The sequence below is a fragment of the Phoenix dactylifera genome, chromosome 8, assembly GCF_051530095.1.
Source record: "Phoenix dactylifera cultivar Ajwa chromosome 8, Ajwa_hap1_PhDact_Kaust_v1.1, whole genome shotgun sequence".
Lineage (NCBI taxonomy): Eukaryota > Viridiplantae > Streptophyta > Magnoliopsida > Arecales > Arecaceae > Phoenix > Phoenix dactylifera.
The window spans coordinates 18,941,990-19,045,000 of record NC_143197.1 but is presented as its reverse complement, the minus strand read 5'-3'; the positions used below and the strand labels follow the sequence as shown (position 1 = coordinate 19,045,000).

At 43.5% G+C, this 103,011-nt stretch overlaps 2 protein-coding genes and 1 long non-coding RNA gene across 4 annotated transcripts; all 3 read right to left on the bottom strand.

Moving 5' to 3' along the window:
* Window positions 1-8,163: 8,163 nt before the first annotated feature.
* LOC148702714 (uncharacterized) lies at window positions 8,164-8,714 on the bottom strand. Its single transcript, XR_015968060.1, has 3 exons — window positions 8,575-8,714; window positions 8,320-8,413; window positions 8,164-8,215 (listed from the first exon to the last, which is right to left on the bottom strand). It is a non-coding gene; the product is annotated as an uncharacterized LOC148702714 (long non-coding RNA).
* A 15-nt stretch (window positions 8,715-8,729) lies between these two features.
* On the bottom strand, window positions 8,730-93,738 carry LOC103715506 (pentatricopeptide repeat-containing protein At4g04790, mitochondrial-like). Of its 2 annotated transcripts, none has more exons than XM_088702978.2 (16): window positions 93,318-93,738; window positions 93,166-93,216; window positions 88,238-88,852; window positions 75,080-75,259; window positions 67,743-67,807; window positions 57,299-57,406; window positions 54,733-54,846; window positions 53,514-53,609; window positions 49,448-49,546; window positions 38,800-38,919; window positions 32,709-32,813; window positions 23,044-23,208; window positions 22,823-22,950; window positions 22,684-22,753; window positions 11,924-12,141; window positions 8,730-9,091 (listed from the first exon to the last, which is right to left on the bottom strand). In XM_088702978.2, exons 1-16 carry the CDS (start codon window positions 93,571-93,573, stop codon window positions 8,947-8,949), a joined length of 2,535 nt encoding a protein of 844 aa, XP_088559104.2. In that variant the 5' UTR covers window positions 93,574-93,738; the 3' UTR covers window positions 8,730-8,946. The 2 variants fall into 2 exon arrangements, with proteins under 2 accessions (XP_088559104.2, XP_088559103.2); XM_088702977.2 differs by having other exon boundaries at window positions 93,166-93,213; window positions 93,318-93,735.
* Window positions 82,469-84,327, bottom strand: LOC149753003 (uncharacterized). Its single transcript, XM_089924820.1, has 2 exons — window positions 83,591-84,327; window positions 82,469-83,508 (listed from the first exon to the last, which is right to left on the bottom strand). The coding sequence occupies exons 1-2, from the start codon at window positions 84,182-84,184 to the stop codon at window positions 82,594-82,596; spliced, it is 1,509 nt and encodes a 502-aa protein (XP_089780946.1). The 5' UTR covers window positions 84,185-84,327; the 3' UTR covers window positions 82,469-82,593.
* Window positions 93,739-103,011: the final 9,273 nt, after the last annotated feature.

The window sequence follows — 103,011 nt, the reverse complement described above, 5'->3', positions numbered from 1 at the left end:
AAAATCCTTTTTGGTTATGTCTTATTTATTTTCGCTCGTTTTGACTCCATTCAAACAAAATATTTAAAGAAGATGTCGACATGAATACAGTTAGATTTGATGTGATCCAACGTACGATGACAAAGTGGCCATGGAAAGTGGGAACGGTATCTTGGGGGCTAGCTATCTTCTTAAGATACATGGCAGCTTATGAGACTTGTGGCAGAAACCATTATCGAAAGGTGGCCCACTTTCTTTTTTCTTTTTTTTTTTTTGTCGGCCGCCATGCATGAGGCTTAGGTTCGGCGGCCCTTGCCCCTTCCGTGGTGGTTGGAGCAAGAAATTGGACGGAAAATGGGGCAGCGCAGGCGTCCGTGGCTGGACTGCTGAGCCGCCGTCGCGATTTAAGAGGCATGTCGGCTGCGGCCCTGACACTGGCTGCCGCCAACATCGTCGACGAACAAAAAGTATTGGGAGAAATAATTGGATATGCACCGATTACCTAACCGCTCGTCAGCTTTCTAGAAGGACAAATTGATTTAAAATTTTCATTCGTGTATTTTTTTATAAAAAATTAAATAAAAAATTCATTGCCTACATGCGCCAATTAATTAATCATATGATGCTGGTTTTATTTGTTCGTGCATAGACAAAGCTAATAAAATCAAAAAAAAAAAAAAAGTAAGTAACATAAAGCATGGAGCACCTCAACGGTGTCGGCCCAAATAAAATCTTCAGTGTGGTAGGCTGCAAATAAGGCTGTTAAGTCAGTTATCTTATTATGTAGCCTCCAAAAATTCATACGCAGCTAAAGACTGTGAATATCATGTAGCAGCGATCTAAAATCAGCATTGAAACTCCAGCTTCAAATCCACCCAGCTACTATGTCAAAATCTTCTGGAGAAGAATGCAGTTTGTCTCTAGTACCTATTTCACATGCGTGACTACTTTTCATATATAGTGCTATGAGCCCAGCACCAATAATAAAGGTGTCAAATATTCTTCCACCGTCGGCTCCGATCAATGCGATGAAGTCACACCCCGTTCTCTCTCCCCCACCAAACCCCTCGTGCCCTCGAAGCATAAAAATAGACGTGAATTAGGAGGCTTGTTGTGGGCCCTGACACCGACCGCACGCGACACGGACGACTTTTGCAGAAAGAGACGACAGGAAAAATACAAGAAGAAATAAGTGCGTTGTGGAATGATGATGCAGAGAAACGTAGCCGGCCACGGGACCTATGCCACCGTTTGTCTGCTTCTTACGAAGAAAGAACATAATTTAAAACTCCCACTAGTGTATTTTTATTTGTTCTTTTCCCTGGGAAAGCTCCCACTCGATGTCCGGAAGCCAGGCGAACAAGGACGAAGCCTCTTTGAGCTGAAAGGAATGGGGATCTGTCCAATATAAATAATTCCAATACTTTTAACTTTTAAAACTTATAATAGTTTATAGATACATTATTTATAATTTTAAATCTTGAATTTTTTCTCCGTGCCCGCCTCGGAGAATCTCCTGTACGGTTTTTTGGTTACATAATCTACTGTACGGTCTAACTCATATAAAATAATTTGGAAAGAGAGGAGAATTGTCGTGATTAGAGCCAAAATTTTTATAGCTTAAGTCGCAATTAGTGTCGGCGCTGGTGGGGAACGGCGGGTGTCCGATCGATAGCCTTCTTTCATTTTTAGCTAGCTAGGTGTGAGGCGCGGCCTATTTTTGACCCGGCCTAACGCTTGAATCAGGTCTTGTTCGCTGGCCGGCTGGATTTGTCCATGAATGAACTATAGATTAAATGGGCTGGCGAAATAATAGACTCCTGAGAGGAGTTTTCTCCTTCCTCATCGACTCCGGTGGGAGTCAAACTCCCACATCCTAAGAGAAGTTATATATTGACAATTTAACTATTTTTAAGTTCATTATCTGGCCTAGCCACATAATATAAATATAGTTATGGTTTATGACTCACAAGTTGAACTTGATGTTTTGAAATAAATTGAATTTATGATTTTATTTGATTTGCATGTGTGATGTTTTGATAATGCTATATGTCTAAATTTAGTTTTGAACTAATGAATTCCGCATGCTTATTTTCTATAAAATTATTATCGCTTGATTTATCTAGTTAAAATGTTTGTAGCTTGCGGGGTTGCCGAGTTTATGGTTTCTTTTTTTTTTTTTTACAAATTTATATACTTAGATATGGATGCGGTTACTACTATAGAAGTGAGATTAAAAGCGAGATGCAATAATATCAACATAGTTTAAATTTAGATTTATTGTTATAATCTTTTGTAGGATTATCAATTGAAATTTAATTGATGTAAGACTCTTAAATTTTATTTATTAGTTGGATTTGTTAAATAATTAAATTTTAAATTTTAATTATTTAAAGCATCTCTACTATAATATATTTGATATCATAGTGAAGTAACCTGTATGCTTGTGAAAAGAGTTGTTCATGGGTATATGATGGTTGCCGCAATTCCAATTTGCAATTTTGGATCACGGGTATTGTTGTGGGGGGGGGAGGGGGCCTTGAATTTAGTCCCACATCGGCTAGTAGCGGAAAGGTTCCGTGCCTTAAATGGGGGGTGGAAATCCTTTCCTCTCGAGGGCCCTTTTGTGGGACAAAACCGTGAGGAGGGCTCCGGGTGCGCTCGACCCCCAAAGCGGACAATACCTCGGGAGGAACGCGGTTCTCTTTCTCTGCTAGCTTAATGTGGGCTAGGCTGTTGTGTGAGGCTCCGGCAGAATGCCGTCCCCGCAACAGATGGCGCGCCAGGAAGGGGGCGAACCTTCGACTTTCTGCTTAGGCGCCAGGAAGGGGCGCCTCCTCTCTCTATTGACTACCCTCCAGGACTGTGGGGGCCCGTTGGGGTAAAACCTGGCCGGAACCTTCCCGCTGGGGGGCTATGTTGTGGGGGGGGAGGGGGCCTTGAATTTAGTCCCACATCGGCTAGTAGCGGAAAGGTTCCGTGCCTTAAATGGGGGGTGGAAATCTTTTCCTCTCGAGGGCCCTTTTGTGGGACAAAACCGTGAGGAGGGCTTCGGGTGTGCTCGACCCCCAAAGCGGACAATACCTCGGGAGGAACGCGGTCCTCTTTCTCTGCTAGCTTAATGTGGGCTAGACTGTTGTGTGAGGCTCCGGCAGAATGCCGTCCCCGCAACAGATGGCGCGCCAGGAAGGGGCGCCTCCTCTCTCTATTGACTACCCTCCAGGACTGTGGGGGCCCGTTGGGGTAAAACCTGGCCGGAACCTTCCCGCTGGGGGGGCTATGTTGTGGGGGGGGAGGGGGCTTTGAATTTAGTCCCACATCGGCTAGTAGCGGAAAGGTTCCGTGCCTTAAATGGGGGGTGGAAATCCTTTCCTCTCGAGGGCCCTTTTGTGGGACAAAACCGTGAGGAGGGCTCCGGGTGCGCTCGACCCCCAAAGCGGACAATACCTCGGGAGGAACGCGGTCCTCTTTCTCTGCTAGCTTAATGTGGGCTAGGCTGTTGTGTGAGGCTCCGGCAGAATGCCGTCCCCGCAATATGTTGTGGGGGGGGGGAGGGGGCCTTAAATTTAGTCCCACATCGGCTAGTAGCGGAAAGGTTCCGTGCCTTAAATGGGGGGTGGAAATCCTTTCCTCTCGAGGGCCCTTTTGTGGGACAAAACCGTGAGGAGGGCTCCGGGTGCGCTCGACCCCCAAAGCAGACAATACCTCGGGAGGAACGCGGTCCTCTTTCTCTGCTAGCTTAATGTGGGCTAGGCTGTTGTGTGAGGCTCCGGCAGAATGCCGTCCCCGCAACAGATGGCGCGCCAGGAAGGGGCGCCTCCTCTCTCTATTGACTACCCTCCAGGACTGTGGGGGCCCGTTGGGGTAAAACCTGGCCGGAACCTTCCCGCTGGGGGGGCTATGTTGTGGGGGGGGAGGGGGCCTTGAATTTAGTCCCACATCGGCTAGTAGCGGAAAGGTTCCGTGCCTTAAATGGGGGGTGGAAATCCTTTCCTCTCGAGGGCCCTTTTGTGGGACAAAACCGTGAGGAGGGCTCCGGGTGCGCTCGACCCCCAAAGCGGACAATACTTCGGGAGGAACGCGGTCCTCTTTTTCTGCTAGCTTAATGTGGGCTAGGCTGTTGTGTGAGGCTCCGGCAGAATGCCGTCCCCGCAACAGGTATGATAGTAGTCTCAGGCTTATGTACATTGAGTGGGATCCACTAGCGTCTTGTTCGTGAGAAAGAGGTTTCGTTACTCTTAAATGATGTGTCAGATGATATACTAGAGACAAAAAAGCTACAGTCTATGCTCAACGGAAAAATTAAAGTACAAACACTCGGATGGCAAGCCTCGCCTTGGGTTTTTTCATTTGGTATGTGAAGATTGCCTAGAGAATAGGATTGCCTGTAGCTATATTAAAATTTTTACACTTTGAAAATTTAGAATTATTTTAATTTGTGTTAATTTTCCTTTGGAATGTTCCGAAGACCTGTATCTCTTGGTAAGTAATAGACGCATCTCTTTGTATTAATAGTATACGATACTTTAAGATTTGAGTACTTCTTATTTTTATACCTTCTTATAATTATGCTCGACGTTATACTAATTTTTATGTAACCGTATAGTTAAAAAAATTTAGCTGCTGAGGCATGCTATCTAGGCGTGCGAAAGTAATTCTTTCTGGGTTGCTTTTTCACAAGAGTTTTCTATTACTTTAGTCTTTTTCCATTACTTCTCTAATGAACCCTGCTCCCACTGACTATATATTCTTTCAAACCAATTTCCAATGGATGATTTCACACCACTCGCATCAATTAAAATCAAAGAATAAATTTATGAAAATATAATTTATAATTTAGGTAGTTGCTGTAACCTAATCAACGTTATTTTGCATAAAAATTAATCTTAGCAATAATAAATTTTTACATCCAAGTAGCGCTAATCATGGATCTTAGCTTAGGCATAGAAAATATAAAATTTTAAATAGATTCGTTCCAAGGTCGGACTAAAATTGAATATAATTTTGGTCCGAGATCCAGTTTATAATCAGCTCTGCATTGAAGATATTGGTCCTAAATAAAGGGTAGAGAATTTTCATAGATGCTTCAGTCAATTTTTCATTAATTTGACTATACGGTCCTTGTGGTTGCTACTTTTAATTTTGAAGCACAATGTGAGATAAAATATAATTATGATTTCTATGTTTTAATATCGCGGCTCGGCTTTTGGATCTCAATGCGTACAAGAGATTCGATATGAGTGTATTAATATCCTCCTAGATAATTGACTGAGATAAGCGTTTTTTTTTAGGCTTGCACTCTACTCCGCGCTACATGTAGTGCTAAATACGTGATAACCGTCCCTATGATAAGGGCCACACATCACGTCATGCATGAGATCATCAATATCATCTCAGAATATCCCAACATAAGAGTGCAAATTCTTTGTAAAAAGTATTGGTAAAAAAAAAAAAAAACTATTGTTGTGGTTCAAATTTGACCCGAGGGTGACCACGCCGATGGAGTCGAAGGAGCTGCCGTTAGTTGGAAGGAGAGGACGCAAGTCACCTCCTGCACGACGGCCGTAAATCTGCATAAAGTCTCACTGGGGTTTTCGATGAGGGCCCTCCGACGATCAAGTTATAGTGGGATCAATTTGGTCCGGTCAAAGAGAGGTCCCTTAGAAGTTACCTGATCGAGGTATTTATAATCTCAGGTAGAGTGGCTCAGGTGGAAGAGGCATTGCCGGCCCTCATCATGAGGGGGCGGATGGCGCGCAGCTTAGGCTGGCTGATGGCGTGTAGTACAACCCGTTCTTAAAAACGGTAGGGTGTTGACAGTCACAGCAGAGCATGGCCGGAGTAGTCAAGGTGTCGTCTGACTGTTGAATACCGGCTACGAAGACGTGGTATGTTAATGTCATAGTGTACTGCCACGTAAGTGGGCGTAGGCTCGCACATGGGTGCGGTCATTGGCGAAGCCGAACTCGTTGAGAGGTCGCATCATGCGATTGGCGAGGTCGGCTTGACGGGTGTTAAAAGTAGCTCGGCTTTCCGAGTTCCGAGGTGTGTTCGATGGAGTGCCCCGAGCTCGAAGGTCGGGGCATACTGTTGAGGTAGGCGCCTCAAGCTTGGTCGGGGCGGGTCGACGAATGTCTGAAAGCACCCCGAGCTTGGTCGGAGGAGTCGGCGAATATCTGAATACACTCCGAGCTTGGTCGAAGGAGTTGGCGGATATCTAAAGCTGGTGAAGCTTTTGGCGGAGTCCCGAAGTCGAGCTAACTCTGAGTCGAAGTGAAGATTCAGCCAATTGGCTGGGCTGTAACTGGGCAGTCTTTTAGTTATGGGCTGGACGATCCTTTTTTCCTCCTATCAACTATCATGACAAAAAAGAAAATTTCCTAAAGACTATTCGACTAGGTCAGAAGCAATTGTGTAGGTGGAAAGACGTTGACGGTTTCTGGATTGGGCGCTGCTCTCCACGATGTTATGATGCCGTTGGCTTCTTGGAAGCTCCTACCGATGCGGCAAGTCCAACTTTGGAGAGCAAGTCCTGGTCGGGGAATCTGAAAGAGATACGTTCCTTTTAATGGGCTCGTGGCTCTTCTCCAGAGCTGCTACGCCACTTCTTGGCCGACCAAATAAAAGATTTGAACGTAGATATCAATCGCCTTCAAATTCCATATCTTTGCTTCCGTTTGAAGGAAGCCAAGGAGCTTGGACTCCATCAGCCACAAAAATATTATTAAAATAAGTAGAAGTATGTAAATCAAAAGAAGCAGAAGACCAAAGAGAAAGAGGAAGAAAACATACTATAGAAAAAGAAAGATAAGCAATGCATAAAGAAGAACAAATTGAAAGATATGAGAAGCAGGAAAGGATCTGATCATTTAAGTTACGTCGAAGGATGACATGTTGGGAAGAGTATGGAGTGAAAATGGAAATAGTTTTCTTTGAGATCTATGCAGATAAATAAATATCTAGATCATCTGTAATTGCTTTAAAATCTATGCAGGTAAATAAAAAATTCTGTTCATCCCTTGATCGTTTTGAGATCTGTGCAAATAAATGAACATCTACATCATTAGTGACTGCTTTAAAATCTATGCAGGCAGATGAATATCTAGAACCATGATTTTTTTTGAGGTCCATGCAAACAAATGAATATCCTAATCATCCACTAATCGCTTTAAAATCCATGCAGGCAGATAAACATTTGAAACATCCGTAGTTGCTTTAAAACCTATGCAGGTAAATAAATATTTGGATCATCCATCGTTTTGTGCAGGCAATAGAATAATCCTAATAATCCATTGATCACTTTGAGATCTATGCAAACGAATGAATAATCTGAATCATCTATAAGATTTATAAGAATGGATGAATAATATACATCATTTATATATTCACTTTGAGATCTGTGAAATCTACGTAGGTCAATAATAAGGAAGTTTGGAGCACTTCGAGATTTGGATGATGGATGACCCAACAGTAGATTCGCACAAAGAAAGATGAGTCTAAACACCACTATACTATACGATTGGTGAGTGGATCCTTTCATTATACGAATGATAGTTTAGCCATAATATAATTTTATACTACCGTGTGATCATCACATCATGCCATGCAATTAATAAAAATAAACGGCAGACTTAGCTTGGAACAATTTGCACACCTAAGAGATCCGTTTGTCACTTTTTAAAGTCGAAGGGTGTCTTTGAGATTGGCCCAAAATTGAGGAGGTATCTCCGTAAATTTTCTTCAAAAAAAAAAAAAGTAACACTGAAAGAACCCCAATTTATCAGGGAATAAATGTTTGATCTATTCAAAAATCATAGCGAACCAGTTGAAGCATAGTCAGAAGGCTTAAAATATTTAAAGAACTGTTAGCTTAGGTGAATGCTACTCTTGATGCAAATTGCACCATGAAATTTGGCAACATACAACCGCTTGTGCCCAAACAAGAGCAACGATCGGCATTTAACTTCTTGTGGTCTTGCTGCTATCTTCAGGGATACATGTCCGCCAATGCTGGACCCAACGCTTGTTAGGACTTGCATCAGCTGATATCTATATGCCATTGACAGTAACCTAAACATGTCTTGGTTTCCAAGAAGAATATGAAAACAGCCTCCTCTTTGGGTCAAATGGACCGCACTGCTCTGGCTTCATCTCAGTCCCGCTTGACATTAAGAAAAAGTAACATTTGCAACACATATGTTTTGTTTTATTGAGAGAAAAAAAGTAGCCACATTAACTATTGACTCAAAAAAAAAAAAAACAGAGTGCAGTCAGCTGGCTGAGAGAGACAAAAAAAACACTCCAAGAGATGTACTTTATAAAACAAGAAAGAGTCCTCACATGCGAACATGCAGAAGAATCCATGAAAAGAAAACCCTGTATCATGTCATGGGCAGATGCTTGCACCTTAAGTACACACATTGTCCTGTTGCCACTAGAAAATAAATCTTTGTCACCAAGAAACTTTGACGGAAAGAATGAGCTCTGGCAATGAATTACCTCATGAAGTGAAGGTGGTCTTCATTGCACGGTACAAAACAATCAAGGTACAGTAAAAAGCAGCTTTAATGGTCAAATCCCTTATTTTTGGCTTACCTTGCAAATCTGTCGGCGTGCTTGCCAATATCAGCACTTCAGGGATGAACGGAATATTAATCGGCCTTTTTGGCAGTCTGGGTGGGTCATTCCAGAGCTGTAAGCCATGATTCAGACTGTTAGCATGGTTTAAAAGTGGAGGTCTGGGAGATTCATAACAGAAAGGATTTTCCTTTTCTTCCTATCAGAATAAAGATTCATAAAAGAAAGGATTCTCCTTTTCTTCCTATCAGAATAAAGATTCATAAAAGGAAGGATTCTCCTTTTCTTCCTATCAGAATAAATATTTATCTTCTAACCTGGGCCTTCATAGCCCCCCATGTTCTATATGAAAGAGAACAGCACATGATAGGGATACTTAATTTTCTATCCTCATTCTCTGAAGTTGTTTGTCTTCCTATATTTTATTTTACAAGACTTGATAATATAACAAACATGGGGATCCTCTTTCTGTATTTCTTTCAGCATATTTTTTGCAGCTCCGCGCTCTCCTGATGCCAGAAGGGCTTGATACATCCTGTACAGATGTTACAAGATCATAAATTTTGCTTGAGAGAGAGAACAATAGCATCTACTATTGAGATAATCTGTAGTACGTATTACACGATGAAAAATTTGAGCACTGGAAATACTGTATTTTGTTATTTGAGGAGATTCACATATACACGGACCTTAAAAGTAGCAATGTATAATAGAATTTTTAAATGGACAAATCCAAGTCTTAAGATTGAGGGAAAGAATATCTTCCAACTTCAAATACAAGTTTGATAACTGGAAAAAATGTACAGTGTGATGCAAATTGTCTTGCTTTGCAAATTATTGTTGAAGGTGGTGTGGAACTGTTATCTTCTGAAACACGTCTCGGCATTCAAAAGTGGTTACATTGTATCAACAATCCAAGCCAACAATAGCAAGAGAAATGGAATCAAACACCTACCATATAAGTATGGCACAGCTGTTTCTTGTATCAGAGCTAGCCAACGTCAATAATCACATTACAATTGATCCATAGTTTAAACAAGTTGACAATCAGTTGAGAGACTTTACCAGGCTATACTAGGCTATTAGACTGATATAGCCGAGTCTCTCTGTAATACCGGAATGACCATCGGGCAAATGACACTCAATACTGGTACATGAACTCTTGCAGATATAGTTAAAAAGCAACTATGTTTTATCTTGATATTTCTCTTCATACAGCATTTTTTCAGATTTGTAATCACTTATATATATATATATATATATATATATATATATATATATATATATATATAATTCAGCTAGTACACTTGGATTGGTTTAAGATGTACCAGCCAGTTTTACAGTTGTGTACTAGCATGGCACCGCGTACTGGCCATTACTAGCACAATGCCATATATGTATGTTAGGCATAACAGCAGTTTACTTTAGGAGATGTTTAGCTTTTGAAGTTGCTATCAATAGCTCCATCAGTTGACCTCGTCCACTTTACAATCTTACTACATCAAATCTGGATAATATGCAACTTATTCAAACCATGTTGTCAGGCAGTCATCTTTTTTTTTTCTTTTTAGCGACCATGTACAGGTCGCCTCCTAGTTTCAAGAGATATATTTCCATGAATCTATGAAGATTTGTCACATAGTTCCCCCTTTAAGGATTATCGGACCAAATTCTTGAATCATGAGGAAACTTAAGAAAAATCCACTGACAACGGTAACCTTCATGACTGCCTTGAGACATGTATAGCCTTTAGATTTGGTATTTGAACAAGTGTAAAACAGATATTTCTGAATTATTCACTGGCAACAGGAGATTAGATACTAGAAAATTGGGCTTCATGATTATTTACTTGTCGCGGAAAAATGTCTAAATTCCAGAATTATTCTGCCATTTATTCAAGGTTCTAGTGCTAAGTTAGGCAAATTTGTTTCTTGAGATTTATCGCCATTACTTGGAAGTTGCGTGCTCCAAAAGATCTAAGTCATTCATTTACATAAAGAAGTCATCTAAACCACATTAACAAGGAGACTATCTTGAAAAACAAGGGATACATCATGGGAATAATCATTTTGTACTGATTTTGAACAATGTTTTCCTAAAACTAGTTTGTCAATTACAGCATCAAATAACAAAGTGACACAATAACTGCAAAAAAAATTACTTACTAAATATGAAATCCAAATTAGTAAACAATGATTTATTTCTATATAAACTCAGAATTAAAATCAGAGCAAATGCAGATGTTCAGTACTTCAAACTTTGAAATCTCCTTTGCTACGCAACTCTATCAACTCTTAGCATTACCTATTTGATGCTTCCCAAATATCAGAAATAATTAACATTGAAGAATGAGGAAAGAAAATATAAAACCATTCTAGTTCAAGTACAGTATCATTAGAACCACTCCCTCATATGTGTAATGATCAAAATACAATATCCTAATGCACCCTTTTTTTCAGATACCTAAAACTATAATACATGATTGCTTTAGTATTCAATCATGAGTTTCCTTTTTATTAACAATGAAAAATCCATGGCCATCTCAACTCACCCAAAAAGATACACATATTTACAAAAAAAAAAAAAAAAGAGAACAAACAGAACTAGTTATAATTTTAAATGTTTTAAATGAAAATATAAGGAAACTTCTAACATGTTGAACAATTTACAAGTATAAGCTGATCTTCAGTTTTCAGTCCTTGAAACTTCATATCAGGGTCTAGATAACTCGATCAGACATATGCAGTTCCAGAGTGTTCATATGTGAAGTGGGAAGCTTTTCGGTGGTCCATAAGGAGTGAGTTATGGTTCTCTAGAATATTTAGCCATAGTTTTCATCTCAAACTTTATTGTCATAGAACACAAGATACGAACCTGTATGCCACAATACAGATCATAAAGTATAGGGGGTCGCATAATGCAGGGGCAGCCAAAAGACTATATGCATCTGCTGATATGCTATTATGCTTTACAATATGAAACCTTGACATAGGAACCATTTAAGTAATCCTCCATTACCCAGATAAAAAAATAGCTGTCTCTATATAACAGAATTCTGTTGTCCCACTAAAATGTAAAAGAGAAGAAAAAAAACACAAAAGAAAGCAAAATAATTCTCATTTGAATATCAACATCTAACTTCTCAAGTAGTCAAATTCAAGCAAAGTAATTCACCATGAGAAAGCAACTAACCAAGTTGAGTTGTCGCAAACAAGTCAAACCCAACAAATATTCCCTAAACAGTGTTATCTGTAATATAATCAATTCTATAGGGTTTCAAATGCAAAATAGAACTGATTAGGGGTTTCATAGTAGAAAGAAAGTCCAACTAATGATAAGCATATACTTTAACAAGCTAATTACAAACCTCAAGAATGTCAAAACGTTGTAAGGAAGGCCAGCATTGCTATACTCTGACCAAATTAACCATGCATGTTGTGAATCTTTTACTTTTGCGCAGGTACTGAGAAGAAAATCAAGACTTGTTCGAGAAGGATGAAGATCAAGCTCTTCTTTAACAGCTCGAAGTAATTCCAAACCAATTTTTAAATTTGTGGGTTCTGTCTCCCATATTTGGCTAAATATCTGTTCCATCATTGAAGCAAGAATAAACAAAGTAGACATGCAAAAACAATTCTCTCTAGAATGCTAAATAAAAAACTGATATCATAGATTTGTGTCCAGATTCCCATATTGATTATGCTACAAAAATCAACTTATAAGCAGTCATTTGTGGAGGCAAGATATTGACAATTGAGTAGAACACTTTATAACATCAAGCACAAAGCATGACCAATATAGACAACAGAGAACCCAAATAACTGCAAAATTGGTTTCAATAAGATGTGCTGTTTGTCTTTTACCATCATCCCATCTATTAGAATACTGGGGAGCATCTGTAAGAATGGGAACTATCACCCACATGTTGTGGGTATGGAAATATGTGTATTAATAATTAAATCTCGTAACAGTCTGAGTTTTAAGTGGATCTAAAAGAATCAACGAGAGAAAAAGAAGAATGAGTACTGTTCTGTTCTGCAGGACTTGGAGCTCCACACATCTTTAACGATAATAGTGAAGATAAAACCAAAAGTCATAGAATTCACTTTTCAATTTCTCATGAATGGCCTTAACCTTATAGGTCTAACCCCTAATGACTCAAACCTTAAGAGATTTAGAATTATACCAAGCGATTAATGTTACTAATTTACCTGCAACCATAAGCTAAACTAATAATTAGAAACAGCAGAAAAAGACATTCAAATCCCTAAACCCATTGGGGAACATTGAAGACATCATTCCTTGGTTGACTTGCTTAGTGGCTTTAACATGTCTGAAAAACATATCTCATCCAGGCACAAAAGACCATATGTATTCTAATATTAAATTTGAACCTGGTTTTGGTGCGGACACCAGTGCCAGGTCAGCCGGTCGCCACAGGATCTAGCCAGCTCAACGGGTCCCAGCCGATTCAGCCAGCCTGATTTTATTTTAGATTGATTTATTTTAGTTGGATTTATGTTGATTGGGTTTATTTGCATATTGTCATTTTAGGGCCTTTTTGGAATTATTTTATTTGTAGGGGTTTATTTGTTATTTTTTGACCCTATATATATGGGTCCATCCTCATGTTTAGGATTTTGATGAATGATGAATGAAAATTAGCCTTCTTGTCTTCTTCCCCCTCCTCTTTTCCTCCTCTTCTTCTTCCCCCTCCTCTTCTTTCCCCTTTCCTCTCCTTCCTGCAGTTGTCCTGCATCAGTTTTGGTATCAGAGCAGGCTCGGCTTTGCCTCTATTGTCAAAGCCCAGTCCTGAACAACTCTCTTCTCGTGAAAGAAACCTCTCTCCCGTGACATGCTGGCCGTGAGTTCCTTCTTCCAGAAATCCATCTCGTAGCCGTCCGAGGGATCAAGCATAAAGGAAAAGCAGTGCAAAAACAAAAAAAAAAAGAAAAAAAAAGAAGAAAAAAAAGAAGAAAAACACCCTTCTGTTGCCCCTTTCTTCTCTCTCGGCTCCCACACAAAAGAACAAAAGGGGAACCCTGCGCCGGACCCTCCCCGCCCGTCGTCGCACCTGAGCCTACCGCCGCATCGACGCTGCCTCCCCCACCTCGCAGCACCGCCAGTTCGCCACCGCAGACCGCCGCATCTCCACGGAAGCCGCCGTCCCTGAGTCTCCGTATCTGACCAGCCTCTGTTCACCGCCGCAGGACAAGGACCCGCAGCCGTGACTGCTGCCCTCCGCCCCGGAGCGTCGTTCCCCACCGGAGTCTGTCGCGCCCTTCCCCGCAGCCGAAGCCGCGAAATCCGGCGCGTCCCAACGAACCCGTTGGAGGTTGAAGACGAACTGCATTAACGGGTAAGATCCAACACCCGTTAACCCGCTAACCCGACTCCGCCCCACGAAAAAAAAAGAGAGGAGCTGCACGTGAACTGCGCGTGCTCACTCGCACGTGAGTCACACGGGCAAGCACGCACGTGACCACACGTGCGTGCCAAAAAAAGAGGCAAAAAAAAAGAAAAAAAAGAAAAGAAAAAAAAAGAAAAACCCTTACCTCTGTTCTTCGTCCCGATCGGCCTCCGCTTCTTCTTCCGCCGCACCGCCCACCCTTCGTGAACGCCGTCGCCGCCACCCCTTTTGCTATCACCGCCTCTGCTCTCGTCCGCCATCGCCACCCAAGCGTCGCCGCTCCACGCCGCCCTGCCGCCACATCGCCTTCGCCGTCGCCGTTCCGCCGCACCGCCCACCCTTCGTGAACGCCGTCGCCGCCACCCCTTTTGCTATCACCGCCTCTGCTCTCGTCCGCCATCGCCACCCAAGCGTCGCCGCTCCACACCGCCCTGCCGCCACATCGCCTTCGCCGTCGCCGAGCATCTCCTTCCCCGCGGCCGACTGCAGCACCGCGGCCACCTCCTTTCTCGGCTACCTCTTCGTCTTCCCCGAGCTGTGGCCGTCGTCGTCTCCGCCGCCCGAGTTCCACCGCTTCAGTACCTCCCCGCCGCCGAGCCCTCGCCTCCCGCCGCTCGAGCTTCTTCTTCTCTCCGCCGAGCCCTCATCTGAGCCGTCACCGCCAGGTCGAGCACCACCGCCATTCCGCCACCATTCCGCCTCCCCTACACAGGCCCGATCCACCACCTCTCGACACCCATCACGTCCAGCAGGCCCTTTTGCAACGGCCACAACATCTCCTCCTCTGTTGTTCACAGGCCAATCAGACCACACCGGTTGCTGTAATTCGACCAGATTCGCGCCATCTGACGAGCCGACTTACCGTACGTTGGTCGTCGCCCCAACCTAGGTCAGGTTTCTTCCTTTACTGCAAATTTTATTTGTTTGTCTAAATTTAGAATTAATTAACTCTTAAGTGCTCTATTGATATTGCTTCCAGAAAATTCAACACACCCACTCCAGACAATACCAAAACTCTAGTAGTGGCCTATCTTTGCTATTAATTATAGGGTACCAAATCTTCGAGAGTCTTTAAGGCTCTGTGCAGCCCTGCAACATACTGAAAACTAGTACTATTTGACTGCAACTACTTATCTGAATTTATTACGTAATTCAAAGCCAATTTCAATTGCTTGAGTTAGCTTCTGATTATATTGAGCATATGCTTTGCAATTTCAAATTACTTTCATGCATTAGGTCTACTCAGGAACCTCTATAGTCGATAGGATCATACATATCTTCATTCATTTCATGCATCTACGTAGTGGTCGTGTCACATCTCATTCTGAGTCCCAATTAGATATGGATTTCAAAATCGAAGCTCTATTAAAAGCTATCCAAGACACTAATATTCAGGTCCAAGCTAATAATGCCAGACTTGATTCAATTAAGGCTTCAATTCAGAGGGTTATTGAACCCAAGGAACCTAGTGCCTCCCATTTACCGGATCTTGAAAGGGACGAAACCCTAGAACAAATATTAGAACAACAAGGCTCTGTTCGGCAGGGCAATTTTGGTAATAGGTCTGTTCCAGATCATCATCATGCCTACCCTCGCCCTAAAGGACCTGGTCCCTTCTCTAATATTGATAGAGGTTACCGACATATCGTAGAGCCTAGAAAACCTCGTGACCATGTTGAAGATGTGATAAAAGGCATCCGGGTTGAAGCCCCTACCTTTGATGGTCGCAATGACCCAAAGATCTTTTCAGACTAGTTGCATGAAATGGACTACTTCTTTGAGTGGTATAATTTGTCTGAAGAAAAGAAGGTTCGGTTCGCCAGAATGAAGCTCATCGGTCGAGCTAAACTTTTCTGGCAAAGCACCGAACATCTGTTAGCTAGGAGACATCAACATGAAATAACTGATTGGGTAGAGATGAAAGAGAGACTTACAGAAAAATACCTACCCCTTAACTACCAAGACGATCTCCTTAACCGATGGAACACTAAGTCAACATTTGTAAGGTGCCCTAACATATGGAACACTTTCACGGGCCTTAATTCCTTAGGGTCCAAACCTTCTGTAGGGTCCACTAATCCTAGGCCCCCTCCTACTGCCCATGTCTCAGGCCGAGACACTAATAGCAAGAGAATCCTTGGTGAGCCTCCCAAACCATATTCCAAAACTTGGTGTTACAAATGCCAAGATTTTGGTCACGTTACCTCCCAATGTGCAAACAAATTTTTCGTTATTGCTCAGCAAGAGCAGGAAGGTGACATAGATGACTTAGAGGAGCAAATCTATGAACCAAACCTCGATGACATTCAGAACATTGAGAAAAAGTGTGATGACAAACCTGAAACCCTAGGATGCACCCACACTACACCTAGCTCGCTTGTACAGTCAGATAGCGGGTCTGACCAGTCCACCATGAGTGTAGTTGGATATGCCCTCGCACAACCCATCGAAACTAATGTTAGGATTTCTGAGCCTGCATATGCATTTGCACAACACATTCATAAGTTGCATCAGGAAATCCATAAGGGCATTCATGCATGTACTGCTCACTATAAGATGCAAGCTGATTTCTATGCTAAAGAATTTCAAACTTGGGGTTACGTAATGATCCATCTTAAGGAATTACAGTCTCTTAGTATTGGACCATTCAGGGTGTTGCACAAGGATGGCACTGACGTCTATACCATTGACTTTCCATTTGATTTTGGTCATAACCTTACTCTTAATATTAAAGATTTGGTTGCAATCCTTGTTGACTTTTTTGCTGCACACTCTCTTGCGCCCGATGTTTATCCTATTATTGATTTCATGCCATCTACGTTTTCTTTTCTCCTCCATCGAGCACAAAAAGAGTATATTGATTCTATTTTAGACGAGCAAATAGTCTTTGACAGTGATGGAGGCATCCAGCATTTTCTGGTTCGTTGGCATGGACGACCAAAGTCCGATTACACTTGGATCCAGCACGAGGAGAGACCGCTGATTGACCCGGACTTGTTGGAGTATTACTGGGGCTTTACCGAGCCGCTTTCGTCAAGGTCGACTTCTTTCCACTTGGGGAGGTTGGTGCGGACACCAGTGCCAGGTCAGCCGGTCGCCACAGGATCCAGCCAACTCAGCGGGTCCCAGCCGATTCAGCCAGCCTGATTTTATTTTAGATTGATTTATTTTAGTTGGATTTATTTTATGTTGATTGGGTTTATTTGCATATTGTCATTTGGGTTTATTTGCATATTGTCATTTTAGGGCCTTTTGGAATTATTTTATTTGTAGGGGTTTATTTGTGATTTTATGACGCTATATATATGGGTCCATCCTCATGTTTAGGGTTTTGATGAATGATGAATAAAAATTAGCCTTCTTGTCTTCTTCTTCCCCCTTTCCTCTCCTTCCTGCAGTTGTCCTGCATCAGGTTTCCTCTTTGTTCTTCCATATCTGTGTTTTCTACCTCTGCATATCTCTTCGTCTCCACAAATTACTTAACAATATACATGATCTCTCTTGTTTATACTTTCAAGTGTATTGCACACACCAGGTTCTAGAATAACATAGCTAACATATAGGTTCGATTCCCAAGTTACAGCGCCTAAAAGTTGCGGTTGAAATAAAATACAGAAAATAAATTAATTAAAGTTGAAACCTAATAACTACTCTAGATATGATCATATAAGTTTGGCTTTCCTCACAAGCATCTCACCCCAAGATTGCCTTAATGAACTTAGCTTCCAGCTACCGTGGGTAACTGCCTTTATTTCATCGCAAATACTAACGTTACAAAATCTTGTGACTTACCATCAAATCATCAAAAGACAACCCCAAGGACCCTCCCCGCTGTGCGCCCCTCCTTGAATTAAATGCACTTGGAATAATTGATTGCAAGGACATCAATCCTCCAATGGATGAGACAGAACACCATTCCCTTGAAGCAAATGGGTCATGAAAACTGTATTCTGTCACAATCATCAACTTCATGCTAACAACCAGATCTTGCTGGGGTGCTGCTCTTGCAAACTTTGAACTCCTTAATGATTTTATTACTTCTTCCACGATGAAATTCTTCATATATAAGTTGTTGGTTGAAAGTACAACTGATGGATCACTGATCTTAGGATTCAGACCATTAACAGCGGGATCTTTCACTAATCGATCTAATTTATTGAAATTATGCTTCCACCATGTACCAAATGACTAAAATTTATCAAACATCATTATAAACACATTTACTCACTTCTCTGATTTAAAGACAGAACAATCAAGATTACTAATTGATTATTGATCATAATCTTGTTGAAGCTTTTGATCATGTTCTGCATTTGCTAAACCAATTCTTATAGCAGCAGGAAACTTCTAGTTAGGGAGCTGCATTCACTTTCGAATCTCTCCAAAAACAAATCCCTCCATCATCTTACAACAAATTTCTTTATTCTAACTTCTTTTTGGGTTCTCCATGCCTGAACCCAAAATTGCTGCAGCCTCGGGGAAAGGAGCAATAACTTTTAGCTTTCAAGTCACCTTAACAAGTGTTTATCATGATGATCAGATGTCAAAAACGATTAGATTTAATTTTGTGAATACGTATAAGAAAGTGATTTTGTGTTTGAATCCAAATCAAAATGCAAGGTGAACCCTGAAAACCTACACTACTAAGTAAAATGGAGATATACCATGATTAAATGGAAAAAGAGCATGATAGAGATGTTTAATTGAATTCTATCAGTTATCAAGGATGACAAATACAACTTTGAACCTGATATAAAAAGGTTTGATCTACACCATTTATACAGCAAATTCTCATGTTTTTAACTAAAACAAGAGACTAAATAGAAAATGGTATTTATATTCCTAATCTCGCCAGGAAACATTTGGGCAATCATAACTTGGTTCCTCATAAGATTATAGCCCATTCATGCAAATATCAAATGTTTATCCTAGAATGTCAAGGTTGTGAAGAGACTTGAATTGATAAAGTAAAGATGATCTAAATAATAATATAGTTAATTGAAATTGAAGTCCAAACATTTGGATTACTTCATCTGATGGAATCTCATGGACTGCAAGACCGACCTGAACCAAGCAGTTCGACCCAACCCAAACCATACTGAAGCTAGCCCAAGATGATTCAGCCTCTCGGGTTGGCTCAACACTGGTTCATAAAAATCCATCCCTGATCGCCACTGTTCGACTTCAAAAACCCTCCCAAGCTTTACTCACTCGCTTGTTAGCTTGCGAGGGTTTCACGCTCATCTCACCCTTGCCGACCACTGCCATCACTCCAAGATAAATCCCCCCCTCCCTCCCTCCCTCCTCTCAGTTGGGGTTTCTCTCTCTCACCCTCTCTCTTTCCACCTCTCTATCTCTCTCCCCCACCACTCCCTAAAATCCGGCATACTCCTCTCTCCCTCCCCCTCCCTCCATCCCTCACTCAACTTATCCCTCTCCCTATTTCCAATACACCCCGAAACAGTACAGTACGAACATGTACCATATTAAATACAACCTCTTGCACCAGTTTGGTGAATCTTGCTCTATCTCAATCAACAACCACGATAACCATCATCAAAATTATTTTGATCCAGAACATGTAAACTAGCTTTTTGCTTAATTTCTTTTAACACCTCAAATGCAAACAACGCTTATGGATATCCATTTCTATTAGCATTTTCTTGAGGTTCATTGCCAAAAATTTTAGGGCACCTTGTTGTTTATAAGGCACTTCTTTGCTTATCCTTGCTATTGTTTTTCTATCAAAAATTGTTCAGCATGCTCTATCATTAATTGCCTTGGAAAGTTTGCCTTATTGATCACTTGGTGATGCTGGAGTGTTATTATTTTTTCCTTATTGATCACTTGTTGATGTTGGAGTGTTATTAACTATGTTTGAAGAGGATCAATTACGCAGGCATTTTGTTATCAATTTTATTGTAATTTGCCAGGTTTATTCTTAGGCTACATTTTTGGTAGTTTTCTAATCTCTATATTAAGTAGGATTCATATCTAAGTTCTGTTTAATGTATAGTTTGGAAAGGCAGTCAGGTCAGATCACTAAGATTGTGTTGCAGGTTTTCCAATATGGGTTGAGGGAAATCCGAATCTTGCACTTTTTTGAAGGCTTTTCCTTTTCTGAATTTTAGGAAGGTCTTAATTTGACCATCAAGTTAGGAACCAGAGGTCTACAATAGATGAGGTTCAAATCTTTAGTTTAAACAAATTGGATGAAGAAACTGATGACATCATTTGTTTTTCCCCTTTATTCTCTTGTGGTGTCATTCCATAACAGATGTGTGAGGCCTTGGTTTCTTAGTGCTATGAGGCCACGAGGTTTTATCTTTCTGTCTTCCTGTATTCTCCTCCTAATCTTCTGTGTTTTTATTTTTTAGTTCTCAATTCTTCTACAGCTAGTACTGCTCTCTTTTCCTCTATTTGCGCTCTTACTTTCCAGTTTCAGTATGGTATTTTGAAAATCAAAACTCCAATTTACTTTTCCCCTGTTCTAGTGTTTCTGGGTTATCACCAATGTCCAAACCTCCCCTTTGCAGCAATCTGTCATCATTAGGCCCAGAGATTAGGCCAGCCAGAGATTAAAGATTAGATCCAACCAGTCCTGAAAAAAGATCTACAGGCCCATAAAAATCTAATAAATTACTTCCCTTTAATACTAAAGCCTATTTTTCATCGTGTCCCACTTCTAACTCCAGTTGATGTCTAATTTGCAGCAGCATAATAATTATCTTTTTAACTTTGTGTACAGTCCCTGGCTTTCTATGCATACTCTCTTCATTTTCCATTAATCCTAACCAACATTTGTCCTTTGTCTTCATTCCAAAGCCCCTGTTACCTAAGCTTGTCCTGCATGATAGGCCATGGCCACTTGTTTTAACCTTCAACCTCCTATGCAAGGATATTCAACTTGTAAGGCTAGCATATTTACAATTTGGTTGCTTGCATTGCATGAACATCTAAAGAGTCACAAAACAAATAGCAAGGTAAACGTATAATTTAATTACAAATTCCACATCATAAAAGCCCTCATTTGGGGTTATTCAGGGTTTCGAAGACTTAATCTACATTTGTTAGCTCTTACATAGAATGGCTTTGGACAAACCAGATGGTCTAATTGCACATCACGACCTAATAACATGTTCTCCATCTTTGTAGACAATATTTGCATTTCTGTTGGAAGCTGTGAAAATCTTCCAAAATGTAATTGTTGTTAAGCAAGGCTCTTAGATGTCAAGATATGTTTTACTCAACTCGAGATAATAATCTCATGGATGATTGCTTAGATAAATTGTCAGCTTACCACTAGATCACAACAAATTAAGATGTTGAGGAAGAGTCAACAGTGTACACTAGGCCTTAACACTACCCCTCCCATGTGGCCCATGAAGGCACAAACAAGTCAAAAACAACTCAAGAACAACACAAGTAACAATCAGGAATAAGTCAAGAGAAGAAGAGACTCAAGATAACAAACAAATGGTATGACAAAAAATTGTCCTAAATGGAGAACCCATAATTTTTGGCTTTGTTATCATGCTGACTAATCATGAGACCCCAAAAGCTTAAGCTAATAGAAGGATCAACAATGGATATCACGCTTAAACTTTCACACACGTGCAGCCCCGGACCATGCAGGCATAAACGAGTCACAAACGACTCAAGGATGACCCAAGTAATAACCAAGAGCAAATCAAGAGAAGAAAAGACTTGAGATGATAAATGGTGGCATGAAAATGAAGGGGCCAGAATGTGAATTTGAGCCTACAATCTTTGGCTCTGATACCAACAAATAACTAGACCCTAAAAGTCTAAACTTATAGGAAAAGGATCAGCATATCAAGCTTAACATCCCACCTCACAAGCAGCCCAGACCATGAATGTGGAGGGATGACTAAGTCAAGACAGACCCCAAAAGCGATTGGAACCTAAGCATCGAAGCGATTGGAACCTGTAGCATTCAGCAAACCTAAGCTCTAATACCATGTTAACTAGACAAATGAACCCAAAAGCTTAGGTTGATGCAGAAAGGGTCGATAATGTATATCATGTTTCACACCCATCTCCCTCATCGCTCAGACCATACACATGGAGAGATTTATGAATCAAGACAAAAGAAAATTAACAAGCATAATTAAATAAATAAATGAATAGAGGGGATTCGAATGCATGGCCTCCAGCATATCTGAGCTCTAATACCATATTACCAATCGACCGACCCCATGTATCCTTGCTGCTACATACAACCATGTTACCAGCAAACCAATGTTAACTATCCTTGTTGCTACCATGCAACTATCAGCTTTTATGCTTCATCTCCTGACTCCCAAAGGTGATCTGAAAATTCACTAGTGAAGTACCTACAAATAGTAGTATAAATTTGTTTGAGGATTTGTCTTCTATGCTCTACATGAAGCAACCATCTAGGATTCACCTAGACATGGAAAGAGTAGGCAGAGAGAAAAGATGGAGAGATCCAGATAGAGAAGTGTATTCATCTCTAAGATAAAATATATGTGAAACCTGAGGGCACAATTTGGCATACCATAATAGGTTAAACTGAAACTGGTATGGACTTCATAGAACCAAAGTTTAGAATTTACTTTCTAGTTTTGTAACAGGTGCAACATATAATGCTAGAAAATACTTCGATGACAGAAAATATACATATATTGTCGCACTTATTCTTATGCAAATTAAAAGAGAAGCTGAGACCAGACCTGATCGATAACAATAAATGTACTTGATTCATCTTTCTTCTGGAGCTGCTTAAGTAATTTAACAGCAGTACTGTTTAAAGAAAAAAAAAAGTATAAGTACAAGCAAAACATTTATAATATAAAAACTAGTATTACATACTCTGCAATGTTGTATTGAATGCAATACAAGGCTATTCTACTGCAGCCATCAAACCAACTGCTTGAATCATTCAACTCCTCTAGAAGCTGAAGCAATCTATCTAACTCTCCTTCAGTTCGAAGGTGTTCCTGAAAAAGAAGATATTCATTATGTATTAAAAGAACATCAGACTTTGTCCTCTATTTCATAATTGCATGTGTTGACATCAGCAAAGCACTTACAATGAGGCTAATGACAGCCTTGGGCTCAGGGCTGCATCCCGCTTGCTTAATTTCATCATATATACTAAGTGCATCAGATATCTGCCCATTTGAAGAAAGGGCTGATACAAGTACACTTTTAAAATCATTTAGGTACTTGTTTGGAATGTCACGATCCAAGACAATCTGTGATTAAACAAGACAGTGTCAGAAATATTTTGGATATAAGCAGTGGAACCTGAAATGTTAGTAAAAGAGAGAGAGAGCAACTTTTAAAATGCTTTTAGAAGCCCATGCAAGGAAGATTAACCAGTGGATGAGAGATTGAACAAGAGTTTCCAAATCCATCACAAAAATAAACTGTGCAGGTTTGTGAGGCAGAAGCCTCATAATTTTGGTAAAATGAGTATTTATAAGTTGATCATCAAGAACATATCACATTGATGAGCCGCCTCCAAAAAAGCATCAAAGAAAAGGCAGTTAGAGGAGCAGTTTGAAGCTATAGTTGGGCCCAATTAGAGGTCAATCCCTTAGGCACCCTTTATGCATACAAGTAAAGACAGAGAAAAAGTAGGGGCAACCTTTTGGTCCCCACAACTATCTTCCCTCCCATCCCTCCCTCCCCACTCCATCTACCAACATGACTTTTTGGAAAGAAAGAAGAGTGAGAGTCGAGGCCAGCCACTTGGAAGACTTTATCTGATCACCTAGATGAGCACCCACAAGTTTAGAAATGAAGCCAAGGAATCTCATTTTTCTAATCATCATAGTTCCCTATAAAGAGGATATGAACATGCACCAATGATTGCTGTGAGTGTAGTTTCAAGGTTAAAGTTGAAACTCTTTAAGGAGAGTTTATTTCTCATTAAGGACCAGCTAGCTAATCCAATGATTAACAAGAGATTGCAGATTTTGCTACTTCCCATTCTAGCTTTCCTCTTTCATGTATGAGACGTTAAAATAATTAAACAAGGATTAAAAAAAGAGGATGACAACAACCTCAGAGAACAAGTTTGAATTTATGTTTCAAAGTTTAACTATGGAGTCTATTTTCTAAAGCAATTGATAGAAAAAAACAGAGAAAAGGAAAAATGTCAAGTTACCATAGACCGTCAGTCTCATACCACCTATGGATTACTAAACCAACCTGAACTAGGCAGTTCAGCCCGTACCGAACTAAACCGACACTAAGTCAGAACAATTCACACGGTTGGTTCAGTTCACCATAAGAATTATTATTAAATAGTACATAACCCTCCCCCTACTCCCTACTCACTTCGAGAGCCCTCCCCTCTGAGGCTCTCCGTAATTCATATTCGATGCTTTGAAGCCCCCCACCCCTCTCTGCGGTTCAACTTCGATGATCCAAGAGCCTTCAAGGCTCTCCTCCGCTTGCTCTCTCCCTCTCTCTCATGGCGAGCTCAACTCAAGGAGCACCCAAACCCTAAGACCCACTTCTCCACTGCCCCCAAAAGAGCACAGCCACCCAACTTGATGGATTCCTTTGCCGCCAACGCATCTCCCAATTTCAAGTCCCAATTCGAGGCCTACAACATGCGGTTTGTAGGTGAGTAGAAAACTCTCCCTCGATCTCTCTCTCCCTCTCCCCCTCTCCCCCTCTCCCTATCTATGACTCTTGATTTCAGGATTTTCTCTCCCTCTCTTCCATTCTCTCTCGCCCTCCCTCCCTCTTCCCCCCTTCTCGCTCTCCTTCTCCCTCCCGCCCTCCCTCTCCCTATTTCGGTGCGTCCCCAAACAGTATAGTATGGACCCGTGCCATGCCGAACCAGTCTCCAACCGATACACCCTCCAGTACCAATTCGGCGAACTTGTCAATGTTACCTGGACATTTAGGCTGCCGAAGAATCTAAGTGTCATACATGATATTGGCAAAAAAACTAGGCATGGGGACAAGACATGCATGCATGCACACACAAACATACATACACAGATATATACAAACATTATATATATATATATATATATATATATATATATTTGAGTAAGAGAGAGACGGAGAGAGAGAGATTTGCTAGACACTTTACGTTTACTACTTGTAAAAGAGTTAATAGTTCTAAAATCAATGATAGGCCATCCAAATTGAAGAACCAAATCATTAAACATGATCTACAGTACAAAAATGCCTAAAAACCAAAATTCAAATGTTTTGGTGGTGTCTAACATATACATCAGCTTGGTATAAAATGGCATCAAATGCATTAGCATGGTAAAATACATGATGGGGCATATAAATTGAAAATGAATTACATAGATCACGTTCTAGACATTTTAAAACATGGGTAAGATTTAAATTCACCATGTTTTGATGATTAGATCATAATAAAACATAGTATCGTCCTATTAAAACCAAGGTCAGAGGAACCAATACCGAAAACCGTATCAGTTCTCTGGCAGCACGAGTCGGTACGGGCCGTGTCGGGCCCGTACCGATAGAGAAAAATGCCAGAGCCAGAAAAGGAGAAGAGAAAAAGAGAGAGCAAGGGAGGGAGGGAGAACGAGCGGTGGAGGATGCCGGTGGAGGGCAGCGGGGGGTGGCAGAAACAAGGGATGCGGCCCCGGCCTCCGGCGCCCCCCCGCGACCCTCCGCTGTCATCCGCCGCCCCTCGTTCACCCTCCCTCCCCCGCTCGCTCTCTCTTTCTCTTCTTCTCCGGCTCCGACAGCAAGCCGTTTTCAATAGCTGAATGTACCGGTGAGCCACCGATACGGCTCGAAACGGGCGAAACCAGCTGGTTCAGCTCAGTTTTACATTCCTTAATTAAAACCATTCAATATTAAACTTTCTTGATGATTAGGTTGGAGACCACTGAAACATTGAATTACGATTTCTAGGAATTTTTATAGATTACACCATGTTTCAATTTTTTAGATCTTAAATTTTGATAGCTATCATTGCTTTTGAATCATCAACTTCTTTTTCAAGGAAGTAACATAAAGTGTTTAGTCCAACGCATATATGAATGTATTTATGTATGTATTTGTGGGTGTGTGTATATATATCTATATGCATATGCATATGAATATAGAAACGCACATATACTATAACTATGTATATATATGTAAGCACATATGTACATAATATACATGTATCCATACAATAGCACTTATGAGGTCAGTCCTCACCGAACCGTCCCAAACTGCCTAGTTCAGAGCGAACCGAATCAAACCAAATGGTTATTGACACGAAACGGTCGATTTGTTTTAGGTTTGAGCTTTATAAACCCTCGCTCACCTCTCTCACTTCACTTGGTTAGCGATTTGTCATCGCCGCTACCGCCGCCAACGATGACAATGATGACTATTATGCGTCCCTCTCTTAGTCTCTCTCACCATCTCTGTTCACTCTCGTCCATTTCTCTTGCTTGCCTCTCGCCTCTCAATCACCTTGGCTAGTGTTTTGTCATTGTTGTGCTGCTGCCGCCAACGATGACAACGACGATCCAGAACATGTCCCTCCCTGTCTCTTGCCCCTCTGTTCTCTCCATTCTCTCTCTTGCTCGCCTCTCTTTCCTCCCCCTCCCTCTCATTCTTCCACTCCCCCCGCTCCATCCTCGTCCCCTTGATTGCGGTATAGCTCAAGTCAATACAGTATGTACTAATACCTACAAAACTGGTCGCCGGCTAGTACAATGCCCAATACCTGCTCGGCGAACCTTGATTTGGAAATCCCTCACCTATCCATCCAGTGGTCAAAAACATGCTATGTGATAAATATAGACATATGTAATAGTACTAGAAAGACGAAGAGTAGTGCTTTTGGGGTATTCTATGATAGTCTGATACTTTGGTTACTTACAAAGAAATTCTACAAAATAATAATAAAGCCTGAAGTGCTGCTTGTCTTAGAATGTTAGTCAATAGAGTCCCCGGAAAACAAGGTGAGTCTAGCAGAAATAAAAAGGCTAAGGTGGATGCAGTAAATTTAGGAACAAAAAGGTGAGAAATAAGTATGTTAGAAGAGCAATAAGAGTTGTACAAATTAAAGAAAAATGTGACCAAGAATTGATTAAACTGAATATTAATAATGGAGGTTAGATATGGAGAAGCTTGAAATAATTCCAGAGATATGGAAAAGCTTAAGATCTCTAGAGAGGGCAGCATCCTAAGCAGAAAATTTCAGCAGATAAGGAAATTACCTATCATATCTTTTAAATTCAATATTTTACTGTTTTCTTTGCTGGGAATCCAATCTTACGGTGAAGATAATATATGTTGCAGAGATTCATCTACTGCTTTGGTAATTCCAACAGGCCTTTGACACTTACGATTTGTCAGCAAGAATGAGTTAGATGGTCTGTAGTTGAAGCTAATTTTGAAAACTTAATTTCTGGTGTTAGAAGTTGCTCTTAAACCAACACAACAATATTTGATCAACCTAGTCAACTTGTGGACTGAAACTGAGACTACCGTCAGTATAAAGAAATGATTATCCGCTTCTAAGGTGGCTATTTAGTTGGTATTTTAGTTTGCATGATTGTTGTTTTGAAATACAAATAACGTTGACCTACAGTATTTCTACAAGATACATGGAGCAACTAGAGATGAATGATTGAAGAGTGAGATCATGCAGATTTACATGTAGAAATTGTGACAGGAAGGAAAATTAAAGAGTAAAAGGAGAAGAGAGAGCAACAGAGAGATAGAGAGAGAGATCGTGAAGTAATGAGGACAACTTGGCTGTAATTTCTAGCCGGATTCTAATAAATGAAAAGCTGAATCTTTTCATGCTAGAACTTCACAATCTTTTGCAAGAATTTTTTTTTGAAATAGAACATCTTCATCATGGAGAAGGAACATTGTTCCATGATCAATTATGTTTCATATCCCCTACTCTGTTTCATGATCAATTATGTTTCATGCCCCCCTTGAAACAATCAAATAATGATTTGGCATCAAATCACAAACCAATAGTTATACCAATAAGAAAGCAAAGACTCCACTAGCTGAATTACAAACCAATATAATTTCAATAAGGGCCTTATGTTCCAGTCCACACTGGCTAGCATATACCATGCCACATCGAGAATTCTTTGCAGATGAAGAGATATCAAAGAGGCATATTACTTACCAAACAAATCCTCCATCTATATATAAACGTTGGTTCATCAATTCCAGCAGCTGACAAGGGCATAGTACTGAGTACCAAGCAAACTGCTTCAAATCACTAAGCACCAAACAATATCAAACTTACCAAGCCTAAAAGAAAATAGCGTCCTTTTACTTCTACCTATTTGAAGGGTTCCTATTTTGGTTTTGTGTTTGGAGCATTGTATACCGTACCACACCAAACTGGATAGTACCAGACGTACCGTACCATACCTATTCGGTACCAGTGGCGTACTGACCCTCGGTACGCCAAAAAAATTCTGTACCATACCGTGCCGACACTATGCTAATGTGGCACCGATATAGGGTCCAGTACCGGTACAGCGAACCTTGGTTTTGGAAAGCTCGTCGGAAGGAAGATCTTGCAAACCCAAGCCCCAAATCTTGAATTTTTGACAAATCGAAACCAAGAATATATTCCAAGCAAGATGAGGCATCCTCCACACCATTCGTTTTATTTTCTTATACAAAGAACAATATATTGTTACATTTTAATGTAAATGCAAGAAACAACATTTTTCTTAAAATTATCACTATCAAATGAAAATTTTCTTTGGTGCAATGGGTTCTAGAAAAAACCTTCCTCCCTCCCCATAAATAACAAGCTAATTCAAAAAAAACTGATGATATAACCTTTCATTTAGGTCGTTTTTGGGCTACCTTGATCGCATGGTTATTGGGTTAATTTTAGGGTTCAGGTTGGACCCAACTATACCTGAAATTGATGCAGTTTCAAAAACAAACCAACTGCATTTCTTTTCAGGGTGATTTTTTCTGTATGTTGTTGCACAAGGAACAATCTATGAAAGTCACAAAAACAAAAATTAAATTTCAGAATTAAACTGATTTTCAAATCTTTTGTAATAAAACATCAGAAAATGATATTTTTTGAGAAAACATGAGTGTTCCTAAATTATCATTAAATTTTATAATCTGTCATAAGTGTTGTATAGTACTAATTTTAATTGTTTAGTAGTGAACTGTATAGTATAAATGATACCGTGTGATTTTTACATGGTATCAAAGTGATCTGAGGTGACATAAGTAGTCATTATGTCAATACTTCCATTAAACAGTTCTAAAGAACGATAACAATTTAGAGAGATTTGCTAGAGTGCACTGATAACTTAAGGCTTTAGTTCATTTCATCAAGAAGGATTCATTCAATTGATCTGAAGCCAATAAGTGATGTCCAATGACATACAGTTTGCCATTTCCACAATTTTCAGCCACCTCTTTTGTCAGGTTATCTGAGTTAAGGCCATAAAAATCTACTCCATATAAAAATGATGGCAACAGTCCTTCACAATTATTTGCATACTGACCCTTCTTCGCAATGGCTATAACCCACAAATACTGGACCCCAGCCAAACTTATTAGAATTCAATGAAGCCTATGTCCTCTGCAAGTCATGAAGGGTAAAAAAATTAACAACTTTCTTTTAATCACCACAAATTTTCAGATACATATTGTATTCATTGATTATTATGTTAGGTTGGAGTTCCAGTCATGCAGATTTCAGGACATGGTGCATTTATTGTTTATGCAAATACCTTGGCTTTCCTCTTTGCACTCTCTGGTGCTTATGTTGATTGCCAATCCTGAATCTCTATTTCAAGCTCCTATGATAATATGCATGGTCATACTCAAGCTGACTATATTAACCTTCAAAATCTGGGATATAGTCCCAAAATGAATCATTTTCATTCACCTTATAAATTAGCATTGTGTAAGTTCTGTTCAAATCAACATTTCTATTGTCGTGTCCAGGGTCGGCAGAATCATCCCGAATTGGGTGGTTCCGGTCGTATCGAGCCGTCCCGGTTGTATCGAGCCATCCCGGTTGCATCGAGTCGTCCTAGCGGCGGACCGGAATGGTTCCGGCAATGGAAACGAAACCCATTGCTAGAGGGAGAAAAGGAGAGGGAAAGAGGGGAAAAGAGAGAACGGGCGGGGGAAGGAGAGAGAGAGAGGGAGGGAGACCGACGGAGGGTGGCAGAGGCCGGCGGAGGGCCCGCGGAGGACAGCTCCCGGACAGCAGGCGGAGGCCACGGCCGTTCTCCTGTTTTGTTCAAAATAGGAGTCCGACTGCTAAAGAATTTTGCAAGTTTTATATGATGTTTCACGGCTAACATCACTTAATCACAAATTTTTTTAGCGGTCTGACCGTTGTTTTAAACAAAATAGGAGAATGGCCGCGGCCTCCGCCTATTGCCTGGGAGCCGGCCTCCGACGGCCCTGGCCTCCCTCTCTCTCCCCCTTCTCTCTCTCTCTTTTTCTCTCCCATTCGCTCTCTCTCCCACCTCCTCTACTGTGTCGGTAGGCACGGCACGGCGCGGGCCCGTACCGACCCGTGCTGTCGGGCAACCGATTTAGTACCCGGCACCGACATAGCAGACCATGGTCTTATCCTTTGCTTTTTAAAAAAAAGCTAAGGAGCATTTTTTATCCATCTTCAGCATACCAATTGTCGAACACTTGGTCACATAGAATATTAACCTACAAGCATCTTCGTTTTTCCACCATTACACTCATCCCTTATTTCAACCAAGGTCCACCATACCGATTGTACCGATGTACCGGTGGGCATCGGTATCGGTACAGTTTCGGTACTGTACCGGCGAAGATCCAAAAAAAATACCGCGCAAACACGCGCGCGCGTCCACGTTAAATGCCACAGAATGGCATTGAATATCCCGCGCGGGCGCGCAGGGCAGTGCGTCAGCTTGTGGTCACAAACTAAAATGTGAATTTCAAGTAGAGTAGGTATAGATCAATGCATAATTGGACTTGACCAATTGGACCCAAACAGATACTATTAGACCCAGGAAAATTAGTGTAAGATATAAATGGAGTCTCTTAAACTTTAGGCCCAATGAATTAACCTGAGAAGGAAAGGCACCAAGTGAGTGTGTTGTTTCTACTTCCAAACCTTAGATATGATGCCAATTCAAGTGGTTCCAGATCAAACTATAACCAGATCAAACCCAACTTATTTCTTACCTTAAGTCATCCATGTATCTCATATGATCAAATTTTCGTACACAAATAGTTCACAAAACCAATCTAGTGATAAAATGATATATGCATTAAAACTTAATCTAATTTCTGTAAAAATAATTATCTACATTATCCTGATTGAGAAATCAAGCACTACAATATAAGGATAAATTCACTGCTGCATCTATATGCATGCTATGTTAGTCTCTTATAGAATTTTGGTCATAACATGATAGCTTATCCTTGCAGCACCTGTAAGACTTCTAAAAGCCAGATAGTTTCCAGCTACCAAAAATAAGTCTCCATGGACCACACTATGAATTATAATGACCTAAGAGCTCATCCAAGAAGGCTGGCTAGAAGTTATTACTTAAGTTCCTTGGTCCTATAAGTACACAAGTTCTCACAAAACCAATTTGGAACTAAGCACGCACCTACACAGTCCTCACATGCTCTGCTTGTTTAAGCCCTCGCATCCTCGCCACACAATCACAAAAATCACAGCTAGCTCGTGGTCAACCTCAAAAGGGCTGATGCTACAGAGTTCCCTAGTCCACATGGGCCATAAGCTAGGTCCGCTCTAATACCATTTGTAAAAACCTAGGACTCAGATAGAAAGACGAGTAAAAGGATTATATGGGTTCCTTGACCCTGTATAGGTATCAAATATCTCTCCAGTGCATGTCCAATGTGGGACTAAATATACACCTAAGCAGGTCCTCACATGAACAACATACATATGCAACAAGAGCACAACATGAATTTGGCAAGCATGATTCATTAGGACTATGATATACACATGAAGTAATGCCATACATGAAAACTTCGTCAAGCAAGTGCATCTACTATGGATATTTGCCGCATGGATATCAATGCTGGATATTCCACTAGTAATTCATGCATACATTTATTTGTACAGAGGTTATACTGCTTCATGGAGGTCAAAACTTAATAGCACATTAAGCAGTAGTTGCATTGCATGCATACATATAAACACAACCCCAAAGAAATATATCCATATTTGTAACAATACCTCTTCACATTCTAGCATATGTTGTATAGGTCCTTAAAGCTGGATATGGCCGGGTGTATTTTTGAGCATTGTATTTATTAAGCATCCATGTTGGCATTTAGATACCATGGTAGTCAAATATTGAGATTGGGAGGTCAAATCATACTCCAATGCATTGAACCAAGGTTCGCCATCTTGGTATCGAACCTCATACCAGTACCATCCTATTACATTATTAGTACGCGATACGGTACAAGATGGTAAGGCGTACTGAGCGTTGGTACCGTACGAGACAGCATACCGATTTAGTACCAATATGGGACGGTATGTCTGGTACCGGCTGGTACGGTGAGCCTTGCATTAAACAATCATATGCTATTAAATGGTAGATGTTTCTTAACAAACATAACCTTCAATATGTGGAAACGTGTTCTGGATTGAGGGAGAAAGAAGCAAATCATATAACTGCAAACTCATGCAATATTATAAGAACATATATGTCATACAAAATTAGTGGAAAGAAGTGTGCATATAAATGGCATCAATTACCTCTTTTGCCATTTTAAAATTTCCAAAATTTGCATATGCATTTATAATTGCCATGTAGACATGCTTTGTAACTTGAACCCCAGCACACTTCATTTCCTCACGATACTGCAAGCAGTTCAAAGATAGAATTCTATTTAGAGGACTAGGCTGACAAACCATAATCTACAATAACTGTAGCATCACAGATATTCATATAGATTCACGATGAGCACAAAATAACAACATAAATCCTGTCAAGGTGTGGATGAATTTTTAGGTCACCATAATGACTAGCATACCATGCAGAAGGATTTAATAAGTGCCATGTGATGGACACAAATGCACAGAACTAAAAGATAATGTATGTGACTGTGTATAAAAAGGGCAGAGAAGGAAAAATAGAATTAGCGTAGGGACCAGAATTAGGTGCATCACATTCCAGACAATGTGTATTGTCCGTATACTCTTCCCAAGAATTGCACCTCCACTGTCATAACTAGATTGCAACTTAAAAATGCATCTTTCATTAAGCACATAAAGAATGGAAGAATCAATGGCAATAACAATAGTAAAGGGCAGTAATTTGCATCAGAGGTAACAGTTATTTTCCTGTACGACTCAAGTGAAGACATAGTTAGCAGTGCATCCTGGGATGTCGTTTCTCCTACACCTTACCTAACATGATGAAGAAAAAGGTTAGGGAGGAGGAGTACTTCTATAGATTGATGCAATGGCATGATCTTACATCATGGAACATAAGTTAGAAATGTCTAATAACTCAAAGGGTCATCATCTTCAGAGTTGAAATCAATGAAGAAAAGAAAACATGGTGATTGCAAGAAAAATTACTGCGCCACAAAAGCCAGAATGTATGAAGTCTGCCAACAAGAGAACACATAAAGAGGATAACGTAATATGATTCATGTAGCATGTGCTGATATGTTGCTGCAATGTGCCCCAGGAAAAGATGGAAACAGTACGCTCAAGGGAAATGTCAGATGTAGAAGCTTCAAGCAAAAGTAGCACTAGATAGATGCATTACAACAAACATTTAGCTTAACAATGAACAATTTTGTCACTACACTTATTGCCCATAATCCTTATCACGAACTGTATCTGTCCACAAAAACATTAAATATCCTCACAAACACCATCAAAGCTCTCTTAGACCTCCTGTCTCTTTCCCTTTTTTTAACCATGGATACAAATATGAGACTCTCTCCTTATTACAGCCTTCTATATTCTTTTCTAAACATGCACCCAAGTTAATTAATCCATTAATTTATCCTCAGTAAGAAAAAAACCTCAAGACTTACGTAATTTATCATAGTGTTGCTTAGAAATGCCATGCTGTGAAATAGCATCATGATGCACCTTTACATTTGTAACCTAACGGAATAACAGCACAGTAAGTTTTGCAAAAAGGATTACCAACATGCTAAAGCAACTACATAAATGGTTCGCCAATGTAATTACACATTCATAGTGTTCCAACATTTTTTTCAGTAGCAACATCACTAGAATAGTCAAGTGGCCATTTTATCTTAGGGGTAAGGAGGAAAATTGAAATCCTTATCATGAAGTAATGCAGGATCCATCACTGTCTTTCTGTATCCAACATTGATACATAGGACAGTTGGACCATATGTGGATCCTTACATTTCGATATTGTTACATAAGATGCTATAAAGAAAATAAGATATTAAATGGAACAAAATTAGACTTAGAAAGCTAATGCATATCACAGAATCTCAATCACTTAAATAATACCTGATGCAGTCACTGAAGGTGAGCTTGTGGATGATTTCTAGACCAAAAGCTTCCAGTAATCATTAACTGATCTGGTTTAGTCATACAAATATTGGTTGATTAAGTGATTCATGTCTAATTAGTCTTAGCTCTATTAATTGAGTCAATAGATGGATCCATGTAATTTTTCATTAAACTCCTTATTCTTTTGTTACTTTTCAGAGCCCTTAAATTAGTTGAACTAATGGATGTTTTGTTTTATTTTTTACTTGGTCAACAATTTACCGAGGCATAAAGCAATCACTGGCTGGTAATTCAGTTATAAAGGGAGCAGCATTTTGGTCACAAGCCACTTCCGGACCATTTAAAATAGTGGCTGCCCCACCCCTACCCCAACCCCCTTTCCGTGAGCGCCATAAAGGTTTGAGTAATGATGACGATGCATGCAAACGAAGGTAGCAATTGTTCCCCATTTCAGTGCTACTTTTTACTACATGGAGCTGGGTGCGAGGTCCTCCGAAGTAAGTTTGCATACATGTCTTTCTTTATTCATCCACTTTCATTGTCTCAATTAAAGCTCAATCATGGAGCCTGGCTGCCCTAGAGTGAGTGGATTTCTCATCTATTTGCCTTTTACATAGTATCCTTTATAGAGACAGAAAATAGTATCCTTTATAGAGACAGAAAAGGAAGTAAAGCATAACCTCAAATTGGCTAACTTACAAGTTCAAATAAAATTAATTGCATGGAATCTGAAGTGCTAGGAGGATACAGAAAAGACAGAGAGTGTCATCAAAACAAGGAATTACAGCTACTTCAGTATGAGTCACAGAAGTGCCAGATCCCAATACAACAGAATTGACTAGTATCACCTGCCATATCATTGGCTACCTTAGCATCTATGTTTGACCTCAAGGGTCAGGAGAAAATATTGTCATGTTCTCAAATCAGTGACTAAAAGTTTCCATTACATTTTTCCTATGAAAATGAAAACTGGCGGGTTCCCATTGTTTCCTCTAAATAGAAGTTGGTGACTGAAGGCTTACAGGCTTTTGTGGTTTTGCCTCTTAGCTAACTTTCTCCATCATGTAACTATCCAACAAAGGACAATCTGATGTGACTGCCATATCAACATATTTGATAAGCAGGATAATTCATGAAGTCATTACAATGAGGTTAATTCATATTTCACCAACACAGTCATGCTCACAAATCAAGGAACCTTTCTTCTGTATCACAACTTAATCCTTATGAGTTATAACTAACCCTGTATGGATGGGAAAGGGCTTTCTGGTTGTGCCGTTTAGCGCAAGACTACATGCTAATTCATCCTGTAATCTTTTGTAACACAGCATGGATTGCCCTAATAAGCTTTGTCATATCCCGTATAGCCTTTTTCCTTCTCCTTTCAAAACATATTAGTCTGCAATAAGAACTGCATTAGGTTTCCTCACTGTAGACGAAGGTTGGGCAACAAGATGCAAGGTCTGGAGGCAACAAATAAAACACATTTTACCAAAGTTACATCCACATCAAGTCTCACAAAAATACACTCATCATTTGGGATGTGAATGTTGAGTTGCAAGTGTTGATAGAAAAGCTCTTGAGCATATTTAAGACAACTGTAAATGATATGCTTTTCCTTTCTGTGAAACTATGACTAATTGAATTGTCATTGTTGTGCCTAAAGATGATTATGGACATAGCTTAAAAGGTGTATTGAATTGAAGGCTTCTGGCATTTTCAGCAATTTGCCTTGAATATTTCCTTACATATTATTGATCGCTAGGTTTGAGGGACATACTTATTATTGTTTGGTTGATAGCATTTGTTCTATACTTTTATAATCTAGTCTTCTTTTCCACTATTCTCAAAAAGATAATTCTAAAGCAACAGGAGAGGATTCATGAACTGCGCGCATCATCATTTGGCTGAAAGTAAAAGGAAGCATATATCCCTTCCAAAAAATGTTTTTTTCTTGAGGGAAGGACTGATAGAAACAAGTTGCCTGAGGATAATTGACTAAATAAAGGGGTAGAAGATGATATCAGCTTTTTGTATGGAAGGACCGCAACCTATAATGTTAGAGTGGGTATTTGGAACAAAGCAAAGGCAGCAAGAGAGGATGGTAATGTGGATTTAGAAAAGAAGTCAAAGAAGCATATAGCGACTCAGAGTCATATGAAAACAAAAACCATTCCATAAGATTCCTTAAAAGAAAAGGTATCCAATATAAGCAAGCTGGCAGAAAAAAAATGAAGTAACAGCCTTAAAGGTTAAAGTAATCAAGAAAAGATAAGGGAAATGAATGAAGAAAAGAGAAAACGATGAAGATAAAGTTGTAAGCAGAGTGCTTGGAGTTAAGCCTGATGCAAATGAAGCGTATAGTATAGAAAAAGATGACTGTCATTAGGACGTTAGTCAGACATTAGTTTATACAGCAGGTGGATAATTGTGGTTAGAGAAATAAAATAAAGATGTCTAGGATAAAGGTCAGAAAAAAAGGAGGAGGAGAACAAGACAGATGACTGCCCAGGGTTAGAATTTGATGGAAAAGGCTAGCATATTACCTGGGTGAGTCAGATTAGTACACAAGCTGGTTGGCAAGGGAAGAAGCTTCTCAACAGATGGATACTACGATACCAAGTATAATAGTTTCAAAAAAAGATATGGGGGATAGAAGGAGAAGGTTTTGCAAGAAGAGGAATATATAGCCTCATTAGAGCTGCTATCACCTATGCTACAGCAACAACAATCACCGAGAAACATACCCCATCAAGTCAGAACGACTATAAGGGACAACTATAAATAAGGTGGCTCTGAAAAAGGATTGTGCGAGTTTAACAGCTAAACATCAACTTGAAGATAGAGGGGAGCACCCCAACAAGGGGGAAAAGTACATTAAATAATTGCATGCATTTTCAATAAGGGGTTAAAAGGAAACTTATATAATAGGGGTGCAAAAACATAGGTGAAGAGACTAAGGTGTGCCACGGCATTTCCATCCCCTCTCTTATGCTAACTATGCTACTATTACAATATTGCATTCAAGAGATTAACAACACCAATAGGATCCCCTATAAATCCATAATTTATCATTATAACAGAAATAGCAAGTGTTCTTTGCCCAGTTCACCCTATGATGAACTATTTTGGACACAAAATGATGGCTATTATTAGCCACTGCAATGGGTAAAAATGGACCATGATGACTAAATAATGGCACTATGTGCTTTGCTTTTGTCGCAGCTTACAAACTAAAATATATTTCTCTGAATGAATAATGAAAATGTCAAATGGCAGCCATTATTTCCATTATTTTAATTACTATAATGAGATAGCCTTGATTTTATTTTCCTAGACTGTATTACTGGAGAAATAACATCCATTTACCCAACACGTCTACTTATCTGAGGTTTGGTCTAAAGATCCTTCTCTGCAGTCATTATAGGAAAGCTAGATCCTAAGTTAGATAAAACCTCTTCAAATTCTTCTATACTACCTAGGTCATAGCAATTATAAGCCTAACCAGCCTCCTTGGCCCTTGGACTAACGAGATGCCCTTATTATCGGGGCCACCCTTGGTCAAATTTCATGGCCAAGGAAGTTCAAAATACATAAAAACATCCATATCTTCTAGTAGAATAGATTTTAGTTAGACTTGTATTCCTCATGTTTTAACTCAAACCTTCCTATTCCAAGTTTCACCTTAGAGTTCTGAAATCTGCTACATTAATCTTTTTGCTTGCACTTTATCTACTGTCTGATACTCTAAATTTGTGCAACAAAGAAAATATTGATTATGTGAACCTAGTTCCCCTTTAAGTTCATTTGTATATGTCTATAGAAACACTTCAGTAGCATCTTCCCACTTCATGCTGCTCTAATCTTATAACAAGTTCAACATCTATCTCTCCGCTCTTTTTATAAAAAGTACATCCCACAAGTCAAAAGAATAGATTTTATGAGCTTCATGTCCATTATAATGCTGACCCCTTATCTTCTAAGCTTCCTTTCTAACAATTCTCCATTACAAAGTGATGATATTTTAGAGGTAGACAATAGTATTGATGATAAGTTGCAACTAATACAAATATGCCATGACTAACAGTCCCCACAGATCCATGCTTACAGAAGCTGTCCTGTTATCACACTTTAGATTTTAGAAGTTAAACGTCCTCATGTAGAATAATGGTATTGGTGATGCATGTACACTATACCATGGTAACAATGGAGCCGAAACTAAATAGCAGAGGATTTGTTATTCCATATAATTCATGAATCCAAAAAATAAAAAATTACCACCATTACAAGAAAGAAATGACTGGAACATGTAAGTTTCTATTTTCTACGGCGAGCAAACCTTGACAATATCCTTCTCAGATTCACAATTAGATATCAAGTAACTGAAAGTCTCAGAATCTGGTTTTATATTTGCATCTTCCATTTGCTTGAGAACCATCAATGCTCCACGATTATTTTTCTGAAAGAAAGGAACCATCAAAAACCAAATCAATCAGAGATAACATGTAACAGGATGGGATATAAGGTCCCAATAAAATGCAAGAACACAAAACAAGAGCTAATATTTAACAAGAATTCTCAATTAGAGATCAGAAAATAAACCACAAGCTTATTGTATTAGAACTATAATCTTCTTCCATAAGTTTCACTCTCCCCAAATCCATGACAGGAGGATGATCGCCGTGCAATTTCTAAATAAAGAATTCCATGATCCAGGATGAAAACTATGCTGCAACAGATTCAGAAATTTTAAGACAAAACCTGATGGTAAGGGTACATACATCTACAACAGAAGGCTTTTCTCTGAAAAATGTTAGCATGAATGTTAAAGTGACTATGAAGACAATCAGAAGAAATCCTGATCTCGGAATAGGTTTCAGTGATAGAAATCAAAAGCACTTCAGGCCTTCAACTGACTTCCATGACCATCTTATGTTTTCTGTTTTTCAAAATATTAACCGCACTAACCTTTTCCTAAGCTCCCCCTTTCTCCTTCATTCTGTATAAATCTTTAATGCATATAATCTATTTAGCTCCCTCCCTCATAGGATCCACATTAGTAGCATGTTAGGAAAAACATCACTTCAAGCTCTTCAGCAAACATAAAAAATTCTTTAATCATAAAAATGAATGTATTTTGGTGAGCACATGTAAACAACTCAATGCATTTACTAACACAGCAAATGATGGAAGCATATCCTATTAAGTCCAACAATTTCATGGAAAAGTCTTGCTTAATTGAAACAATCTACTTTATCTTCAACCTGAAGTGCAACGAATGCCATTGAAACCTTCTTAGTTCTTAGAAGATTTTAAGGAATGTTATAGCCCTTCTGTAGAGACCAAAATATTTTGTCACATCAAAAGAGAACTTGCCTCTGCTTAGTCTTCTTCTTGGCAAGCTTCTGAGGAAGGCAAAAATCGGGAGTCCCATGATCATGTAATAACATCCAAGAGAATCGCATGGTACAGAAGACTAAACTATTAAATTCTTTTGACTCGAACAGAAGTTCTCGACTTGTTGAAACTCTTGGAGAAGTAACTGTGAACTTGGTAGTGAATAAATATTGTGAGCATCGTGCACTCAAGAACTGTAAATCCCAATGGCTTTTGGAACACTGTTGATGTGGATCTTGCCATAGGAACCGAAGAACGTGTCGTTTAGAGTTTTAGTGGTGCAAAAACTAGATGGTAATGTGCAAGAAAAGATTAGAATGAACATTAGAATAGTGTGATAGTCTGACACAGTTACAACAAAATAGAACATAATTACAAGATTTGTTATTCAATTAGTCCAAAGAATGGATGTAATCGGTAATGAATTGTATCAAAATGGTGCCATAGGAAAAAAATATAGTACTAAGGAAACTTTCCAATTCTGCACATTAATGTAGTTTTTATATGTAGTTTAGATATATTGAGTGTCTCAAAGTAAAAAATCAGAAACAAGCCAATTTAACAAGAATGCACCAGAGCTCGATGTCGAACTAAATGGGCATGTGAATCAGTTTCTTTTTACTTGAACCTGGCTATGGACTAGAAACTTTATATTTATTATTAGATAAAGTCCTTGAATAACTTTGTGTAATTCTCAAAGATAAATCGATTTCAATTTTAGCAGTTCACAGGGGTTAGGAGGCCCTCAACTCTATCCAAACTCTAACTAATTTTTATCCTTACAGTTTCATGAACCTAAATTATCAAAAAAAAAAGTCAATTCTTCAACACAAACCTGAATGTCACTTTTAAACAGACTTTGCATGAATCTTTAGACATGATGTGATCAATTTGTCATCCTATATCAGAATTTTCTAAAGATGAAGGTATCATACCGTATGTGTCCATATCATACAGTTCATGCTTCAGACTATGCTAGACAATTATATGCTCGCCAATTTGTTGAGCAAAACATACATTGGTATAAACATAAATGGAGCCTTTCGTTTACAATTGCAGTACTTTGAGGCAAGTATTCAAAAAATCAAGGTATATACCATATTAATCATCTGCAGGTACAGTATGTACCGCATTGAGCTGGTGCATGGCTGGTCCAAATGAGGAAAAAAAGATGTAGCAAGTGGTAAAGGGTTGATACAGGCAATATAGTTCAGTTTGGGCACTACAGGTCAGTAGCCTCATCTGCAGAACTGTCCAGATAAATGTTGGGTACTGATTCTAAACCAGTAGAGTAAATAGCAAGCACTACCAGGTTGATACATGTGATATGTTAATTCTTGCTTTGATCGTTAGATTTTTCAGGCGGAATCCTACAAAAACACATTGAGTAAATGGTCAGATCCGTTGTTTTTAAATACTGCCAAAGGACGCACGTGCAAGCAGCCCCCCACCTGCAATGCATACCCTATATGCGGTTATTATATGTAGTTGGGCCGCATATAGGCCAAATAGACAGTTTGATTAGCACTTTGTGGACACATATATAGTAGGATTAGGATATTAGGATTATGTAGCTGCATATTGATAGGCTCGCTGCGCCTACCAGATCACGACGGACTCGGAGACCCAATCCACGATACCTGGTGGCTATGCAACTCGCAGAGTCGGAAGTGTGGGAGCCAACAACAGTTCCAGACCAAGCCACGCACGTGGAAGGGGAGCTACCCACGCAGGAACGGGGAGCGGAACGCAGACTGGGCTCAGCGGCGAAGAAGACGGAAGTGGAGCACGTTCCGGGGAAGAGTGCATGGCCGAGTCTCTCGGTTACGTGGGACGGGGAGAAGGAATGCACTCCGAAGCAGAAGGAAGCCAACGTGACGAGACGATAAGTGATGGTGAGGAACTGACACATGATGGCCCGGTCTCTCGTGTCAAAGGGACGGAAGTATTAATCCAGAGAGAACGTCTGGGCTTGGGGAGTAGTGTGAGATATTATTATTTTATCTTCCTTTGTTTATTTCCTTGGGGTTACTCTCACCCGAAGAGAGCTGTCCGCTGTTTTGCATGGCGGGCCCTCTGTAGTTCATTGTGAATTCCGTAGCTAATGAAGTTCATCTCCACTTCTTTCCATCGTCTTTCCCTTCTCTGACTGGGACCTAACATCTGGTATCAGAGCACGGGATATGTCGAATAAGGAAAGGATCGAGCACCTCGAAGTCGAGGTGGGCGTGATGCAGGAGGAGCTTCGTAGTATGGAAGCGCGAGTAGACGGGCGTCTTACAGAGGTCTTGGAGGCCATCCGCCACCTACAGGTTTCTATCCAGCCACCCACACCACTCGAACAAACCGCATTGCCGCGGGAAGGAGGCTTTGAACGAAGGGAGGAAATTGTCGGAGCCCATCGTCACCCCAGGATGGATTTTCCACGATTCACCGGGGATGATCCCATTGTTTGGCTCAATCGAGCCGAACAATACTTTGACGGCCAAGGCATTCCAGCCAACCGAAGGGTCTCCACGGCCTCGTTCTACCTGGATGAGGAGGCCAACCACTGGTGGCAGTGGTTACGTCGAACTTACCAAGACGAAGGAGTTGTAATTACATGGAGGGTGTTCGAGCATGAGCTGTTGGCTCGGTTCGGGCCAAATGAATATATCAATTTCAACGAGAAGCTGTCACGCGTCCAGCAATTCGGGACCGTAAGAGCATACCAGCAGGAGTTCGAGAAGTTGGCAAACCGAGTTAGAGGTTGGCCCCCGGATGCTCTCATCGGCACCTTCGTCGGAGGACTTAAAGAGGAGATTGCAAAGGAGGTACGCATGCGGCAGCCCCGTTCCCTCCGAGAAGCCATCACGGTAGCTCGAATGCGAGAGGAACGGCTGGAACAAAAGCGGAGAGCCGGCCGGAGCACCGCATTGCGAGCAGCTGGAGTTCCACGACTACCGAACCCGGCCTCACCTACATCTGCACCACGGTTTCCCGCCCCGGCTCCGATCCGACGCATCTCATGGGAGGAGATGCAGCAACGACTAGAACGCAGACTCTGTTTCAAGTGCAATGAAAAGTTTGCACCTGGGCACCGGTGCAAGACGCCCCAAGCTTACCTGATCGAAGCCGATAGTGGGGGAGGTGATGATGGACCCTGCGAAGGAGGAATCGACCAACACGCCGAAGAGCAAGTGGAAGAGGAGACGCAACCCATGATCTCTCTACATGCATTGACGGGGTGGAGCGGGCCGAAGACGATGCGAGTAGTAGCTCACATCCGGGGACACCCATTAACTGTTCTGATAGACAGTGGGTCGACCCATAATTTTTTGAGCGTTCGAATGGCTCAGGTACTCCAGCTTCCGGTGGAGTCCATGGAGGAGTTCGAAGTTCGAATTGCGAATGGTGACACGCTCCAATGCCAGGAGAAATTTCGATCGGTGGAGGTGGAACTGCAAGGCAAGATGTTCTGGGTGACATTTTACCCTTTGCCATTGGTGGGACTGGATGCCGTTCTAGGCGTCCAATGGCTAGCAATGCTAGGCCCGGTACTCTGCGACTGGAGACAACTAACGATGAAGTTCCGGTGGGATGGGCGAGAATGCGAGCTGTTGGGACAACCACCTGCACTTGCCCAGGCTCTACATCCACAGAAGATATCACGAGAAATAAAAAATAAGGTCCAACTATTTGCTATCTTTGTGAAGAAAGGAGACAACTTTCAGGTTCCAACCAATGAAGAGGAGCAGGCCCCAGAACTCCGAAAGTTGTTACACCAGTACTCAGCATTGTTTGAAGAACCTCGACGATTGCCACCGGAACGAGCCTTTGTCCACCGAATTCCTTTACAAGAGGGGACGTCGGCGATCAACGTGCGACCCTACCGGTATGCTTACTACCAGAAGAATGAGATAGAACGCCAGGTAGCCGACATGTTGGAAGTTGGGATCATCCGTGAAAGCCAGAGCCCTTTTTTCCTCCCCTGTGCTTCTAGTGAAGAAGAAAGATGGCTCCTGGAGGTTTTGCACAGACTTTCGGGCTCTCAACGCCGTCACAATCAAGGACAGGTTTCCCATTCCCACCATTGATGACATGCTCGATGAACTTCATGGAGCCCAATACTTCTCCAAGCTTGATCTCAGGTCGGGGTATCATCAGATTCGAGTTCATCCCGAAGATATTCCAAAGACTGCCTTTCGCACCCATAATGGACACTTTGAATATCTGGTTATGCCCTTTGGGCTGTCAAACGCACTGTCCACGTTCCAGGCGGCGATGAATGCTATCTTCCGGAGATACCTGCGTGAATTTGTCCTAGTCTTCTTCGACGACATCTTGGTGTATAGCGCCACTTGGAAACTACACCTCGAGCACTTGGATACAACCCTTAGCATTCTCACTGAGCATCAGTTCTTCCTTAAACCTTCCAAGTGCTTGTTCGGGCAACATCAAGTTGAGTATCTTGGCCATGTCGTGTCAGCCAAAGGAGTACAGGTTGATGCCACTAAGATCCAAGCTATGCAGAATTGGCCACGACCCATTTCGGTGACGGAACTCCGGGGATTCCTAGGACTAACAGGATACTACCGGAAGTTCGTTAAAGATTATGGAATCATCGCCGCACCACTCACTGCGTTGCTAAGGAAGGGTCAGTTCCAATGGAATCCCCAGGCGGAGCAAGCCTTCCACCAACTCAAACGGGCTATGACAACAACTCCAGTGCTCGCTATTCCGGATTTTACAGCAACGTTCATCATCGAAGCGGATGCCTCAGATCGTGGGATTGGAGCGGTTCTCACGCAAAACGGGAAGCCAATAGCTTACATGAGCAAGGCACTGGGTGTGGCAAAGAAGGGATGGTCTACATATGCCAAAGAGATGCTAGCGATCATGGAGGCAGTTCGGCTGTGGCGACCGTATGTGCTGGGAAGGAAGTTTCAAATACGCACTGATCAAAAGAGCCTCCGGCACTTCCTAGAGCAGCGAATAAGTACCCCGGAACAGCAGAAGTGGGTGGCTAAGCTCCTCAGATACGAATATGAGATCATCTACAAATCCGGGAAAGATAACACGGCTGCAGATGCTCTCTCACGACTCCCTGAAGAAGCAGCGCTTCACGCCCTCAGTCGTCCCATCTTCGACATTTGGGAAGAAATTCGGATTGCCCATCGAGAAGACCCTTATCTGCAACGGAAAAATCAGCAACTAAGAGCTGAGCCTGATAGCATGAGGAATTACCAATCCAGAGGAGGGATTTTATATCACAAGGGCCGGATTTTAATCCCTCCCGACTCGCCATTAAGAGTTAAGCTGATGGAGGAGTTTCACAACACCAAAATTGGAGGCCACTCGGGAGTCCTCAGAACTTACAAACGGGTCTCTCAAGCTTTCCATTGGGACTCCATAAAGAAAGACATCCAGAAGTTTGTGGCTGAATGTGTAGTCTGCCAACAACATAAGTACATAACCCAGGTGCCAGCCGGACTCCTACAACCATTACCAATCCCTTCTCAGGTGTGGGAGGACATTTCAATGGATTTTATAGAAGGCTTGTCATGGTCAAAAGGAAAGAATGTGATCTTGGTTGTTGTCGACCGACTTACTAAGTATTCACACTTCTTATCGTTATCCCACCCGTATACTGCAAAGGGGATAGCTGAGCTATTTGTCAACCAAGTAGGGCGATTGCACGGGATGCCGAGGTCAATAGTCAGTGACCGGGATCCGATATTCATGAGCAACTTCTGGCGTGAATTCTTCAAGCTACAGGGAACATCGCTCAACATGAGCTCAGCTTACCATCCTCAATCCGACGGTCAGACGAAGGTAGTTAACCGTTGCGTGGAGCAGTACCTCCGGTGCCTGTGCAGCCAATATCCAAAGGCGTGGGAACAGCAGTTGGCATGGGCGGAATACTGGTACAATACCACCTTTCATTCTACTGCAGGCATGACCCCATTCCAAGCGTTGTATGGACGAGCACCGCCTACGATCAACCGGTATATGGAAGGGATCTCCGCAGTGGACGAAGTTGATCGAGCGTTAGTTCACCGAGATCAATTGCTAGGAGAGCTAAAGGAAAACTTGGCCCGAGCCCAAGGCCGCATGAAGCAACAAGCCGACCAGAAGAGGAGGGAAGTTGTTTTCACTGAAGGCGAATGGGTATTCTTAAAACTTCCACCATACCGACAGCAAACCATATTCCAGCGAGCTCATCAGAAGCTCGCCCAGAAATATTTTGGGCCATATCAAGTTCAGGAGCGAATCGGGCCGGTGGCTTATCGATTAGCATTACCTGCGGAGGCAAAGGTGCATCCGGTGTTCCATGTTTCGCTTCTCAAACGGAAGCTGGGAGAAGGTCAAGCACCCTGCCAAAATCCTCCACCCATCCGTGAAGATGGCCAACCAGTGATAGAACCAGTCGCTATCAAAGATTACCGCTGGGTTAAAAAGGGGGGGAAGATCATCGAAGAAGTACTGGTGCAGTGGCGCTCGCTACCAGAAGAAGACGCTACTTGGGAGGAATACCATCAGTTGAAGCAACGGTACCCAAACGCAAACCTTGACGACAAGGCTTTAGCTAAAGGGGGGAGGGATGATAGGCTCGCTGCGCCTACCAGATCACGACGGACTCGGAGACCCAATCCACGATACCTGGTGGCTATGCAACTCGCAGAGTCGGAAGTGTGGGAGCCAACAACAATTCCAGACCAAGCCACGCGCGTGGAAGGGGAGCTACCCACGCAGGAACGGGGAGCGGAACGCAGACTGGGCTCAGCGGCGAAGAAGACGGAAGTGGAGCACGTTCCGGGGAAGAGTGCATGGCCGAGTCTCTCGGTTACGTGGGACGGGGAGAAGGAATGCACTCCGAAGCAGAAGGAAGCCAACGTGACGAGACGATAAGTGATGGTGAGGAACTGACACATGATGGCCCGGTCTCTCGTGTCAAGGGGACGGAAGTATTAATACAGAGAGAACGTCTGGGCTTGGGGAGTAGTGAGATATTGTTATTTTATCTTCCTTTGTTTATTTCCTTAGGGTTACTCTCACCCGAAGAGAGCTGTCCGCTGTTTTGCATGGCGGGCCCTCTGTAGTTCATTGTGAATTCCGTAGCTAATGAAGTTCATCTCCACTTCTTTCCATCGTCTTTCCCTTCTCTGACTGGGACCTAACACATATGCAGCCTACTTACCAATATACAACCACGTACATGGTTGTGTGACCACCTATGCTGCCATTCTTATTGAAGCCAGGTGAATAAGGCATACTCAAGCTCATGGTCAGTCGGAGGTGGGTTTCAAGCTAGGCGTGTAGATGTATATTAACAATGCCAATAGGTTAATTATGCTATAGTTTTTGAGTGAAGTTAATTAATTATACTATAGTTATTACTACTAAAAATCAGTACTATGCACTAACGGATAGATGTTACTGTGATTAATATTGCTAGTGTTTACAAAAACTTAAATGTTTCAAATACTCAACCGCATGTGCGCCTGCATATCTGACCCATATAATGCATATGCACTATGTGATCCCTTAACCATCTGCAGACCATAGTTGTCTTTTAAAACATTGGTCAGGTCTAGTTCGATATTCCAAACCCATACAAGCTGGAATCACATATGCTGAATAATAAACCAGGACCAACCAAACACAAGCCACTTGAATGTAGATGGATAATTAGGGAAAATGAACATTAGTTTGTTTGAGGTTGATTAATAATGGCTTCACTTACAATACATTGTAAAAGCAACTCCAAATTCTTCTTTTTCTTTCCTATGCTTCACCTTTGTTTTAACAAGTGATGGGGATCATGAGGTTTTCACGCCTACATGAGGTGTTCAAAAAGGCATACAAGTTTGTGAATCAACATCAATGACCTGGCACCTTGATTGGAGATGATGGAGAGACATATGATCACAATTAGAGTCATGATACAGCTGTTTTAGGGATTATAGGGTTTATTTCTCTCTATTCTCATGTCTTGTTTTTCTTTTAGTGTTTAATGCTTAGTGTTCTTTTTTAATTGTTTAGCAACCTCAGATATTGAGATCTAACTTGGTAGATGGTGATATGAAAGTCAAAATGGATATAAAACTACATTGTTTCATCCACCATCTCTAATTATCACCTAATCCCTACTCCATCAAACATCTATCTGTTAACTTCAAGTTCTGTAGGTCCCCAAAGCCATACAAATAGAAAAATATATGCAGGAATAAGAGTCACAATCCAGCTTTCCTTGTGCTGCCAAGAAACATGTTCCTCTATTTTATAAGGCTCCATTGGGTTCCGAGATAGCAAAACAGGATTAAATGGGTCGAGGTGCAATTACATGAAGAAAATGGATTTTTTTAATGGATTAAAGTCATACCACCATTTCATGTAGTAATTTTGCCTCATGTGGGTTAAATGGGTAAGCTAGTTAAATGGGTTTGGTGCTTTCATATTTTCTGAAGTTCCTATTGTACCCATCATTAAAAGTGCTCTAACCCAATGTAAAAAGTGGCTATCTAGCGGGGAAATGAAATAAGGATCAAAAGGACTTGCACCATCTTAACCATGAACCAAACAGTGCCTAGGACTATAATTAGGCAAGAATAATTAAATTTGCTATTCCTTGTGCCACTCTTGGGAGGATAGTGTTTTGAGAAACACAGTTAAAATAAAAAAAAAAAATCTCAAAATTTTTAATCATGCAAGAGATGTAGGTGTTCAAGAATAACTACATTTGTAATTCCACTATGCCACAATTGGGAGCATAACCTTTCAGTCCTGTTTGCTTCCTCATCACTGACGAGCCCCAACTCAAGTTCAGTCAGAAGTGTGCACTTCCAAGTGTTTGTTTCCCCCTAACTAAGCATGAACATGTTACTCCAGTTCACTCAGAAAGGCCAACTTGACTTCAGAGGAGGCTGCTCTAAAGTCAAGTTCCATGTAAAAAAACATTAATTGCTACTTCAATGCTCTCCCATTCACTCACCTCAAAAACTAGCCAGTTTAACAATATTTAAGTGTTCATCACCAACTCACTTATTATGACCCAAATTTATGCAAAACAAACTACGGAACTCTTTTTATCAGAACTAGAATCTCCCACTTCCGACATATAAAAAAACAGGCTCTTATGGAACCCAATCATAACGAAACAAACAGCAGAACTCTAGTGCTCAGAACTTGAAATCTCAAACTTCAATGTAGAATCAAACAGGCCCTTATGAAACCCAGTCATAACAAAAAAAAAAAAAAAACAGCAGAACTATAGCTCTTGGAACTTGAAATCTCACACTTCCAACATAGAAAAAAGACACTTATGGAAACCAGTCATAAAAATAAGAAAAGGAACTTAGAAATTTTCACTATTCAAGAAATGTATGTCCAAAGTATTATGAATCAAACATGATGAATCTGCAATATGCAGTAACATAATGTGACTATCAGCAGTAATAACTCTATAGGTAGAATGTTTATGCAACATGATAACCAGTCAAGAGCAAGCTTTCGAATGGATGAACAAAAGATCTCTCTAATATGTTACAACTAAAAATGAAAACTTCAAAAAATAAAAAAAAGTTAATTAATTAATCTAATACACTTGCCTCTCTAAAATATCCGGCCATAATAGCATTATACATGCCTGCTGTGGGCATCTCATTCATCTCTTCTGCATCTGTCAGCAGGTTGTATGCACCTTCAAACTGCATACAATTAAATTGTACTAAATGTCACCCCTCAATGGCAAATAGGCGGGATATTTGTAAAAATATGTACCATATATAACATAATAACCATTCACTCGAGAACTATAATAATAGACCGATAAAAAAAAAATTGATAGCCTCCATAAAGTTTTTATGAACGTACAAAATATAAAGCTATTCCCGCAGAATATTTTTTTAATATACCAAATACTTATGGAGATAATAAACCAGGGTAGTAGGAAACAAAACAAGCACTGGTAAGCCACTATCTTCAAAAGACAATAAACCCGGGTATCTGGAAACAGTATGAGCACTAGTTATGAAGTTTGTCCAGAAAACTAGAAACAAGTTTCTGGGCCATTTAAGAGTGGATGATAGAGCAATGATCTAGAGCTGCATAGGTGGAATTTTTTAACAAAACAGTATAAAATGGAACAGCTTGGAAGCCTATGTGTTGGAAGGAATGATACTGAAACATAAGTAGAAACATCAAGGATATATACAATATATGTGTGTTAGTCTCTGTGAGTACAGAGAGAGCGAAAGAGGTTTTAAGAGATACTTACAAGCCAATAGCTATATTATTAGAATTATTATAAAAAACAGCTTTCCTAAAAAACTATAGACTATAGGAGGGAACAGAAAAGAATTACGTAAGGGAAAAAGATGGACAAATCAACATAAGCTAGAAGAGCGAAAAAATTATTTATCGTGTTGTTTTAAGCAAGGTATGCGGTACCGGTACCGACACCTGTATTGATTGGCCGGCGGTACGATACGGCATCGTGCCGTTCTGGCACGTACTGATAAAGAAAATCTGGCAAGGGAGGGGGAGAGGGAGAAGGAGAGAGTGGGGAGAGGTAGAAGGAGAGAGAGGAAGAGAGGGAGGGAGAGGGAGAGATGCCAGGAGAGGGAGAGAGAAGGGGCTTGAAAGCCCTCCTCTCCTTCTTAGCTTCTCCGCAGGGGCTGCAGGGGGCACCCTTGTTTCGTCGGCACCCCTATTTCAAAACGAAATAGGGGCTCTGGTTTCGAAACGAAGGCTCCGGCTCCGCCCTAAATTTTTTTTTGAGTATCCATCTGATTTCACTTCAAAAATCACAAAAAAAATATTAGGGTAGGGGCCCCTATTTTGTTTAGAAATAGGGATGCCCCTGCAGCCCCTACAAAGAAGCTGAGGAGAAGAGGACTTTCGAGCCCCCTCTGCCTCTCTCTTTCTCTCTCTCTCTTTTCCTCTCTCCTTCTCCCTCTCTCCTATTTCGCCGGATTTCTCGAACCAAAGAGCAGAACCATGCCGATCCACCCTAAGTACGTCCTAAATCGGACGGTTCAAGGCGGTAGAGCATTCCTTGGTTAAGTGTTTAATGGTAATAAGAGCAATTAGCCCACTAACACATTTGGGTTGGTGATGCACCCTAACTCTGAACCAAAGGACTAATCTTGTATTAAAATAAAAGGACCAAACCAAAGACCAAGATGTAATACAAGCTTCATTGGATAAGTTATATGCTTCTAGCCATCTAATGTATCACAAGGTTGTTTTGACCTGTTTGTCATCCAACACAGCTCATGATTTTTCAAGGCCAATTATGTTATGGGATCCAAGCGATCTTACATAGCATCTGATTCTATGAATTGTTTTAAACGTAGCACTTTTATTTTGAGTCGGATTAGATTATGGAGGGGTATGGGTAAAGAAGTCAGTTCAAGAAAGTAAGATATATTTAGCAACTTAGAATATATGGTCATTGAAAGAGAAACTGATGGAACTAAAAGGTATAATACCTAGGAGGAGAGCTAACATAGCTTGCCTGCAAATGGATAGGAGGAAAAAAAGAAGGCAGTTGGTAGGGCAAATTATAAATTTTGGTACATAGGGAAATACAAAAATGGAGTAGGAACTATTGTAGATAAGAGTTTAAAAGATTGACGATATTAAGAAAGTAGGAGATACAATAATCTTGATAAAATTGGTCTTAAAGGAGAAGTTCGTTAATATTATTCATGTTTATGCTCCTTAAATAGGATTGTATGATGCTGCAAAGTAATGCTTTTAGGACTTGGATGGATTAATTCAAGAGTTTCCTAGTAGAGAAAAGATATTTATCGGAGGAGATTTGAATGGATATATGGGAAATATAGTGTAGGTTTTGAAAGAATGCATGAAAGGTACAGTATCAGACATAAAGACGAGGAAGGAGATGCAATTTTGGATTTTGCAGTGGTATATGACCCATATTAGCTCATACTTTCTTTAAAAAGAAGGATCCTCACTTGATAACTTTTAAATATAGGTTTAATACTAGTCAAATAGATTTAGATTGATCGAGCTTTATGTAAAAATTGTAAGGTTATATTGCATACGAGTTTACCCAGCCAATACGACAAGTTATACTTTATGGTGCAAAATGTTAGGCAATTAAAAAATAACATGTGCACGAGATGAGTGTGATCAAAATGAGAATGTGGAGATGGATGTATGGTAATACAAGAAAAGATGGAATAAGAATGAAATCGTTCGTAAAAAGATAAAAGTAACCCCAATTGAGGACAAATTGAGAGACCACTTACATAGTTTGGACATGTACAACATAGGCTAAGGGATACATTAGTGTGAACGAGTGATTTGATACATGTAAAAAGAAAGAGGGTAGAGATAGACCGAAAATCATATGGGATAAAGTAGTAAGGAAAAACTTAATATTATTTCATTGTTCAGAAATTGTGGCCCTAAATAGAGTGGCATGGGAAAAAAGGATTCATGTAGCCGACTCTAACTAGTTTGGGATGAAGGCTTAGTTGAGTTGAGTTCAGTTGTATTCAAGTTTTGAACATTAGAATTGAATGACAATTTATTGAAGAGTTTAAAGTGAGTTTCTTCTCTTATCTAATGTGTAGCCATATAGAATAGTACAATGAAATGCTACAGACTATGTTGAAAATCTTGTTGTTGATTCCAAGGGCTAGGAAAGTGAACCTAGAGAATTCATGTAGCAAATTTCATGCAAAAAAAAACAAAGAGTACTTCTCTTGGTTCACCTTATTCTTTTTATATCTATTTCTTTTTTTACTTCCGTATTTAATCAACTTTCCTAAATCCCTTATTTTATTTTAATCCATTAGCCATTGTTAACTTTTTTTCTAAATTAGATTAATAAGGGCAAGAGAGAAAAGAGCACTACATCCAAGTCAAAACAACATACAATGATAGATTGGTTGCCTCAAAATTAGATGAAGATGCTTGTGCATAGCATCTGCTTTTATTTTGGTTGTAAATTAATAAATCCATGACTAAAATTTTCTTCAACACCTACTTCATTCCAGATGCCAATTTAGCATGCTATCACCATAGAATTTAAACCCTAACTGAAATATGGGTCTAAAGGGTGAAGAACATGTTAAGAAAAAGGATTGCATCAGGTTATATTAGTATTAACATATGGGGACATAAAGGAAAGAAAGCAATTAGAACCCAATCTGGTGCCAATTTTAGTTAGCAGTCATATAAATAGCTTTTCTATTATCATCATCACATTTTGATATTTATCAGGATAATATTTATCCAACTCCCCCCCCCCCTATGTTCTTAATGTATAATACTTTGTACATAGCCTGTCCTAAACCTAGATAAAGGAGCATTGCTGTAGGTTCATGGCCAGCATAAAATTATAGTCACATTCTATGACCATGAAACCTGAAAAAAAACGACATTAGGATGTTCCCTACTAGCTATGTGAAACCAAGCAGAAATGAAGAAAAGGATTCATGCAGCTGACCCAATTATACTGTGATTAAGGCTTAGTTGAGTTGAGTTTCAGCATAATATTCATCTAGGAACGCCAAGGGAAATCAACTCTTGTATCAAAATGGGCATAATTTGTGCTGAAATAAAGATAGAAAGAGGGTACACCAAATCACCGACGAACAAAAATAATGTGGCATGTTGCAATAGGAAGACTAAACTTACATCTTTTATCTTCATGCACAAACTTATCATGCTTTTGAAGGTGTCTCCTTTTGGTTTCAAGTTATGCCGCTGCATCAGTGAGTAAATAGGATGGACCTAAGGTCAAACATTGTAGCACTTCAATTAGAATATATCAAGATTAACAAACTTCATGAAACATGAGAAATGAGTTGTGAGTGCATGTGTGTGTGTTTAACCGCTGCAGTAGTAAACTTCCATTCAAGTAGATAAATCAAAACAGTATTTTAAACAACAATTAGTATGAATTAAAGCATGAAATCTATTAAGTCAATTGAAAAGGAAATAAAAGAAAAGAAAATATGACATCAAAAATTCAACTGCAGTTAATTAACAATTAGGATCAAAACATGGAAAAAGTAGCATGCCTAAAGGGTTTTTTTGCTTCTTTAAGATAACTTGTTTTGTTAATGTTGGCATTGACAAAATCCTTCCAATATATGTTGGAAAATTAACTTCTAATTTGCCAAACAAAGCATTGGAAAAATAAACATTTTTCTGAAAGCATGGAGATTACTTTTTCCTTTTCCGAACCACCAGAATTCTAACAACCAAGCAACCAAAAACTAACTTTTCCTTTTCAAGTATTTCTTTTTCATCTTCCTTTTCCACAAGTTTCGCAACCAAACAGACCCTAACTGACACTAATGTCACTGTATATGAAAGCAAAAAGAAGAGATTTTTAGTAGCAAGAAATACCCTCTATCATCACATTTCCCCCAAAAGCGTTGTCTTTCCTACAACTCTTCTTATGATGTGTGGGCTCATTCCTGTGGGACACCTAGATTTGCAAGCACTTGGCACCACATGTCCAGCAGAATCATACAGTGGATATTTATGTGACACAAGGATTGAGGTGCTGGCCCTGCAATGCCATGCCACAACAAGCATGTGCGAACACATGCCATGTGTCAGCACCTGCATGTGGCATGAGGCATGCTGTGCTGATCAGTGAATGGCAGAGGTGCCGGAACCAGCTTCTCAATCCTTGATGTAATACTCTGTTCCTATAGAAATCTATGATGCATTTTCAATGATCACATGTGTTATCTCTGAACCAACAAGCTACAGCTATGAATATTGAGCAAAAGCATCTAGATTTTACATGAATATAGTTATGGACTAGAAATCCACGTAAAGATAAAATCCAGTAACGGGAATTATGTTAAATCATTAGCATAATGTAAGAATCAAAACATACCATGTTAAGTTCGCAACATTGCTCGCAAGCATGCAATATTGGATGGAAAGATTCAATTGGTACATTTAAACAAGAATGACACATACGGTCAGCTATATCAAGGGCTGCATCAACCTGCGATAAGTCATTACAAATGAGTTAGCAATAGGATAAAAAAACAAGGAAAGAAAAAGGAAAAAACATAGGACGGGAGCAAAAGTTTAGGAAAAAATAATTTCAGAGAAAAAAAAAGGGTGCAAGAAACATGAATAGTATGTTTCTACATGCAGATTTGTGCATGTGAATTTATAAGATGATCAATATATAAAGTTACAGTACATCGAAGACTTCACAATGTACTAAAGGCAATAAGCTATCTTCTATGCTCTGATTATCTGAAACATGTAGCAGTAAGATGAAAAGGAGCAAAAACAACCACATGCACAAGTTCATGCATACACATGCACAAACAGACATGTGGACACAAACATGCACACATGCATGCATGCCTATTAATATTTAGCAGTTCTAATCATGATCCATAACCATAACCAACAAGCCTTGACCTGACCATCTGCGGCCAGCTAGAAGAAAACTTGCTCAACAATTATTACTCGTCACACTACTTGTGGTGTAATTGCAGACTTTCTGGATATTTCTGACAACTTCCATCAATTTTAGCTTGGGTCTCTGCCTCCACTATCTTTTAACAAAGTTTTAAACCATCCTTACTAGAGACTCCTCGTATCTTATACAATGACACAATACCTAACATGATATCATATGCATGATTAGTGAGTTCAACAAAATAATTCATCAACACAGACTTCACAAATGAGGACTCCTAAAGTCAACACCAAATAGTTGGGACATAATGGCTATAATTATGGTTACATAAATGAATAAATGCCTTAAATGCAGAAATTAAAAGAACACAATTCTCTTTCTAATACGGTAATAGATATTGTAAAGAATTACAAAAATGTAAGCTAGCATGCTTTTTTCGGGCAAGCATGATAGTTCATGATATTATGAAAGAATCTCAGTATCATATCATTTAAGCAGTAGTCTTCACAGTGAAAAGATTAAAAATTAATTATGTCGATCAGTGGAATACATCCACTGCTGTCCTAACCACAAAAGTTTTAAGCATCTAATTGTTTTTACCAGCATGCTTGGCAAAGTATGAGGCCAATACACCTTCGTACAAATAAGAAAAAATTCAAAAAGAAAAATATGTATTAAGTGGTACAGGAACAGTATGAGGCTGATATGCCTCGATACATCACAATATAAGGTGGTATGCCTCAACATAGTGCAATACAGGACAATTAGGGCCCAATTAACAAAAACCAAACCGGAGATTCCCCTGTACCAATCACCAGCTGATACAGCATAGTACGGGTGCTTCAAGGATGGTATACTCGAGTCTCGAATCCTTGAATACAGGTGGTATTCGGATAAAAAGATGTAGGTAACTCATTCTACCAGATATTGTCCTTCCCTAAGGTATCTCTATTTCGACTTTCATGAAATGAATGAAGCAACAACTTGCAAACTTTTATTGTGCTGTTTAATGAACTCCTTCAGTAGAGTTCTCATTTGATAATTGCTTGAAGTAGCATTCCATCTTTAATTTTCTCGTCTTTCACTAATATCCTATTATCCTCATTCTTGGTGTGTTGAACTTAATCTACATATACAGTTTTCTTCTCTCACATCCTAGTAAAGTACAGAATCCTTTTCTACCTTCATATGAATATGACTTACCATATATATATATATTATCATAGCTGCATTTTAACATCTCTTGCTTTTGGCATCCTTGTTAATATAGTTAAACTGTCAATGACTTTGACATCACTTGCTTGTTCTTTGTTATTCCCGAAAAAGGAAGCATCTTTTCCTTAAATGCCTTAAGTATCTAAACTTCCATCATGAAGTTTCTTTCAAAGTCTTCAAGATTAATTGTTGTTCACTATAAATTTGAATTCCTTTTGTAGGTACATTCATCTTTAGAGCATAGCTTATCATACCCTAAAGGAAGCCTTCTTTCCCACAAATCTCTTTTGTATCCCATATTCCATTATCAATTTTTTTTTCAAATTTTTTCAAGGTTATTTGTCCTTCACCATCCAATATGGATACTTTTGCAGTTATATTCATTTTTGTTTTGTAGGACGTGTCTTATTTAAAAAAATAGTGAGCTTAAGGTAATTATCATTGGAAACAGATGTTCAGAGGAGAGATTAATCATAAGTGACAAGTCATATATATGCTCCTCAATATATGAGAGGTGATCACAACCTTCTGGGATTTCTTTTGGCAAGTCCTAATAGTATATCATTCATAGTAACTCTGTTTCTAAAATTATGAAAATGCTAATCACTGAAAACAAAAAAAAGTTTCAGATAATGTATCATCCGTAGAAGTCATTATGATCTTGAGGAACAAAAAGGGATTTCATCCTAATGTAATACCTCTGTATTCTCCAATTTTACTACCTCGTAAAGTTCTCATAGTATCTGTATTTAAAATATAGCAGCCACACAGAAAATGATTTTTCGGAGATTTACCAGATGCATACCTTAGATAAGTTGCAACAAAGTGTGATGAGTTTGTCAAATGATGCAGTGGAGGGAATCACTTCAAGTTTCTGGTGCAAGTTATTAAATTCTGATATAGTTTCTTCAACCTTCAAAGCAAAATAGCTCCATAAGGACAAGCTAAGAAGCCAAATAAGAAGAGGAGAGAATTATGCAGCTACAGCTATTGGCAAAATTGTTGAAAATACATAGACCTCATGCTCAATCAAATTACTTAAAAGAAGAACAACACAATAATTGTGATTTTTCTAGTGATAAAAGGGGTTAGCTCACATTCTAATGAAAAACTCAAGACCAATATATTGTAAAGGGTTACAAACACTACCCACAAGAGAATCTACATAAAATCTGATAAGTTGAAGGAACTTATAGTAACATGATTTCTCGTTCCACACGTACATTACGGATATATGCATTCAAGTTAATGAAATGTAACATTTCTTATGAGAAAAGTATATACATATCATTAGAAAGACACAAAGTGATAAACCGTGTAAATCACTGTATCTAGGGCTAGAAATGGCCTATGCTAGGCCGGCTTTGGATCGGGCCTTGGGTTAGTTCAAGACTGTTAAAGTCGGGCTCGGGCCTAAAAAATAGTGCTCAAATAAATTCCAGGTCATGCTCGAGCAAATGCTTAGACCAGCCCAAGCCTGAGCTCCACTTCTGGCCTGAAGCTAGACTAGTAACCCAGCCTTATTCAAGCCCAAATTCATTATTACTATCTTCTTTTTTTTTTGCTTAAAACAGGTGCTTCATACAGTACGTGTGTGAATACACCCAATAAGATCAAAATACAGTAACTCACGGAGTGCCAATGGCAACTCCCCCTCCCCCGACCAAAGGACATACCCCGAATGGTGGGCCACGTAGGCAGCTACCCAATCGGCTGCCCCGTTGGCCTCCCTGAATACATGCTTGGCCTAGATGGCCATCCCATCTCTCATCATCACCACGATATCGCGGATCAAAGGGTGGTCTGTGCCCTCACCCCTCAACCCCCTCTGAATCCACCCGATGACAGTGGCTGAGTCACCCTCCAACATAATCGAGCTGGCCTGCAGCACAATCCGTGCATGACGAAGGCCTGCCCAGGCTGCCCGCAGCTCTGCTCCGGGGACCGATGTATCAAACAACTGGTAGCCACCTGCGGCTACCGCCCTAGCGTGCGAGTCCCGTTTGACAAAACCTGCACCGCCCCGCGTGCCGCCATCCAAAACCGATCCATCGAAGTTGACCTTGAGGAAGCTCGGGGGTGGGGGCTCCCAGGTGAAAAATACCATCCGAGGAGCTGCCGAAGCAAGAGGGGAACCCCAGGTGTCCCAAGCTGTCAAAGGTCAGTCTGTAGATAGGGTGGGCTTGATCTCCGTAGCCTGTGCCCGAGCAAGCTCTGCCACAAACCTCGGTGACATCCTGCGCTCGCCAAGAGTACGAGCCTTCCTAGCCAACCAAATCTGATACGCTGTGCAAGTCGCTCTGATACCCTACTCGCGAGTCTGTGAACTGGCTAACCACTGTCGTATCACCCTGAGAAACTGTAGTCGCGCACTCCACGCTCTCTGCGGAATCCCAGTCCACTACCATGTTGCCCTCGCCCATGTACACTGGAAGAGCACATGGTCCACTGACTCCTCAGCTCCACACGTCTCACACTCTACCGGGACCCCCCAGCCACGCCTGCTCAGCTCTGCTCTCGTCGGAAGGCGGTCCCAGCATATCTTCCATAGGAAGAGAGCTACCCTCGGGTGAAGTCCCGACCTCTAAGTCCAGGTGCAGTCCGGCCCCGGCTCGTGCTCCGCCTGAATAATGCGGAAGAGATCTCCTAGTCTGACACTGGCCCGGCTCGAGGTGCCCCACACCCTGACGTCCGGCCCCCCACATTCGGGTAACGGAAGGGACCGAATCCTCGCAGCTAGGTGTGCCCCAAACAACAACCTGAGTCTGGCCTCATCCCACTCTGCCCCTCCTGGGACTAGGAGGTCACACACCCGTAGCCCCTCCACTGCCTCGGTGTCAACCATAATCGGCCAGCAACTCAGGGGAAGGGAGTCCACCCATGAATCGCCGGTCACATCAATACTCCGACCGTCTCCAATCGAACACCTAGTATGCGCCAATACAGATGGCATGTACCTCCTGATCTCGCGCCACATGAAGGAGACTCGACGCCCCCCCCACCGCCACTGAAACCCCCCGACCATATCTAGCTGCCATCACCTGACTCCAGAGGCCATGTGGCTCTAACAAGAACCGAGCCACGTGCCGAGCAAGGAACGCCTCGCGCCTCACTATGAGGGACTGCACCCCCAAGCCACCCTCGCCGGTAGGAAGGCACACCTGCTCCCATGCCACCAGGTGCACTCCGTGACCTCCACCGTATGACCCCCACAAGAAGCTCCGAAGAAGGCGCTCGATCCTCAACAGAACCGTCTTCGGAACCACTGTGTTGGCCATAAGATACACCGGTATGGATCCCAGCACCGCTCTAACCAGTGTCACTCTCCCCAGCATGGATAGGGAGGACGCCCTCCATCCCTCCAACCTGCTCTGGACTCGCTGCACCAAACCCGAGCACTCCGCCACCCGTAGCCTCCGGCCAGTAATAGGAACACCTAGGTAGGTGAGCGCCCCCTCCTGCTCTGGTATCTGCAGTATCCCTCTGATCTCCTGTCTGACTCTGCTCTCCGTGCTGGGGCTGAAAGAAATGGTAGACTTAAGCAAATTCACTCTCTGGCCGAACGCCGCGCAGTAGTCTGCCACCACCCTGCGGAGAACCCAAGCGTCTGAAGTCCGTGCCCTGGTCAAAAAAAGACAGTCATCAGCAAAAAGTAAATGGGAGATAGGTCGAGCCCCCGGGGCTGGGATATAGGCCTCCAGCTCCCAGCTAGCGCACACCCTCTCCAAAGACCGTGACAAGATATCAGCACAGATAATAAACAAGAGGATAAGGGACATCCTTATCGTAATCCTAAGGTGGACTCAAAGAAAGATGACGGTGTGCCGTTGACCAAGATAGAAAATTTTGGCCCACGGACACACCCCATCACCCAATCAGTCCACTGCCTGGGGAAACCGTAAGCCTCCAACGCCCGCTGAAGAAAACTCCACCTGATCCTGTCATAAGCCCGCTCCATATCCAGCTTGACTGCCATTAGGCTGTGCCGCTTCGAAACTCGCCAAAGATCCCACATCATTTTCTGGGCCAACATAACATTGTGAGAAATATTTCTGCCAACCACAAAAGCCCCCTGCTCCTGGCTAATGATGTCAGGTACGAGGGGCTTCATCCTGCCCACCATAATTCTTGCCACAACCTTGTATAAGGTTGTGCACAAGCTGATAGGACGAAAGTGACAGGGCTCGGTCGCATTCTGACGCTTAGGTATGAGCGTGATGAAGGTAGCCTTCCAACCCACAGGCATAGCTACCTGGGTAAAGAAGCACTGAATAGCCTTCACCACCGCTGGTCGGATAATACTCCAGTACTGCCGAAAGAAGAAAGGGGGAAAGCCATCAGGTCCAGGGGCCTTGTCCGGAGTCAAGGCCCAGACTGCCTCCTGTACCTCCAGCGCCGACACCGGCTGGATCAAGGATACACTCTCAGCGTCACGAATACCCACATCCACCCTCAGAGGGCGGTCCCCATCACTGGCCTCCTCATCCTCCGTCCATCTAGTACGGAAAAAGTCGAGTAAGACCTGACGGATGGCAGGCTCGCCCTCCACTCGATGTCCGGACCCATCTCGCAGAGAGTGAATCATGCTCCTCCGTCTCCGTATAACCGTAGTCCGATGGAAGAACCTAGTATTACGATCCCCCTCGCTTACCCACTGCACCCGAGATTTCTGACGCCAGAAAATCTCATGTTGACGTAACAACGAGTGGTGAATCGCGAGCAGTCCCCGGAGATCAGCCATATCAACCTCTGGGAGCATACCCCCTAGGTCTTCTTTTGCAATTCGGCGATCGAGGACTCTACGCCCTCCAATCGCCGGAAAATATTACCCACAACCTCACGGTTCCATCGGCGAAGGCACCTTTTAGTCAACTCAAGTTTGCGTGAGACCCGTTGCATGGCATCTCCATGCACCGGGACCCGCCACGCGTCGCGAACCATATCCCAAGACTGGGGGTACGACAGCCAAACCTTCTCAAAGCGAAAGGGGCTGTGATGCGTAAGACCCGATGAGGTGGAGAGTAGCAATGGGCAATGGTCCGAGGCAATCCGAGGCAGGTGGCTGACCCGGCCAGTGAAAAATCGGAGGATCCAATCAGGGGATGCAAAAGCCCTGTCTAATCGTTCCCAAACCCTAGCACTGCCTAACTGATTATTGCACCAAGTAAACTGTGGTCCGGAGAAACCTAAGTCTACCAGGCCGTTCCGCGACACAAAGTCGCGGAACTCCCTCCTGTCCGCTCGATCCGTAAAGGCAGCGCCCCCTCGCTTCTCATCCTCACTCAGAATACAGTTGAAGTCACCAATCACTACCATCGGGATACCCTGGGCGGTCAGGTTGGTGATCTCCTGCCAAAGGACTCTCCTAACCCGGTGGTCCGTGCTCGCGTATACACCGCACAGTACCCATGGAGCAGCATCGGGTCTTGATATGACCATGATTACTTGTTGAGAGCAGTTGTGGAAGACATCAATCGTCGCCACACCCCGCCTCCACAGAACCAAAATCCCTTCCGACAACCCCTGGGAATCAACTGCATAGGTCTCCCAATCCCTCTCCATACGCTGCCTCAATCGACTAAGCCCCTCACCAGATAATCGGGTCTCACAAAGGAAACAGATCTCAGGACAGTGGATCTGCACCAATCGTTTGAACGAAGACATGAAGGACGGCTTGGCCGCCCCCCCGCAATTCCAAGAAAGAATCATCATGGATCACAGTCCACATAGTCGGCCTCAGACTCATCCTCTCCTAAAGTCGCGGGACCATCCTCAGGCTCGGCGCGCAGGTAGCCTCGCTCCTCCTCTCGACCAGGTGCGGCTACGAGCCCCATAACAACTGCCCTGACACGCTGGGCAGCGGTAGAGTGGTCCATCCCCACTCCTGGTGGCAGTGCAGCGGCCATGCTCCCCTCCATGTGTGGGGAGGGGTGGCCCCCCACCAAGCACCTACCTGGGGTAGCATCCTCCGACACACCTGCGGTCAGGACAGGAGGGCCAAAGCAAAAAAACCCCTCCGGCCCACTCCCGAGACCCACATGAGCATCTCAGAGCCGAGTCTCACTCGGCATACCCACCATGTGGGGGTCCTGACCACTGACCTGAGGGAACCCCAGACCAGCCGCCAACTCCTGACAGGGTGGGCTATACCGGAAAGGGCCTATCATAGGGCCTCCATCCCTGGTCAGCTCATCCTGGGCCAGAGGAGCCGGCTCGAGCCTGTCCCCTGGGCCAGAGGCTAGCTGGGCGCACGAACTGCACGTCACCCTGTCCTGTGACCCCCCACCAGCCTGGGCCTGGGGTGCACAAGCCTGCGAGCCTGCCCCATGGCCCGGAAGCATCAGGGCTTGCGGCCCCAATGCGAGATGGGCCTGCGGGCCCTGCACAACTGAGGCCTTCGTGCCCCGTTCACGAGGCGCGACCCAATCATCGGGCCCGCTCGCGACAGGGGGCCCGCTCGATCAAGTCGGGTACTGGGTCGCCAACCATGGCAACCCGAACCTGGCCGACAAGGGGGGCCGGAACCAAAAGGTCACCACCACCGGCCAACGGCGACCGGCGGCGCGCGACCTTCGTTGGCTTTTGCCAACCGTCGGTGTCTGCCGGGGACGCCGGCGAGGTCTGACCAACCACCGGAGGTGGCGGCTGGGTCGAGGACGACTCGAGCCCCTTGTCGGAGCCGATCGTCTCCCCCAGCCCCGGCGGGCGGTCCTCTCGTGGGACTCGCCTCCGAGTAGCCACCATCCAAGGGCCATAGACCGGCCCTTGGTTCTCCTCCTCAGTGGCTGGAGGAGGTTGATCATACCCTTTTCCGTCCACCGGGTCCGCCGCCCCCGAGGGGGAGCCCCCCGCAGCTCGGCCAGTCGCCGGATGACGACAGGCGGCTGCGCCGTGACCCATTCGCCCACAACGGGGGCAGACCGCCGGCAAGTTTTCGAAGACGAAAGGCTGCCAACGCACTTTCGTCATTCCTTGGATCAAGACCTCCGGTAACAGGGGCGCCGTGGTGTCAACCGCCACTTTTACCCGGGCAAAATCCATCGCCCCCTGTTGCTCGGTGACGCCGTCCACCGCGATCGGCCGTCCCGCCGAGCAGCAATATGGAGGATGGTCGAGGTCGACCAATACTCCGGCGGTAGACGGGGCAAGCGGAGCCACACCAACGCCGTCTTCACCGCCGCATCCTCGGGCTCAAAATCCGGGACCCATGGGCTCATGGCGAGGAGCTGCCCCGCCACCACCCACGGGCCCTCACTCAGGCCACGGTCCCGGTCCTCCGTCGACCGGAACCAGAGGGCGAGGTAGTCGTCCGCGAGCAGGACGGCCACCACGTCCTTCAGCTTTGCCTGGGTGGCCACATCTTTGGCCACCCACTCCGCCGGGATGCGGCGGCCAAAACTGCGAGCCACCAACGCTCGCCCTTCCCACTTCAGCCGGGCCGCCGCGATCGGCTCCTCCGGTAGCCGGAGGACGTCCGGAAAGCGACGGCTCAGCCGCTCGACTTCCACGGCCGTGGGCCACTGAGTGACCTACGGCCCCGACCGCGACCAAGCACCGCGCCCAGTTTCAGTAGGCTTACCCGGTCCTCTCGTCGCTCCCTCCGTCGTCTTCCCCATCGGCGCTTTCCCTTTTCGGTCCATGGCACCTGAAAGAAAGAGTTAGCCAAACACGAAAAGCGCAGTGGATCGAGGTTGCCTCGCCGGCCCGGCCGACCAACAGGGTCTCGCCTGCTAACGGGAGCCCCGATGCCCTCGCCGACTGGAACCCTCCGCTTCAAAGACCCCCGATACCCCGCCCCCCATATTACTATCTTCTATCTGGTCTTTTTTGGGTTGGTTGAGCAAATCGGACCAATTGAGCTAAGATTTCGGATCAGTTGGGCCAATTCAGGCAAGGCCCGGTCTTTCGGCCGACACGGGCAAGTCAGACCCGATTAGACCTTGGGCTAGACCGAGGCTTAGGCTTGGATCGGGATTTGGGAAAAAACCAGAAGCACCAAAAAAATCAAGGTTGAGCTCAAGCAAGGGTGTAGCCCGGCCCGATTCCAGCCCTAGTGAATCAATTGTTGGCTTCCACCCTAACCATTTAGACTATCTAAACTAAACTTATGGAATTGTATGAGCTCAAACTACATAACTTGATCAGAGCAAAAGAAAATCAAGCAGTTATTTATTCAATCAAATGTGAAAGCTTCTAAGATACATGTTCGATTAAAACCAAAATGCTTTGAGTCAATTTTCAAAAAGAAATGATTATACAGCTTCAAGAAAATGGGAAGTATTATGGAAACTAGAAGATACTAAGAATGAGTTTAAAATATGGTTTTGGTTTAATTGACTCCAAAAAAAATGATAGTCAAGCTTCAAGAAAATGGGAGGTATTGTGGCAACTAAGATGCTAAGAATGAGTTTAAAATATGGTTTTTGGTTTAATAATATAACTAGCATTTTTATGAAGTTCATATATTTCAGGATGTGTAGAACAAAAAGCCAAAAATCTAAACGTATCACTTGACTATGTCAAAAATGTATGAGGGTACTTCCTCAAGTTCTATCCTTATACCTATAAGCAAATAAAAAAAATTTATAGTTTTTACCTTCAAATTTGAGCTTTTTGTTACTCAGTTGAACTAATTTAGTGTTAGCTAATTGTCGGTATTCATTACTTACTTCCCTAGTTAGTGTAGCAGATATTACTAGACATTTGTTATCAGCAGTTAGCCTCTACATTACTTGGACACTCATGTCCAGCTCAAATAATTCATCTTGGAGATGTATCGGCAGGTCAATACACATCAGACCAAACTCCAAAGATTGAAGTATTGGTGTGTATTGATCATATTGGTGTGCAAGAGATGTTGAACCGGCCCGTACCGGCCGGTTCAGCTCGTACCGAACCGATACCGGCTCAGACCAGTCCGATTCGATGTTAAAAATCGGTACCGGCCCGTACCAGTTCCAAATTTTTTTTGGAACTTTTGGATGCGTGAACCAAACCAAACCAATGGTACGGGTTCGGTACCGGTGCCCACCGGTACGGCGGACCTTGTTGGTGTGTATTGATCATATTAGTGTGTATTTATCATAGTGGTACTAGCATACTCCTTGGTACCATGTCATACAGACACATGGCGTGCATCTCAATTTTGCTATGCCAACACCACTAAGCATACCGTGTGTCGATATAATACCATACCATAATGGCCCATACCACACCAATAGGGTACCAATACAAGTCCATTACCTAAACTTCAACCATTGCATCAAAACTTAGATGGTTGTGATACTCTTCCATTGCAGCTTTTAGACTAGTGGAGAATTTGATTTTCCCATAAAATAGTCCGGCCCAACACAATGACAATAGAAAGGAGCATTATCTTTCCAAAAATTGGTTGAGGATATAGGTTTTTAAAATCGGTAAGGTATTGCATATTAAAATAAATTCATGAGATGCCATATTCCATATATTTGGAAAATCAGATGACAAATATATCAAAAGACTTTAGCGAGTAACATTTTTTAAATATACAACTTAAATGAAATATTTTATATTTTTCCTACATGTTTAGTTAACTCCTTCAGTTCCTCTTGTTGAATCAGATGTGGATACAAGTTTGAATTTGAATTTCACAACCACATCCATGGAAACTAATCAATATGTCTTTCATATTGCTTTGATGCCAGACTTGTTTGGATTGGTAAAAACATTACCAATCTCCAATAGACACATTTAAAGATAACCAAAGTGCAAAAAGAGCATCTTTCTTGAATATATTGTGTTCCAATGCTATATCTTTTGGCACGCTTATTTATGTTTCAACATCCATGCATGTCATATGTCAAGCTTCACAAAAGTATGGTGAACGACTACCAGGTTGACTTTTGACCAACATGGGCACAATCCAGGTCTATTGTATGACCCTTACCGCCAGCACCAGTACCATACCATACGAATAAAGTACTAGTACGATGTTGAGATCCGGTTCCATATATGAGCAAAACCAATCCAAATTGATTCAAATTGGGAAGAACCATCCCGTGCCGCTCGGTTCCATACTATACTGACCTGTGACGCCTGATTTCAAGCTATACCATACTGGGCATGAAAAAAGAAATGTTATATTGGTACCATGTGCATAACATACAATAATGGTCATACCATATTGTAGCGTACCGGTATGGTACCAATACTGGTACAGTGAACATACTTGCTTGAATCTTTCTCATCATATTCCCAAGCCATCAGTTATAACTTTTGTTGAAGTAGATTATTATTTTAATGACCTCTTTTTTTCTTTGTCCTTATTCACAGGGTAAAGGAAGATATCAAGGGGACTTAGGTCAAAATTCTTGACATGTAATATGTTTAAGAGCAAACTAGACCTACATATGCATGTTGAAGAGAGCCACCAATACATGGCATGAGCCAACCGAGTCTCCTCTTCAAGTAAACCGTCATCCAATTCACACAGAGCCCGCATGCCATTCACATTGTTTTGTCCTACATCATACCCATGTACATTTAGCTTAGACCTACTGTTAGTTCTAGGTTTTGGTTTGCTTCTACAGGCCATGAGTCTTGCCATATTCATTAAATGTCCAGTAACTTCTCATCTTATCCTAACTTAGCTTATATGCACTGATGTCCTCATGAAATTTATGATGGGAACAGAAGTGACTGATTGAAGAAGGGCATCTTTACAAATAGAAATTAAACTGTATCATGTTAATCTCCTAATTTGCATGGAGAAAGAAGCATTTGAACAGTAGCCATTGCAAACTATTTGCATGCTCCCAATCCCAAAGTAACCTCCACTAGAGCCACATTTCTAAATGAGGCTTGGTCACAGCCTCACAGGTAAGGAGGGCCTACCCTTAATAATTAACAATAATTTCATCACTTACAGGATAATATTTTAGTAAATTATATTTACATTTCTTCAAATATCTGTCAGTGCTTGCCTTTGAGCATAATTCAACATTATGCGAATATATTCTTTCTATTATCATTAAAATTTTGCACTAGAGTTACCCAATGATCAGATGTTCCCAGACTCCATGAGCTGATTAGTACTGTTTATTATTGCATGTCTCTTTGGCAACAGAAACTTTTTAATGCGGCAACATATATAGACATATTTATGTGGCATTATGCAAGCATTGATGCTTCCAACAAGGATCATAGTTACACCAGCATTCCAATTGAAGAAGCATGAGAATTACCATCATTCATCATGAGAAGTGCCTCACCACTAAATTTGGTATGCTAGTAGCATAATTGTAAATGAATGACGAGATATTCTCTTCTCCAGCCCCTGGAATAATCAAAGCAATCATATCAATTACTATGAAATGCAAGGGCATTTCAAGAGCTGCCTGGAAAAAGGAAAAAGTAAATAACAGACAACTACTTAAACAGTCTGAAAGAGTTTTAAACTATCATTAAGAGTTTGATTTCAACAAGCAGACCAACAAGCATCGTGCATGTAGTAATCAAGACTATTAGCTACATGGTCAATATCAGAAAAATTAAAGATAATGTTACCTGCTGTTAAACATATGCTTGCCTATGCTAACATATGTGCTAAGATGATATGTTGTGCATCCTTGGTTCATTGATCAAATGCTTCAAAACATTAATCCTCTATTCCAAAAGCATCAATAGCAATTCAAGTGTATCTTATGTTCATATGTTTCTTTGTCCTTGCATGCTTAGCTACTTTCTAACATGCAATATGCTTGATTATCTTTGGATTAACAGACATGAAGGCGGTGTTTGGTTCCAGAATAGCGGGGGATATCCCCCTATTTCCCCCACTTATTCAGTCAAACACCATTTTGGTAGTCGGAGAATTGGTTTATCCCATGTCATAGGATATCCCGTCACCCCACAGTATAAAGCTATTCTGCCACTTCCCTTGGATAGCTTTATACCATGGAATTGGGCAAAAATTTTGTTCCGCCCATATACCATTTTAATCCCAGTGGAAAAAAGCCTTGTACAGCTTCGCCTTTCCCTTTGCTTTCCTCTCCTCCCAATCTCCATGACTCGAAGCACCATAAGCTGCTACCAGGAGGGAGAGTAGAATATCCAAAATTGTGGCCAACATGCTACTGGCTTTCTCCAAGCATCCTCTATCCTAGCACCTCCATTATTGGCGTCCACCTCATCTCCCTCTTTTCCGGTGTCATTTCATGCCTGGGAGCAGCACTTCCCAAGCATCCTCTGCTTCGGCTCTTCCACCTCTCCGGCATCCCACGCTTCCTTTCCCATAACAGCATCCTTGTTTCTATCTCAAACACCTCCCTCATCAGCAATTGCCATCTCTTTGCTCTTCTCCATTAAGAACACAACTGCATCATCTTCCTTATTTTCGAGGTGTCGTGATCTATAATTCTTAATTTTTATTGAGAAATTTTGATTCTAATCGAGTTCTTAGAGCTAATGAGCTGTTCCCAAAATGTTAGACTGTTAGCATGACATAAATCTTGGTTATGGTGCTTAAATTTCAAACATCTGTTGGTGTGTAAGGTAAATTTTGAATATTTTCTGAGTGGAATTTCTATGTTTTTCTGGGAAATATTCTATGGTTATTCGCTGCACTATACTATGATTGTGTCTCCTATTAGACTTGACATTGTTTACTGTTTCTAAAAGAGTGTCATGTGTAGTAAAGCCTAGTTGAGGTCTGTGATTTGTTGTGAAATAATGGAACATCTAATATTGAGTTTTTTTTTTTTGTTCTGTTCCACTTGTATGAGGGATTGTTTTGTGGTTGATAGTTCTTACAATTTAACATGTGCAACTTTAAGAAAAGTTTGATATATCAGTGGCTGAGTCGAGGATAAGAACAGAGAACCACTTTATTGGAAGGGATTGGTTTTGTTTATTCTATGGCTTCTTGGGTCTTGTCTAATTCATATTTCACACTTCAATAACAGCATGCCTCCTGATTTAGCTGTGTCCACTTCACAGTTTTACAGGCATAATCCTCTCATTGACTTCTGAATTAACAATACCAATCTGAATTCCCACAATCTTGATGATAGACTACATTCACCATTTCTTCACTTCGATTGGTTTCACTTATTGTCTGAACTCTGGACACTCATGTACATGTTGGTTAGGGTAGTTTAGGTGCATCTTGGATTATTTTGATGTCATCTTTTGATTTGTCTGCTTGCTATTATTGGGATCATTCTCTCCTTTGCTCAACAAATCATTCTAGCTTCATGTTTTCTTGCTTGTAGCAAACCTAGTTTTAGCACTTGGTAACCTTATCCTGGTGCACATGCAATGGTTGTTAGACCTTGTAAGATTCAAACACTGCAAAGAAATTGCTTCCTGCTTATCTATCCTCGATGCTACTATTCTATTTAATTCTCTTACTTTGCTTGTATTTCTTTCTGTATATTATCCATTAATGGATACCTTGTACCATTGATGGCCGCTCCATCAGTTGCTTGTTGCCTCTGTTCTTCCAGCTGACTTCAACTATCATTCTTCACCGTCAGTCAATTAAGCTAATTTACCTAACCCTCTTTGATCAAAGATCTATCTCATCCTCAATCTACTGTTGGTGTATGATCACCTTCAGATCTTGGGAGAGCATAGCATTGTACATGTAAAATATAATACGTAAGTTTTGACCATGCAACCTCAATTTTGTGTCCTATGAATATGGTTGTCTTTTGTAATTAAATATTTGTTTTGTGATTAATGAGAACTGCATGTTATCACTCCAAGTTTCACGTTGCATACTAGATGTCTCACTAAAATTCAAGAGATCTGTATGCATGTTAACTTTGATCTCCATGTAAAATGTATAAGCAAATGAAATATCATTTATGATGCTGTTCTCAAAACTTCCAAACTTTTCTTGCATTCCTAACAGATATTTTCCCATTCGATGATTATGTCTGTACTGATACAAGAAAGCATATATGGATCTGTCATGCTAGCTTAATCAGATAGACCGATTTGATAGATGACTTGGTTCAAGATTGTTTATTATACAACAAAATATTAGCTTGCACAAAACCTCCTGATAGCATGTAATCCTTCCGTTTATTATAGAATAAAATATTATCTTGCACAAAACCTCCTGACAGCATGTAATCCTTTTGCCCAGACTTATAGCTTGTCACTTGCATATCAATTAAGGATGACCTATTACCATTGCAGTTCTTATCTGTTAACCCTTACATTTTAGCATGTTATGTCCATAGCATTGACAATGGTACATTAATTCCACATGCAGTCATGTGGAGCCATAGAAAGGATGATGTCCTTGTGCGACTACTATCCATATAGTACATATTAGGACACCCTCTCATCAGCCGTTGGAGTAGGAAGATCTCGGTACATGTGGTCAAGTCCTTTAATGAGGAATTCAGCACACCTTACAGCCGAACCCAACTGATGCATTGATAATATGATGACCAATAAGTTTCACATGTATCACAAGCTTGTGTATAGAGAGGCTGGACGTGGGACAAACACCACGCAAAACTGGTAGCACTGTCCATTACTAAGTGGGAAAAGGTAGTGGTGGTAAGAGAGCGAAACAACTCCCAAGCCATTTTTGCCTCACTTTTTATCATGGTACCACAACTTGAAACTAAGCGGTACAGGTTGGTACAAAGGATCGGATAATTCTACTTACTGCAGACAGGTATAAACCAATTCTCGTACCAAACAAGCAAGCCCATCACTTTTTTGCCTAACTTTTTATCATAGTACCACCTGATTTCAGGTGGTACAAGTCGGTACAAAGTAGAACCGGGCAATTTCGCTCGGTGCGGATTGGTACAAACTAGTTCCCATACCAAACAAGCAAACCGACCCCACGATGCCACACTGGTTCAATATGTTACGCCCGAAGCACCCTCTACAGTCCTTGATTCGACAACACTAAGGCAATGACGGGCACTTTAATATGAGGTTCAACATGCCACTCCTTGGGGATGATGATGGAAATATTGAAAATGACCTCATGCTCATAGGTATGGACAAGCAGAAGAGAGGGTTGGCGTCAAGGTTAGCCAAACCATCCCGAATCAGATGTTTCAGCTATACCAAACCCGTCAAGAATCGAAATGATTCAGGCGACCGGGATGGTTCAACCCTTAATAAACCCCCACCCCACCCCCAATGGTCCTGATCTTCGATCGTCTATCGATATCTTTCTCTCTCTCCGCTACCTTCTCCGGCAACGGCTCCACCCAGCGAAGAAGGAAGAAAGGGGAAGAGAGAAAGAAAGAGGCTCGCCATTGCACCCTCCTCCCCTCTGACAAGTTCTTCATCATCCACGACCTCCACTAGACCCGCGATCCCCAAGCCACAATCTCGACTATTGAGCATCGTCCGAGACAGACGATGCTAGGGATGCACAGGATCTGCGTGGCGACCTCTTCATCACCGCCACCTATCTAGGGTCTTTGAGGCAATGAACCGCAACGTCGGAGGCCAGGAAGGTAGGGCTCATAAGATCGATCTCTCTCAATCAATTGATCAATCCCTCCTCCCCCCCTTCCCTCTCCTTCTTCCTCTCCCCCTTCTCCCTCTCCCTCCCTGTCTCTCTTCCTCTATCTCCTTCTCCCCCTCCCTCTCCCAATTTAGGTATGCTCTGGCATAGCACAATATGAATCCATACCATACATGCTAGTAGCCAACCAGTATGGGTCAGAGTATCAGTTCAATGAACCTTAGTTGGCAGCTTGGCATTGCAAGAGAAAATAACCAAAGACTTGTGGAAGGTCACAAACTGAGACAATATGTAAATTTGCTGCCCAAACACCATGTATTTCTTTTACTTTTCCATATTATTCTTTTTCTTTAGTCATTGAACAATTACTTACATCATTTATGGCAAGGTCTAAACAAGCCCACTATAGAGCATAAAGAATACTATATGGTCTTTATTACTCGAGTTCCATGCATATATGAGATATTGCCTAAGTGTCAAAGACACGTTACCAGCCACTCACATGCTTTGTATGAGAAGTTCCCGACACTTAAGGAGGCAACCGTGAGCTTATGGCCAGCACAGCATTTGCATATGTGAAGGAGCCTTCAAACATCGCATCCTACAAATCATTATGACCTACATGCCGTTGTCCCTCCAGTTACTCATCACATTGTTTATTTTATGGCCTACATCCTCCTACTACGCATGATCCTTCTCCTTTCTTGGGTTCTTGGACAATATTTTGGTTTATGTAGTACTGGATATGTATTGGTCACCTGTAGATGAACCTTTTATAGGGATAGTACTATATACCATGTCTATTAGATTCACACCACAAATTCGACAGTGGAATCTCTCCTTGTACTCTTTGCAATTATGTTTGTTAAATATTATTTGGTTAGTACAAATGATGTCAACATCATATTATATTCAAATGTCTATAGCAACAATGATGACATTGTATGCACGTATAAATAAATTAATTTGCCCAAGGCTAGTAGCAGAGCAATGGGGAGGGGATGGGGAAGACGACATATCCATCTTTGCACCACATGATGATGTTGATCCTGCATACCTAGCAATTTTACAATAGTTGGGACTTGGGAGAAGAGCAATTTTGGAGACAAGTAAAAAATTACATAGCATTAATCAAGCCTAGGGGCAAGGTAAGGGGGTGAAAAGAGGAGGGAGGGTGAAGTGGTGTAAGGGTGTGGCAATCAAGACAATTGCACGTAGTCATAAGAAAATCCTTGTAACCCGGCAATTTTTTCACAAAATTGGAATGACAGTTTTGTATTCGCTAAAAATTTAAAAAGAACTACAACTACTTCAGGTCGGGGGTAGCATGTGGATGTTGGTGATTTGGATGGCAGGTGAGCAGGGCACACAATGGGTATGCTGATTGTTCATGTTTCCATGAGAGAATTTCTATGCTTAGCCATTTTTAAATGTTCATAAGGGGCAATTTTGTCTAGACTCTAGAGCATATAAAATTCTACCTACCCACTTAACTTCTTCCGCCAACCAAACAACCTCAAGACAGAACATCCCTTCATACCTATTCCTTCAACCTAACATCATAAATTCCGTATCCCATGGAATAAGTCCTGTATCATCTACCGTACCCAGATAGCTATTCCTTATTCCGCCACTTATCATTCCACAGCCAAACAGCAACGAAATGCATGGCATTCAACGTAAATAGAAAGAAATTCTAAATTTCCCACTTTCTGCTCACAAAACCAATGAGATTGCCTATAAAATATCCATCTTCCACTCTAAACTAAAGGGCACACAGACTTGCAGGGAGCTTCAAAACCTCCTTGAGACAGTGCTAACATGAATCAATATCAATGGATCTGAGAACAAGATATCTATGATGTCACATATATAATGTCTGGCATCTAGAAAGACATATAAAACTCATAATACCTCTATGCATTTAGCAAAGGATGGAAAGTTTATGCCTTCCTCTGCAAGGACTACTGATCTATCAAGCACCTACTATGCTTCCTCTTTCCAAACTTCAGGGGGTTTGATTATACGAGAGCACAAGAATTTAAGATCTCAGGCATCAACAGTTTGCATGAAGTGACAACAAAACCAGATTAATCATTTAAATAATGTTTTTTAAAGAGGAAAGATGATAGAAAATGAATTCAGGAAGCATCTGACAATTTCACTTCTTCATAAGATGGTTTGGGAAAATTACTGTTCACTAAAAACTATAGATTTTATGTGCAAGCAAACCATGAAAGCATTTTAATTTAGAATAACTGACAAGAGCAGGTACAAGTATTCTGAAGGTTGTAATTTTGTTGGTTATGTTGCAGAGAACCAGGACCATCTATATTTAGTTCCACTCGTTTAAAGCATAATGGCGGCGATTTTTTTCCTTTTTCCACTAACTTTGGCCCTATGAAGCAGGATACCATCAAACTTTTCTGAAAATTTTTGAAGGCAAAGAAGAAAATTATATAAATAAAAACAAAAGTGATTTTACATCAGATAAAGTGATTCACTCGTGTATGAGGCAAAATCAAGGCCCTTGGGTTCGTACTTAGGAAGGCAAGGAATTAGATCATAGAAGAGCCAATATTGTTAATGGTGATTTGAAAACAAAGGAATGGATCCAACTCAGATCAAAGGCATGAGGAATAGCAAGATGGCCCCAAAGTGATGGTTTGCGCTTGTACTTTGGGATTGTAACCTCTTGAATTCTTACTCAAGCAAAGATCTTGGTAGATGAGCTTGCTAGATAGGAGCATACAGGGCTACTCCTCATGTGGATGCACACTGAATATTCAGCTTGCAGATTACGAGAAGACTAAAAAACAACAGTTAAAGCATTCGTATGGAGCAACTTTGGCAAAAGCTCGAAAAATAGATTGCTAATATCAATCATGATCCCACTAAAGGAAGATCTAAAATAGTAAAACGACAGCATACATACAAATGTAGTACCATAAAAGATCCTAACGGAATAATCAATATACAAAATACCACCCAATCTTCTTCCAAAATATCAATGATTACTACAGAACAGAGTCAACAGACAGTTGCACAATAATATTAAAAAGAGAGTGCCTGTGTATATAGAAACACACACTTGTATACCTGCTGTCTTCAGTTCCAAAATGAACTTTTTTGCAAACTTCCGCAACTGCAACCTCCCTAAGGACTTAAATATACAAGCCACATGATTAAAAGATGAAATCTTCCTGATATCTAACACTTCTAACAGTTGCAGGAGCTCCTCTTTCCGATCACTTTCACAAAATGCCAACAAGTAGCTCTCTGTCAAACAATGTAGCATGTGACTTATCCAATAAGACTAAAAATAATATAATGGCAGTTTACAAGATTGGCAATAAATTTTAAGTGCATATCAAAAGGAATAGCTATGTGGAACAATGTATAATTTTGTAAATACATACTACACTTACATATAACAAGCTATAAGTAAAGGACCAAAGAAATGATCAGGAATACAGATACAGATGCCATATCTTCTACTTATTACACCACATGCAATTATGCTACAAACTAGTTAAGAATTAATTACTGTTACGGGGGAACTAAGCCGCCATGCTCCACGTGACCGGCACGCGCGCCCATGAAGACTACGGCTGTCCTTTGATCCAGCAATCCGACCCCGAGTCGGACATCTTCGGCTCCACAGCCCGACCTCGAGTCGGCTGCCCTTTGATCCAGCAATCCGACCCCGAGTCGGACATCTTCGGCTCCACAGCCCGACCTCGAGTCGGCTGCCCTTTGATCCAGCAATCCGACCCCGAGTCGGACATCTTCGGCTTCGCAGCCCGACCCCGAGTCGGCTGCCCCTTAATCTAGCAATCCGACCCCAAGTCGGATGTCCTCAGCAACGCAGCCCGACCCCGAGTCGGCTGCCCCCTGATCCAGCACTCCGACCCCGAGTCGGAGATCTCTTGATAACGACAGGCTGCTTCCCAGAGGCACGCCGAGGCCTCCTGCTCCACTACTCCCTGCAACGGCTGTATCCGATGCTGTTCCACGATCTCCTGTATCAACCGTACAAAGCGGAACTCCACTACGCCCTGTCATGGCCGTACCCAGCGCTGCTCCACGACGCCCTGTAACGGCCATGTCAGTGGCCACTCCATCGCGCCCCACGATGACAAACCCCCCTGAGAGACCCCCCAGCCAGGTATATATGCGGCTGGGGGGAGAAGGGGGGGGTAAGCAATATCTTCCAGAGCACTCTCTTGCTTGCGATTATCATCTCTCCTCCTCCTCCAATCTCCTCTGACTTGATCGTCGGAGGGCCCCCACTACCCCAGTGGTGGTGCGAGGCTTGCTTGCAGGTTTCCCGGTGGAAGGTGGAGCGTAACCAACACCAACCAAGACAACTCAGACGGAACCCCGTTCACACCGCTGTGTCAATCGTTCTCGGTTTGGACCACCAGCAACAGTTGGCGCTAGAAGGAGGGCCTGATCTCAGAGCGATCGTAATGGCACGGCGAGGTGGTCGTGGAGCTTCCAATGCCTCCGGTCGCGGGGCCTCTCGCGCCTCCGGCCGGGAGGCCGCTGCGTCTCCAACACATTCTCAGCAACACTCCACCGTTCCACCCCCGATTCAAATGGTCGAAGCCGCTCAGTTCGACCAGTTAGCCCAGCAGGTCCGCACCCTCGCGGAGGCGGTGCAGAACCTGCAGGGTGTGATGTCTCGGGCGCCGCAGCGGGCCCAGGAGCCGCTGCTCCCTGAGCGCTCACCTGTCCTCCTTAACCCGCGCTCCTTCCTCTCCCATGGGGAGGAGCGCCGGCGCGAGGGAGATTCTCGAGCACGGTCCATTCTGCCGGGACCGTCCCATCGAAGCTGCGCGGGGTACAAGAGGCGGGCCCGGGCGCGTTCCCAGACCCCCCAGTCCTCAAGGAACCCGCGCTCCAGTCGGTCCCCCTCTCGGTGCTCCTTGTCCCCCACCCATCGGTCGCGTTCCCTGGACCGGCGGGTGGACGATCTCCACCGACAACTCCAGGTCCTGAAGGGCCACTCTAAAGATCCCTTCGCCGACTTGGAGATCTCCTCCCAACCGGCGCTTGCCTCGAGGATCCTGCGGACCCCAAATCCGCCGGGATTCAAAATGCCGGCGATCGAGCCCTATGACGGGGCGGCGGACCCGCGGGATCACGTGGAGAGTTTCAGGACTCTTATGCTCCTCCATAGAGCATCAGATCCTCTCCTCTGCAAGGCCTTCCCGGCGACCCTCCGTGGCCCAGCCAGGGCGTGGTTCGCCGGCCTGGAGGCTGACTCTATCCAGTCCTTTGACCAGTTCACTCGCCTCTTCATCAGCCATTTCGCCGTCAGTAGCCGGCGGCGATTGGTTTCCGACTCCCTCTTTGATGTCCGGCAAAACGAGGGAGAAAGCCTGCGGGATTACCTTACCCGCTTCAACAAGGCTACATTAGAGGTCCGGAACCTGAGCCAGGAGGTGGCTCTCTCAGCCCTGAAGCGTGGCTTCCGGAAGGGCAGACTCACCTTCTCCCTGGACAAACGCCTGCCGCGGAGCTTCCCGGAGCTGTTGTCTCGGGCGAACCAGTATGCAGACGCCGAGGAGGCAGCCGCCCACCGGAACAAGGAGGCCGCCGAGGCCCCTCTAAAGCTCGGGAAGAAAAGGCGAAAAGAGGCACCCCAGAGGAGGAGCCCGACGCCTCAACATCGGCGCAGAAGCCCGTCACCGGCGAGGAACCACGGCGCCCCACGCCCTCGTTCTCCGCACCGACGCTTCAACCGGTACACCCCACTCCTGGCCCCCCGGGCCCAGATCCTTATGGAGGTCAAGGGGCGGGAGAACCTCCCGGTCCCGAGGCAGATGAAGAAAATCCCTGGGAGGAGGCCCTCTCGAGCGTACTGTGAGTACCACCGAGACCACGGCCACGACACCGAAGACTGCTTCCAGCTTCGGGACGAGATTGAGGCTCTCATCCGCCGAGGGCGTCTCGGTCGATATGTAAACGACCGACGTCCCCCCGCAGACCCGCGTCCGGCCGACCCGGCCCCTCAGGAGCCTCGGGAGCAGAATCGACCCGTCGCGGGCGTGATCCACACCATCACTGGGGGATGCACTCGGCCCGTGAGGAACGCAGGGGGCTCGGTGGAAGCATCAGGGGTGGCCGTCGCGAAGAGGCAGCGGGTCGGAAATGTAATCACTTTTTGTGATGAGAATGTAAAGGGGGTTCAGACCCCCCATGATGATGCCATGGTGATCTCCCTCACTATGGCGAACTATGATGTAAGGCGTGTTCTTGTGGATAGTGGAAGCTCAGCTGATATTTTGTTTTACGAGGCCCTAGTCACAGGACTCAAACTCACAAAGGAGCTCGGCATCCGGCGTTTGAAGGTCTTCACCGACTCCCAGCTGGTGGTCGGGCAGGTCCGAGGGGAGTTCGAGGCTCGGAGCCCGACCATGCAGAGCTATGTCTGGAAGGTGCAAGCACTCATTCCCGACCTCGGCAGTGTTGACATTCAGCAGGTCCCAAGAAGCGAAAATGCCAGGGCCGACAGGCTGTCCCGCTTGGTGGGCGCAGACGCGCACAACTTGTCAAGGGCGATCTACCTGGAGACCCTGGATGCCCCGAGCATCGGCGAGGCCGGAGCGGTGATGGCGATTGATCCGGAGCCATCTTGGATGGACCCGCTCGTCGTCTACCTCGCCAAAGGGATCCTCCCAGAGGACGAAGATCAAGCTCGGCGACTCGTCAGGAAGTCCGCCCACTACGTACTCTATGAAGGGAGGCTGTATCGGACCTCGTTCACCGCCCCCCTCTTAAGGTGCCTCCGCCCCTCGGAAGCGGCCTACGCCCTCAGCGAAGTCCACGAAGGCATCTGCGGATCGCACCTGGGGGCTAGGTCCTTGGCGCATAAGATCATGAGGCAAGGCTATTATTGGCCTACCTTGTTGGAGGACTCAAAGGATCATGTGCGGAAATGCGACGCCTGCCAGCGCCACGCCAACGTCCAGAGAGTCCCTTCTGTCCCCTTGGCACCAATCACTGCACCCTGGCCCTTCGCCCAGTGGGGAATGGATATCCTCGGACCATTCCCCGTCGCTTCAGCTCAGCGGAAATTTTTGATTGTTGCAATCGACTACTTCACCAAGTGGGTGGAGGCAGAGCCGCTGGCCACTATCACGGAGGTGCAAGTCCGGAAGTTCGTGAAGAAGAACATCATTGTCCGATTTGGGGTACCTCGGGTCCTCATCTCGGATAATGGGCGACAGTTCGACAACAAGCATTTCCGTGACTTCTGCGAGGAGTTTGGGATCGAGCATCGGTTCACATCTGTGTCGCATCCCCAAACCAACGGCGAGGCCGAGGTCACAAATCGGACAATCCTCCAAGGAATCAAAGCGCGAATCGGTCGGACGGGGCAAGCTTGGGTCGAAGAACTCGAGAATGTCCTTTGGGCGTATCGGACCACGCATCGGACCCCTACCGGGGAGACGCCTTTCAGCCTAACCTATGGCACGGAAGCCGTTGTCCCCGTGGAGCTCGGACTCCCCTCACCTCGGGTGGCCGCGCACCGACCCGAGGCCAATTCGGAACAACTCCGAGGGAACCTGGATCTCTTGGAAGAAGCGAGGAAAATGGCGCAGGTTCGGATGGCGATGTATCAGCGGAGGGTGGCCCGATATTACAACTCCAAGGTCCGACCGAAGCTTTTCAGAATCGGAGATCTGGTGCTAAGGCGAGCTAAAGCGTCTCGACCTGCGGAAGGTGGGAAGCTAGCGCCAAATTGGGAAGGCCCATATAAGGTTCGCTGGGTAAACCGACCTGGCTCCTACCAGTTGGAGGCCCTAGATGGTCGAGAAATTCTAAGGAGCTGGAATTCCGCTAACCTGCGGATGTATCACCAGTAGAACGACGATGCCAGAAAGACAGTTCAAAAATGTATAACATTTTGCATTTCAATAATTTCTGGTTACAACGGCGTGCTCGTGTGATTACAAGGAATTCACAGAGGGGAATTAGGGTGTAAAGAAAGTAAAGAAGAGGTGGAGACTCCGAGGAGCTGAAGATCTGGGATCCCGAAACCTCCATCTGAAGCGGTTGCAATCCCGTCGGAAGTGGGTGCTTCCAACCGGAGGCGCCATCGGCGTCTCACGAAAGAGACGAGGAGCCGGCGTGGATGAAGAAGAAGTGGACGAAGGAGAAGTCCACACTGCCTCCAACCGGAGGCGCCATCCACGCCCCACGAAGAGGATGAGGAGCCGCCGCCGACGAAGCTCCCGCTGCCTCCAGAGGAACGCCACCTCCAAGGGATATTCCGGTCCTCCCCAGTGTTAGGGGAGAGAAGGAATACAAGGGGGAAGAGCATATGGAGGCGCGGTCCCGGATCAGGCGTCTGGTGCAGAGCTCAATCGGGAGGCTGAACTTCAAGGAGGGGAGATGTGATCCCGAATGAAACGCCTAGAGCGGAGTTCCGCCGGGGAGACCCTCCTTGCTGATCCCAGATGAAACGGCTAGTTGGCTGAAGTCGCGAGGGGCGCGCCTCCCGTTCCTTCGGCAGGAATCTCTCAGCCATGCGCCAGAGAGAAGGTCCACGATCCATGACAACTTGAACAGCTCCGGCTTGGCAAACTCCATCGCACCTGCACCTATATTTATAGCCAAACTGCAGCCCCCCGGTCGTTCCGATGCGGGTGGCTCCCATAAATGCGGACGCATTGAATCCGGAGCCGTTCTGGCTCTCGAGGCGTATTTTCCCGCGATTTCCTAAGCGTCATTCTCCTTAACCGCATTCTTTGTGCAGGACACTCCGGGTGGCACGTACCCCTAGGACCACATATCTCCGCTCGCGCCCAGGCCGCATCCGCCTCGAAGAACGCGCGCATCGCGGCCGCTTAACTGACACTCCTCGCAAGCAGCAACTGGCGATCCGATTTCCCAGGTAACGCATCAATTAGCGTTTAATGCCCTTCTGGTGTTCCCCAGGCAACGCTTGGAGAAGAGGAGAAACACGATCGCAGCTGGCCACGGAGAAACCCCGTCGGGCTGCAAGCGACAGGCGCATGGCCAACGAGCGAAATTTCCCGAGGCCCGGCCCTCGGATGCCAGGCTAACCCGATGATCATCCCGGGAGCAGACTAGCCTGAAGCCCCGACCGGTCGCCTTGGCTTGCGCCAGCCTTGGCCGACCAACGAGCGGAATCTCCCGAGGCTCGGCCCTCGGATGCCAGGCTAACCCGATGGTCATCCCGGGAGCAGACTAGCCTGAAGCCCCGACCGGTCGCCTTGGCTTGCGCCAGCCTTGGCCGACCAACGAGCGGAATCTCCCGAGGCTCGGCCCTCGGATGCCAGGCTAACCCGATGATCATCCCGGGAGCAGACTAGCCTGAAGCCCCGACCGGTCGCCTTGGCTTGCGCCAGCCTTGGCCGACCAACGAGCGGAATCTCCCGAGGCTCGGCCCTCGGATGCCAGGCTAACCCGATGGTCATCCCGGGAGCAGACTAGCCTGAAGCCCCGACCGGTCGCCTTGGCTTGCGCCAGCCTTGGCCGACCAACGAGCGGAATCTCCCGAGGCTCGGCCCTCGGATGCCAGGCTAACCCGATGATCATCCCGGGAGCAGACTAGCCTGAAGCCCCGACCGGTCGCCTTGGCTTGCGCCAGCCTTGGCCGACCAACGAGCGGAATCTCCCGAGGCTCGGCCCTCGGATGCCAGGCTAACCCGATGATCATCCCGGGAGCAGACTAGCCTGAAGCCCCGACCGGTCGCCTTGGCTTGCGCCAGCCTTGGCCGACCAACGAGCGGAACCTCCCGAGGCTCGGCCCTCGGATGCCAGGCTAACCCGATGACCATCCCGGGACCAGACTAGCCTGAAGCCCCGACCGGTCGCCTCGGCTTGCGCCAGCCTTGGCCGACCAACGAGCGGAACCTCCCGAGGCTCGGCCCTCGGATGCCAGGCTAGCCCGATGACCATCCCGGGACCAGACTAGCCTGAAGCCCCGACCGGTCGCCTCGGCTTGCGCCAGCCTTGGCCGACTAACGAGCGGAATTTCCTGAGGCCTAACCCTCGGATGCCTGGCTTAGCGCCGGAAGAATTTCCTGAGGCCTAACCCTCGGATGCCTGGCTTAGCGCCGGAAGAATTTCCTGAGGCCTAACCCTCGGATGCCTGGCTTAGCGCCGGAAGAATTTCCTGAGGCCTAACCCTCGGATGCCTGGCTTAGCGCCGGAAGAATTTCCTGAGGCCTAACCCTCGGATGCCTGGCTTAGCGCCGGAAGAATTTCCTGAGGCCTAACCCTCGGATGCCTGGCTTAGCGCCGGAAGAATTTCCTGAGGCCTAACCCTCGGATGCCTGGCTTAGCGCCGGAAGAATTTCCTGAGGCCTAACCCTCGGACGCCTGGCTTAGCGCCGGAAGAATTTCCTGAGGCCTAACCCTCGGATGCCTGGCTTAGGGCCGGAAGAACTTCGAGAGACAGGAGTCGGCAAGACGCTGCCAAGAGTTAAAAAGAAAAAAAAAAGGAGGACGAAAGCGAGATGAAGAAACATTCGACTTGTATTAATTTTCATTGTTTCAGGGCCAAGGCCCATACAATTTGGCAAAACGCCGACATACAAAAAAGAAAAGAGGACAACGAAAGGTACAAGAGGTCAGCTTGGAGGAACCCCCGGGTCGGGAGCGTCGGGCTCGTCCGCAGGGGGTAGGGAGGCGGTAGGAGAATCAGCAGGCGATGGCGCCGGAGAGGAGTCGAGAAGGGAAATCCCACTCAGGTCAACTTCGGGGTACTTAGCCGACACCCTTGCCAGGCCCTCCTCGAAGCCTAAGATGAAGGATTCGGACCCCGCGTCCGACGCGTCACGGACGAACTCGTCAGACTGACGATAGGCCTGTACCGCCTCCGACATATCACGGGTGAACTCGGCGGACTGACGATAGGCCTGTACCGCCTGGCGCCCGATCTCCGCTCTCTTCTCGGCCAGCGCCGCCTCTGCTCGCTCCGTAATCTGAGCCTTAGCCTCCAAGACCTTCGCCACAATCCGGTCATCAGCCTCGGAGGAGACCCTCAGCAGATTAGCCTGAGCCTCCTTATGCTTCGCCTCGGCAGCAGCGCGGGCGGCCTCAGCTTCCTCCAGGCGCGAACGGAGCTCTTGGTCGTTCACGCGGGACCTCTCCAAGGCTGACTCCAATTCGCCCAGTTTGGCTTCAAGAGACCGGGTTCGGTTGCGGGCGCTGTCGGCAGACCGCTGAGCCTTCTCCCACCTCTCTCGATAATCCGCGACCTTCCGGGACTGCTTTTCAGCTCGTTCCTCCGCCTTCTTAACCTTGCTTTCGAGGCCCGAGGCGACTTTGAGTTGCTCCCGAGCTTCCAACAGTTGCTTCTCGAGGGCGGCGAAGCCGAGTGCCCGCTCTTCGGCCTCCCGGAGCCTCGCCTCGAGGTCCCCGGTCGTCCTGCCCGCCACAGCCTGGCCTCCCTCTTCTACTGCTTTCAGTCGGTCCTCGGCCTTCGCCAGAAGCCCCGCCTGTTCCTTGTAGCACTCCTCTAGACGGATCATGTACTGGGCGAGCTAAGAGATAGGAAAAGTGAGGGCGTTAGGCGGAGAACAACAGAGCTAATAAATGGTGAAGAGCGGCCAGAAGAACACTCACCGACATGAGACAGACACAGCTGGCAGCCCCGACGTCAGAGACCCCCAACTCCCGGACCCGCCGACGGTCCTTCTCCAGCAGCACTGTTTCGATGAGGTTTCGGGCGCCATCGGTAGTGAAGGCCGACCCCGATTTCTCTCCGGAGCCGGATGGTGGTTCTGCAGCCTTACCCTTATCCATCGCCTGGGGAGGAGTCCTGCTGATTGTGCTCGGGGCGGGGGTCACTCCAGGAATTGATAGGGCCCCGCTCGGCCGGGGCCTCGGCGCGTCCCTCCTCGAATCATCAGGAGCCGGCTGAGTCGAAGGCCGGGCCGGGGACCGATTACGTCCGACCCGTCCGTCTCGAGCGGGCTCAGATGATACCTCCGGAATAGCGGCAGTCTCACCACCGGAGGGCTGATACAGCGTCAGCTGCCGGTCCGTGCCCACGGCGTCTCCCTGATCGGTGGGCCCGGACTCGTCGGTCGGCGTCGGAGGCACCTCCTTGCGGGACTTCTTCGCCGGCGGGGCCCCGCTCGGAGGAGCTCGTTTCCTCCTCCGGACCGCTTCCAGTAGGGACGACCTATCGACAGCCGGTCCCTTGTCCGACCGCATGACGTCGTCAATCTCTGCAACAAGAACGAGATGGTCGAGGGCTGAGAAACCGAAGGAAAGAACGAGACGAAAGAGGAGAAAAGAGTCAAAAAAGAAATGGTGGCGGGCTCACGGTCGGTGGGGACCGAGCTCAGACCGACATTCACCAAGGTATCCTCGGAAATAAGGCGGGCCACCGGGGGGAGCTGGCCCTCGGCAACCAACCCCTTCAAGGCAGCCAAGCCATCGGATTCCTCCCTCGACAGTCTCGATAGGCCGATCGGGGACTTCATCGGCGTCTCCCAGGTCGCCCTGATTTCCCAAGAGGGATCTACATCGATGAAGAAGAAACGCTCCTTCCAGCCGTGAATGGAGGAAGGAGCCTCTTTGACGAGGCCGCACCCTCGCCGCGCCGCAAAGCACCACCACCCTTTGTCCTGGGGGTGGCCACTCAGGCTATAGAACTCCCAAAAAACATTCAGAGTGGCGGAAATCTCGTGCATGCGGCAGAGAACCTGGAAGACCGTCAGGGCACGCCACGAGTTCGGCACCAGCTGCGTCGGCGCAACTCTTAAACCCCGGAGTACCTGCACGACTAAGTCCGAAGGGGGAAAGCGGAACCCGGCCTGGAGAATGCCCTCATTGATGGCGATCTTCCCTGGAGGAGGATGGGACATCCTCTCCTCAGGCCCCGGGAGCGTAACGTTGCAGGCCTCGGGAAGGTGGTACCGAGCCACGAGTTTGTCTAAGTCTTCGGCGACCAGCTCCGACTTAATGTGGTCTGCCCTCACTTCGCCCATTCCTAATGGTCAATAAACCTACGGTCAGGACGGGGACAAGAAGGGGGGAAAGACCGGGACAACTGGGGTACACTAGTACAAAAGGAGAAAGTATGGAAAGCCCTAAGAAGAAAAATGGGGTAACTCACCGGAAGAGAAGGAAGAACGGCTCCGAGAGCGTCAAAGGAGAAGCAAGCGAACAGTCCGACGGCAACAACGGCAGCGCAAAGGGAAAACTCGAAAATGTCTGTAAAGAGGAAGACGGACGGGGGAGGGTCCCCGGTTAAATAGGCGGAAAGGCGGGTGATGCCTCGATGACGCCAGAGGACGCCTGGCCGCCGAAGGGTCGCTCGCGCCCCAAAGGCGAATCGACACCATTAAGGAAGGATGTCCGCCGAAATCCTCAGACTGCCAGATCAGCAACAACCGCCATACGCCATAAAGAAGGCGGGGAGCTCGAAGCGCGCGCGCCTCTCCGAGGGATGGCGGCAATCTCGAAGCATCACTCCCTTCACCCGTTCCCCTTCTGGTTCCAGGCTCGGAAGTGGGGGGCTACTGTTACGGGGGAACTAAGCCGCCATGCTCCACGTGACCGGCACGCGCGCCCATGAAGACTACGGCTGTCCTTTGATCCAGCAATCCGACCCCGAGTCGGACATCTTCGGCTCCACAGCCCGACCTCGAGTCGGCTGCCCTTTGATCCAGCAATCCGACCCCGAGTCGGACATCTTCGGCTCCACAGCCCGACCTCGAGTCGGCTGCCCTTTGATCCAGCAATCCGACCCCGAGTCGGACATCTTCGGCTTCGCAGCCCGACCCCGAGTCGGCTGCCCCTTAATCTAGCAATCCGACCCCAAGTCGGATGTCCTCAGCAACGCAGCCCGACCCCGAGTCGGCTGCCCCCTGATCCAGCACTCCGACCCCGAGTCGGAGATCTCTTGATAACGACAGGCTGCTTCCCAGAGGCACGCCGAGGCCTCCTGCTCCACTACTCCCTGCAACGGCTGTATCCGATGCTGTTCCACGATCTCCTGTATCAACCGTACAAAGCGGAACTCCACTACGCCCTGTCATGGCCGTACCCAGCGCTGCTCCACGACGCCCTGTAACGGCCATGTCAGTGGCCACTCCATCGCGCCCCACGATGACAAACCCCCCTGAGAGACCCCCCAGCCAGGTATATATGCGGCTGGGGGGAGAAGGGGGGGTAAGCAATATCTTCCAGAGCACTCTCTTGCTTGCGATTATCATCTCTCCTCCTCCTCCAATCTCCTCTGACTTGATCGTCGGAGGGCCCCCACTACCCCAGTGGTGGTGCGAGGCTTGCTTGCAGGTTTCCCGGTGGAAGGTGGAGCGTAACCAACACCAACCAAGACAACTCAGACGGAACCCCGTTCACACCGCTGTGTCAATCGTTCTCGGTTTGGACCACCAGCAACAGTTACAAAGTCACTGGATTTGAAAATTGATGAAATGAAAACATTCAGTATTTCCTATTCCACATCTCATACCCAGGTCATACTTGCCAATATATTCTGTAGATGTTTGTAATTGGATGTTTCATGCACAATCAACACATTATTACTCTACTGCACCATCCCAACTCCCAAGTCTCCTAATACTATTTTTTAGAGACCCAAAAGTGGGTGTTTCCCTTGTTTTCGCCCTGGCCGTTGTCACACATGAAAAAACAATCTCAATCAATTCAGTGTCAGCTGGTTCTTCATCATTACAAAATTTTGGAGAAGGCTTAGTAACTAGATGTACACAAGAGGTAAGCCAGGCTATAGCAACAGTTACGTGAAGCAATCTACTAAAAGTAAATGCAAGTAATATATATGGAACTTCCTGGCTCCATAAAACTAATATATCATTTTTTATGGTAGTTACCCACACAAGGTTCGTCGTACCGGTACCGGTAGGCATACCGGTCGTATACCGGACCGGCGCGGTTCCGGTTCGGACCAATTTAAACCGGTACCGAACTGGACCACTCTTCCCTGCCGGAGCCGGGGAAGAACAAGAGAACAAGAGAGCGAGCGGGGGAGGGAGAGAGGGAGAAGAGGAGAGGCCGCCCGCAGAGGGCCGCGCGGGGAGGGGGGGCGGAGCCCGCGAGGGGGCGCGGCAAAGCTCGCGACTGCGACCGCGTCCCCTATTTCTTTTGAAATAGGGGACGTGGCCGCGGTTTTTAAATTTGGATTTTTAAGTGAAGTCGGCAAATCGGTTGCCGACTTCACTTACAAATCCCTTTTTTCCGCGGCCGCATCCCCTGTTTCAAAAGAAACAGGGGGACGCAGACGCAGCCGCAGCCCCAGCCTCCGGCGCACCCCCGTGGGCTCCGCCGCCCCCCCACAGGCGGCGGAGACCTCTCCTCCCTCCTCTTTTCCCCGCTCTCTCTCTCTCTCCTCTTCATCTTCCCCGACTCCGGCTGGGTTCAGCCCGTACCGATTTCTACTGCTCCAGCGTACAGGTTACAAGCCAGACCAGTCCGAACCGGCCGGTACGGGCCGATTCATCGGACCATGTACCCACAGTTCTATGACAGCTAATTAAGAGACTGCAAAAACCAATAGACCATTTATTCTCTTATCACTATCTCACACAAGAATCTACTTCAAGAGACTAAGGACCAATACTTCACCCAACCACCTAAATTTGATGTCTACAACTGTTCAGATTAGTAACTGAATTTATAGCAAGGGCCCGAAAACCTACCTCCTCATGCTTGCAACCTTTCTTAAATAAACCATCTATTTTACTGTTTCATATTAATATTCTGTAAAGCAAGTCTTAGGTCAGCAGACATTTACAACTATAGTTGCAACTTGAATCATGCAGCTGTAATGATACAAGAAGTAGATACACTAAACACAAACTGAAAACAGGGTGAGTTGATAATTTTAAATTGGGTAAACAGGTTAAGATGAAGCCTTAAAGCAGCCTCATTTAGTGAAAAAGCTCAGATAGAGATTAGAATGAAATGAAATCAAAGATAAGTCATAATCTGATCCACATAGCAAATCCATATGTAAGAGATCCAGCATAAAGGTTCAGGTTATTAGGTAAAAAAAAAGACAGACAAAACATGAATAATCAAAAAGAAAAATCTGAAGCTTGCATTTTGGCAGAATATCAAGTTAAAAAAGCAAATAAGAGAAAAAAAGACATTTTTTATCGACAAGATGTCTATTTTAAGCCTATCAGATAAATGAAAAGAGAATGAGAACAACAATTAAATGAAAGCAAAACAGAAAAAATAAAGTAAAAACTGCTAAACAATGCCAAAGTATTGTACCTGCTAAGCTGCAGTTTTCTTCATTGCTACCAACTCGAAGAGAACAGCATAGTTCCCGAATTTTATCTTCATCACCAACTCTAATCCAAAGCAACATCTCGTAGAAACCTATTCTGGAGCAGGATCCTGGATTCTCATCTTTAAAGAATTTACTGAAATGTTGGAATTCTTGTGCCATTTTCATATCAACCAAATACATAAGAAATGGAGCATAACTTTCTTCATCAATTTGAAAGCCCCTTTCTCTCATGGACAAAAAGAGTTGATAGGCCCTATGAATTTGGACCAATGAATCATCTTCATCAGCACTATATCTTGCCCTGCCTATGCAAAATTTTATTAAGGCATTGCATTCCTTGATACCTGTTTCTCTCCCCAGTTTACCAAAGAATTCGAGTGTAGACTCAGTACCCAGTTTGTTTGCACACATTCTCATCAGTTTTGTAAAGCGACGAGACTCTGTATTCTTGAATATATATTTCTGCTTCCTTCCTCTTGATACATCCTTCCTCCACTGTGCTGTGCCGGTGTGGGACATATTTGAGAACCATGGTAAATCTAAAATTTTCTTTAGCATGGGCTCTGCTGAAGATTGGCCCGCTGCATCACTGTTACCTGAAACAAGGAGCATATGATGACAAAGACATTCAAGTGAAAGACTATGCCCCAATATTAGACAGAAAATTTTGTACTGAAGAGCACTAAACTTTGGTTTGGAATAGTGAAGGTAGATTTCACCATTTACCATTAATGATCACCATAGGTAGAAAAGTCAAATTCGGTAAACAGTGGACAGAATATCATCTTAGTCATAAGAAATGTGTTAAACTAGATTTGTTATTTAACCAAAGGAAATCTTTCTGGTATCATCAGCCTCACAAGAAGTGACTTTGACTATTTTGATTCAGAGATTGTGACTCAGCATAATATGAATACCTATGAAAGAATAGGGGTAATATGCTCCTGGACAGTTGTCAGATCACCCATGACATACTTGAAGAATAACTTTTAAGGCAGCAGTAAGGCTGTAACTTTTTGTGGTTCATAGGTGTGAAAAGGGCTTTCACAATTGACTAAGCATTCCAGATGAAAAGGTGATCTAGGAAGAATGAAATTAAGAAGAGAGATACTTATTTCCACATCAGTAGTTTTCGTTCATATATGCTCTCTTAATCTTCATCGCCAATCTTCTGTTGCTTCTGATTATCGCTTTCTTCATTTACATCACTTATTTCATCTTTTTTTACCACTTTGATACTTCAAACACCTCTTTTGGTTCATTTACTGCAACCATTTGAAGAGAAGTTAGATAGGATGAGACTAACCAAGCAATTTGAGTTGCATCCATGATGCTGCACTAAATGGGATGGACATGTGGGGCCCAATGGATAGAGCATATCCTTCTAGCAATGGTGATATTCACGATATGAATTATGACAGCTATGTAAAAATTGCATTCATTTGATCAATATGTCATAACCTTTCTTCTTAAATATGTTATTCTTAACTTGGACCCACAATTCGTTTCCTTCCATAAAGGCTGTGTGGACCACCTTCAAGACGATGTTTAGCTTGGATAGGCTAGCAGCACTAGCACACATAGAAATTATTGCTCATCAAAGTATTTTCAACATTCAGAAGTTTCTCACTAAGGAGTTCATTGAATTACAGATGCATCTAGTAAGGTTGGAAAACCTAGCAACTGAGCCTTTAACTCGATGAACTTAAGGATGCAACTTGAACAGGCAACTTACTAAATTGGTGCACACTACCCACCTACTTCAGTAGGGCTCGACCAGTTTACAAGGATGGAATGATCCAGCCATCTTAAGTCATGGGTCAAATACTACTTGGCCAACTCATACCTTGATTCCCTCTACACTAAGGACAAGATTAAGCATATGCTATGCTAAATTCATCAGTTTCTGAACTTTAACTGATCAGAAAATTGTTCGGTTATTAAAATTGGCCACTCATTGTAGCTTTCCCTGGAAACACGAATTATGAATATAAATTATAAATACTCAGGAAGGAAGTAAGGCAAGGGCAGAGTGAGGTGGGGGGCAAAGAGTGAGGTGGGGGCAAGTTTGCCCCCCACCCCCCATCCCCCCGGAAAGTTCAAAGATTCCATCTCAGTTCAGACTTCAGAAGCCCCTGCTGGTTGAAATATCTGAAAATTCTGAAGAGTCAAAGACCCCCCCCCCCCCAACTTGGACATGTCCAGAGAGAATCCCAAGCCCCCACTCCCTAATTACGTGGTTAATAATCTCCTAAAATTAACTATTCTGTTGGGAGAATTATTATAGCTACATGGAAGGTTTTATGTGAGGTTATATCACTTAATCTTAGACATCCATGTAACAATACTCACAAATTCCTCCCATATCCAAAACCTCCCATCCCATCCACAACACCTCGAAGCTCTTTTGGAAGATAATGGCAGGTCTCAAAGAAGAACACCTCACAAAAACCTTTTTTTTAAGCAAAGGAAGAATAGCTGGAAGAAGTGAAATTCTAGTTTTCTAATTCATAGGACATCTGAATAAGAGAAAAAGAAAGCTTTCTTTTGGCACCAAACATCCAACCAGCAACCAGTTATGCAGAAGTTTTACCCCTTGATTTTTTTGTTTTTCTTCCATGTTCTCTAAATTGATGACTGCTTTTTTTCCCCCTTAAGTTTCTCAAGTTAAAGAGAAGAGGAGAATGTGTAGAAGCAACTAAGCAGGCCAGCAACAACTCATTGCATTTGGCTTTTGTAATAGCTACATTGGTACATAGCCTTCTTCTTTTTCAAAATGTCTTTTCTTTTAGGCTTTTTACATTGTATCACATCAAAGAGAAGAACCAAATTAGCATGATTATGATCAAAGGTGGAGCCAGGTGAAGGGAAGACCCATGGAGGATGACTTTATATCAAGTTCCTTTTAAAATAACTTTTAGGACTTTTTCTCACTTTTTTGATTTGTTAGTTCCCTGAGACTATTTCATAGTTAGATGAATAAGTTAGTTGTTGGTAATTAATTCTTTTTATACACTTATACTAGATTTTTTCAAAATATTTTCCCCCTTGTCGTTAAAATTTTGGTTCCACCACTGGATCAAGGTACATTAGATTGCACCCATAAGAAAAGTCAAATTGCATTAAAAAAGAGTACATATAACTAAGAATTAAAGTGCTAGATAAATGATTCTAAAATATATTTCATTGAAATCCTTAGACCCAAGTTCCAAGCTTAAGCAAGTTGGACAACAAGGGAAGCTCGGCAATCTCTGCCATTTGAGATAAGACAACAGTAAAATGTTATTATGTCTACTATTCTACCACCAACATTACATATCTTGATAGATTTAACGTAGGTTGTAAAAACTAACAATTGATATTACAAATTAGAATACATTTTAATTTTTTTATTGCTAATAAGTAGCTGCATATTATTTTCGCTATATAGGTACGTCATGCCAGTGCATACTATATTGTACTAATACCAAACTGGTACATGTAACTGAAGGTATACCTAGTATCGATATGCCAAACCGATCCCTGTAACGGGCGTACTGACATTGTATTGAGATGGAAAGGTATCAGGTTCGATACCAAGATTGCAAACCTTACCATATATAGCTTAAGCCATATCCAAATATTCACTTGCTATCAATAGTAAATTTGAAGCTTATAGCTGGAATCTTCTACCCAAGACAATGCACCCACGTATGAATCTTCCCAAAATCTCAAACTTCCACCCATCTTCTAAGCACTACCTTGTTAAAAGTGTTTATAAAGTATCCGCTTCCTTGCACCCAAAACCAAACTGCTTATGCACGCACTTGCAATTCTAGCAACTAACAATTGAATATTTTAATCAAAACTTGATTGATCAGTTGCCTGGGCAATCACCTAGGTTAAGCTATATGAATAGACAGAGGTAAAAGCTAGGCTTTTGACAATAATAATGTAGTTTTTATGCTATGCATTGTCTCTCCACTAAATCTTTGGAACCTTTTGATTTGATGTTAAAGTGCTTTTTAGTTATTACTTGTGAACACAATCTTTCACATGGATCAAAAACAAAATTGGAAGGAAAAGGAGAAGAAAATGCCATGTTATAAAATGAATCGAAAGCATAAATTAGAAATCAGTGAAAGGACACATTTCCATTCCAACTTTGATTCGACATAACTGCTGCTTCACCAACTATACTAAGAATGATACCACGGAATAATCTATTGAGATTGCCAGTGTGGATGTTGATAACATGCTTTACTAGTGTAGACACACTTTCCCTCCTTTCAGTGAATTTGGGCTTTGTGGTTTTCAGATCACAGTCGACTTAAAGCCCACAGTGTGCCCTTGTATAATTAGTGATCAGCAGCAGGCTTTCACACCATTGTTATGCAGCTTTTACTTTTAGGAACTGAGCTTGAACCACCATTTGAATATATAACTTCATAGAATTACAGAGTTCTTGGTTTGTGCAGCCTTCTCTATCAATATGGCAAGACATCCGAGGGTTATATGTCTCTAAAGAGCCTTTTAACTCCTAGCTCATAAGTCCTTCACCAACCTCCAAATTAAACTGACAAAGTATTTACATTCTCCCAACTACCATCTCTTCCTCTTCCTACTATTTGCATATCAATGGAAAGGATCATCCTCCTCCATCTTCACAGTCAAAGGAGTGCCTAGAACTACTTATACCGCCCAACTCTGCCCATCTAAGTGTCCACAATCAGATTTAATAAATTCATTTTTCACAGAATGAATTGTGGCAGCTGAAAGTAACTCTAAAAAAAATGCTTGATACATATCCAAAAGCCCATCTTGTAAACATTTATGGTTCAATATAGGCAGTTTAAATGCATTAAGACATCCTACGAAAGTCATTGTGGAGATAAGACAAACGAATTATCATCTAATAACTATAACGTACCATGTAATATGGATGATATCGCCTTCGAAATCTCCACCGCAGAGTCTTCTGCTGGAGAACAACCAAGACCCAGCTCAAGCATCCCAAACTCAAAAAGAGGCTAATAAAAAACAAAAAAAAATCCAGAGAAAAGGAAACGAAGGTTGCGGTACCAGGGGGAAGGGATGCTTTGGAGTTCTTCGAAGCAGCTTCCTTGAGCCGGGCCAGCACCTGCGACGAGACCACGGGAGAAGCCTTCGCGGGCTTCTTCGCAGCTCCGGCGGTGGTAGGAGAAGGCGAGGGGACGCAGTCGGGAGAGACCGCGAGCTTCTTAAGGGTGGCGAGCTCCGGGAGCGGAGCTCCGGAGCTGGGGTTCTTGGAGGCATTTGACGCGGCGGAGGCGAAGATCTTTCTTAGACTCTTGGACATCGAATTCGTGGGCGGAGAAGGGGCCTCTTCATTCACGCTCGGCTCCTCGGCCGGAGAGAATGGATCACTTATTGGATCAGCGAATGCATGGAGCGGTGGGGCAGCTTTGTAGACAGCGTGGGAGAAACCGAGGGCGCATAGGGTTCCCTTGCTGGTGCTAAATTGTTTGAAACCCGGTGACCCGGACCGAACCGTTTTTATGCTCGGGTCGCGAGTACCGATTCGAGAGCGTTTGGGTGGTCTAACCACGTAACCAAGTTTACAATTTGGTTAGGTTATTCACAGCTTCAACAAAGATGCTTTTTATGAAACAACGGGTCCATCATCTGCTCAGATTCTCTATCACACGCACTCCGCCACACAGCAGCATCACAGGAGGTAGAGGCCTATAGGTCGGCGACAGATGCAGCCCACATCTCTTAGCTTTTCGCGAATGATTGTTTGTTACTAGCCCGCGCGACGGAGATCAGCACAGACTTTTAATAGAATACTAGAGAGGTACTGTGGAGTTTCAGGTCAGATGGTCAACTTGTCTAAGTCAGCCATATGTTTTAGTCCGAGGACTGACCCGAGAGTGAAGACCTCCATCATGAGCAGTATGGGGATTGGCGAGCAGGAGGGGACATTTAGATACCTTGGGGTCCCGATCACGGGCCGGCGTCTGCAGAGGGGGGAGTGCACATCCATGAAGGCGAGTATCAGGCGCAGATTAGAGAGCTGGCAGGCGAGCTCCGTGTCGATGATGGGCATAGTTACTCTTTTGAGGTTAGTCTTGAGTTCCATCCTTGTTTACTTACTATTCAATACACCGGTACCTGTTGCTTTGCTCCGAGACTTGGAGAAGATGTTCAGAGGTTTCATCTAGGGGCGGCGTGGGGACAGAGGGGGCGTCCCCCTACTGGCATGGGAGGTTATTTGCCAACCGACTGGTCGGGGTGGGCTGGGAGTCCACTCTCTACTCGAGCGCAGGGAGACACTGGTTATTAGGCTAGCAGTCAGATTTCTTTTAGAGCCGGAGAGTCTATGGGTTTCTCTACTGAGGGCGAAGTATAGAGACCCCACCACCTCGGTAGATTTTTAAGCTGGACAAGGGTCTTCTTTCATTTGGAGAGAGATATGTACTCGTGCCCCAGGGGTGCTTCCGGCGATCAGATGAGAGATTGGAGATGGTCGGACCATCAGCTAGTGATCGACTGGCCCACACTGATCCACTATAGATGGCTAGAGGGTTGTATAGTTAGTGATTTGTTTGCCTAGGGGGAAAGAAGATGGGATGCAGACCTTGTCAAGCAGGTATTTGGTGAGCAGCTTGTTGAGCATATCCTGTCATTGCCGGTCCCTGTGGGGGCAGTAGCGGACAGGAGGGTATGGAGCCTATCTGGGCGGACGATAGTGAGCTCCCACGACATATTAAGGATGGGGGGGGAGTGGTGCCTCGGTAGATTGATGGTAGTTAGATCTGGAGACTTCGTATCTATCCCCACGTTGCATTGTTCCTGTGGAAGTTAGCCTAGGGCTACTTACCTACTAGGAGTGTCCTGGTGCAGTGGGGAGTGAGGATAGCTGCAGAGTGTAGAGTATGTCCAGAGGTGGAGGAGTCTATCTATCACGTGCTTGTCGAGTGCCCGCGGGCTAGCCAGATCTGGAGGTGTGCCGGGTTCATTTCTGATCAGGGACTGAGGTGGTCGTCTATTGTGGAGTTTCTGCGCTTTCTGGAGGCCTCGGTGTCAGAGTCTGGGTCGAAGGAGAGAGGGACTCGTGCTGCCTACCTGGCCTATCATTCGTGGTTGGACAGGAATGCTGATGTCTTTGAGGGAAGTAGCTCACCCAAGAGCAGTGGTGGCCAGAGCAGTGCTGCACGCTGAGGAGTTCTTGAGCACTATTGAGATTTCACCCACTGGGTTGGCCAGGGACATCTGGGGCCCCTCTTCTACTTTTGTAGCGTCTAGATATGTTTTCGTATCCTGGGTGCCCCCACTACCTGGTTTTCTGAAGGTGAATTTCGATAGCAATATGGTCGATGACGGGAGAGGCGGAGGTGTAGGGTTTGTCATCAGAGATCATATTTCTAGACTAGTGGCAGCTAAGGCTGCAAATGGGTCGGGTTGACCCGAGACCCAACCCGACCCGACCCGCGTAGACTTGACCCGACCCCGAATTTTAGGACTCGCGGGTCCGGGTCGGGTCCTAAAATTGGACCCGAATCATTTTCTGGGTCGGGTCTGGGTTTACCGAACGGACCCGACCCGATCCGAATGGACCCGAAGAGAGAAACAGAGAGGGGAAAAAAGCAAAAGAGAGTTTTTTTTTTCTTTTTTTTGTGTGGGTCGTGGCACTATTGGTCCGTCGGGATCCTCTCTCGGTCTATTACACTATTGATACCTCTGGGTCGTCTCTCGGTAGCTGGTTTTTCTTTTTTTTTTTTTCCTTCGGTTTTTTGGTTTCTGTTTTTTTTAACTTTTACAGGGAGGAAGTGAGGGAACACCGAACTGAATATGGGTCATGTGCCAGTTTTCTGCAATGGAATTGGATTTTGGAAGAAGGTCTGGGATTTTTTTTGTCCTCGTGAGAGGGGAGCTGGGAGACACCAAGTTCCGTCCAATCAGTCACATGGACAAAAAATGGTATGATATGAAATTTGGCTTGTAGACCGACTTAGTTAGTAAGTCGGGGTCATCTGTTCTGACTGGAGATCAATTGCAAGTCTTTCAAGTCATGGGTTACCCGGCACCTCATAATTATGATATGACCAAATTAGATTTGCCCAAATTCTTTCCCAAAAATATAAAAAAATTGGACCCGATTCGGATCCGAATCCGATCCGACTCGAACCCGAACCCAACCCGGACCCAACTCGAATCCGACCCGACCTGATCTTCAACCGGGTCGGGTCTGGGTCCAAAATTAGGACCCAAACAAAAAATCAGGTCGGATCGGGGTCACCCAGGACCCGATCCGACTCGACCCATTTGCACCCCTAGTGGCGGCAGGGGGTCAGCATATTTTCAATTCTTCAGTGGTTTGTGCTGAGCTCCGAGCCGCTTGGGAGGACATCTCTTCCACCCGACGAATACTAGGTGCGGACCAGATCATCCTCGAGGGCGACTCGGCATAGTGATTGACTGGATCAGGGGTAGGAGGCGTGCAGGAGAGGGTAGGCCACTGCTACTTGACATTCATGGATTATTGCTGGAGCGTAGAGCTTACCAGGCTACACATGTTTACAGGGAAGCTAATTGTGCAGCTGATTAGGTTGCTTCCTATGCGGTTCACCACTCTGGAGGTTGTGTTTGGAGGGAGTGTGACAGTGTGCCGGACTTTTTAGCTGCTTTGTTGTTTTTAGATTTTGTTGGCCGCATCCACACCCGTAGGGTGTGAGTCACCGTTGTACCAAAAAAAAAAAAAAAAACGGATCCTCAAGTGACCCAACCCACTAGAGGCTCAGGGTGACCGGCTGGGTGGGTTGAATCGCTGCTTCAACAAAGATGTTTTTTCCGAAACAACGGGTCCTCAGGGGACCCAACCCACTGGAGGCTCAGGGTGACCGGCTAGGCGGGTCGACCTATTCAACCCACCCTAGTTACTAAACATCATGAAATTTGAGATGGGTTATGTCGTTTCTTATTAGGGTTGAGTTTGGGTTGACCTCTTGAGATTTAAAAGATTAAATATTATATATACACCTAAAGTCCATCAAGCCTAACGTTTAAGCCACTTATTGTTTTCTTTAGCTATCATTGAGCTAGTAGAGGGTGGGTGGGTGGCTGTTTACATATTTATATTTGTAAAAATGCATATATATATATATATATATATATATATATATATATGTATGTATGTATGTATGTATGTATGTATGTATGTATGTGCATACGAATGTATGTACGTTTTTATGTACATGCATACTAAATATATTCATGGGTCGGACAGGCCACCCAGCCCTTTCAAGCTTAAAATATTTCGGACAAGCCTGATCTAGATTTAAACCCAATAGGCTAGTCCAGGCCTACGTGGCCCCTTTCGCCTTTTGTCATTGATCGAGTGGCGAGCTGACAACCTCCCTCACCTCTCAGTTTCTAGCTCTCTGCTGAATTCCGATTTGACTGGCTCTCCTCCTACCTCGCATTTAGCCGTTTAGGATAAATGCCCTAAACGGATTAGGATTTCTCACCCCTATTCTGCCGACAAGCGACCTCTTTTCTGTTTTAATCTTGCTTCTAGAGGATTATATCTATTCTTCCTCTAGAATCTAGATATAATCTTTCATCTTAAACTCTCTCTCTTTCAAAACCTCCATCATCTTCATCAAACCTCAACTCCTTTCTTATTTTATCGCTCATTTGTAGTTTGCTTAATCTATTGTAGTGTTGTCCTATAATGCTTCTACGAAATATCTATCAAAGTGTGGGTCTCTACAATGGTACCAAGTTGATAATTACTCAACTGGGTCCAAAAGTAATTGAAGCTATGATCATCAATGGTAATCATGTTGGTGTCAAATATATATTTTCTGTACTGTGATGCAAGTTTCTGAAACAAAATGGCTATTTATTTTTAAAAGAAGACATTTTTTGGTAAAACTTTGTTACGAAGACAATCAACAAAAGTCAAAGCCAAACTTTGGAACATGGTGGAGTTTACGCACCTAAACCTGCATTCCCTTATGGGCAATTATATATTGTTGTCTCGAAAGTAAGTTCATAGGAGGGATTGAAAATAATTCTACAATTTTGGACAATTCTACAAGGAATGTTTTTTATAAAAAAAAGTTATTGATATTTCTTCAGGTACAATATTTTTATTGAAAAAATATTTTTTTGTTATTTATACTTATAAAAGAAATGGTTGTTACTATTTATTACAACTGTTTAATTAAATGCTATCTTATGTAAAAGCAAGTTGATAAAAAAAATATAGTTTGTTTACTTTGTTTTCTCTATTGATGCTGGAAAAACGTAATTGGAAAATAAAAGTAAGGCTTTTAAGGATCTGGGATCTCTATTTACTATATATTTCTTGACGAAGAGGTTATTCAAACTTACTTATTTAGTTGATGTTATTTTCTGCACCAAACTATTATTTATATATCAATGATATATTTATTCTATATATAGGGAACTATTGGTCAATTCAAGAGCCTTCTTATAAAAGGACATGTATTTTATTTAGAAAAAAATTAATATAGCACATAATAGAAAATTTTTTAAGATAACTATCCATCAATATATGATCTATATAAATAAATAGACGACTATACAATACGTGGACAACAACATTGACATTATACCTCTGCACAAGTTTAATTTTATTAATTTTAGTGAAATTCCAGCAAGAAAATATAATGACATTTAACTGATAGATTTGCTTGCAAAATAACTATTTTACTCTTAGCAAATATGGATAAAAATATAATGACATTTAAGTTGGCATGATTGTAAGGATATATTAAGGCAACTTTCTTTATATTTTTTTTTAGTCCCAAAAAAAAAGTCCTAAGATTTCTTGACAGTACAATTTTCCTGTAATTTCATGTATATTTAGAAAAGGATTGTTTATCCACCACTTCTGCATCAAAATATTACATGAATTCAAAAATACAAGAAATTATCGACTATCAAAATAGATTACAGCAAAATACTTTTGTCCACTATTCAAAATATATAAAGCATGTTCCTTCTTTTACCTGAATACATACACCTATTAATGCACAATTTGGGAATACAAGTTGCTTCGATTATGTTTATGGCATGGGAGGGAGAAATAGCTTTTGATCCCCATGAGGAAGCAGTGGCTAATAGAAAAGAAATCAAATATTTATTGGAACTTGATGCGAAAAAATTTCCGGTATGATATGTAATAGCAAAAAAAAAAAAAAATACTGTAAATGCTTTGACAATTTAAATGATAAAATTGTTCCGTTCGGCTAATCTGATTTTTTTTAATACAATTCAAGTATTATATCTTTTTCAAAAGAAATAAGAAAGTAATTTTTTCAGGGGGTGAAATTTATGTGCAAAGCTATTTTAAAAATAATTGACAGTAGTTACGGTTGGTGGTATAAAGCATGTTATAATTGCAGAGCTGCTATAAAGGTTTATAGAAATAACTTCTGGTGTAATCGGTGCGGCAAAAACAATCAAATTCTCATACCATGGTAACGCCATGTTTGCTCGGTCTCTTCCTTTATTTTTTTTAAGAAAACATGAATAATCCAACATTAGATTAATATTTTCCTATTAACCTATATATAGGTACAATTTAAACACAATTGTTGAAGATAAAACCGTTATTGAAAATTTTGTAATATTCGACAAATTGGCCGAGCAATTAATTGGTGTCCTAGCAATTAACTTTGCTATAGATTCACTCTTCTTTTTGTTATTGAAAAGATACTTAATCTCGGTTGTATATTTCATATCACATTTGGTTTGCAAAACTTTGATGCCGATACAATTAGTTTTAAAGTCACAAAAAAAATTTAAGAAAAGGAATTACAAGTACCTCATCAGCGCCTAACATCTAGTGTTGGACCTTCTACCTCTCAGCTTGCAGAAGAAGCTATTGTTTCAACTCCAGAAAAGTATATCCGTACCAAACTCTTTGAAGATGAAACTTGGAAGAAAAATGCGTTGCGCGAGTAATAAATATATCTTTAATACTAATCATTTTTTTGATGCAATAATCATACTTAGTTTCCAAAAATTAAACTTTCTTTCGACTTTTTGATCTTTTATTTTTAATTTTGTTTTAAAAAATATGTAAGCATATACCTGACCTTCGGTCAGAAAAAAGAATGCATACAAGATAACCTATCATAGATAGATATATATTGTAAGCATGTCTTCCTCTCAATTTCTTAGTATTTTTTTTTTCTAAAATCATTTTAAAAAATATAGAGGTGTGATGAATGACTATCGGAAAATATATAACGCTTATATATCCTTTGAGATTGAGATAGGATCGAAGTGGAACCCTGAAGCACTGGTGGTTCTCTTTATTTCATTAAAAAATATTAAAAAAACCGTAGTATTAGTCGTGGGGTTTCTTCTTAGTATATATTAAAGTAGAGTCTAGGACTCTCCCGGATGCGTCAAGTGTTGGGGTAGTTCTATATACACCCCCCCTATTGCTCAGGACACCCCCCAAAAATTAAAAAAAAATTAAATACTCTCTACACCCCCCCATTTGCTAAGGACACCCCTAAAAAATTAAAAATTCCTAAATTACCCCCCACCCTCCCCACCCCCTCACCTAAATTGCTCTCTACACCCCCCAAACTCCCCCCCACCCCGCTCTTCCCCTCCAAAACACCTCGCCAACGCCCAAAACCCCCCCGTTCCCCCTTCTCCCTCTCGTCGCCGGCATTCTCCCGATCTCCGACCACCTCGCCGGCTTCTCCCGGAACCACCTCGCCGGCTTCTCCCGAAATTTTTTTTTTCACGGTTCGTGCTCCGTTCGGCACTGGATCGCCGAACAAAAGGCTTCTGTTCGGCTGAACAGTGCCGGACAGAAGCCTTCTGTTCGGCACTGTGCAGCCGAACAGATCTGTTCGGTTGAGGGTTGCCGAACAGAAGGCTTCTGTTCGGCACTGTTCAGCCGAACAGAAGGCTTCTGTTCGGCACTGTTCAGCCGAACAGAAGCCTTTTGTTCGGCGATCCAGTGCCGAACGGAGCACGAACCGTGAAAAAAAAATTTCGGGAGAAGCCGGCGAGGTGGTTCCGGGAGAAGCCGGCGAGGTGGTCGGAGATCGGGAGAATGCCGGCGACGAGAGGGAGAAGGGGGAACGGGGGAGGAGGGGTTTAAGGGGGGTTTGAGGGGTGTTTTTTTTTTTTTCTTTTCAAAACGAAACGGAGGAGGAGGAAGGGGGGTGTATGAGAAAATTTCAAGGGCAATATGGTAATTACACTAAAGGTTAGTTTGGGTATTTTTTTTTTGGTTTTTGGGGGGTGTCCTGAGCAATAGGGGGGGTGTATATAGAACTACCCCAAGTGTTGGTTTCCTAGCATGCCAAAATGTCCATTCTGGGCATGCCACGAATTTTTTTTCCTTCTTTTGCGTGGCATCCACTGCATGGCGGAGAGAGACGCACAACCTCTCCCCTGTCCTTCATCATACACCTTTTCCATTCGTCTCTCTTCGATTCACCTCCGCCATACCCCGTACATCTCTCCCATTCCTCTCCCCTTCCTCCATACTCCATGCCCACATGCTTCTTCTCCCCCCTTCCTCCATGCTCCATGCCCACATGCTTCTTCTCCTTCCTTATCCGATAGTTTTCTTGTGCTCCCTCCATGCTTCCCATCTATCCAAAAGCCACCCCCCCTTCTCTTCTCCTCTCTCTCCCAACACCTCATATCCTGGTTGACGAGAGTGGTAGCCAGCAGCCTCCTCTCCACTGGCCTGATGCACTAGGGAAGAGGAGCGCTAGTGGGGTGTCCGGCCGCCCCAGCAGAGGTCTAGGCTCGAACACCTATGGTGAAGGAAAGGGACATGAAAGTACTTCTAGGCTCCGATAAGCAAATGGAAGAAACGTGCATCTTCTTCGCCAACCTGTAGATCACCATCGCGAATCGCCCTCATATCCTCTTCTGGCCGACACTATAGAACTGGACCTTTGGGCTTGATTCAAATCCAATTGCTGCCTTCGCTGCTGTCGGGGCCGCTACAGCTCTCCTTTTCGGCATCACTGATCGAAAGAAGGAAGGGGGAGAGAGGAGGAGACAAAGATGAAGGTTTTGGAGCGATGAAAAGGGGCTGAGATGAGGGGAGAGAGGAAGGGAGGGGGTGCGAGATGAGAATTGGCTCTCCCTGAGAAACAGTGTCTTGATTTGTCCACCTCTTTTCCTTTGCTTCCTCACAATGCCCCATTCAACCCTTGCCCTATTGTCTTCATATTTTTGTCTTTTAGCCGGTGGAATGGCCAAAACACTCTTTTCTCTTCAAACAGTTTTCTCTTATTGGGCTCTATAAACTATCAAAGCTGCTTTGACACATGCGAGAGAGTTAGCCGCTTATTGTTTATATGATTTCTTCAAAAAAAAATGCATTTCAAAAAATTGATATGTAGACACATTTTTTTTGGTAACAATATATAGACATATTTAAAGTAGCAACTCCATCCGTATCCTTTCTTCCCTCCTCCCTTCCTATAGGTTTCGATGATTTTTTTTTTTGGGTAACAATGCTATGATTACCCTGTCTTTAATAGCATTGCACTCCCTCACTTAACACATTCCCTTTTCCATAGAGGGCAAAGATGAACATTTTTTATGAATATATATATATATATATATATATATATATATATATATATATATATATTTTAATTTGGATGAACAATTCATATTTTCCAAATCTGGCCGAACCATCACCATGTATGCGATGTAGTGTCTCCATCTCCAAGTATGTTATTTCCCCACCATAGATCCACTTCCGTGT

Coding starts and splice junctions, on each gene's coding strand:
- LOC149753003 (XM_089924820.1), bottom strand. CDS start 84,184: ATGCGGTCGGACAAGGGACCGGCTGTCGATAGGTCGTCCCTACTGGAA. Junction 83,509..83,590: donor GCTGTGTCTGTCTCATGTCG/GTGAGTGTTCTT, acceptor CCTATCTCTTAG/CTCGCCCAGTACATGATCCG.
- LOC103715506 (XM_088702978.2), bottom strand. CDS start 93,573: ATGTCCAAGAGTCTAAGAAAGATCTTCGCCTCCGCCGCGTCAAATGCC. Junction 88,853..93,165: donor GATATCATCCATATTACATG/GTACGTTATAGT, acceptor TCCTTGTTTCAG/GTAACAGTGATGCAGCGGGC. Junction 53,610..54,732: donor AATGTTGCGAACTTAACATG/GTATGTTTTGAT, acceptor GTTTGACCTTAG/GTCCATCCTATTTACTCACT.